We start from the raw sequence: 142,406 nt of genomic DNA, 5'->3' as shown, positions 1-142,406 counted from the left end.
TAACTTGACTTAGTCCAAAAAAACTTTTTCACTGATTCTGTGCTTTAGTGAGTTAAAAGGTTCTGTTGTATATAAAAAGGAGCTAGCCAGAGATTTCAGCACTCTGTAGCGTGTTACCCTGACTTCACATTTTCATCCAACATTTTCTGCAGCCGTTGCTGAATGTTGCTGAATCAGTTTGGCACTTACAAAAAGGAGATTATTAGGCTGCTGAATTTCCATGAGATTTTTAACAGTCCCTTAAACTCATTTTACGTGTAGTCATAAAAGGCGCTGGCTTTTAAAAGTACTGAGAAGCAGTTCTTAGAGGATTAAAAGAAGTGATTTTGAAATTGTATACTCGGTCTTCACAACTGCAGTGCTAGCTATGCTGTGCTGGGCAGTCATTATGGCGTATTGGTTTAGTTATACAGAGCTTTCCATAGTCTCCTGAGTGCTTCTTCTCTTTATATATAAAAACATCCGTCTATAATAGAATTATGATATTTAAATCTTGTGAATTTGTGTGTTACAAACTTGGTAGACAGTGTTTGCAGTTATTTTTATGTAAAAAGAAGACACTTTCTTAGCCTACCTTGTAATTTATTACTACTCTGGCACAAAGTGCTGCTATAAGAAAAGTTCCAATGTCACCGAATGTACTTGCTGTTTCATGCTCATATCTCATCCTTTTTTAATTGAGGTTTTGATCATAATATGCATCCCAGACTTGATCTTTCTTCTAAGAAACTGAAGCAGTGGCAGCTGTTTTGTTAACCTAAATCCAAAGGTAATATTTAACCAAAACAAAACTATAATTTAGGATATCAGTTTAATAGCAACTTGCACACTCTTACAGTTTCATGCTGCTAGCTCATTTGTATGCACGGGCTCCTGCAGAATATGTGGAATGCAGATAAAACCGATCAGGCTTCCTGCTAATATTAAGGACTGATTGCAAGATCAGCCTCTGTAATTATAACATGGCAGACATAATTTCTGCTTGTCTGTGAAGTGTTCACTGCACTTTTGGCACTGGAAATGAGATAAGTTGTTCAATTGCCTCTGATGTTATGAGAATTCACAGTTCTAAATCCTCTGGAGACTTCAGAGAAGATTGCAGAAAACAGTGAGCGGATAGCATTTCACTGAGAATTGTACAGCCCGTGTATTTTCAAAGAAAGTGCGGAGCCAGACTTCAAAGCTCGTTGGGCGATGGCACAGAGCAAACCGTTTTAGACGACACTGTGGATCAACTGTACCAACAGTGAAATGCTGCTGATTCATCTGTATCCTTACTTTAACTTACGTGAACTCTGGTGCCACCAAGTGCCGGTCCCCAGTAAGAAAGCAGCCCTGCCTGATGGACAAAGTTCCAGCTGATCTTTTTCGGGGAATGCAGTGATCTGCAGCAGGTGGGATCAGAGCTAAAATAACCTCTGAAATATAGAAATATGAGGCTTGAAGTTGGGATTTATAGCATGGATTCTTTCAAAGCCTTAAAACTAATTGCAATTTAGCTAGAAGTAACTGATTCAACCACATTCTCAGCTTAAATTTGTTGACTGAAATGATAGAAACACTGTTTCAGTAGTTCGTATACCAAACATAGATCCAACGGCACAGTTTAGACCAAAAAAGTGCCAGGTGCTTTGTTCTTGATCGTGTCCTTTTCCTCACAAGCCAGAGATTCAGCAGATTTCTCAGCAGAAATGTGAAGGGGTGGCGTGAAAGCTAACATGAGCTTGCTGGGCTGGATTTTGCATACAGGGAAAGAGCTGGAAAGGACCTTATTCTGTTGGCCTCTGAAATGTTAGTTCTGCAGGTGACAGGAAAAGGAAAGGAGAAAAGATACTAGTATGAAATTGTGGCAGCCTTAAAGCCATGATGGGTGAGACAACACATCATATGAATGCATTAATCTTACGTAATCTTAGAGAAGCAAGCTTGCCAGAACTGACGTAAATAGAGAGCTGGAACATTTTTAGGTATATACTCTTCTTGATTCTCAAGTGGACTGTATTTGCCAGGACTCACTGTGCTGGTATTTTTTTTTCTGTACCACTCAAGGTGATTCAGGTTTGTCCTGCATTCCTTCTGCTGTGTTATGAGAAGGGAATAATGCCTGGGTTTTAGAGCTCAAGAGGTATAAACTCTTGCTGTTCTCTTGCCATTGGTAGAGCTATACTGAATTGCACCATCTCTGGCACTGTATTATGAAGAGTTGGGTCTTTTTTTAGTCCTTGATTTCTTTTGAACAAAATTTGGAAGATTTTATACTGGCTAATTATACTGTACTACTACAGCAGTCCTGTTAATAAGATTGGAATACTTGTATAAGAAATTAAACCTATATTAGTAGATAGCCTTGAGTCTTTTGCAGGAGATCCCTCTCAGAACGGGGACTCTAGCCCAGTGGAGAATTGTTCCCTGCAGTGTATTTTCTAATCACTATTTGCTTATGAATCTAACTGATATTTCCTAAGTGGGCGAAAACTGTAAGTAGCCAAGTGATAGGTAAGGCTCTATGAATTTTCCTTTTCTATCTTAGAAGAAAGAATGCAGAGTCCCTTAGCCCAGGCAAGATGATCGTGCACCTCACCAGGAGATCAGCCTGTTCCCTGCAGTGCTGAAACAAACGTTTCTGTGTTCTATCGGGCTGGGGAAGGCTTCATCAAATGGCAGATCAAGTCTCCTTCTGCCTTCCCTCCCATCAAACAATACATTGAACTGCTGCTTATGAATCAGTCATCCCATCTGGTACTCACTGACACCAAAGAGAGCTGAATCACCAAATTTAAAAGTGTCAGAGCTGGTCCCTTAATTGATGGATTTATGTCTTAAGATGTGAGAAACCTTCAAAGGTCTGAGCGTTGTCAGCATGTCATTGAAGGCAGCAGGGTGGTGCTGATTTACAGCAGCTGAGATCCAGGATTCTCATTTGCTTTCTAATGCAGACTTCGGACTAGTAATTACAGATTGCACACGAGCACACGTAAGAAATGCACATATTTTCTCTTAGGACAAAAGGCTACATCCTTTTTGTGCAGTTTTGTGGTTTGTTTTCCATTTCTTAAGTAGCGTAAGTGTGTGTGTAACTTCTGTCTCAGGACTGAAGGCTGTCATCTCTCTCTTTCTGTTACTGCATAGGCTTATAAAAGGATGCGCCTCATTCTGGAATCCCACAGTGCTTAATGCTCCACCCTGAAAGCTGGTGTTGGATCAAGCACTTTGTCTTACTCTGATCAGTCTTCGATGTCAGTAGAGCAGTAATATAATCAAGTCTTCCTGCCTTTCTTGCAGTGCAGGTTTGATGAACAAATTAGTTAATGTTTTTAGACTGCTGTGTTAGAGATGAGTATTATTTGGGCTGAATTACTTGGGCAGGGTATTGACAACTGTTCCTCTTCCATGTCTATACTAAACTCACTAATTAAAGTCCAGACGAGTAGGAAGACAGAGGGAAGCTTTTCCTTACCTACTACAGAGAGTTACCGGTTGCCAGCAAGTAATTTTGGTTTCTTTTGCTTGGTTGGTTGATTCTGCTTTGCCACAGGCAGTGCATGCATTTCTGAATGCCTGGCAACAGTGATCTGACGTCAGCCCAGGCACACTCCTGAGCCGCAGAAACAGGGTCCCTTGTCAACGTGTGCTCCTTGTGAGCGAGCTCCCTTGTGCTGTTGCAGGGATAGGCTGTGTCTTAGCTTCCCTGGCTGCGTAGAGACGTGAAAACATGAGGGGGGTTTATAACCAGTGCTGGTGGTGGGTGCATGGTGTGTGCTATGTGTGGAGGCCGTGGCCCTGAACACAGCAATACCTGTGTCCTTACAGGAACGAGTGACTGCTTGTCACCTGATGACAACTGTGCATAGCAAAGTGGCAGGGCCACTGTCTTCCAAGAGCAAAATACTATTGCATGCAGGGCAGTGGTCTACTGTAGTGAGTTACCGCTCAGCCAGTTGGCAGTATGTCACCTCGGTGACTCCTGGTTCTTCTGGGCTCCCACAGCTACTCAGAATATGAAGTTTGACTTAAAAAAAAAAAAAAAGAAAAAAAAAGAAAAAAAAAGTGTGACATCTTCAAAATAAAATGGGGTTTAGGGTTGGCATAGTTATGGAGGGAAACCTGCAGAGGGTAGTTATTCCGTTGCTATGAAGTTTGTCTTCAGTGTGGGTTTTAAAAATCCAGTGAGCACTTAATGACTTTTAAAAGTTTGAACTGATACTTATGGCTTTGAAAAGTGAAGGTGTTTTGAGTTGTAGCTCCTGTGCATATCTATAGAGAATCCTTACAGAGCATGGCTCTGCCAATGCACTTTTTGTTCTTGTACAGCAAATACCAAGAGCATAACTGAATGACGATTTTATCTCCTTTTAGGTCTCTGTATTGGAGGAGGTAGTTTTTCATGTAGCAGATTAAGTCTCTTCTTGTCTGCTGTTATGTTGGCTGCAGAAATATTTGTGACAGGCGAGGACTTTAGCAGGAAATAACTTTGCAGAAACTGCAATACTGCACACTAACTTCAGCCGTGCAAATTGCTGCTTCTTCACGGATTTATGTGGAGCTGTTCTCATTTGCTTTTCTTTTGCTGCTGCCAAGGAGCCAGCCCACTGGTCCCGGATACACAACTGTGCTGTAGCCTTGCCATAAAACGGTCCGGGGCTGTTCCTGCACTGCAGTGGAGAGCATTCTCTCCTACTCTGGGAGGCTGGACTACTCCCTGCTGAGTCTGGGCGAGCACTGTTGTTTTCCATGCTGATCTTTTAGTGGCATCTAGTGTTTAACACATGTAATAGCGCCTTCTCGCAAACGTCTGGGGCTGCAATAACCTTGAGGACTTCACCTGAGATAATAAAGCATTTGTAGATCTGTTTTTATGGAGAATATCCACTCCCACATGAGGGCTGTAGGCTTAGACCTTTTAAAAGAAACCATTTCTAGTATCCTTCTTCTCCCTAAATCGCAGTGCTTGCCTTTGAATTTGATATTTAATTAGTCTTTTCTTAAACGTTGATATATTTGTTGTTAATGCTCACTCTTAGGGATTTAAGATCTCCATAGCCCTCGGTGTCAATCTCCATTTCCCCACAGCAGAGTTTGCTTTTCTGGAGGGATGAAACAATCTAGTGGATTCTTTATTAGAGCAAACCTCATGTTATAGGAGCATCAAGACAACAAAGAGGATGTCTGTGAACATTACTGGCAGAAAGTCTGTGTTCAAGCTCTTTACCCCTTTTGTGTGGTTTGTCTGGGAAAGGGAGGGAAGAAGGCAGTCCATGGAAGAGCCATGAGAAGCAGCGTGTAAGTTGAGATATCTTCAGGATTAAGGCCAGAGGTCTTCAAACCCCCAGACTATACTGCTTGTAGGTGTTTATTATTTTGCCTGCTCCATCCCATTTCTGCAAGCAGTGAGAACCAAGCATACTTTGCTTCTTTTTTTTTTTGCTTTTTTGGTCCCCCTTATAGAAGAAAATAATTCTGCATTCAGTGTCTTATTTCATGTGACTGATGCACTGCACAGAGCCAGCGTACTCTCTTGAAGGTCTACATATGCAAGAGAGGTGCAAAACTTTGAATGTCATCTAAGGTTTTATTTCTAGAATGGAGGGGTTCCCAGGAGGAGAAGTGTTCTACCTCTGGAGAATCAAAACTGAATGAGACATTATAAGAAATTTCCTTTAAAAACAAAAGCCTATTTCAAGCCAGAGAGAATTGACTTACACAGAGGACATTTAAAGCTCGGAAGACCGTCTGTTATCAGCAGTACTGCATGCATCAGGCAGTACTCTAGAAAAAGTGGTTATTGTATTGGTATTGTTTCTCAGTTTTGGTTCTTCATATTGTCACTATGTCTCTTTCCGCTTTTTCAATGGATGAAAAGGGAAATAAAGTTGGAAGAAAAAAAAAGAAAGATAAAACTCCTAAAAAGAATCTGGTTTAGATGAATGGAGAAATTCTTAGGGCTCTGAATGTATCATTCATGTGCTCGTTTGTTCCTATGCAAATGAAACTGAGTCATAAGAATCATACAGTCTTTATTTTTTTTTAATCTGAAGTGTGCATCATTTAATAAAACTTTGTGCTTGTTTAGAGCATTTCCTATAAATATCTCTAAGCTGCTTATGCAAATAAATCAAGCTCTGCAAGTCAATGTAGGGGGTTTGTCTTTATTGAGGATGCAAAGAATATGCTGTGTCCAGAGCCCTTAAGCTGTAGATCAGTACTTCTGAAGAGTTGCGTATAACAATTGTTTGCAACAAAATAAAGCACATCCACATCTTTATAGGTCCATACTCAGGTCCATACTAAGTGGAGATCTGTCTGAGCCGCAAATTACGTATCTGGGTGTTAGATCGGGTGACTTCTTGGGTGCCTTTATTGTTTGTGATTAGATCTAGGAACTGCAGCATTTAGTATTAGCTTGAGCTCATCAGTTCTAAGATTTTGATTTTACTTTTCTTTGTATCAGCATTGATTTATTATTTGAGAAATAATTACCTGTGACAGTAGACACAAGCAAGCATCAAAATGCTGTGAGATCAGAGTCAGATCCTTCCACTATCGCTGCCCTTTGTCCATCTGAATCTACATTTCCCCATCACCAACCAAATGTCTGTGACTTTTTTTGTAAGGAAGCAACCTCTGAACCAAGGGAAAACAATTACCGTTTTTTATAAAGTGCATCTGAACTCCTTAGGAAAAACACTCTGCTTCTGCATGTATCTTAAATCGGGGTTTTTAGCTTTCTGATATCCTGACTGCTAAAATCAGAGGCTTGATTTTGTAGTAATACTTTTCATATAGACTTCCCAGGAGCAGAGGAAGAAGAGTATCGCAAAGGAATTATTGATTGCAGTCTAAGAATTATTGGAAGCTCATTTCCAGCCATGGAAACTTTGATTAAATCTGTCCACACTACCCCCTGCTGAGGACACTTTCGGGAACAAGCTCTTCAGACATTAAAGATGTAAGAGGTACATCGAATATAAAATAGTCGATATCCATGATTCAGCGGTGATGGATAGATACCACAGGCATTGCAAGAGGGCTTCTACTAATAGGCACTTTGGAATTAGCTAGTGATTCTTAATGAAAATGCCTGCCAGCACTTCCTCCTTTTAATCTTTCACATGATCTTGAAAAGGAGGGAGGAGCAGGATTACTGGCACAAAAGTAAAATATAAACTCAGAGTTTGCAAGTCTTTCGCTACCTGTTGTTTTATTGCGGTTGTGCCACAGTGGTTCCAGTTGAGGATTCTGGCCTACACGATAGCTGAGAAACAGGAATAAGAAAGAGATAAGAGAAACATTACCTGGATTCACAGTAGTGTAAATAAGCAGTTTCTGTGTAAGATGCTAAAATATTGGCTAAAGCAAACTGTATCTTTCATTGATTAACAGTACTTGCAGTTCATGCTGTTACACCAAGAATTTTGCTGAAATCTTCATGTTACTGAAGTTGGTCTGACCATTACTACCGACATCATCTCTCAGCTCCTCAAATGTTGGCAAAACACCTTTCTAGCTGCTTTTAGCACTAAAACAAACTTCTATCACAGCTTACCTCACTGTTCCCTGCCTTGTGAATATAGAGTAATTATGTATTCAGTAATCTTTCCCTTTATCCTTTAGTCTTTTGCAATGAAATGTCTCTTATGGGGAGGTGAAGAATGCCACAATAGCAGCAATAACGAAGTTTATTCTTCTATCAGGAAATTAACGGAGCTCTGCTGTATCTCACTGATTGTAAAACTGGTTTAATTTTCCATAGTAAATGGGAACAATATAACATAATAAACCTCACAGTAGATTGGTATTGAAATTAAGTATTTTATCAGCAATACATTTCTACAAAACATTTATCAGCACAACAATTATCAGTCAGATAGCACAAGGGGGCCCAGGCGTATTCCCGGTGTGAATGGTGTCATAACACAGATATTGCCCTGGGGACACTTTTTTGCTGTTCCAAATCTGGCAGAATTCTATGCTTCCTTTTCACAGTTCCAAACCATTCATGGAGCTGCTATATGCAATTGCTTACACAGAAAACAGAATGAGAATGCATGTGAATGTTTTTTAATACGGTTGGGAACAAGGGGCTGAAAACATAACCTTTAGTTCTGTAGAAATCAACAACTAGAGGAAAGAAAAGCCATCAGTATTACAGCTTTTTTCCATAGTCAAATACCAGTCTGAAAAAGAGGAGGTTTAAATCATCCCATCAGTGCTGAAAGTGATCTTTCTTGAATTCCTAAGTAGAGTTCTTCCTCCAGCATCAAATGCTCTTTTACTCTAATAAAAGAGCAAAATAATAAAATACAATGATTAAAATGGAGTGCAGGAATTTGGAATCCCTAGGTTATGTCCCAGGCTCTGAAAATTTCTTTAACACAAGCAAAATGAGAATTTGCTTTTCCCTTCACAGCAATTAGCCATGCAATATAGTTTTAAGCAGCAATGTCACCTCAGCTGTTCTTCCTCTATGAGCTTGACTGTCCTTTTAAACACCAGTGAAATCAGTTCCTTTAAGCCATTTTTCTGTATTTTTATGGGCCTGTTCTTTAGGCTGATTTACTGTCAAGAGTGGAAAGGAAATAACTTCAATATTTTTGAAGGAAGATTTACTTGCTGCTTGCTTTTCATCATTCTTAATTTGTAAAGCTCAAGTCAGTAGCTGAGGGAGTTTTAAATAACCCAGAGTTTAACTAGATACAAGACTCGGATACCTACACAAATTTCGTTGTCTAATGATGAGTTGATTATGGTAATTTCTTGTGGAAATTCCTGGTCTGTTCCAGTCACCTACTAAAGAGATCATGTGTCTGCCCCTCTGGTGATAGATCAGAACCTCAGTTAATGTAAAGCGTCCTAGAAACACTGACATTGGTGGAGAACTGCTGATTTACAGCAGCTGACAATGTGTATTCTGCTGTTTCCTTAAATCTGCTGACTTTGCTTACGTAATTTTATGGCAGGCTTCATTTGGGTAGTTCATACCTCATCAGATCAGTTGTTGACAGGACAAGGTAGCAGAGATCTTCATCTTGCTTCACAGATTTTGTAATAAAAGCTTGAAGTACTAAAGGTCTGTTTCTGTCAAACTTTCTCTTTCTGTTATTCATTAGAAAGAGTCACAAATTCCAGTCCAGCAATTCTGATTATGAGATTTTACCCAAGGCCACTGGCTTGCAAAACCTTTCATCAAATGTGCAGCAGTCTTTCAGACAAAGGGAATTGCAAGATAACCTCTGCCTATGCCTTCTGCTGACCTTTGTAAAAGAAGCTCAAAAGCAAGATAAAACGATTTAATATCCAGCTGTTGGGAAAGATCTTGGCATCATAACTTGAAAATATATCAGTCAGATGATCTCCAACTGAAATTACTGTTACAACCCTTTTTGACATTACCAAGACCAACATTTGGTGCATGAAATGTGAAAAGCAAGCAAAACAGTTTCTTTCAGTAAGGCTGTGCTGTTTTACATCCATTGAGGATCGTGACCACTGAATGAGTTACTAATATACAAAGTCTGGCTTCCAGCAGTAATTCATTCATGAGCTGAAGACCTGAATTTGCTGCTGGCCCATGAGGCTCTTCCTCAGGGCGTGTGGCAGCAATAAATGGGCTCAAGTGAATTATAGATGATGAAGATAGTTAAAAGCAATTTTACAAGTAAGATCTCTGAACACTCTACCACTTGAGGTTTCATTTCCCATTGTGTTTCATTTCAGGAATATTGGATTTGGGACTTAACAGTACCTACAGGAGTAAGGTATTGGCCTTCTCACATTGAGTTGGTGCAGACAAGTAAATGAAGGCATGCGTCATGCTGGCATTTGCAGCATTGAACATACTCTTAAGTGTTGCAGATGCGGTGTTACACCTTGCATTTTCTAACAAAGCAAATATCCTGCTGAGCTTTGCAACTAATGCAAAAGTTGATCGTATGATTGATGCTTTGATTTGCATGGATAGAATTCATGCCTGAACAAAGGGAGAGATCACCATCTGGATAAAATGCAGACTAGATGGGAAGATTCTTCTGTCTTTCCTTAAAAAGAAACAGATGGAGGAGGGGTAGAGAAACTAAGCTTTGAAATTTTAATAAACTCAGACATAAAAATACAAAGCTATTAAAATGGAAACGCCAGCTAACTGATTACTCAGAACCTGTTCATCTGACTTGAGGATACATCAAGGCAGAAATTTTCAAAGCTGCCTAAGGGTTGTTGTAGTCCCCATTCCTGTTTAATTGAAAAGGAGTCAGGTTTCAGTAGTCAGATGGCTTTGGAAATACTTGCACAAAATCATGAAACAGACATGATGACCTTTAATCTAGGATTTCTCTTGAGAAAAAGCGATAAACCTGTCTAACAAACTGTAACCCTGCTCAGCACCGTATTACCCCAACTCAACGGTGGTAAAATTGTATTGGAATCAACAGCTCTACCCCATTAGGACTAAAGAAATGCAGGGCTGAGTTGGAGGGAATCCAGGGGAACTATACAGCACTGTGTCTGCAGATGTGTCCCATGCTAGGGATACTAGTCGTGCCAGTTGCTGCTACTAAGGGGAATTAAAGTCCTGTTGACCTCTCCAAGAAATCTGTGCCTGTCTATTATTTGAATGCAGATCCTGAAGTCATTGAAACTGGGAGATTTTGATCATTGCTGAACCCAACTGAGCAAGCCATGTGAAGACAGTATCTTTGCAGCTTCTGGATTTGAGCTGACAAGGCTGTGTGGCACAGTGCTGGGGATGTGCAGTGTCGGGTCTTTATTAACTTAGACAGGCACTAGCAAATCTAAGCCCGAATGGCTTCTGAGACACTTGTTGTTCCTACGTTCATTTCAAGAGGAATTAGCTTTTGAGGTACATTAAATTCCTACTAGGCACCTTTCAGCATCATTAAGCATCTAAATACCTTTACAGATCTCTGCCCAAGACATGCATCGGTTTTGGACAGGAAATCTCCTGTCCATGTAAATGCTTTTGGTATTTTTACACAGAAGCACCAGCTTTCACCCAGCATCTTCTCCCTTACTTGTCTTCTCAGAAACAGCGTTTACCCACAGTTCTGCTTCTTTGTCAGCCCAGAATACCATGCAGGATAACAGTGTGTTATCACATGCAGTTAGCCTCCCTGGGGAATTTGCTGCTCTGTTCTATTCAGAGAAATACTGTATGTCCTGCTTAAGAAGCAATTTATGCTGTATATAAATGAAACAAGGAAACAGTGAACACCCATTCATGTTAGACCTTGGGTCAATGAGTTCTGCACAGAGCTGCTATATATTTCTTCCAGGGAAGAAATTGTTTCCTTCCATCACTGCAGGAAGACTGAACATATTGAAATGTATTTGCAGAAGAGCACGATCTTGCGATAATGCATGAGCTGGTGTTGGTTACACTGTCCTTTGCTTACTCTCTAGCTGTAAATAGGAGAAAGGACTTCTGTACAAGTTTATCATGCCTCAGTTCCGTGTGATAATCGAAAGGTGGGTTGTAGTAGCTGTAAACCTCAGTTTAGTTGATGAGTGTTTGCCCTTTCTCACAGCTGTGCTGGTGCAGATTAATCCAGGAAAAAAAAAAAAAAAAAAAGAGTGCCAGTGAAATTGGTGGCAGGTGAATAGAGGTTTTGTTGAAAAATAGTTTAGAAATATCCCTGTTCCTTTAACAGACCAACAAAATGAACTGACAGTAGGGTAATGCAAAGTAAGAAACAAAACCAGGATTGTCATACAAGCATTTGCCTTATTTGGGTAACCAAACGTGCAGTGAAATATTCAGCTGTAATGTATCTGGGCTATGAGATTTTCAGGTGATGTGAAGTATTTTTTCATGATAAAACATGTACAGGCAGATGAATAAAACCACTGATTTCTCCTATTTGTGGTGTATCTATGTATTTGCATATTTAATTGCTTATCTAGCTTACTCTGCTGCTTTGTATTTATGGTTTCTGCTGGTGATCGGAAAATATCAGTCCAGTTCTTAACCAGACATGATCGTTCCTCGTTAGAGGGATTGACTTATTAAATTAATGGGCAGATGGCTTCAGTTGTAGTCGGAGATTTTTGGTTGGTGTGCTAAAACCACGTACTAGTTTGCTGAACAGCATGGGTTTCTTACTTTTATGTTTTTCTCCACAGTTTCCACATACTTTCTTGTGCTTTGAATGTGAACGGCTTGATTCAAGTGCCACCTTTTTCTGTGTGTATATGCGCAGAACCTAGCTAGGTAGGATCCTGGCTGGTGACTAGAAGAGTTCTTAAGTGTCATCACAGGAAAACCCTTTTTTTCTTCCCTTTTCCATTCATTCCATGAAGGTCGGGATGTTCTTTACCTCCTGTAGTTCTTCAGTGGAGCACAGGAGGGCACTAGAATTACGTTTCTGAAACTTCAGTCACGCCGCAAGGAAAGCGGCGCAGCTAGATAGTACTTCAGAAACTTTTCTGAGACGGGCTTCATTCTAATGGCTCAGTTAACTTCACATTTTGAGGAGCTAAATTTAGGTAAAGATTTTACTTCAGCAGTCTGATAATTTGCAAATATGCTGTTCTTTCAGCTATGAAGTAAAAGTTCCAGGAGTAGTATGACTTTCTTAGTGCACTGAAAATGTGAATGAACCTTAGTCAACGAAATTCTCTCCAGCTCTGATCTGTAACGTGACCTCAGTATTGTGATTTTGACGTGGTATTTATGTAAACTGAGTTAATTGCCACAATTAGAATTTAACTATCTATCCTGCTCCTGTTTGGGGCAGAGAAGAACGGGTTCCAGACTGTTCACCATTAATAGCCCTGTTACACAACACTCGAGCATTAAAAGAAAGGAAGAAAGAAACATTTATTTGGTGATATTATAAAATTAAATAAAAGGCTTTCTGAAATAAAACCTACTTTCAGTGATAGCTGAGGTTGCTTCCTTCATGTTCCCCTGACATGTGCAAATCATTATATTTAATGAAACATTCACAAACTTCCCCTGCTTCAGTAATAAAACCAGCTACTCTAGTTCCTACTTGTCTATCTTTCATGCTTTGCTCTGTTTTTCATTTGCTGCCAAGAATTTGCTTTACCTGGGTTGGAAAATACTGGCACAGCTCAGCCAGCTTAGCTACAAAATCAAGAATCTTAAAGTAAAATCAAGGTTCTAGGGTGTCAGCTAAGACTGTTGATTAGAGAACCTCTAGGCAAAGGCCTTGGCAGCCAGAATACAGGTGGTCTTTCAAAAACTCATTTCAGTGTCTTGATGAATATTTTCTTCTTTAATAATCTGGCCTCAGATCTAAGCATGTTCCACGGTGCCTCTCTTGTCATCTACAAGATACTACTCACCAAGCTGTTTCTCTTCTTTATTTGAGATGATGCTACAGAAAGCCGTGGCTAAGCATGAGTAAAATGGAAAGAAAGAAAACTATCTTTACCAGAAAAGAAAAAGGTGTTTTTCTCTTTCTAAGGAGGGTCATTTTAACCAACTTCGGATGATAGCACACTTGTAGCACCTTGAATTGCAGCAAGGAATGTTTATCTTGAAGCACTGAAACTTTCAAGACTGACACTTCAGGCATTGCTAAGCAGCCCTCCAGGGGCGGATGGAGCGTGCCCTGGACAGGAGGGAATGCAGGGTGATGCATCCTTGTTCTGCCAGGCACTGCAAAAGGGCCACAGAAAAGCCCCAGCCCTTCGTAGCAGGGAGTATTCGGGAATCCAGGCGGTCCAAGATCAGAGCAGAGAGGCCTAGAGCAACCATCACCCTGTTTAATTGCCTCGATAGCCTAGTTACTTTGCTCTTTGTGTTAAGGTCTCAAAGCACTTTGCAATATTAAGCTTCCATAAAAGAAGCCTGGGTGAATCTTCCAGAGTAAAAGGATTTGCAAAATATCGACAGATTTGCTCTTCATCCAAGCTTGGATGCCCCTGTCCTGTGGTGAGGGGCCTGGCTCAGGGCAGTGCCCTGTACTCTCTGGGAGCTCTCAGCTCTCCACAGAAACACTAGAAGGACTCCATTTAGGGGCACTACTAGATCTGTAGCCAGAGAAACTGTAGGTTTTTGAGCATAAGAACAATGACTTCAGATATGACATCTGATCATGGTTGGCTGGGTTGAATTAGTGTTTTATAAATAACAAATGGGATAACCAGTTCCAGCTTGCAAATATTTTCTTTTTTTTTTCTTATAACTTGTTTTACGTGTTGTCGTACTCCGTGTTGAAGCTTCAGGTGCCGTTTACGTGTTGAAAGAGCCCATATGCACATTTAACCTCTAAGCTGCAACGTTCACGTTCGGTGGCTCAGATGTACACATCTGAATATAGTTGGGAGCATCTCAGTCCTGTCATGAGCAGCCCTTGGGAGAAGATCAAAATACCATTTTAGAGAAGGCTTTGGCTGCCTGGTGGAGACTGGGTGTAGCATTACTGCACATCACAGCTAGATGAGTAACACACTGTGTGTGTAACAAATTCGTGGGCCACACATTCTTGACAGATGACAGATCACCACATATTGTTCAAAAACAGTATATTGTACCATGATACTGTGGCTAGTGATATCAAGGGTCCTTATGTTTAAATTCTGGCTTTCAAAGAACAAGTTTATTCATTAGAGCAAATTACCATTAATTAATTCTTATTTATATTACTCTGTCACTTAGAGGCGCCAGTGAAGATCAAGGCAAATTAAACTCAGTAGAAACACAGGTGGGAGAGTCTGTAGTACGGGAAGTTGTTCTGAGCACGCCACAGGGAAGCAGGCTGGGAATCACAGCGAGATGAAGTGATCTGCCCAGGGCATCACAACCGCTGAGCAACAGACTACCCCTAGTGCTTCTCACTTGTAATGTGAGAGAATAAAAAACATTATCTGCCTAGATTTTCCTGCTCTAGTGCAATTAAACAGGTGGTTAGGTTTTGAGATATTTGGAATGATCAGAGTTCTTGCTGCCTTCCAGGGGAGCAAAGCTCAGGCACTAATGAAAATCAGATCTAGGTACCTACAGCCCCAGAGAGACGACGAGAACTGGATCTCCGCAGTTCAGAGCAAACGCTTCGTAAAGAATCTGCCACTGTGATTTGCAATGGTGCTGCTTAATTAAGGGTGTAAGTAGTAGGTGTTGCTGAAGAGCCCTCTCCCAGACAATTTGCCGCACCGCAGCCGACACCAGTGCAGAAGCCAGACGGCCCGGTTCGGGTCAGAATGTCAGACCTGCCTTGCAGGACCCGGGTACACAGCCGACGTCTCTGCACTGCCAACTTATCGAGTCGCAGTTCACAACGCGGGAGTCAAGTGGAGGTTTACGTCATCGAGTGCCCAGTCAATCTTATAAACAAGAACATCACGTCTTTTGCAAAGTGCAGTCCTGTGACCGTTTTTCCAGATGCTTGGAATTCTTTCAAAATAACCCTTGTGTTTTCTTAGTTATTAATGAATTAGTTTTTTTAAAAAAATCTGCATTTATGCCAACAGTGCGAAGGCGCCTGCACGCGTGGACATCGGTATATGAATTAGCAATAGCGGGAACCATTCCCCGTAGCTGCCCCCCCCTCCCCATCAGCGATCGTCCCCCCCGCCGTGCCCCAGCAGCCGCCCCGGCGAGCGCCGGGCCCGTTCCCCGGGGCGGGGCGGGCCGGGAGCAGGTGATCCCCGCCGGGGCGGGGAGAGCCGCCTCCCTCCCTCCCTCCCTCCCGCCCTCCCTCTCCTCCGCTCGGCGCGGCTCGGCGCGGCGGGGGAGGCAGGAAAGTTGGGCGGCTGCCGGGAAGTTTCGTAGCATGGCGGAGCGGCCCGGGGCGCCCGGCCCCAGGCAGCGCGGCGGGGCGGCGGCGGCGGCGGGGGAGCGGCCGCGCTGAGCCCAGCCGCGCTGAGCCGAGCCGGGGGGAAGCCCCCGCCCGCCCGCCGGCATGGCCCGCTGGATCCCCACCAAGCGGGAGAAGTACGGGGTCGGTGAGTGCCAGCCCGGGCCGCTCGGACACCCCCTGCCCCGCTCGCCGTGCCTCCCCTTCCCTCCGCTCCTGCCCCCCGCCCCGCGTCCCTCCCCGGAGCCTCCTCTCCCTCCCCGGGTCAGGGCGCGCTGCTTCCCCGCTCCGCCGCTGCCGAGTCCCCGGTTTCCTTGCACCGCCCGTTCGTTTGCTTCCCCCGTCTAGAGTCAACTCCTTTTCCTTTGCACACCCTTGAGTCGTTTCTCCTCCACGCACTTTCTCAGTTCTTTCATATTTTTTTTTTTTCGGTTTGCGCTCTCTCCCACTTTCAGGGTTCAGCGGTGGGTGTTCACTCTTTGAACGCTTAGGGATGGAGGCAGTGGTGTGTGTCCAGTTCACACGCTGGGAGCTCTGGGCTTCTGGAATCCTGCAAGTTCGGGGCTGACCTTTATAATTCTGCCTCTTCAGCATGTTTTACAGTGAAGAGTGCTCTAACATAGCAGCAAAAATGCTTACTGTTGTCCCCAAAAGGAGATGTGGCCACAAAGAGTGGTGACAGGATAATAAGGTTGTAATGGGCAAATTCAGGGCTGTGACAGACATCTTTGCAGAGGGTGGAAATCTTGACAGTCTAGGGGCAGGAAGGATGAAAGCTTGACTGGTACCTTGTTCCTTCTGCCCCGTCCTCCTCTTTATGTTTAAAAGGAGATTGTTGAATGCTGGGTCGCTTTTCTCTAGGAGGAACATAACGAATGGTGTTGCTGATAAGTTCTTTTCTTGAGAGTTTTGACAGATTGAAAACCACACAGTTTTGAGGTTGCTTGTAAGAATTGGGCAGGGAACAATAGGCAGGAAACCACTAATGACACCAGCACCTTCTGATAGTTTATTTTGCTGATTTTTCTGTGCCCTTGTGTTCTGCAGTGGACTTCTTGATGTAAGAAAAAATTCTAATTTCATGCTTGCAAAGTGATAATTGCCCCAGCTGCCATAAGATGTTCATTCAAGTTCAGTCCATGAGTTTAAAGGTGAAGAACCTCACTCTGCACAATTTTTCATAGAATAAATTTGAAATAAATTACCCACTTGATTTCAAAGTAGTTTTGCAGAGAGGCAGCCCACTTCTTGCAAGACTGTGGCTTAAGCTTCAGAGATAGCATATGCGGCACAACCTTATCTGGTTTCTGCTCTGGTAACCAGGAGGGTGTGGAGTATTGTACGCCCTGAACTTTGTTTCTTTCTGCATAGGTAACAGCCCAGGCTATTTCTATATGGGAGCCCGTGTGTATGTCTTGGTGAGATTACTCCGAGCATCAGGAATTAAAAAATTTGGGTATTATAATCAAGTAAACTATATAATGCTAGTGTGATTGGCCGTGCTACATTATGGTGGGTTTTTTTTTAAGCACACCGTTGAGCCAAGGCTCTTCTACCTGAAGAATGGCCTTGGGCAGTAGGATGAATCACAGGCACTCCTCTAGCTGCCTTTTTATTAGCTTCCGGGGTGAGTTTTTTGTGCTGGCTTGAGCCAGCTGCTGCTGCTGACAGCTCCTCTCCCAGCAAGGGCACTGGCTTGTGAGTAAGCAGGGTGGAGGGAAAAACTGCCTCTTCCCTTATGTTACCAATCAAAAAGAGTGCCAGTGAGAAGTATCCCCTTGCTTCTGTGTGTGCAGGCAGCCGTGTGAAAGACTTACTTACTTCCCCCATGTGCAGACACGTGGACCAAACTGACTTAGAATCTGTAATGCTTCAGCTCTTGTGTTTAATTTGCAACCAGAACTGATAGGGTTACTCCACAGGCAGTAGACAGAAGTATTTGTGCAGTGACTAGCTTTATCAGGCAGTGTTTGATACATGGCATTAATGGAATCCTGATTTTGTCAGTTCGATGTTTGCAGACCTGTTGGTTTTCTGTCTACGATTGCATCCTGTGCTGAAGTTACCCATCCTCGTTGGTTTTGTGCTTAATTTGGAGAAGTTGATGAGGATCGAGAGGAAAGTGTGAGCTTCTTGGGTCATTAATCTGCCTGCTAACGAAGGTGCCTGCTAGTACCAATTATGAAGGTGGCTGTAACGAGGGCAGTGCTACTGAGTTGTATGGTACAGGCCATGAGATGGTAACAACTTTCATTCACTGGTAGCCTGGGTAAGTGGATAGTTCTGAAGAGTAAAGATACAAGTTCGTTCTTCTCAGAAGGAACACACACGTTGTGGCTGTTAGTCATCTGTGCTTCGGAAACTAATATAGAACTACTTGCATTTATTTTAAACACAACCCTGCAAATCAGACCAACGCAGTAAGAAATTCCAAGAAGTAAACAACGTGATTCAATGTCACTTGTGTGAGTTTTGCATCTCAGTTCAGAATGGTTACATCTGGGATTATAGTCTACAGATTTGTTGGTTGTGGGTTCAAATTGATTTGCTGCCTTCTAGTTTTGTCCTCAGTTGGTTAAACTGGGAGACTGCTACCTTTAGCATGGATGATACAGATGGCATATGGGCCGAGTTTGAAATGGCAGACAGCAGAGCGTGCAAGATTGGAAATCGTAGCATTTTTAGGGAAGCATAAGTGAGAGACAAATGGCTTGCAGTTTCTCACTTGCAATGAATTTTCAACCCGGTAGCAGATGGGATTTTGGAAGCTTCAGCCTTGTAAAGGGACAAAAACACTGCTGATCATCTGATGGGCAACATCTTGCCTCTTTAAGTAACAGGATTTTCTGAGTCTCACAAAGCTTCCTTGAAACATGCTTCACCTCTAATTTGGGAAGGAAAGATACAATCTGGTGCATCTTCCTTGAAAGCCAGTCGGATTTTGGGCGAAACTAAATGAAGTGACCTATTCTTGGTCAAGTGCTTCTCTCAGAAAGGTGTCATTTGCAGAATACCTTTCATGCAGACTCTTTTCAGTCAAAAAAGCATGCTGTGAAGGAAAGAATAACTCAATGACTCCCCACAATTCTTAACTTCGATTATCTGTTTGTTTTAAAATTATTAAATTAGAGCATAAGGAACCAACAGTGTAATTATTTTCTTTTTCTGCTGGCAGTAACGCAGACTTGCATTAAGTATTACACTTCAGTTGTAAAAGCAATTTATTGTGTTCTTAACATGTAAGTGTCCTTTGTGGACTGGAGAAGACTGTATTAATGGTTTCAGTACCAAGTATGAGAGCATCTGGAGTCTGTGGAATCGTAAGCTGTTCTATTCTGGTGTAAATCCCGGCTGCTATCAGAACAAGCCATCAGACCCCTTTTTCTGATTCCTTCCTGCAGGCAGTAGCAGTGTGGTAAGCCAGGTCAGGGAGCTGACCCAGCTCAAGCCCAGTTCAGAAATGAAAAGTGCTGAGTTTTCAGCCAGAACGGTTTCCAGGTGACTGTGATGATGCATCAGGTACACACATGCTTTATATGTCACCTTTGGCTGTGAACTAACGGGCTGTGAAGTGTTTGTTGATAATTTTGTAGTTTGATCTGTGTATGCAGCTGTTGTTCAGCCAATCCACAAATCTGGTCTTCCAGAATAAGAAATTAACTGAAGTTTTATTGAAAGAGCTCTGAGAGGTGGCGTCCAGAATAGCTTGCGTTTTGGTGAAGGTGGTACCTTGCACCTGGGTGCACTGGTGTGACTGTCTCTTGAAATGTAAATTTACCCTTACTTTTGGGGTAGTGGCTGTTTCACAGAGCTTGTATGGTAGGACTGGGGAAGGACCAGATAGATTCTTGTGGCTGGTCCTCTGCAGCTGCAGGCCGTCATGGACCCTTCACATACCACACAGTGCTTCAACCCAACAACAAACCTGGAGCTTGCAACAAAATGCTGAAATTGTGATCTTCTGCTTAGAAGGAGCAAGTGACGGCTTAAGCAATATTTGTTGCCTATGATCTCTCCAAACTGTTAAATATATAACTTAAGATATTATTATGAGCCCACAATGTCACTGGTTAATGAGGTACAGCAATGCATTGTTTGTATTCTAGTAATCTTTACAGTCTCGGAGTATAAACGAGTCATGTTTTGTTTAGAAAATGGCTTAAAATGTTGGCTTGAAGGGAAGCTAATTAAACAAAGCAGTTCAATCACTGTGAAAAATGTTTTGATCTGGTGCATTTTTGAAGGCGGGGGGCTGGGAGGGAAAGGTTGAGAAACTTTTGGGCAGCTTTAATTCCCAGGCTTTCCCTGCCTCTTCACATCCCATTCCAGGGATTCCCATTTTGCCCTTCAAGTATGCGGATACATGGGTGGCTGTTTGAAAGGGAATGGCTTGATGTGGTTTGGTTCCAGAAGAAGCATGGCCACTTGCTGTTAGCCATGTTACCAGGAGAAACTGTTTGTTGCAGTGGCAAAAAGCAGTGGTTGAGTTTCAATCTATCATCTTCTATTTTGTTGTGGTCCTTTTTTTTTTTTTTTTTTCTTTCTGAATAGACTTTTTTTGGTAAACTGACAGGTAATTACCCCTAATAGTTATTCGTGGCTTTTGAAACCCATTACATTTTTCCCTGCTGGAGGGACCGGAGCATAGGACTATTCTTGTTGCAAAGAAGTATTTACTTTGTCAAAATACCATGTGGTGGTTGAGTTACAATCAGCTGCGTCATGTCTTAGGAATGGCAGCAATTTTTCAAATGTAAACCAGTGCCTGCCAGCTACATTTGTGATTTATGTCAGCAGAAATGCAAAGGATCAGAGAGGAAGACAGAGTGCTGCGGAATAAGATTTTCTTACTAATGGTTTGATTTGTGATAACTTCTGATATGCTGGGCCATCAGGTCTTGGCTTCACATTCAAACCTCATACATCTTCTGCAAAAGTTGACTCAAAATACAGTCTGTGATCGAAGGAGTTTCACGGTACTGATAGTAGTACATCATGTCAAATTAGAGCAAAATTCATATTTGTTTCAACTTGCTGCTTGCCTTGTGCCTACCATTCGGAATGCTTCAAACTGGAAACTGAGGTCCACTGTTGTGCAGCAGGTTCCTGACGAGGGCTCTAGAAGGCTGGAAGAGCCCATTCCTACTGCAGAAGTGACTGTCTTCCTTCTATTGATAGAAACACTCTATAACTACTCATTTTTCCTTCCGTTTTCTTTATTATGATTTGTGTCTAAAATGTCATTACCAGCAAAACGTTCAAAAGGGAAAAGCAAAAACTTGGCATTATTGACAGCAAAAAGTTTTGAATCTTCAGAGTACTATACGAAACTTACTTCTGATTTAGTTCCCCAATTTTAGTGCCGTGTCTACAGTTTATTTGATGTGAAAGTTGGCTGTGCTACTTCTTGTTTCATAGTCCTATTTTTTGTTAATCCATATTAGCCTGAGCTGTCTTCTCTTACTTTTGGTGATTACTACTCTTCTCCTTAAGTAGTTCCCTGTGAAAGTAATCCTGTGGACTTCAAAGGCATTGCTGACATGAACAAGACTTGTAACCATTCCTTTTCTTATTCTTACTTCGAAAAACAACTTTTCTAACAGTGTCTTGTGACGTTGGGTGCTTTAGCTCTTGGGTATCCACCTTGAAACATCAACAACGGTCCTGATGTTTAGAAACTATCATTACAGTTCATCTTACTAACAATCAGGTCCCTTTATGGAGGCTCTGAATCTTCTCTTGGAGGCATCCAGAACTGCGAGGTGCCTTCTAGAGCTTTGGCTGAGCTGTCTCCTGCTGATTAGGTGTGGGCCTAATTGTTCAGAGGTGTCAAGAGGCTGTAAGTACCAGCTTCCACTAGAGCTGGGTGTGCTGACTAGTTCTACATTTCCCACCAGTCTCTTGCTTATTCTCGTCCTGCTTTTGGCGTAGGACATACGTGCTAGCACAAACGCAGTTAGAAACTGTGGAAATTAAAAGCAAAATAGTAGAAGTTCGTGAACTGAAAAAACTTAAACCAATAGCACATTGATTGATCAAGCAGCAGTAAATGTGTAATAATCTTTCCCTATCATTCATAAGTTGAAAAATCTACACCCCTTCTACATGCAAGCTTGTCAAAGCTCCTTTAACTGAAAGCAATTAGTGATTTTAGGAAAAAAAAATAATCCTGTTTATGCTAGCACGTTGAAGACCTAACCAAGGCCAAGCTTAAAACTACCTTAGTCCGAAGTCATAAATGCAGTTATCCCTTTGCTACCAGAATGAGACCGTGTTTTCAGGTCCAATGCATTTAACTAATGATTGAATGCCTAAAATACTGTATGAATTTTGGTGCGTTTGCCAGGAAACATGTGCTAATAAAGCTGGAACATAAATGTGAATTACTAAACAGCTTTCTAGGTGGCCAGTTCATGGTTGCCTTCAAAAACTGAAGATGTTACAGAGTGCTAGTTGGGCCAGTTGCTTAAATGATAAAAATGTCTTTTTGGTACGGTACAGACTGTACCTCCTAGGAAGATCTCCCAGGAATAGAAGGGGGAGCATTGTTTAAAGGATGAATTGCTCTGGCAGCCTCTTGAAGCTTTCAGATAGGTGTCTGGCACATTGTCAGAATGTATCTAAAAAAAGTAGTGATTGTTCTGTGGAGATTATTCGTTGGCCACTTCTTACACTCAGATTTTTGGAGGTGTTGCTGCAATAAAAGTAGACCTCATCCTGGAAAGTGCTGAATCTGGGCAAAAAGTTCATTGAGATGCAATGGAGATAATAATAGGTTTCTGTTCTTGGGAAGCTTGGTACTTTGGTCCTCTGTGATAATAAAATGGTTTATAACTTCAGCTCTAAAGTTCTAATACTGTTTCAGAATGTCACAGGCAAATAGTGGCCAATTAGTTCTGAAAGAGTGCTTTTTTTTTTTTTTTTTTTAAATGCAAGAGCTTAAATATTAGAGACCTGGTGCTGCAGCACTTCCATTCTCATTGCTCTGAAGATGTAGTGGGGGCCTCAAGCTGCAGGGAGATGAAGCTTAATGTAAAGTAGCACTAGAAAATGAAGGGAAGGCGACAGTGCATGGTACCTGGTTCCAAATTTATCTCCTTGCATGTTGTGCAGTTTAATTAAAACTGATCTGCTTAATGCAAATTTGGGAGGAGCTCGTTCTTCATTCTTCTTGACAACAAAGGGATTAATATTCTTGTTTGGCTTTTTCCTTCCAGAGTAAGACCCTTAGTTCCCAGCCAAGATTTCCTGTTCCTTGTTTCAGCACTATTCCCTTGTTTGCCATTTGCTTCTTACCTGAGATAGGTGGCAAGATAAAAATGCTTTGGAATTAAAGGCTCTGCAAATGTGAAACTGTATATCCCGCTAAGCAGTGCCAGTTCTCTGACTGGTGCTTGTGTCGTTTTGCAAACACGAATCAATGGAACCACAGACATCCATTATGGGAGAGTAATGTGTTACGAAGCCTGTGTTGAATGAGGAGGACTGAAGGTAGAGGCCAACCGAAATCCCCATGGTTATGGATATCAGAAATTCTGCTTGTGTTAGCCCTGCCAGCGTGACTTAGCTCAAGTGCTACTTTCCACAGAGGTGCTATCCAGTGGAGGTAAAGAGCTTCTTGGCAGCGTATCCCAAGGTTCTTAAAATGCAGTGGGCCAAGCCACGCTATGAATTCTTCTCATGCAAATTGCGGGAGAGCTTGTCTGTCTCTTTCTGAGCACATGGATGGAACGGGGGAGGTGTTGGAGGCCTGGGAACACTTGTACAAAAATTTATGGCTGTAATTCTGGTGGGTTACGTTTGCAGCTGATGAAGTGGGATCCCTTAGCTTTATATTCTCTGTGGGTCTATCAGCTTGAGTTCAGTGTTGAGCGTCAGTGTGATGCTAGCAAGGGATGACGCTGAAGTTTTAACTGAAGTGAACTTTACGGTGGAGACTAGCCTGTAGGCACAGTTAGACTCCATGCTCAAGTGTTTCACTCGTTAGACCTCCTCTCATCTCTCCACCCTCACTCCCTCTGGAAGTAATGCATACAGCAGAACTCATTAGATAGTAACACTCACAGTTCTGTACAGTAGTATTTCTAAGTTTGCTTTCTACTTCCTTTGATGTTTTGCCCAGTGAGAACTAGGACAGTAAGTTAAAGCCAGTGGCAAATTCACTTTAATTCTTTTAAAAGTGCCACATGCTTTCAAGTTGGGAATTAGCTGAGTAGTCCAATTTATCAAGTGATGGTTTTGGTGTTTTCCTTTTACAAATCTCCTTGAAAATTTCACTGCAAAAGTCACTCTTGTTCTTAAGGTATCCAAACACAATTTGCACGTTTGCGGGCTTGGAGGAAAAAAAAAAAAGGTGGTTGCAGACAGACAGTTGCAGTTGTATGTGTATTGTAAACGAGCATCTGTTTCTTCACAGGCTGTAGAAAGGGAAACATTCAAAACTAGAGGTTACTTTTGTGAAAACCGGGTTTCAAACCTCTGGTAGGTGTATGCAGTTGTTAAAACCAGAATGCCACAATATTCAGAAGGCCATAGGTGCGAGCGTCTTCTTTTGTAGAGGACAGCCCAGAGTGGTTATGCACCCGTTTTCTTCCAAGTCTCGTTCTCCAAAATGCACAGGACAAAGAAGATGCATAATATTTTGTTAAATTTCTGTGATACCAGTAGGCTAACTTGAACACAAACCAGATTCTGATTTGGCTAAAACCAATGGCAAAACTGTTGATTTCTGTGGTCGTGTAATAGTTGAAACAGTGTTACAGAGTTAGAATGAATGCTCTAAAGGACAAGACTATGTTTTAATATATTTTTAGGAGAATACTAATCATTCAGGCTAGATGTTGCTGCTCAGATTTCAAAGAGCTGGGATAAAGCTGCAGGGCTTGGAAGATACACACCTTACAATGATATCAAGCACCCTTTAACCTAATAAGATCTATAAGCCATCTGTCATTATGGTAATCTGGTTCTTGCAGCCTCGCCAGTAGATGAAAAGGCGCAGTCTTGGTGAGGAGGTCACTGTGTCACAGTGAAAGCAGTTGAACGTATGTCTTGGAGAGTGAATGAAGTAATTAAACACGCTAGGTGGATGTGTTTTGTGAAATTAGAGCTGGTAAAAGATGCAGCTTTGATAGCACCAGGATCTGAGGTTTCTCTGTAGCGCAGCAGTAATAACAGCGTTGGCAGCTCTTGCTGCACCTTTCCTCCCCGAGCCAACTTTATACTGCTCAGAATTGAGCCACCACCACAGGAATGGTGTCACTGGCTTCTTTCTTCCTTTGTCAACTGAAGGGAATTTGGCTTGAAACTCAAGATCTTCAGCAGCTGGGTTGAGAACCATTAAGTCAAGGACCACCTTCCAGATCCAATAAGCAGTGTGTTGTCGTCTTTTTGCACTTGGAAGCTGCTTTGGCATGTGAGTTCCAAGTTGTGTGCTTCTGCGTCTGTTCATTCCACTTGAACGCTGACATGCTTTTGCATGTTGTTTAGTTTGAATCAGCCAGACCTGAAACAGACTGTAGCCTTAAAAACTTCTACGCTGCGGCTAACACTTCATCATTTTATCTTCCCTTTTTATCTTGGAACGCTGTTCGGTGGGCAGTGTTCTCCCAGGCTGCAGGAAGTAGATGGAGGCTGGTAATGCAGTGGGAGCAAAAGCCAAGGGCATTCCTCTAAACCACAGCGTAGGTAATCTTGCCTTAAAACAACCTTAAATGGCTGTTGTAGAAAGATGTATCAAGGCAACCTGATAGAATTTTACAAAAGCGTGAATGTTCAAGAAGAGAGAACGGGCTATTTTTCCGTCTGTGTATCTGCAGAAGGGGATATTTCATGATGTTCCAAGGAACTGGAATTGCAGGTCTAGTTTGGGGGTTTGGTTTTTGTTTGTTTGTTTGTTTGTTTTTTGGGGTGTGGTTTTTTGTTTGTTTGTTTTTAATCAAGCATTGGATTAAGTTGGGTGTAGTATATTCAGGAGCAGGTTGGCTCCTACACTGCTAGTACTGACTTATTCCTCCACTGGCTCACAGCACTCCCTCTTACTCCAGACATGAGCTGAGACAGCTCATGTAGATTAATTCTTTATCTGAGCTTAAAATCCTTAAGGGCCCTTTAGAGTGAAAATAATAAAAGGAAGTAGAAAGCCTAGTGAAGAAAATTAGAGCTAACAATTTGTGTATGCGTTACCCATATGTAAAATAAAATGCATACTTACTATTATGTGCTGTGACTCTGCTGTGCATTATTCTGGTACGTGTTTTCAGGGAAATGGTTTAGAAAACTACTGCATGTGCAAAACCAGCAAAGCTTTAAACTCCATGTTGAGATTGGTAGAAGGGAAAATAGGACTTTTGGAGATGGAGGATATTCGTGTAACTTTTGAGATCAGGGGGTTATTGCAAATCCCAGCAGCTCATAATTTGAGTTGATTCTTTAGTCAGCAGGTGAAGACAGAGGGGGTTCTGCTGCAGCAGGATTTTGTCCAGGTTGTCTGTATGAATGCGTGTCTAAGTGTATTTGGAGAGACTTGTTTTTTCTGGTGGTTTTCCTGCTGTAGGTTTTCTTTGCCATTGTTTTCCATGGCCTAGTTGTGAGGAGGAGGCAGAAGGACCGAGGCTTTAAAGTTCTTCTGACTGGGCGAGATGTGGAGCTACTTTAAAATGTGCACTTAGTGACAGAAAGAGAGGGATTTCAAGATTTTTCCAAGTGTCTGTCTGCTTGTATACGGCAAAATCTGGGTGAGTACGCCATAATGCTATAACCAATGCACTGTAGCCTCGCTCTGCTAGCCAGTGACTTAAAAGTAAGTCCAGAGAAGTTGCTGGTCATCAAGAAAACTTATTCTAGAGTCTCATCAGTGTAACAGGATTTCTGTGCAGTTCAGATCACAGAAGCAGCTACAGTTTGGCTGCTTCTACCCCAAGCACACTTATGCTGTGATGATGTTATTACTGGTAACCAAATCAGTGTTATGTTTAGGATGTATATCTGTGTCTTGTATTGCAGTATAGATGCACTCTGAGGACAGAATCTCCTTTATTTTCTTACAGCTACTGTGGTATAAGCACTTGCAATAAATATTTGAGGGGAAGATGACTAATGGGAATTCTGCAGACATGAAAAGATGGAGATTATTTCTTTTTCCTTTATACTCATGTGTCTCTTGCTTTAACAGTTTTGAATCATCTCAGTTTGCCTGATCTGGATCTACTGAGAAGCTCTAATTAAAACACATGGGCTAATTTGTCATTGGATCTGCTGCTTGCTCCAGAGCGTTGTTGTGGAACGGACTGTGGTTTTAGTCTGTAGAGTTTAAAGCCGTGAGAGACCGTTAGATCATCTTGTTGGAGCACTTCTGTACGCTTGTGAAGCCATCCATATTCCCATGGGCTGAGGTTGTTAAGTTGTTTTTTTCTAAAGCAATCCAGGCTTTAAAAGATTAAACCATTGATCCTAGAATCTGATGCAGCCCATGACGGAGAGAGGGATGGGAATATCCAAAAGTCGATGATGGCATGACTGACAATCTTCCCCAGTTCAAAATTTGGAAATTAGTTTTATTTAGACTGTTTATGCAGGACAGACTCTGCAAAACCTTAGATTATTTGCCTATCCTGTCTCTAGGATAATATTCTGTTATTCAGAGGAAATAAGAAAAGTCTTAGCAGGCTTTTGATCAACAGTGCATCTGCCAGACACATGTCCTTGTCCTCGGCAGGTGAGCAGGTAACACCTTATTTGGGTTTGGTTATTGGAATCATCTTCGGTTGGAAGTGCAAGTGTTGGAAGTGTGTTGAGGGCAGTGGGTCTTCCTGCTTTCTGGTGGTTCTCAAAAGAGAGGAATGAATGTGGAAACTGACAGTTACAGAATCCAGATTAGAAAGGCTGTGCCATATCCTCCTGCATAGGCAGATGATTTAATTTCTTATTGATTTAATGCCCAATTTTAAGATAACCCATCTTAAAAATTTTAAGGACAAGTAAAAGTCCTTCCGAGTGTACTCCTGTGTGTGAGATCAGCCTGAAATAGTAAATACACAAGACATTAAAGGTCCACCTCTAGCTCGTCAGATATGGAGTCTGAAGTCTAATGATGGCTGTTAATTAAAGCATTTCCATCCATATAATCCTGTTATTCTGGATTATTTGCATTCAAAATGCTAAGCAATCACTTGGAACTGTGTAGAATTGAGACTGAATGTCAGCATCAACCAATTCAGGAATAGTAGTTTTTTTCGTAACCATGAGTTCGTGTGCATGTTCCACAGCGTTGAACCATGACTTACTTTTTTTTTTTGAAAAAGAAGTAGTCTGACATATAAATCTTAATTATGCTATTCTCAATTTTTCAGACACAAATTCCTGGGAAGTTACAAGAATGTTTTTGCTCAAACATCAAAAAGCCTTTGTTCCTATTAAGAATTAATTCCTTGGGCAGTTCCTTGTTTTTTAAATAAAGCCACTGTTTTTTTGGTTATATCTTGGCAACAGATAGCATACCAGGCTTCTCCAAACGGGGCTGTCCGGCATAAATGCCATTTCTTAATACAGGGTTGTTGCAGCATAAAAGCACATACTTCTGTTTCCGTACAATAGTTTTTGACTCTTCGGTTGAAAGATGTAATGAGATGAAGTCTGGTTATTGCAACAGCACTGAATGTGATTCTTTGTTCAGAGGAAGCAAGGCACAGCCCTCTCCTATCAGATAGTGGTGAGGGCAGGCTTCAGAGAAGTGGGACATGGTATTTGGAAGCAGTTATCCTGTCTTTGTAATGGGTGGATGGGTGGTTATTTTGAGCCAAGTTAGAGATAACGGATCTTGCAGTGGCTGTGTTTTTCAGACCAATAATCCACATTTCAAATGCATTTAAACAAGTTATGGAGGGAAGGATTCCATTTCATTCTGCTTTGAATTACACACAAAGTAGTATGTGACTGTTTCTGCCTCATTCACTTTAGTTTCAGACATTAGAGCTTCGCTTCGCTTTTAGAACAGTCTTGAAAATGAGTTGCAGTTGGTGGTTAAAATGGGTCTAGGAATTAATACTTGGGTTTCATCTTTGAGTCTGCTGCAGATGAACAGCAAGACATGCAGTTTTTCTGTCCTGTTTCTGTGCCTGCAAAAGAGAACAATTGGTCCCTTTCTAACGTGTGTCAGTGGTACCGTGTGAAAGACCCGGCATTAGCGCAGGTCCCTCATGCAGATGTGTACTGGCTCTTTGAAGCCAGGTACGTATGTGACGTTGAAGCTGACAGCACCGTCACCTTCCTTCCAAATGAGTGTTGTTGGTAGGCACTGAAGAAATAAGCCTGACACTGCTTTCAGGGAAACATATGCCAAATCTCCCACTGATTTCCCTAAAAGCTAGATGAGGCTCAATGAGTTGCTGACAGACCTCTTGCAAATTAAGGCTTCTCCCAGGACTCTTGGACAAAGTGCAACTTTGTGGGTTTTTTGAAGTGTGTTTTGGGGTTGTGTGTTTGGTTTTGTTCATTCGTTTGTTTGTTTGTTTGTAATGTGATTGTGCTTCTTCTCATTTTCTGCCCCATGCATGACATCGAGGCTCCTCACTGTCTGAAGTGCCACTGCCTGGTGTTTCACAGATCAGGAATGTGTGCTGTGATTCATCTTGTGTCTTCATACAACTGGAGGGAGTGACATAACTAAACCTGCTCTTCCCATCATAATACTGCCGTGTGCCAGCCCACATCAAACTCTGATTCTCAGAAACTTCCAGCTCACCATTAGCTATTACTCAGAGCCCTGGCTGCCCTGGAAAGCCCAGGCTATCTCCGGTTCCCTTTGCCATTCGTGTCGTCCTTGTCCCTGGTGATGACTGTTGTGTGATGCTTCAGAACAGAGCAGTGTACCCCCTGACATCCAGTGTGCACACCCAGTTGTGCAATGCCTTTAGAGTTCCTCCTGGATCAGTTTTGAGGAATCACCTTCTGCCCTGAAGCATGAAAATTGCTTCTCCTTATCACCTACATTACTGTGGCTGCTGTCATCGGTCATAAAGTTATCTGTTGCCCTTTTCAAACCAGCCCCAGTGTTGACTCCTCTGACCTTCCCTTCTAATGAATTCCGTAGGCTGGATGCACTGTTGAAAAAAAATATTTCTTAAACTTCCCAGTAATCAAACTGGGGGACTGTAAATTGAAAAATACGATATGTTGCCTCTAGTTATGTGTGAAGAATACAATCATTAAAACAAACCCAGTATCTCCTTCTTCTGGATCACGTTTTCCACCTCTGCCTCTTTCTTTAGATTAAACTTGCTAGACTTCCGTGCTGCTTTTCATTCAGCACGATAAAAGGAACAGGATCACCATCTAAAGTGAATTTCAAAGGAGAAAATCTCAACTGAAGTTTAACTTGAAGTGAAAAGACTTAACTTCAGATATTCCTGTAAATCTGGGCACAAAAGTCTTGGGTTTTTTTTTTTTTTCTTTTTTCCTTTCTTGCTCCTCGGTCAGGATTTTGTATGAAGGTTTTTGGGGTTTTTTCATGCCATGGCTATGTTTGTTATGTGCAGCTTCCTTTTTCTTTTAAGTCTGAAAGAGGTCAGATTAAATACACACAGTGCAAAAGAGGCTAAGCAGTTCAAATAACTGCAGATGGACTATTTCGGACAGGACTGACTTCAAGCAGCAGGAAGCATCAGTTGTGAACAGTAAAGCTCCCAGGGAAAATATGCCAGCAATTTGTCTCTTATAACCTCGCACATAACCATTATGTAGGAGATTTTATATATACTGTGACCCCTTGTTATTGTTTAATTCAGTCTAGCAAGGCAAGACACTACAAGTCTTGCCTTTTTTTGATGTGCAGTGGCAGAAGTGTGTTCCTTTGGCTTGCAAATGCTACACATTGGGATTTGAAACCTTTCTGGTAAAGCAGGGAAGGAGAAGGGAAGGGAACTGCAATGTTTAGTTCTCTGTCTTGTGGCTCTTTAGTGAGGGGAACGGTTCTGCAGTGTTCAGTTCTCCCTCTTTTTGTGGCTGTTGTGCTCTTTGGTTTTGAATTAACTGTCTGTGTTCTCACAAGAAAGGCTTGTCTGATGCCCGCCCACCTTTCTGTTAAACACTTGGTGCTGCTCAGACTGCTTTTGTCTGAAGCTAAAGCAGCAATTTATGGAAAAATACAGACTGGTATTTATATAATGTCTGTTTATCCCAAAGAAACCCAAGGCAGCTAGAAATTGTAGGAATCCCTATGCATATAAGCATGCGTGCATTTCTAAACAGCAGCCATTTCTCATGGTGAGCACGGCCATGCAACAGGAATCCCAAACAGCGTTTTAGGACAGAAAGTAAGGCAGTCCAGCTGTAACCACAGGGGGAAACTTCGGTAGACAGAATGTAATCAGCCAAGTTAGAAATTGGCTAAGGAGCTCTGCTTTAAATCTTCTCAGTCTGTTGACGGTGCTATAGGATTATTAATGTCCATGGACTGCTTGATGCCTGGACTTGGCCTGAGGAATGACACCTCCTGTGCAGCGCAGTCTCCCCGTGGCATGTTACGGGCCAACAGTTGAGCAGTGACCCCAGAGGAAGCCTGGATTGTTTTATCCATCCACACCGCTTCCTGCTGCACCTTGGGGAGATTTGGAGATGTCCCATCCACGTAATGGATTGCAACATCCCTGCTTAGCATTAGTGATTTGGCAGGTTTACTGCCGCAGACGGCGTGGCCGCGGGAGTTCGCTTTCCTTTGGGTCGGGCGCTGCACTTTTATGCTGACCACTGCAAACCCTTGCAGAATTATTTTCTGTATCTGGCAGAACGAGTTCTTTTTAACTGAATCACGTACAATAATAACCAGTTCTTCCATCAGTTTGTGATCGCGGTGTCTGTCAATGCAAGGTAGTTCTTAATCGTAGAACAGTTTCTGACCCGCTTCTGTGTATGTTCACGTTTGTCTTTGGCCATAAACATTACCCAAATTTTTCTGCAGAAACGTTGGTGGGATTTTTACTTTTGGGCCTATTCTGGGGCCTTTAAGGTGTTTAAACCAAATATCCAGATCACCAGTCATTTTTTAATATCTTGGCTTAGGTCACCGTTTTGGGGAGGAGGAGGAAAATGAATGCTGAAGCAGCTAGTGCCTTAGGAGCAGAAGTCCAGTAACATTCCTGTAACCCTCTGGAAAACGATGTCATAGCTCAGTGCAAGCTCTGTGTATCTCTGCAGGTACTGCAGTTATGGTAGGCATGAATTAAGGCCACGTGAACAAACACTGCTCCTGCAGCATAAGAAAATAAGTGCCTGTTTGTGATCAGGGTCTGTTTCACATACTGCAGGGAATTCACGTTGCCTGCCTACTTCTGTTGGATTATTTATAGTTACAATATTTTAAAGAAAGCTAGTATATGTGAGATAATTTCCGGTGTGGTAAGCCACAGTCATTTGTTTATGCTGGATGCTTGCCAGGAGGCAATATACCTCATCTTGACGGAAATGATAGGCATTTGATGAGAATTTCCTGACATAAGAGCTAAAATTTTTATTTATTTATTTAATTTTCAGAGAGAGTTCTTCACATACGAATGTTCTGAAGTCTGAAGAATTTTCCCAAAGCCCCCTGAAAATGTTTGCATGATTTATTTGCCACCTTAAAAATAAATATTGTGCTTACTTCACTAATACATTTGCTTGGGAAGCAGATTTGGATACGTAAATATGACACTTAGGTGTGAGAGAAGATTGCATTGCTGCATTTAAGATGTGATCAGTACTTAAACCAGTGTTTCAAATAAATAATAAATAAGATAATCTGATTTTGATAGAGGAGTGGTCTGTTCTGATCAATTCACTGAACCATAGTAAAGTATTTTCCTGACTGCTTTATGTCTTTCTCCTTGCATTGGTTTGAAAGCAAATTCAAATTGAACTTTCTCATCTTGCCAAGCCCCCAGCAGCTCTAAGGAGGGCTCTCTGCTTTGCCCAGTGAAACTGCACCTCAAGAAACTTCCAGAGAAAAGGCAGTTTAGAAGCATGGGCTTCTGGACTTAATCCTATTCCCACTGGAAATCCTATAAGCAGTCAGATTAGCTTTGTCTTTGGGAGGGATTAAATTTGCAAAGAATCTCAAGTTTTTGTGCTAAGATTGGCTCTTGTCTGGGAAGAGCCTTTAGTAGCAAATAGTCTGAGGCTTTTAGTATAGAATAGTGGCATTTTTTTCTTACGACATCCAATTCATGTTGTTTTGCCAGTGCTTGTGAGTGCTATGTTGCAGTTAGTCCTGTGAAATGCTAATAAAAAAAATGACAATTACCTAATTGATCCATAACCAGTGCCTAGTGACCTTTACTGGCCAGGTCAGTGAAGTGGGAAGATGCAGCTTCTTCATATGGTGTCACAGATCTGTATTCTTGAAGGTAAAAGACAAACTACTTTGGCTGTTAAGAATAGTGTTCCTTATCCTTGCAGGAACTGATGGTAGAACCTGGAAATAGATAGGTACACTACATACTTTTCCAGTGCATTATACTCACTGGATAGCTTAGTGACGTTACGGTGCTTTTTCAAAATCTTATTCTGCCTTTGACAGGTGCCATGATACCAGATTTCAAAACTGAATTACAGCTTTCGTGATTGTGTTTTTCATCTCTCTCTCCCCTTTCTTCCCCTTTTTAGCAATCTACAATTACGATGCTGTCCAAGATGTGGAGCTCTCCTTGCAAGTTGGTGATACTGTTCACATTTTGGAGATGTATGAAGGTAGGTTGCAGATCACTTCCAAGTACTTCGCAGTGGTTTTTGAAAGTAAATATAACAAATCAAGATTATTTTTTTTTAATAATACAAATTTCAGATCTAGATTTTCAACTTCTGATATGCCCAAAGCTGCAAAGCTTGCTGTGTAGTGTTTGCTGTATGCACTTGACTTTTAAAATGGTATTAAAAATGCATAAAACACAGAAGTGGCAATCATATCTATGCTGTTCCTGGCAGAGTTTTGTCAAGGTGAGATTTCACAAGCATCTCAAGGCAGGACCGCAAGAGAAAGGCTGTTCATTCCTGCGTTCACACCACACCTGTTTACCTTGGCTCCTCCTTGTGCCATGCCAAGCGCTTGTATAGTCATGTGATGAACTGATCCAGCTGGAAAATAATAATAGTTTTTAAAAAAGGTAGCTTTTAACCTGAATTAGTTCTTTGATCTGAGACAATAGAGGCAGTGGATGAAAGAAAAGGAGAGGGCAAGTCTCATTGTTTCAAAAGTAGTGTTGGTTTAAGCGAAAATATCACAAACCAACGTTATATGTTTTTAAAAGCCTCCAGTTATGGAGCTTCCATGCCTTTTTTAGGCAGTTTCTCCCAGTACTTTACTGGGAAGTGTTTCATAATACACATGTAAATGTATTTACATGAATGTAAAATATCTTGCACAAAGGAAAACAAAATTCCTATTTTAAACAAGATGAAGATTACACTTGTGTGTTTCATATCTACTTTTTTAAACTAGACTGTTTAATGAAGATTTCAAAATTAAGAATGGAACACAGCCGTTTAATTATTTTAAAGAATGTACTAGTCACTACTTCATTTGGAAGGGTCTCCAAAATTTAAATACTCTTTCCAAAATACATATTCAATCACTTTCACAAGCAGCATCAGTTTGAAAAAGACTTGATGTACAAAACCTCTTTAGTATCTTTGCTGGGAACAGCAAGCTGCTTGTTTAGCAATTTGTTCTTATCCAATTGTTCTTTCCACTTCTCTTTGACCTTGACACTGGAAACAGCCAGCCCGTTCCTACATGTCAAAGCAAATTATGTTGCTGATGTGTGTTTTTACACTGATGTGTGTGATAGTGGCGAGTGTGTTTGGCAGGAGGGAGGAGAGAGAGGGAGAAAGGGGGGGGAAAAAAAGTCTGTGTAATAGTACTACCTTATGAACTGGTTTTGCAAAAAGACACAAGGAAGAGAAGTGTCAGGGATGAAAATTGTCCTCATGAAGAGGATGCATCTTGTACTTCCCACAACATTTGGGTATTCTTGTTTGTTTGTTTGCTTTTGGTTTTGTTTTTAAGCAGCATTGTTGTTTAATCCTACTACTTGATCTGCTTTAACACAGACAGTCAAGAATAGGAAATGAATACCCAAATGGCGTCCCTTTTTTAACCTGAAATGTCCCGGTTTGGAACTTCAGCCTGAGAAGATTGATTGTAAATTGTTTGGGAAAGTTGAATGTGTTTTGAGCATTTTCATATGCTGAGCCATCAGTGTGGCATTCTGATATGTGACTGAGGCACCTAGGTATCACTGCAATACAACTAAATACTTTTCCTGGAAAGACCAGACAAAAATTCACACCAGTCATTTGTGATTCTAAAGGAAAAGATGCAGGTTGTCTCTGAGGTGGTAGCTCTGCTGTGGGTCTGGTCTTACCCATAAATTCATCTTAAAAACTCCCAAATTCTGATATTCTGTCTGCTTGGGAAGAAATTCTTGTGTCTTACTGTATCTATTTTTCTTTCTTTTGGGACATCAGCTGTCAGCTTTGTTTCAAGATATCTGTGGGTTGTGGTTTTGAGAATTAGTGTTCTCATAAGAGGCTTTTTCTGTTCCTCCTCATGCTAATGAAGTATATTTACAAATACAACTCCAGTCTGATAAAAGTGGGGTTTTGTTCAACTAATCACTGTTCTTATCTGGATACACAAGTCTCAATTTAGAAAAAGGTTTCATTTAACCAGGGTGTTGGCTTTGCAAGGAGAAAGGCTCAGAGATGCCTCGTGAAGTCCTTTTTTTAGTTGGCATAAGTTATCCCTGCAGGTCCCGGCTGAGGGCCTTCCTTAGGCTAACGTTCTGCAGGGAGTTACGAGGGAGTTTTTCGGGATTGTTCAGAGGCTCTCAAGTAATGGTAATAGCCACTTGGAAAATCTTGCTCCTTGCTATTGTTCCCTACCTCAGGATGCACAGGAGCATCTTTTGTGAGTTACCAGAAGGTTCTCAGGGCTGTTGCACCACAGTTCGCTTCCCGCTCTGTCAGTCACCTAGAACATGCTTCCTTTTTCCTCCTGGCTGAAGTCAGCAGGTATTTGTTCCTCAGCCGTGTTCACTGAAGGCTCCCTGTGTGCCAGACTCTTGAAAGCTCTTTGTATTCTACATCTGGGGTTTTGACTGGCTCCGCTCTGTCTGTAAGAATTGAAGTCCAGTTTGTTGCTTGACAGCGAGGCAGTGAGGTTGAAGCTTTTGCTGGGTTTTGGTGTTAACAATAAATGTTATCTGACTCTCAGCTGGCTGAATAGCTTTGAGACACAACACTGATACAGCTAAGCCACTGGGGGAGGTGTGTGAGAAGCAGCGAGCAATGAAGTGAATTAAAGTGCAAGCCAGACGGTGTGGATGTGGTTTGGTGCAGGCCTCCATGCTAACTTCTAATGTTAGGTGGCTTTGCCAAAGACCATAGCGTCTTGCAGACACTTAAGGTGGAGTGCCTGCAGTCAGGTGCTGCTCTTGTGCTGCCTTACGATGAGAGAAAGACCCTTTACATTGCGAAATCCCTGCCTCATTTGTCCTAGCACGTGCTGTCAGGAGTTAGAGGCCTGTTGCAAAGGCTGGAAGTCCTTGGAAAGTTGGCTGAATTCGGGGTGAGGCTCTGGGATTGCACGTTTGTCAGTAAAACTTTCTTTTCCCACGTCCTAAACAGATGCTTTGCCTAATGTTTTATAAGTCCCAGTTACAACTAACTGCACAGTTAGGCTTGGATTGTGGGTGCACAAAAGAAGGTAAGGGAGTGATAACGTGGTAGATTGTTGATATTGCTGGTCTGCAGCTTGCCGATGTCAAGGATTCGTCAGAGGATGGACCTCCCTGTAAATGGTAGCTCCAACTTGGACGAAGCACGCAACATTGAAGTGAAGGTCATCAGAGCTGAAATCATGGGCTGAGCAGTTTGAACTAAAGATTTCAGATAATTCTAGGACGAGCTATAATGTGCTGATGTCCAGTGCAGCTCGAATCCCTGTAGGGACAACCTAAGAGCTGTTTGCTATTGGATTGAATAACTCCACAGTCGAGGCTGCACAGCATTTCCTTCAGGCCAGGAGAATGAAGGTTGTGACATACTGGATCTTTGTTGACCTGCCATTAGGTGCAGTTGTAAGTGGGGTTTGCACTGTAGATAGGGTCTAAATTTGCATATTCATTGTTTTACTTTGAGACTGATTTCAAATAATTTTTGAAATGCCTTGGTTGGGCTTCAAGCATGCTTTGAAACACCGTGGTGTATTTATTATACATAAAGATCTGGAGGATACCAGTTTTCTTAGACTTACCTTCCCTTTAAAACAAATACACATGTACCCTCTGCAAAGCATGGTTTTGGTAGTTTAGGTGTTTTGGTCTTGGTACACTTGTAAACTGCAAAGCAAGGTATGGGGTTTTTTTCTCCTTTCTCTGGTTGGCTGTCTGGTTGAAGAAGGGCATGAGTTCTTTGTACAAAACTACTTTTTCCACTTGATAGTAAGATAAGCAGTGCGTGCTTGTCCTGTTGTTTGCTGAGTATTGTCAAGACTGGGCATATGCTGCAAGATCCAAGAAAAGATGGAAACTTGCTGTGTCCAATGCACTGAAGGCTGCTTCAGTGCAGGATTTACTTACTCTCTGGGAATCTGTCCTTGAGTAGTGAGCTGGGGAGAATACATTTCTGTTTAGGGGAATCTTTTCTAATCTGCAGTATATATTATTGTTTCATACAAGCTGTGAAATAGCCAAATTGTGGATAGAAGGAGTGTGTGCCCGCATACTGTGATGTTGATCAGTTTCTTCTCCCGGTGAAAATAAGTTTGCATTGAATTTGTTCCTAATTTCAGTCTTTCATCTTTCCTCTGGCCACTGTGGATGAATGAAGAAATCCGTTGTTTTATTTCAGTACAGTGCAGCGCTGTATGTTGTGGTACTGAGAGCGTACGCTACGGTGCAAGAGGAACCAAGGCCTTGTGGTTAAGCACGTGACCTGGGATTGCGTTACTGTGTATAACTTTTCTTTGTCTGAACTCTTGTAATTTGAATAATTTTTCTTAGATTTTCTGTTATTTTACATACTGCATAAAATCCGTTTAATGAAAGGTAAAATTGAGGGCTTGTGTTCCATTTAGGAAAAAAACCAACCAAACAAAACAAAACAAAACAAACACCAAAAAACCAAACCCCAAACTTTATGACATTTCTTTGCAAGACTCAGTCTGCTGTCAATGTGTTCTTAATCAGACTTCAGTTTGAAAGGGCGTTGTAGTAGCTGAAATTTGTCGTGTCATCTTCAACTGAAAAGCCTTTCTCGTTTAGCACATCTCTGCTTGGGGAAAATACTTGAGAGAAACACTTAAATAGTCTGTCATTCCTCTGAAGCTGTAGGCAGATGTTGGGTTTTTTTAAGAGGGAATCAAGTAATCAATTGACCACTGCCAAAAGTTTTTGTTCGTTTTAAAATTATGGGTAAGATTATTGAAAATTGGGGCAGAATTCTGGAAGAATTGCGTGAGATGCTTGCTGAAATAGGTTTGCATAATAATATACAACATGCTTTTATGCAATGATTGCAACATACTTTACAGGAATGTGGTTGATGCCAGGAGGCCATTTTAAATATGAGGAAACTGTGGTATAGAAGGTCTGAGAGACTGTCAAGTGGAATTGAAATCACTGGGAAAATATTCTTGTTAAATTCCGTGAGCTTTGTATCACACTGAATAACATGTACTTGACCATTCGATTATTTACAACTTAGATAAAAATAGAACCTAAATCTTCTCATCCCTAATCCAGGACCTTATCCATTGGTCCATGATCCACATATAATCTTATCTTCGTCCTGTGGCAGGAATGGAATTTCGTCTTTCTTCATAACTTAATACTGGAATATTGGGGTTTATGTGGTCAAGCTGATTCACCTTCTCATTGGGGAAAGGGGACAAAACTGTGCTTAAAAAAAAAGACCAAACATCTCCCCCCCTCCCAAACCCCAACCATACAAAAAAACCCCCACCATAAGCTCTAATTTATGGTTGAGGGATCTCAGATCCATGGTTCTTCATGGAAGCTTCTTTACTAAATATATAAATATATAGGGGGGGAAACCAAAAAGAAAAAACCAAAACACCACCCTCCCCTCCTTTCTTCTTTGCCTGATTATTCCCTTAAATCCCTTTGCCTTCTTGATGCTACTCCCTCTGCCAGTCAGCTGAACGTAATCGTCTGGGATCAGTGACGTCTCTTGATAGTGCTGAACATCGTTCAGGCGTTACAGACCACCGTCTATGCCCTTCATGTTTGCTAAGTGGAAGGTCAGTGGTTTTAGTTTCAGTGCAAGTAGAACCTTAGGAGAAGAGTCAAACACTGGTGCCCTAGAAGCATGATTAATTCAGAGTTGGGGTCGCAGAGAGTCTTGGCATTTGCAACGATGTTTTTAGCAGCTGAGTCAGTGAGAAAGTGCAAGTTTGCATCCTATCCCAGAACAGTACAAGGGACATTATATCTCCACATCAGCATTTAAAACGGAGGAGATTCTTCTTCTAAACAGTTTAGTTTGTTATTTCCAGTACAGTAACTTCAGGAGGACTGAAGGGGATGGAAACTGTTGCTTATGGCAAGGAACAGGCACCCAGTGGAGAGAGTGCTTGGTCACACACAGCTCTTGCATAGCCGGGGCAGATGGCGGAGGTGAGGGTGGAGAGAGAAAACCCCTTGGTGTCACACAGTTTGGAGATGGTGGAAGAAGAGTGGGAGTGACTTGCCCACAGCTATGCTTCTCTCCTCTCTGCTCATTAAGCAAGGCTCACTTGAGGATATGAGAAATGCAGTGGTTTTTTCATACGCTTGCATTTTGGTGACCTTGAAATCAAAATACTGGTCAAACTGCAGATGCTGAAGAGAGAACAAAGGTACATCTGCAAGTGACATATGCTTCTCAGTTTTGGGGATCACAGTTATTTGTGTCTTACGCTTTAATAGATCTTGTCAAGGTAATATTGAGAAACAATATCTTTACCAGGGCAAGCAGTTCAGGGTTGGGGTTTTTTTTTGCCCTATCTAATAAAATGTTCTCTTTCAGCCTTCCTTTGAAGGAAGGTTTTACACTGACTCACAGAAGAAAATAAAGAACAATGTGGAAGTCAAGCACAATCTGTAAGATGATTTGGGTGAAAATGCAGTTCATAGAAAAGAACGTTTTAAAGGGGTGGAGTAGAATTGGACTTGGGCCACTTTGCCAGATACTCACTATGACCTTGGGCTGATAGTTCCACGTGCACGCCTTGTGTATCCACCTCATCTGTCACATCGTCACAGCAGTAGTTCTGTGCTGGGTATGTAACTTGTGAGCTCTATGGAACCAGGATTGTCGCTTCCAGAACGTATAGTGCGGAGCGGGTTGCTTTTCCATTGAGCCCTATCGGTACAGCCCAAATGGGTGTGCTGAGCAGAAGGGAGGGTGTCAGTTCGTGGTAGGGGGAGACACCCTTCTGCCCTGCTCTTGGGAACCAAGCTCCTACAGACAGAGCAGAGGTGTCTTCACAACAGGAGATCTCAAGTGAGCAAGATCACTAGGTTTATGTTGTGGAAATGGGGTAAGAATGACAACGTGCATTTAATTGCTGTAGACAGGAAAAAAATAAATGTGTTTTTTGTTTCCCTTTTGACAGGCTGGTACCGAGGATACACACTCCGAAATAAATCCAAGAAGGTATGACCTCACTTTTCAGTAACTCCAGTTTTTATTTCACACCTTGCCAGACCCCATCCGGTGGTGTAATCTGCTGTGCTTCTGCTGTATTTCTTGTCTTAATATTGTGCAGGTCTCCTGATCGCTGTGTCCTTTTCCTCAGTGACAGAAATAAATGCCCTTGAGCTAAATGTTTCAGAACCGCTAACTGGGTACTCCTCTGTTGTAAGCATGCATAATGTAGTTTGAACTAGCAAAATTGACTGTTGCATATCTGCATATGGTAGCTTATTGCTTTATTATTGTGGTCTTGGACCTGTACACATCCAGCGTTAGTTACATGAAATGGTAGGATTAGAGTTTTGATTTGACTTGGAAAATATTCCAACAATTATGCACTCATGGATCTCAGCCAAACTTCTTGAGGTTTGTGAAACCAGTCTGAAAACTGCGTGGAAATCTTGTTTCCCATAGGAATCCTGGCACCTCTCATGTGGTAACATCCTTCCCAGTCTCCATTTTTCAGATGTAAAGGGGAATGAAAAGAAAATGGAAAAGGATGGCAACACGCCTAGGAGGTTTCCCTTAGATAAAGGAAACTTGGGACTGGTGAATTTCTACAAAAGCTATCATGTGTTGTGAGCTTTTCTAGAGAACCACAGGTCCAGGGCGACTTGACAAATGATGCCAAGAATCTTTTGTAGCAAGGGCAAATGGATATGACTGATAGTTTGCAAGCATTTACAACATTTCATACAGGAAGGTGACTGTGTTACAGTGAAACAAGGAATTGACTTCTCTGAGGTGCTAATATCAAATACAGTGCTCAAGCATGCAACCTGAGGCTCCTTAACTGTCTTTTTTTCCTGTGGTACCGGGACTGGTGGACCTAACACATTTCTGTTATAGGTAAACAGTAAATGTCAGTCACAGTTACTGTTCTGATCGTGCTGTTGCCCCTTTCCCCTGCATTCTGTTGAATGCATTTTTGTCATCTCATATCCTATGGTGAGATTTACTTACTTCTGTATTTATTTTTAGGGCATTTTCCCAGAAACATATATCCATTTAAAAGAGGCGATCGTGAAGGACCGGGGGTAGGTTGGCGCTTCTTGAGATGTATTTTTTGGTAGCAAAAACAGTGGAATGGTGTTTCATTTAAAAACAAACAAAAAACCAACTTTAGCGGTGTTGTAATGAATGCTGCTGTTCTGTGTGTGCAGCAGGGCATAGCACCTCTGCTAGACTTGTAGAGCTACATAACTTGTTTTTTTTTTCAGAGCACTGTATGTACCAAAACAGTTGTAAGCAAAGGTGCAGGAGAATCCTATTTGCAAAAATAAGAAAGCTCTGCTAGACAGGTTATTAGCGAGGCAGGTCAATCAAGCTGCAGTTAGCTCCTCTGGGGACTCCTGCAAGTCGTAACACACTCCTACTCGCAGCCAAGTAGCCAGCAGGAGTGTGGATTCCTTCCTGTCTTGGAAAACAGTTAAGGAAATGACTCCTCGTTTGATTCGTAGAGCTGATTCTGTGATCATTATAGCGAGAGAAAAACAGCAGTTGCAAAGGAACAGACTTTAGAAAGTACCTTTTTCCTTTTTTTTTTCTTTTTTTTTGGTAACTGTGGCCAAGTTACCACTGCAAGTGGTGATTCTTCCAAACTTAATTTTGTCTATTTAGCATGTTTCTGGAATAGATCAATTGAGAAGAAGAAAACTGAAAGAAACTTGAAACATTTTTGCATTGAAAATGGATAATGAATGTGCATGTTTGTGTGGGAGAGCCAATTGAAGAACTTTAGAATCTTGGCATCGTGTGTGAATGAACTGTGTGAATATCAAGCCCTCTGAAATTTCCATATTTATCAAAAAAGGGTGTTTTACTACTAAGTTTAATCTCGAGTGTAACACCTTTTTTTCTATTTTCTTCTTTTTTTCTCTAGACAACATGAAACAGTGATTCCAAGTGAATTGCCCCTTGGGCAAGAGCTCACTTCTACCCTGAGGGAGTGGGCAGTTATCTGGCACAAATTATATGTGGTAAGTTTTCCTCAGTGGTTGGTATTTTATTACATGACCTCAGATGAGATGAGCCTGGGCTTTTTGCAGGGGACTTTAAGATTTTGAATAGAATCTTATGCAGAATTGTAAAACTATCATTACTGTAAAATTGGTCTTGACAGGCTAAAAACGTTTTGCTCTCCACTGAGTGGGACGTGTGATCACGGACAGAACTGCGGTTTCGTCCGCGCTACAGCGTTGAGTGTACGTGAATAATTGTGTGATGACACAGCACTGATGAGGCATTGACTGGCACAAGTCATGCTCAGCGTCGTGTCAGCTGGTTGGGGCTCTGTGTGTGAGTCACAGTTCACCAGTAAAGTACGGATTCCTGCTCTGCCTGTCGTGTGTCCTGTATGAGGGCGAGAGATCTCAGTTGTGTGAGAAAGTTGTGTGAGAAACCACAATGTTGTTGTAACAGAACCTTTAGCAAGTGTGAACTCTGTTTTTCTGGAAGTGTTGTAGGTACTTAACAGAATGGTTGGTCCTAACCCTGGCGTGCCTACAGCTCAAATAGGCAAGGTAGACAAAGGATGGGAAGAGAATTAGGGCCCTGTGCGGTGGGGGAAGATTTGACTTGTCAGAAGTCACGTAATGTATTTAGTTCTCAGTAGAGCGGGGGAGAGACGTCTCATCTACTAAATCTGTTGAGTAGCCTGACCATACGATCGTCATGTCAGAAAAGTCAGAAGCCAAGGTAGTGCATGGATTTGGTGGTTTTGCTGAGGTAGGTGGATTCTTGCTCAAAGAAACACAACTGGAGTTCACGATGAATTGCTTTCTTTCGAAGGTAATTTTTAAGGCACATTAAAGAAAGTCAAACTTAATTTTTCTTCGGTTAGTAATGAGTTCAGCATGTGTAGTATGTGCTCTGAGACTTTAATTAAGATGAGAAAATGGTTTTAAATTAGCCCTAACCATGCAGTTTACTCAGAGCAAGCTTTCCTATTGAAAATTTCACCAGGCCACAAGTACGTTTTGTTTGTGCGCCGCAAAACCACAAGAATTTGTTCCACCCTCTTAATTTAATGAGAAGCCGTATGTGATGGTATTACTGTGTGAAAAGAGAGTTTTATTCCTGGCTTTTTTTTTTTTTCTTTTGCGAGTAACTTTAGGATCCTAGCCTTGGAATCTATTTTTCTTTAGAGCAGAAATCTTTCATGTTCCTGTGCTTAACCAATATAAGTCTTAAAATAGTCTTGGAAAATGTTGTGGTTTGAAGTGGATTTGAGTTTATTTTATCTTCCCCTGCAGTATGTATAAAAAGAAAAAAAAAAAAAGCTAAAGGAGGAAGGAGGTATTTGAGGAGAAAAAGGAAATACAGGTTTGTTTTTTTTTTCCTCTGGCAGCATTTCATTTCACTTCTTTAATTTCTGTGGTTTTCAGCAAGCAGTGAACTAGGGGGTATATCTCCACTGCAGAATAAATATTAAAATAGGCAAGAGTTATTAACTTTGTTCAGTTAATAGGAGTTAGCTAATGTAAACGGCTGTAGAGATAACTCAGCTTTAGCTAACTGTCAAATTGAGATCTGCTCTGTATTTCCCTGAGAGCTAACACAAGTTGCCTTCTCTTTGCAGTTATTTTTATGCAAGTTAAGAATACACATTTTTTCTTCATTTACTAAATATGTCTTTAATATCTTCCCTATAGGAACTAAAAGACTCATCTAGCCTCTGTCAGCCCCTTTGCGTTCGTCCCAATCAAAAGGAAGAAAGATGGCTATTTATAACTCCCTTGAGATTTGTGTTCTCGGGGAGCCAGTTATGAGTAGTTTGTATCATTCCTGTTCTTTGCAGAGACCAGAAACGGGAAATAAATGAACTAATTCTCTCTTTCTGCTGTGTGGGAGCAGTTGGGGTTCATAGTTGAACATGAACAGCTTTGACACAGAGAACTGATGCTGGTCAGCTGCTGCCTGAATGTACTGGCAATATACCATTGGCCAAGTCCCACTAGCTGTTGGGTGAGAAGTAGCCAAACACCTCTTGCCAGTCATTTTGGAGCTGCATATCCATAAACTTTGTGCCAGTAGATTAAAGTGTAATGTCCTTTGATTTGTGGCACCTTTCTCTGAAGATGAGCTGCACGTGACACTCAGTGCAAGTCAAAATCATCCTAGAAACTGGCTCACTGTGCGGTGGTGAAGAGAGGATGAGGCCTGGTTTCCTTTTGAGCGGCGTAAATGGTGTAGCTGACACTTTTAAAGACTTAATTACTCATCTAAGCACATATTGCTGCGAGTGTGGTGGGTTACCACATAGCTATCCGTATTTTAATTACAGCATCAGCCTTGGAGCCTGGAACGATAGGAAAGAGGTAGATAGGGGTGTGACTGATTTTATTAGGGTGGAACCAGTAAATAGCATGAGAAGTAGTTTTGTTAATTAAAGATGGTAACAGTAGAAATGGCAGGAGGAAACTCCTCATAGAGCAGGTTTTGGTGTCCTGTTCAGTCAGTGCTTTATCATTACAGATGCTGCATTCCTAGCAAAAGATGGAAATGCAATGACTGCAGCAAACACGAGCAAGTACCTGGGTAGATTGGGGAGGTGGTGCCTGGGAATCTAGTCATGTGATCTTTTCATTGCATTTTTGGACAACCTCTGGCATGGTAGGTTCTGAGCAACTAATGCTGGGGTAGTGCTTAAAAGCATGGGATGAGTCAAGACTGCATTGCATTAAGTTCTGTACAAATGTAAACACAGATGAGTGCTCTGAAGAGCAGATAATCTGCAAGCTTTATTTGCTGATAGACACCAGCCAGAGAGATTATTGTGTTTCCAGAGCTACTCTGATATCCATGGAACTCGACTGGAGATCACGCATGGACACAGCAATCCATGCATGAGTTACCAGTGGGTACGATATGAGCCTTGAAACATAATGCACATACTGGCAGGGAAGCGGTGTATCCCAGATATTGCTACTTTTTGTGGCTGTTCCTTTTTTTAATGTAATGGATTTTGAATGTATGATGGGACAGGATCAGAGAGCAGGCAGCCATGGAAATGAGTCCGTGGATTCAATTTGCTTGGTGTTCCGGCTTACAAACACAGTTGCTAACGTTGTAAAGAGTGGTGAGGGCAGAGGTTCCAATTAACCATGTTGTTCCTGTTAGTGTTGTATTCAGGTGACAAGGCCTTTTTTGTATGTAGCAAAGAGGCTGAAGAGTTTTTAGGCTGGTGAAAGCTGTAGGAGGAACAGACATGAGAAAAAGCCTTTGTGGGATTCAGTGTTGGTCATCTGTCATTATTATTTATGTTTTGGTATCTCCTTTAGACTTCTAAAAGGCAAATAAAGTTTTTGCCTCAGAGTCTTACGATCTAAATAGGCAAAACGAATGGGAAACATGCATAAAAAGTGATTTGCCTAACATCATGCATTTTGAGAGCGGCAGAGGTAGGGAGAAAGAACCTTTGTACGTTAAGTTGGCCTTCTTGACAGTCTGCTAGAACACAACTGCCATCATTTAACATCATCTCTCTGTTCTGTAGATAAAAAGCATTCATCATAGCAGTTTTGAAGTGCTGGAAAACAGCAGAAGTCTATTTTTTTTGTCTGTGAGGTTTTTCTGAAATAATGTCCTGAAGAAAAGGTGAAGACCCTGAATCTTGAAACACTTAAACCTTGGCAGTGTAAAGTGCTGGAGAATTTGTTCCATGGGTCTAATCTTCTGGTGTCATATAGTGCCAGTTTCTCAGATATTTTTAGTTAAATGCAACTTGTATGATAGATTCAGTTGAGTACATTTCAGAAGGCTTACTGAGCCCATTGTTTTCAGGCTCTCGCTAGTTTAAAATCATCCCTTTTTTCCTGTAGGATAACAAGACAACACAGTTTCGGCATGTCCAACAACTGACTTACAGCCTGATAGAATGGCGGTCACAGATACTGTCTGGGACTCTTCCCAAAGATGAGTTAGCCGAGCTCAAGAAGAAAGTCACTGCTAAGATTGACTATGGCAACAGGTAAACTGTGTCTCGAGGGCAGGGAAGAATCCCGAATCCCAGTACAGACTCTAGCTGGCTATTAGTACGAAATGGTGTAAATGACCACGCTGGGGAACACTGAGTTAGGGTTACATTCTTCCTTCGAAAGGGGATAATTACAGCTTTCAGTCCCCATCACAATGTGGCTAGCCTGGCAGGTGGGCACGTAGCAGTTGGTTCTTCATATGCCAGCGATCTCTTTAACTTGGCAGGAAACCTTACCTGTCTTAATTCTGCATAAATGCTGGCACCTGATGGCATTTCCCATGGAGCACAATTTGTGCCTGGCTAGCTGGAGCCAGGGTTTGGATGCTGGTGATGAAATAAACTGCTTTATCAGCCACTGAGTAATATGATTCTATGAGCCGCCAAAACTCCAGCTTTCATTGGTTTGTGCAGAACAGGGATTGTCTCCAGAACTCATTTATCTGCCTGTCAGACTTGATTCAGGTCAAATAAGTCAATTAAGAAGACAGCTTATGGCAAAGAATAATAATCAGCCATAATCCATAAGCTTGATAGATATACATACCATTTTTTTAAAAAAAAATCTTTAAGCAAGAACAAAGATGTCATCTTAGAATTAAGTTACCTGACTAATTATTTTTCCTTTAATGGGAAAATGGGGGTTGAGTATTTTGAGACAGGAAAACCAGCCATGTGATTATTGCAAGGAATGGAGTTGGTGTGCATTGGCTGCCTAGTGCAGTCTGCAGTTCGATCTGTGGTTTGTGCTCTTTTGGTCACCTTTGCTTCTTACATATAGTGTCGTTTCTCTTGTCTTCTGACCTGTATGCTGTTCAGGATCCTAGGTTTGGACCTAGTTGTACGAGATGACAATGGGAACATCTTGGACCCAGATGAAACCAGCACAATCTCTCTCTTCAAGGCCCATGAAACTGCATCCAAAAGGATTGATGAAAGGATCCAGGAAGAGAAGGTACATCTGTTGCTGGCTTTGTCCTCTTCATGTAACTAATACCCAATGTATTTTACATTCCTCTTAAGGACATTGTGCTACTTTGGCAGCAGAACTAAATTCTTCTGTGTTTTTATTTTAATGGAAGTACTGTCCTTTACAGTCCCTGCAACAGAATTTGGACCTACGAGGTCAGCCAATATTCAACACAACACATACATACAGCTTGTATGTAAACTTCAAGAATTTTGTCTGCAATATTGGAGAAGATGCAGAGCTGTTAATGAGCCTCTATGATCCTGATCTCTCCAAATTCATCAGGTGGGTTTTTTTTTTGGTAGATGCATAAGCAATTTAGTCATCACGGTGCCATTCTAAAGAATCCAGTAGAAGTTAAAAAGGAAGATCCAGCAGATAAGTTTTCCAGTTCTGTTGGTTGTGGCCCCAGTGGTGATTTGGAAGGGGGTTATTTAATTGCAGATGAGATAGGATGTCAAGGTTCTGAGCCCATGCATTCACTTTCTTAAAGCTGGGCATTTCTGTGATACGGTGGTCAAAATCCCCGGTTGTCTTTTTATGTTCTTAATTTTCCTACTGTTGTCAGTAGACTTGATGCATTCGATTAATCGTTTCCCATTAAATCATGTACATGCATGACATTTGCTGTCAAGTCAGTGCAAGTTCACACCTAAGAGTTGGGCATCCTGTATACCAGTAGGGGAAGGTACAAAGAGCTCGATCAAGGAAGCGTGTGTGCGTGTGTCAGGCACTCTCTGCCTGCATCATTGAAGTTATCGGGTGTGGGCGCGCAGTCAGAGTTACAGAGGGGAGTAACTGAGAGTACTCGTTCACATCATGCCTGCCTTCTGCCTTCACTGAAATGAGTCACTTCAGAATCAGACTTTGGCAGAATATTTCAAATATTCCTAAAAGATGAAAATGCTTTTGAGCTTCTGCCAGGTAATGGGAATGTCAGGTATTGATTTTTTTTTTTTCTTTCTTCCTTTATTTGCAGTGAAAATTACCTGGTTCGTTGGGGCAGTAATGGGATGCCTAAAGAAATTGAGAAACTAAATAACCTTCAAGCAGTCTTTACCGTAAGTTACTGTATTTACATCCTGGAAATTCTTCCCCGTGCTGCAGACATCTGAGTTTTGCCTTCTTTCCCTCCCCTCTCCCCATGCAGCAGGGAGGGGTCACCTGTGGCGTTTTGGGGTGTTTTCATGGACACTTAAGATGTTGTAGGCAGCCATAAAGGAATGCTGCTGGAAAGTATTTTTTTGTATGTCAGTCCAAAGCAGTAGTAAAGGGGTACTGTTCTGCAGTGGTACTGTCAGTGGGTGTTGCTCACCCATGTATTTCTGAAAGTCCTATTAAGCACTTCTCTGTTGGAGCCTAACTGGACCGAAAATCTAGGCTTGAGATCACAGTTGTTTGTTTTTCAGTTCATTGCTTTGCTGATCCTTTTCTGTGTTGGAGTTTGTTATTTGCAACAAGATGTTAATGGAAGAATTGCACATGAATGGATTAACTTCTGACAAATGGCAAAGGTGTCACAAACTAACTGCCTGGTCGTCAGGATCCAGTACTTTGGCAATTAACATCATTTACTCTCCTTCCAGTACTGTTGCTGGGGTGTGTTATCAAAGATTAATGGGTTGTTTAGAAATGGCTGTTTGGAAATTGCTAGTGTTTTGGTAGTTTTGAGGATGTGTTTCACCCTAGGGCTCAAAGGGAGCAGGTTTTATTTTTTAAAAAATAATAGATTTCCCTTTGTATGTGTGTACACTCTAACAAAAAAGTCTTACTCTGTCTTCTTCTTTTCCATTCTTAAAGAAGATTGATATAACTTTTATTTTAAATCGTTTCTAGGATTTAAGCAGTTCTGACTTGATCAGACCGAAAATCAGTTTGGTGTGTCAGATTGTGAGGGTGGGGCATATGGAGCTGAAAGACGGGAAGAAACATACCTGTGGACTCCGGAGGCCCTTTGGTGTGGCAGGTATCACAGATTCAATCAGTGGAGAAAACAGCACGGCCCAGTGGCTGGGGCAGCAGGCTAGGAGTTGGGAAATATATGCTGTATGTCAGCAAAGCCTCCTCACCCCTTAGTGTCAGCATCTCTGGGTTCAAAATGAGGACGCTGATACTGAGCTGTATGTAGTGCCCCTCTGAGATCTTTTTGTGAAAGTTGTATATGAGGATGAAATGCTGTTACTGTTCACTTTTTGTTTTGTCACCCCCTAAAAAGATAACACGCTGCCGTTGATGCAGTAGACTTCAGATCTTTATCAAAGAGGGATTTGCTCCTCATGACTAATGGGATAAAGCTGGAATTTTTAAAGGAGCCTTGGTTAATGGGGCATCCAATTCCTGTTCAGTTCCTGTGAGCTCTTGTGGAGAGACTTGCATGACGTTTGTGGTGGAAAAAGATTTTAGAATAATCCACAGTTGAAACCTAAGTGTAATTTCTTTGCCTTGAAGCCCCTGAGTCCCACCTGTTCTTTATCAGAGAGTAGATTCACGTTCACTACCACAGGCTGACTTACACATCGGTGAAAAGATGCTTTTTAAAAAGTTGAAAGTGGTGATGTCTCCTGCTGTCATGAGTGGCACTGACCCAAAATAAGCAATTGTTGTTCCCGTTCTGGTAGGGGAAAGCTCCCTCTGTATTCTTTAGCAGCTTGGCAAAACTGAGATGAACTTGTGTTGTTGCAGTGATGGACATAACGGATATCATACATGGAAAGGTGGACGATGAGGAAAAGCAACATTTTATTCCATTTCAGCAGTAAGTACTGGACTTCAGAGTTAATCACATATCTGGCTGATTTAAAGCAGTTGTCCTTTGGAGAAGGACAAATTTGTATGGGAGCCTGGCAGTGTACCAAGGTCTCTACAAATAGATTAGCTGATAGCAGCAGTCAGCTCTTTGAAGGAAAAGATTTTTGTCAGTCCTCTGAAGCCTTTGTTCCCCTTGGTTTTACATGTCTGTATGATAGGCTGAATTGCTTAGGGAGTTTTGGCAATGCAGCTGAAATTGCTAGGTACCCATATCATCTGAGGTAAGAAAGAAGAGCACAGTGACAAGTAACGTTGTGGAGTCTGGGGGATGTGACCTTCAAAACTATTAGGGGGTTGAGAGGCAAGATTTTCAGAAATGCCTTAGTATGGAGAGTATTCCTTGTCACTGCTGTGCAGTACCCTCTGTATCATCTGCCTTTAGCTTTCCAGATTACCTTGTAAGGGTGAGTCCGAGGACAATAGGAGAGGGATGTCTCCCTCTTTCTGGGAAAGAAATTCAAGCCCCAATGTGTTTTGCCTTTCTGTATTGCCAGACTTGTGTGTTCTGCCTGCTCTCTCATTGCTCGCTTTTTCGGCACATTACAGTAATTAAAATGAAGCTTGTTTGAGTAGACTCAGCCATGTTGCTACAGTCCTAAATATAGCAATCCATTTGGTGTAGCCATATGTTACTACAAGGTATTTTCAGGGGAGATTGTGTGGAGTTTGGGTTTTTTCCCCCCTACCCTTTCGGGGCCTGAAAGGCTGGAAAGAAGAATGTCTTTTCCTTTACAGAATAATGTTAGTCTGCTACCTTTTTTTTTTTTTTTTTTTTTCTCTTTTCCTTCCCATTTTTCTTCTGTTCTAATGAGGCTGAGTTTTGATCCAAATCTGGACACCTCTGCAAGAATGGGGAGCCTGTGGAGACATTGTTTTGTATATGCTTTGGTTCGTTATTGATGGTGTGGGTACAGGAGTGAAGTCAGGTTCCAGATCCAAAGCTCAATAGAGGTGTTTGTGACTAGCGATACGTTCATCACTCGTATCTCACAGCAGTCATTAGTTATGTTAACTTATCACGAGTTAATCTGCATGATCTTTTACAGACTGAGGCATACCTGAAGACAGGGCTCAGCTCACCTGGCGGGAGTTCAAGGCTCTATGTGCTGAGCTTCTCCTGCTTGGTTGCCCATAGCTGGATTGGGTCTCACAGATCTGCCAGGCAGTCAGCCTGTGGGTGGAAAACAAGAACAAAGTAGGGCTGGTTATGTTTGTGGTTGTCCTGAAGGCTGCCGTGTGGTACAAATGTAGTCATGGGTCTTTAGGTCAGTATTCCTTACCCTAAGCCTGAGCTAGTGCTGTGATGTATTTCCTAGTTTGAGAGTTTAAATGTATTTCCGTTGGGTTTGTGCAGGTGAAGAAGAATAAAAAACTCCCACGGAATCCTTTAAAAAAACCCCAACTTATTTGGAAAACAGTCAGCTGTTGGCCAGCCCTTTTCTTGCAGAGCACATGTTTGATGTTAGCCTGTCTGCTTCCCAGTCTCTATTGTTGCTCTTCTCAGGATTGCCATGGAGACATACATCAGACAGCGACAGTTAATCATGTCCCCACTGATAACTTCCCATGTGATCGGAGAAAATGAGCCCCTCACTTCTGTCTTCAACAAAGTCATCGCTGCAAAGGAAGTGAATCATAAAGGGCAAGGTACAGCAGCTGGGCGAGAAGTTAATGTAAAAACCTGGTGTGGGGAAAGGTTCCCCGTGCTTACAAAGGAAAATGAGCAGCTTGTGAAAGTCCAGAGATCAAGGCTTGCTGGAGGTTGCTACCTTCCCTGGGCCAAACGTATGGTCTTTGTGATGATTGTTGCCCCAGCACGCTGGGAACTAAAAAAAAAGATGAAAACAGGAGCTGTTCTTACTTGCTTGGAAAGAGCTTCTCTACCTGATGACTTATTTGCGAGTAATGTGATATTTTTAAAATAAAACAGTTTATATGGACATAAAATACTTTTAGGTGAGCATGGCTGATTTTGTATTCTGAATCACTTTGGGTTCTAACTGCATTGTTCAGGATTCTTCTGCTCTTGCTTGTGTTTCTGGCCTTTACTCAAATACACTATCAGATTCATGTCAGAAGGTTTGTATTTTACTTCAGAGAATCTGCTTGCCCAGTAAGGTCTTACTCAGCATTGGCGAGACAGAGAACTGGGCAGCTTGGGATATTTGAGGCCTCGTTGCATGGAGATCACATGAGGAAACTGTTTTGTATTAAGCGTAAGCTTAAATTTCATGGGTTTGTACTTTCTTTTTTCAGTAAACAAGAGTTACCTTTCTTTTCTTAGGTCTTTGGGTCTCCCTGAAACTGCTTCCTGGCGATCTAGTGCAGGTTCAAAAGGATTTTTCCCACCTTGTAGACAGATCAACTGCTGTGGCTCGCAAAATGGGATTCCCGGAGATAATCCTTCCTGGTAGGTCCCATGTGCCTCTACACTTCCGTGGAGTGAAAGAGCCAGTTGAAATTCCAGAATTTCTGCTATGAACACATTTATTTTAAAGCTATCTGAAAACGTGTTCTCACTTTTCTTGACACTTCCAGATGATCTAATTTTTTTTTTCTCAAAGAACTGAAAACATAAGCTTCTTTTCTTATACTGAAAAATGATAATATGTATACTTTTTGGAAGAAAATTTCTGTTTTGTCAAAGAGACGTTTTTGTTCCATATAGGTTTGACCCTGCTCTGTTTAATCCGTTCAAAGTGGATTTAGCCCTGTGGAGCTCATTACCTTAAAAAAAAAAAAAGTTACATAAAGACAGAGGTTTATAAAAAGGAGAATGGTACATTTTGAAAGATTTTGTATAATTTGAGATGAAGATGAAATGGTGTGTTGATGTGTCATTGTATCAGTAAAGGCTAAGAAGAAGATGAGGATAATGTGGTACCCAAGAATGTTAAAAGTTAACCTGTAAAACTGTCTGTGTGAGAAGAGCAGCTCATTAAGCGCTATGGATTTTAGGTGATGTCCGAAATGATATCTATGTCACCCTGATACAAGGGGAGTTTGACAAAGGGAAGAAGAAGACTCCCAAGAATGTAGAAGTCACCATGTCTGTACATGATGAAGATGGAAATCTCCAAGAGGTATGATGGTCTTTGCAGGAGGACACAAGGCTGCTGGGTCTGCTAGATGATGGCTCTGGTCCGCGGGCTCGTACTTGTCAGCTGTATGCAAGACCCGTGTGGTAATGACCAAGAGATATTATAGGTGATCTCAGTGACCAAATTTGAATACTTGCTGATTTTTTTTTTTTTAAATTAATATGAGATGTGAGCAAATCTTGAAAGATTCTATAAAACTTTCAAAGGGGTGATATGCATTGAGTTCCCTTGACCATGATGCATAGACTTCAAGTAACTCTGACAGTTACATGCTCTGAAAATTTCTGACCCAAGATACTTCTTGCTTTCCTTCTAGACCTTACCTTTTCTTCCCACCCCCTCTCCCCTTGTCTTTTTGTCCAAAGAAAGCTATCCATCCTGGTGCCGGTTATGAAGGCGTCTCCGAATATAAGTCTGTTGTTTATTATCAAGTCAAACAACCGTGCTGGTATGAAACTGTAAAGGTAGGAGCGTGTAATTTACAGTCTTGCTTCCTTTATATAGAAAATGGAACTAATTAAAAACCAGTAGGTGTATCAGTAACAGAATGTTCTGTAAATTAACTGGAGATGGAGAATGCTGGTGCTGCATTTTTCGCTGTGTTATCATGTGCAGGTGTCCATTGCAATAGAAGAAGTCAGCCGTTGCCATTTAAGATTCACTTTCCGTCATCGGTCATCACAGGAATGTAAGTATCAGAAAAGATGATCTGCAGGAGTGCTGTACTCTTCCTACTCTCATTGGGATATTCTGGGTAGCCACCAAAGGTGCAGCGCTTGCATTTCTACTTACTTACAGTGTCATGGATTTTCTTGCAAGCAAAGAAAAATAGTTCAAACTTTATAGCCTTAAAAAAGGTTTGATGCTGGGTTTGTTCTAAAATTGAAATTAAATAGCCTGCTTGATGTTAGCCTGCTTGAAAGACAATTGTTGATCCTTATTGCTACTTCGGCTTCTCAGTGTGTGGTGGTGTTTTTAATTTATTTCAGGGCCACCACAAAACTCAGTGCAAGGCCTGGTGGGCTTCTAATGGTCTTCCTATCGGAAGACTTCTAATGAGGTTAATGAAAGGCTGATGAGAAAGTTGGGAGACAGCGGTTTTGTCAAATGACTTCAGAGCCCTGAAGCAAGATCAATAATGTGAGACTAAGCCCTTGAAAGGCTCTCAAAAAAATTGTCATAAGGTACCTGGGAGATGCAGTGACGTATTTCCACATCCACACCTCACGAGCAGATTTGCAAAATTACAACCAAAATATCTATACAATATGTATGTCCATCCAGCAGCACAATTAACCACTAAAATTGTGTGAGAGATGCTTCAGAGAGGACTGAAGCACCTGGGTAGAATCTGTGTAGTTGCAGATTCCTTCCCTCTCACCTCAAGGCACTTAGCAGGTAAGAGAGCTCGTTGTGCTGTGACAAAGTTTGCTCGCTCCATCGCATTATCGTGTGATGCTATTAAATATGAAGCTGCACGTAGTTAGAGAGCTGCGTTATGGATAGTATGGGCATAAATAAGATAATTCCTAATAATTTTTTTTTTTTCTGTTTGCAGCTAGGGATAAGTCTGAGAAAGCTTTTGGCATGGGCTTTGTGAAGTTGATGAATGCAGATGGAACAACGCTGCAAGATGGCAAACACAATTTGATTGTTTATAAGGTAGCTTAGGCATTTTCAGTCTTCACGTTTGTTTGACTAGTCAAACCATCTCTCTTGGCTTACTTTTTTCCTGGCGACGTAAACATCATCATTGCAGAGATTTTAAATGATTTTTCTAGGACAATAGGACAGTACTTTTTTTTTTTTTTTTTTTTTTTGAGAAGTCACCCTGAGCTCTGCTTTCACTGGCGGGTTTTCTGACTGCAAGTACACAAATCTGGTACATCCTTGTATGTATCTGTAGAGAGCATTTTTCCTCTGACATCATTCACTTAGAGAGTGTGCGCAACAAACAGGCCTGGTGGACACCTGCTGTGGAGGGTCAGTGTGTGATGGGAAGAGAGACCTGGTGCCTTTAATCACAGTAAGAGGAAAAGTTAATGCATTGCAGTAGAAAGCTGCAAAGTGCAAAGCTGAAAGGGAAGCCGGGGGAACCTCTCATACGCTCTGTGGCTTGGATCGCTCTGAAAAGAGCTTATTTCACTGGCAGTTTGGGGAACTTCTATTCCCTAAAGTTAGAGGCCCAGACAGACAGTGTGAGTAAACAACTGTAGACGTGAAAAGGTGTTTAAAGCCCTCTCTGTCTGTCACTGTAGTGAAGTGTTTCTGCAGATGAGGACTCCAGCAGATCAGATGGGGTGTGCTCGGCGTGAGATAACCTTTGTCTTTGCTGTGTTCGACCAACAGGGTGATAACAAGAAAATGGAAGATGCTAAATGCTATTTAACTCTTCCTTGTACCAAAATGGAGATAGAGGAGAAGGAAGCCCCCTCGGGAAAAAACCTGCACCACCTAGCCAACTTCACACCCACTAAAGACAGTACAAAAGACAGCTTCCAGATTGCTACTTTGATCTGCTCCACCAAACTTACCCAGAACGGTAGGTCTTGCGTTAGCAGCCTAGCTGTATCATGCTGCATATTGGAAGTAAAGGGAGCACTTTTTTGCATTGTAGCCTGTGTGGGCATGGTGCTTTAGCTTTAATCTTGCTGTTCCGTGTGTCAGTGGCAGCCCAGTCCAGCACTGTTGGCATCGTGTTGCCAGTACCAGCTACAAAGGTGTTTATGCAGCCTCTGGAGACCATGTCACATGAATATTTTATCCAAACCACCAGTGTTAAATCGAACAGGTTTGTCAGCCTATATAGAAATGGCACCTGTCAGTGACAGTGTGTATGTGTTTCCAGAATCATGAATGTTTAAGGTTAAGTATCTTTTTTCCTTGCCCGTCAAGAACATAGCAATTAGAACTGAACTCTTCAGGGTGCTGTTATGCGTTAACTCTGCTGTGCATGCTGCCAGAGTGGTCAAAATGAAGAATGATGTATAGATGTGAACGAATACAGTACGTGCTGGTAAATGATGTGAGATTTCCAGTAGCTCTGGAAGGCTCTTGATGTAACACACTCTCTGACTTTGGGAAAGAGGCATGTGAAGATGACAGCAGCCGTGGCGCCATCGAGGTGTACCTGTGTGGCTGCTGGGAGATGGGCATGAGCTGCTCTGCTCGCAGTTTGAGCTTGGCCAGTTAGCTTAAGTTCAATGCCGCACGGATACATCCGGGCGCAGGGGGGCTGAGTCTGACTTCCATTATCCCATCGGATGTGCAGGCCAAGCACGTTTGCATCTTTCTGCACTGCTGCATGTAACCTCTGTTTCTGAACGTGGCATTCTTTGTCAAGGCTGTTTTCACAGGTATTTTTACATCTGAAGGTCGTAAATGAATTTCAGAACAGAGATGATATGTACGTATTTCATTAACGTGGGAGATGTGTGTGAAACCTGCCAGACTCCTTTGAAAGCCTCAATTGTAGTTTGTAACTAAAGTTGAGGTCCTGGGATGTCCCAGAACTGTGATAAATAGCTCTGCAGCTTAACATCAGTTATATAAGAGGTTTCAATTTTAGGAACCATCTCAAAGAGGTTGCTCTAAAGTAAACACAAGCATTAGTAAGAAAAGGCATGCACTCTAATAAAATCCCTAGATTTGAGATATGCTCTCTTGAGTGAATGAGAAGCCTGCAAAATTGTCTACCAAATGCCTTGAGTTATCAAATTATACCAAGGTTTCCATTCATAGCAAAACTTCACTTTTTTGCCAAGACAAAAGAACCATCTCAGGGTAATATTCTGTACATTGGTGTGACTTTTCCTTGTAACCTGAGTCTAAAAATAACCTCTAGTACTTCTGCTGTATTGTTCTGCAGCCATTAAGTAGCTGTGTTGTTGTAATCTGTTTCTAATTGCTGATGTTCTGTCCTTGCTAGTTGACCTGCTGGGTTTGTTGAACTGGCGTTCCAACTCTCAGAACATAGCTCACAACCTAAGGAAGCTAATGGAGGTGGAAGGAGGAGAAATTGTAAAGGTATGCAGAGAGATTTGAGTCTCCTTGTTAGGCAAACACGTATGTATGTGCTTGATGTTGGCCTTGACGGGTTGTACCCAAAAGCTCTTGATATAGGCCAGGAGTGCCGTTTCAGCTGCTGAGCGGCAGGAGAACAGAAGTTATACTTTGCCCCAAGAGCTCTCATTAGTGGAATTCACCAGAATTATGGAAGTTAAATGTTACCAGGATCAGGGAGATAGTGGTGACTATTTTCTTGTGAATCCTTACAAACTAGAAGATACATTCAAAGCCTAGCTTTTAATTTGCAGTAGTGGCTCTGGGCCTCCGTTGTGAATAGGGACTTGCTGTGGATCTAGGAACAGAGTGCAGAGAAGGCCCGAAGCACTTCTAGTCAGAGTACCGTGGGGAACAGACCTGAAATATGGGGAAGTGCCACAGAAAATAGTCTGCTGAAGGATTTAGGAGGTAAGGCTTCCTGTGGTTCCAAGTGTGGATCTTTTGGGATTATTCAAGGTCGTGGTGTTACTGAGTTGCAGAACAACTAAAGTAAATGCTGTGTCACTGCAAACCAGTCTTTATGTAAAATGTCGTGCCTTAGTACAGTGTGGTTGATTTGGCCCTCTGCGAGCTTAAACAATAGGGACAGAGTTAAGTGTATTCAGTAGGTCTCTGCTAGATAAAAAGGCAATAGAACAAAAAAGTGAGGCCATTCTGAACTGATAAGAAAAGATCCTCCTTGTTATAGTGAGGGAGAATAGTGTGACGATCATGGGAATGAATACGGGACTAAGATCCCTTTTTAAATGTTCTTTCGTGGACAGCTTTTACAGTTCTCCTGTGCTAGGCTGAAAGGGGAAAACCGATCCAAAACAGTAGGCTCTTTTCTCCACCCTTTTACTATTTTTTTTTTTTTTTCCCCTCTAGTTTTTGCAAGACACCCTTGATGCACTTTTCAACATAATGATGGAAATGTCAGAAAATGAAACCTATGACTTCCTTGTGTTTGATGCACTGGTGAGTGAGTCGTCTTTTGTGGATTTAGAATGTTTGTTTTTCAGCTGCATTTTCAGTCTCTTCCTGGTGCTTCCTTTAGATGAGTGATTGGTAATTTGCGCTGAGAAATAAATTATGTTTAAATACTTCTTAAGGCATTTTCAGGAGCTAGGACTGAGATATGCGTTGAGCTTTTTAGTAACCACGGTGAAAACAGTAATAAATGTTTACGTTAATTTATAGTTATTTCTTCAGATAACTTCTTGCATTAAGACAGTTTACAGAAGAGAACAGACTTATTATCTATCTGAAGCACCAAGTGAAATGATTTGTTTGCTGTCATGATGGTGGAGGGTTTGTGGCTGTGGTTGGAGTAGAATCTGTACACCCTAAATCCTAGCCCAGTACTCAGGCAGCAGGGATGACTGCTCCTCTGAACTTTTCTAGAAGGATTGTAATGACTCAGTAAAAGACTTCACAAGGTGTTTGCTGTATCTTGGAGAGGCTGCTTAGTACGTGTGTGAAAGGCACTGGCTTTGGTGTGCAGTGCAGTAACAAAGCTGTGCGCTTCATGCTAATCGACAAATACGTGCTTGACAGTTCAGGAAGAAACGTGAAGTCAGATATATCCAGCTGACATTGGTCGGAGGAGTGAACATAGGGGGACAGAGTGTCCTGGCTCTCATACATGTCATTGTAGTAACAGGACTGAGTGTTTGCTACGAGTATAAGTCATGAGAATCTCAAGTTCTAGCTCGAAAAGCAGCATTTCTTAGCTTCGAAAATGGTCTTCAGCAGCTCTGTGCCTGTTTATCCTGTGCTACGACAGTGCCACATGAAGACTGTGAGTAGTGCTGTTTCCTGTATCACCGTTGTTGCTTTGAGAAGTAGCTCCCTTTATCTCCAAGATTTTCTATCCAAATGCTGCTATGAGCTGCCTTCCCTCTGAGCAATGATGTAGTCACACACCACAGTATTTAGCCACTGTTAGAATATGACTAACACTGTAGCATTAATGCTATTAGAAAAACAAACAAAACCTGTGATCCAGCAAAATAAATGACATGCAATTAGAGACCGAGTTATGTTTGAGTTAGAGGTTGTGTGGCTCTGTACATCTGTTTCTTTTTCAATTTTTGGTAGGTATTTATTATTTCTTTGATCGGAGACATCAAGTTCCAGCATTTCAACCCTGTACTTGAAACTTATATTTACAAGCACTTCAGTGCAACCCTGGCATATGTGTAAGTATTGGTAACCATGAACCCAAGGCTGTCATTCAGACTGTGGCTCACTGATTGTTTCGGTAAACTACGCTAATGTGATAAAGGCAGCATAGACCAGACAAGAGTGTTCTGCCCTATTCTTTGCTTTCAGGAGAGAAAGAAACCCTGTAATTACTCTTTCTACCCTGGAAAAAGTTTCTGGTTTCAGAATTTTTTCCTGTAAGGAAAAGACACTGCTGTCGTGGAAAATCCTGTATCAGACTGTGGTTCAGACCCTCTTTTGAGCTGTAGTCCTCTGTGTGTGTGTTTGTGTTGTAAAAGCATCTTCATGTTTTTCAGCCTGATTTCCTGTTGAAAACAGGTGTAATGCAGTCAGTCAGATACATCTTTCCCTTACAGCTTTTGAGTGCTTTGGTCTAGTATTGCTGCTAAAACCGGGTGGGGTGGTGGTTATGGGTGTATGCAGAAGCCAACAGAAAATATCGTAACTCAGTATGGGGCGGGGGGGTTGTGGGCGTGTGAAATTCATGAAGGAACACAAATTCCTAAGAAACCTGGTCTGATAGGTATTACTGCTTATGGAGCTGTTTTGTCTTGCCGTTATCTGCCTCAACCTTTTCAATCCACCCCACTTTGAGCAGAAGAAAGTCTGTGTGCTTCGTGCTGCAGTTTTAGGAGTATGTTTGGGGTTGTGGGGAGCAGAAGCAGAACTATACATGGCTGAAATAATACAAGTGACATTGTGGTTGATGGTAGCAGACATAAGAATGGGTTCACCTCTACCGTCTGCCTACAGCCAGGCAGGCTGAGGCGGCCACAGACTTCAGAAAAGTGCTAAATGTCATGGTGGGGTTTAAACATGCGGCTTAGATGAGATTACACGTACGTATTAAAAGTCTCTCACATAGACTGTCATTTGTTTAGAAGAAATTTGCAGTTCTTCATGTTTGGATGTGTGGGTATGGACAATGGGAGTAATTCTGTTTCCCTGTAGCATTTTTATCTGTGGAGCTCAAAGCAGTTTAAAAATTTCAGCTCACAATCATTAGTCCTATTTTATCAGGGAAGGAAAAAGTTGATATGCAAAATTTATTTAAGTACATGGGAAAATCAGCCCTTTCGGTCATCCTGTTGACTTCATGTGCTTAAAAATGAGGCATTTGTTTAAATGCTGTAGCTAGTCATGGCTTACATGCCCAAGGATGCCCTGGAAGTTGGTGGAGAAGCCAGGAATAACCCCTGGATCTCTTGACTTTCCAGCTCCTTGATCTAGCACTCCTCAACCCAAAGGTCATTACCCTCATGGTAACAGGGAACTAAAAAGTTAAAACTGAGGCCAGTAGGGAGGGCAAAACCAGAAACCAAACTGCTTTTCCCCTCTGAAAAATTTCACAAAGCTCTGAAGTCCCCAACTCCTGGATTTGGGGGACTTTCTTCTTCCCTGCCCTGGCCACAGAATCACTGCTTGTGTAGAATCGCCTTTCCTTCTTCACCGTAACGTATGGAAGAATTATCGTTCTTACTTCTCTTCACTATAAACAAACTTCTTTGTCTCGTTAATAGGCACACTTTATCTTAGCTTTGTTGTTCACTTGCCTTTCTTTCAGCTTAGCTTGACAAGGTGGTGTCTGCATGATGCCAAGTGGGCTGTAATACTAGCGAGCGTCCTTCATGTGCTCCCCATGCCAGAATTTGACGGAGCAGGGAATTAGATGCTGGCAGTGTGGCAAATAGCGGAAGCAAGTGCAAAAGCTGTTGTGTACTTGGCTGTCACTCACACGCCACTTTGGGTACTGTGAGTGGTTTAATGAAGAAAAGAGGATTTTGCCTGAATATTATCTGCCGCAGCACTCACAGAAGATCCTGATCTTCTGATTCAGCAGAGACTAGGTAGCAAATACTCATAATGTGTGTTTGTGCAACTTCTGTCCACACTTAAAGCACTCTCGAAGTATTGCTTCAGAAGAACTTTGTGCTCCACACGGGAGTGCTAACTCATGGAGAAGATGTCCATCCACTTTCAGTAGTAATGGGTTTTCCAGCTTCCTGAACACTTTATTTTAGGGAGAAAGAAAAGCAGATCAAGAAGCTGGAATTTGTAGACACATTTGTAGACTTTTCCTGAGAATTCATGAACTGGTTGTGAAAATCTGGCATCCCATGAAGCCAAATATTTCAGAAGGAAATGAGCTGTGAAGAGGAACCTGTGTCAGTTATCTGTTTATTAGACTGTAGTTCCCCCCTGAAATAAGGAAGCTGGACTTCACAGCTTCACAGAAACTGAGCTGTGTCTATATTTGTTCTCCTTTTTGTTTTATTTCCAAAGGAAACTCACCAAAGTACTGAACTGTTACGTGGGAAATGCTGATGACTCCAGCAAGACAGAATTGCTGTTTGCTGCTCTGAAAGCCTTGAAGTACCTGTTCCGATTCATTGTTCAGTCACGAATACTGTACCTGAGGTGAGACCGCGGTCACTGCCATCCTTATGTTGCCTTTTGGAAGTCAGTGGAGTTACTTCCAGTCAACACCACTGGAAGAGATATTCTTCAGCATATCCTCTATCCTTGAGTTATTGAGGGGTGTCTTTCTGCCCTTTGTCTACAGCTGGAGTAAAAATCGGAATATCTAATTTGAAGGGGAGAATCTTTTTAGTCACCTGTAGCATGCTATAAGCAGCATACGGTAGTGCTGAAAAGGAATCCATTATTTATTTAAAAAATTAGAACATGGATTGACTTCCTCATTTTAAGAAACTTTAAGAAACAAATGCACGAACGGTTACTTGTTAGGTGAGGTGAGGACGATGCTTTGTCCATTTAGGGTATGGTCAATGTCAGTGGTTTCACTATAGCCTCAAAACATGTTTTCAAAGATTGACAGTGAATGTTTGGAATCCTTTCCTCATGTTCATTCTGGCTTTCTTGTTTAGTACAGAATGAGCTACTTGATTCTTGGAACTCAAGCAGAATTTGATACAATGACTGCTTAAAAACAAAGCGCAGCTTTTCCATTGTAACAGGTTTCAGCAGGAAATTACTGCAGAATCCCTGATGCCATTTTTACACTCACGTCTTTGTAGGAGATTGCATTAAGGTGTTGTTCCACAGGATGAAATCATATTTCAGCTACTATGACGCTGCAAGCCTAGATTTATGTGTATAACTAGCTCTTTCTGTTGTAGGTTTTATGGGAAAAGTGAAGATGGGGATGAATTTAATGATACAATACGCAAGCTCTTCCTCTCCTTCAATGCCCTCATGGACCGACCTTTAGAGGAGGCTGTCAAGATTAAGGTATGCATAACTTGCAGGTAGAGGTAATATCTTTTATTAGTTCAACTGATCCAATTGGGGGCGACCAGAAAAAGGGACAGGCATTGAGGCATGTAAAACCCGTTCAGATGAGTCACACCACCTCTGAATGTCTGTTTCAATGAACTGTGTGTAGCAGGAAAGGAATATTTAAACCCCAACGTTTATCAAATAAAGATGAGAGCTGTGGCTTTGCTGAAAACCCTTCAGCACCTGCTGGGATGAAAGCTGACAATCAATGAAGATGTCATCTACTGCAGTGTAGAAGACTCTTCAACCAGTAACACCAAGCTTGAGGGTGATGGAGATAGAAATGTTAAACTACTGCAAAAATCAATGTAGTGCTGGGAATGAAAGTAATGAAAAAACAAATGGTTTCTGAATGTATCTTAGATTTTGTACTTGCTTGTTTTTCTGGTGTCAACTGGATTACGAACCTTCTGTTTATGCTCTGAGGAGGAGTAGAGCAGCCATGCAGTGAGGCTGCTAAATTGCTAAAGACAATGAGGCCTTTAGATTGCTTGCTTTATTTCAGTTCTTCTAGCCAACACACTCTTCTCTGTGTGAAGGAAAGATTGATTCTAAACTTTCAGTTAGCACTTGGGTGATTCAAAGCCCAGCTTTGACTCTCATGCAATCACAGTACCTGCTGGCAGCAGCCACAGAACATCAGAGACACCTTTAGTTGCTGTTGGACTTCATTGTCTGGATGCTGCATGTGAAAGCCATGCCACTACCTAAGTAACTTACTGCTGTGGATGTGGACATCTAAAGTACACAGAACGCTGAGCCAGTTTAACTGACTAGTCCTTTTCATGTCAGGCTATAAGGAGCTTAATCCCTGGAACTGCAGGATGTTTGCAAAAACTAAAGAACTTGGCTACAAATCCTTCCTCCTTCACCTTTTCTGCTCTGCACTGCAGATGGGTGGTTGCTGGAGGCTCTCTGGATGCAGAGATTTGGTCTTAAGCCAGTCCTCTACAGATGTCCACATACTTGCTCTTGACATAAACTAGATTGGCCGTGTGAGCTATGGGCATTGCTGTTGACACTTTACACCCTTTTAGAAGGAACTAGCTTGTCTAACTCCATTTCTATGTGTGTTTCATGTCCTTGTTTTTCTTTTTCTTGCAGGGTGCAGCTTTAAAGTATTTGCCAAGCATCATAAATGATGTCAAACTAGTATTTGACCCTGTTGAGCTCAGGTAACCATATTAAGTTTGTTTGTCCTCTAAACCTAGCTCATCTGTTAGGAAGAATTTTGGAAACCTTCCTGAAAACAGACACTCTGATTATGACATGATGATGCACACACTGTGCATGAATTTGAGGAAGCGCTTGCAGGGCTTTAAAGGAAGTCAGTTTAGTTCAAAGGAACCTGCGCATCTCAACTGCTCTTTCTTAGGCACTTGGAGATTTTACTGAAAACCAAAATTTGCGGCCTGGGCAGTGATATGTTGAACGTTGTGCAAGTTTCCAACAATTTTTAATGATTGCTTCTGAGGTAAACGAAAATGTGCTGCAAACGCATAGCCTTGGTCGGGAAAACAAAAGTTGTATTTCTTCAGGAAATTCACAACACTGTGTGGATTTCTGTTCTTTGGTGTTCGTAGCTTTGCCCAGAACCTCCCAACCCTGCCTCCTTGTTCTGACACAGATAATTTACTCGTAAGCAGTAGACAGACAGCAAATGTACATGGAATTTAATTTAATGGAATCTCAGCTTGAAATGAGTCATCTCTCTTGATGAAAGGGGCATCTGGAAGGATACACTCTTGACATTGTATATAGCAGCGTTTCAAGTTTCAGCAGCGGTTTGCTGAAGCTTTGCAAAATTTTGCTTTCATTTTGTATGAAAGTAAGTATGATTATCTCATGTTGGCACTGGAGGGCAGATAGCATTGCCTATTTATAAGCTTTTGTGATAGACCTCGTGTGTCTTGGGATGCAAGCTTCATTTTAAGAGGTTTAAGCCTGCAGTTTCTGAATCCTGTTCACTTTTAATAAGTCCAGTTTGAAGAATATTTCTTGAAAATAAGTTAGGGCTCCATAATAATCTGCTTGGATACCACTTGCAGGTAACGTGTCCACACAGTGACAAAACTGCTTGACTTGCCCAGGTGCAGGACAGTGTAAGTGTAGGATGGAATCCCGTTGGGTGAAAATGCTGACCATCTGCTTGCTTTGTGGTTTGCACACTAGTGTCCTCTTCAGCAAGTTTATCCAAAGCATTCCTGACAACCAGTTAGTTCGACAGAAGCTAAACTGCATGACCAAGATAGTCGAGAGTGATCTGTTTAAACAGTCCGGTAAGTAGCACGTTGAAGTCTCTGGATTCCACATGGGGCCGTGCACCCTTGAAAACAAAAATGCCTTTCACGTTCACGTGTCCTTTGTGTCAGTAGTCACAGAATCAGTGGTTAAATCCATCTTTAAAATACTCCTTCCCAAGAAACAAAGGAAACTTTTTTGCTGTTCAGTCTTTATGCAGTGCCTAATCCTGTAGGATCCTGATCCAGTGTTTTGAGTTAGAGACAGAAGGTGAGACTGTGTTATTTGATGTAATTCATGTAATTACACATTATTTATGACTCTCTAGTCTGTTAGTGGTAACTCAAGTGGATTTAGGCATGTTTTGGTGTCCAGGATACAGTTATGAGCATAATGCTACTGTGTGTGCCCCTGTGTACTGAATGCTGAAGAACTTCCAGAGACCACCAAGATGTGGTGCTGTGTTTCATTTTTCAGAATGCAGAGATGCTCTTCTGCCGCTGATAATAGATCAGCTAAGTGGCCAGTTGGATGACAATTCAAACAAGCCTGACCATGAGGCCTGCTCACAGCTGCTTAGCAATGTTCTTGAAGTCCTGGATCGGAAAGATGTGGTGAGCATGAACCTTGTCAAGGGTACAAATTAAGGTTCATTCTTATTTTGAGAAGTTACGGCAAAGAAATGTTCTCAACTTACACTTTGAAAAATGACGAAGTTTGGGTGTTTGTGGAAATCATGTTGCACTGCCGTATAGTTCTTTGAATCTCTGCACATAACGGAGCTGTGTCTGAAAAGGAGCCATGAAAGGCTGAATCAGTGGTTATCACTACAGTACAAAAAGCAATTACTTTGCTTTCTAGGGACCAAAATGTTATTCCCAACCACTTCGGTGGCTTGTTGAATTGTTTGGAGCAAGTCATAAAAGTATTTGGTTTCTCATTTTCTGTGGTATGAAATGGGGACAACTATCATTGTTCAGTCAGGAGAATACAGTTAGTCGCCATGTTAGTCATGGAAATTGATTCTAAGTTGCTGTGAAAAGATTAGTCTGACCTGAAGAGCTGTTCAGGGAAAACAAAGCCAAATCAAAGCACCAGCTTCAGTTTGGCGATGCCAGGGTGAACTAATGAAGCTGGTATAGCTCAATTATGCTAGCTCTCCTCCAGGTGTATACCTACCGTGTTTGAATCGATTGTTCACGTGTTTCAAATCTCCTTTTTTTTGCATCCTCTAATAACAATTAAGCACTGTCAGGGCAGCCCTCCCACGCAGGGAGCACTCTATAGCACAGTATGCATTAAGAATTGTCTCCGCTTTTCCTTACTGAATGTCCCCAGGGGCCCACTGCTGTCCACATCCAGCTGATCATGGAACGCCTGCTAAGGAGGATAAACCGCACGGTGATTGGAATGAGCAGACAGTCTCCACACATTGTGAGAGCTTTTTACTTGCTTCAGTTATTACTTTACCATGTGTTATAGTGGAATTTATTCTCCTGGGAGATTTCAGTGTAGCAGTGGTTTATGAACTCATCTTTCCGTTTCCTGCGGGGCTTCTGTGCCACTGAAACATGGCGTTTGGTGGTTTTCTGAGACCAGGTATTGGGATACAAATTGTCCTACTCCAGCAGCAGTTTGAACTGAGTCAGAGTTGGCCGTGATTTGAAGTTCCTTTGGGCCTTTGTGCACAGAGAATTTGGTTTCAGTGCAGTTTCTACTACACAAGGAGTCTTTGCTGAGAAAAATGCTCTTTTGTCACCTTGGCTGAATAGGATTAAATGCTGATGGATGAGGCATCTCTAAGGGGCATTTCTGACTACCGTGTGGCATCTCAGAAGGTGTAAGCAAGTTGGTATATTTTTGATTTGCCCTGTACTTCATGGACATAAAGACTGAAAAATCAAGAGCTGGGCACATATAGCGATATCTTATTTCTGATAACTCTAAGGTCAGGTTAATGCTATTACCAGTATGTCAGCCATGAGAATTGCAGTTGGCCATAGTAAATCTGAAAATCATAGAATCGTTTAGGTTGGAAAAGACCCTTAAGATACGATGAAATGTTTTTTATACCTATATATATCTCGTTTGTTGGAGCATGTGTTTTTCTTGCAAACTGTGATCCTGGGGAGAAAGCAAGCCATACCCCAACTTCATACTTGAAATTTAGGAAGTCTTGACAGGTTTGGGGTAGAGGACTAAACAGTCACACAGACTGATGTCAGGACATAGATAAGCAAGACTATGGTCCGTGATATTTGATGAGGCAGAACTCTGAAAGCGTATGCCACACTTGGAACTTACAGTGCTTAATACAGGAAAATAATCGACTGTTTTGTTTTTCCTATTCTAGGGTATTTTTGTGGCCTGCATGACAGCCATCCTGAGGCAGATGGATGATTTCCATTACAACCATTACATCAATACTTTCAAAACCAGGCAGGACATTATTGTAAGTCAGCCTGGCTGGGGGATTAGCTCAGTCCATAAAGAATTACACTCTGCTTCGGAAAGGTCATTTCAAGTTACTGTATTCAGTTTGGAGTGATTATGCTGCATTCATCAGCAATGACTTATGGGCACCTAATGCCACAGCCACTGGGGATGTATTCGCCTCACCCCTGCTGGGTATACACAGTGGATGTTGCTGACTCTGGGGAGCCTGAGAGTAGCATTTGTAGCATTGAGTGAAAGCGTGTTTAATGACTGAGTCTGTGCAAGTAAAAAGTCAGGAACCAGAACAGTGAATGAAGATGAAAAGGAAAAGCATTTTCCCCTCTCTTGCTCTCACTGTATCTCTTTGTGATCCTGTTCTCTTCATCTAATTCTTTCCCCTCCTCTAGAGTTTAATTAAATGCTTTAGTGGGCAGCAACACAAATAGTTCCGTCCATGTTAAAAACTGTACAATTCATGTACTCAAAGGAAACGAGGTGAAGCATTAGGGTTTGGGTTTTTTGAGGCCCTTAGACTTAACAGCTGTGTCCAGATCTTTCTCCAGACTGCCCAGAACAAGCCAGAACCAAAACCAGTGTTTATGCAAGTCTCTGAAGCATGACACAGCAACTGTTCTGCCTTTTTTGTCCCTATAGTCCTTGTTTTACAACTTGGAAGTGCTTGCTTATTTAAACACTGGCTGGGGAAGAGCCTGGAGCTGTGCTCTTCCTGTAAAAGCTCGATCAAAACCCACAAGAAGGTGTTTGTAATTCATTTTGGATGGCAAGGTGATCTCTTTTTCCCTATGCAGTTGGAATTGCTTGCGATCTGTTGAGCAACATAGCCACCTACAGGACACACACATCTCAGTCACTTCTGCATCTAAAAGGCCATTCAGCTGCACTGTCTATAGAGAGCACTCATCATCTAATTTTAGAATTGCTTCTTATATTACCCAAATAATTTTTTGTGAAGGAAGAAATAACAAAATCAAGTAGACTTAGGAATTCTGCTAGTGTTCATCAAGTAAGTGAGCGAAAAGGTTTTCAGCAGGGTTATGTAGAAATGCTGTGTCTGAGGAAGAAGGGTGCTAGGGAGACAAATCTGATGGATTTCGGAAAAGGTGGATTCAAGGCAGAATTGAAACAAATTTTATGTTGAAAGGGCCTCAATTCAGAATTTTTTTCTTTTTCCTGAAGAGCAGTTGAGCTAGTAGGAGACCATTGCAACTTAAGTTCAAGGTAAGGTTAAACAGACGCTTGAAAGCTTTCCTGAAATGTAAACTTCAGATTGAAGGTCAGCTTGCAGATTGAAGATGTCTTGGTTTACCATAGTTCTGCATCTTCTGACTCAAGTACGAGAATATTTCTTTGTATTTCTGTGTGTGTACATAAAGCTTGTACATGCAGACACATCAAGAGGATGAATTATGTAAGCATTAAAACTACCCACATATCATTTAGACAGATACTGACGAAAATAACGATTTGTAACCTAATTTTTGCAAATCCTTAAATCTACAGAAGCAAGCCGACATTTGTGGTGGTGTGGTAGTTGTTAATACCAATAGAACATTGCATTTTCTTTTATTGCAGTATTTGTTTTTATTTTTGTTGTTTATTGTTGGGTTTTATTTCCTTTGGTATTTTCAGCCCTGGCATTGCATTGTTGCTTGGTTGGTTTAACACTCTTATAAGTTAATTCGTATCTTCAAGGTGCCCGATGTCAAGTCCAGACCTTTCCATCAAGCTGATTTAATAATGCCTAAAGGGTTTTTACTGAGGCAGCACCAAATGCCCGTTTTCTCTCTCTGCGTCGATGTCGCTTGCCAGTTCTTTAGAGCAAGCTGTTCAGCTCAACAGAATTTTTTTTTTTGCTGGTGATCTTTGCAAGGTGGTGATTTCTCATGTGACCTTGTTTGTGTCCCTCTCATTTTTGAATGCTAATGTGCTGTCTTTGTAGAGAATAGAACCCATTTAAATGCTCATAGGTAGCATTTGTATCTGTAGAGACCACAATATAGAGATCAATATTCTTGATGTTACCTTCTTCTACTCATCTCTCTTCTTTCTCCTTTTCCTTTTTTCTTATTCTACAATTCAACCTTGCCTTGCCCAAGTCTTAAGGTGTGATACAGCTTTGTTTGGAGCAGTTTGATGTTCGTGCAAAAAATGTCTAGTAATGTTCTAAACGACATGTCTGAAGGCACGTTCACTACCTCTGTTTAACTATCCTTCTTAAACTGGACCAGAAAAGACTTAACTAATTGGGGAAGTGAAAATACGTCATAATGTCCATCTTTATAGAAGATACTGCGTAGGGATGTTACACTGTCATCGTTCAGATATTTGGAAACAAGTCCTCGAATATTGGTTTTGCCTTTTAATCCAGCTTGTGCACCAGAACTCCCTACAACACAGCTTAATTCAAAACAGTAAAGACAGATTTAATTAAACAGATTACCATGTTCTGTGGAATTATTTCTCCTTCTGTAATTGAATGGATGAGATGTCAGAAATAATTTAGTTATTGGAATATACCCACACAATAAAAGATCCTCCTTAAGAGGGTACAGTGTATGGATTGCTAATCAATGCAGTCGTTAATCAATGCAATTGCAAACATTTGCATTTCCCTGTATGTTCATGTGGATAAAAGACTACCCTATTCAACTTGATGGGCTGTGGTTTTTATTTTCCCAACAGGACTTCCTGATGGAGACGTTCATTATGTTTAAGGATCTGATTGGAAAAAATGTCTATGCAACTGACTGGATGGTCATGAATATGATGCAGAGCAGGTACATGGTTGCTGCTTATTTAAGTCTTGCTGCTGCTTTGGAGCCTTTCTGGTTCTGAAAGGAGGGTGACTCACACAAGCAGGCTTGCAAATCGCTGGAGTTACACAGGCTTCTTTTCTTTGACAGTTTCAGGGTGATTTAAATTAGATTTCAGTAAATTGCAGTGCTTGCATGCTTTTGCTGATGGACCTGGAAATCTTTCTTCTCCTGTCCAAAGACACACAATCAAAACCATGCAGTCTTTCATGCAGTCACTCGTCTGCTGGAGAGTGCAACATAAATCAGAGGAGCCTTTTTGGTTTCAGTTCTGGGGGAATCACACGGCAAGCACAAAGCTAGAGCTCAACATAAGTGTGGTCTAGGGTTTAGCAAGCTGGCCTGTAAACTAGATCTACCCAGGTTCACCTCTGTCCTCTGCTGTGGACTTTGTTTGGCCTCGTGTGAGTCTCTCCTGCTAAGTCTGTACAATTTGAAGGGCTTTGGCTACTATCTATATGCTGTGCGAAGTGGCAACACATGGGCAAAACATGCTTTGCACGACGCAGCAGGGCCTGTACACCTGTGGGTTTAATGTTCCCACTGGTGGTATCAACAGAACTGGGGGCAGGATGAAGAAACAAGCGTGTAACTCCTGTTGGCATGGCACAGTCACGCAAGTCATCTTCAAAGCGGAGGCAGCGTAGCTCCACTGTGTCGTGAGGACACAGTGCGGAGAAGGACTTGAAAGTGGCAACTTAATTGAGTGCTTCAGTGGTGAGGATAGGCTAAATTTAAGAGAAGCTACCATCTGGAATGGCACTGCACTGTCAAAGAGACTGGATTACCAAGGAAGTGTTTTGTTTTTCATCTGCCTGCAGTCAAGGTTTCTGTTGTTCTAAAACAGAGGAATAACTTCGGCTTAATATACCTCTGTGGGGAAGGAGGTGAAATAGCGTTATAGAGGGATACCTGTCTTGTTTGGGAGCCTCTGTTCTTGTCTCCTGAGCTTACATGTAGGAGTTGTAAACCCAGAACTGAAATCTTACTTTTTTCAAGAGCCACCTTTTTATTTGACATTTTAATCTTTTCCAGGGTTTTCCTCAGGGCGGTGAACCAATTTACTTCTGTACTAAATCGTTTCTTTCTGGATCAAGCAAATTTTGAACTCCAGGTAATAGCTGTTTTGGATTTTCTTATGGACCCCAGTCCTAAAAGGCAGGAAGAACAAACAAACCACACTGTTAACAGATCTGTGGATATGGAGCATGCCGGTGAAAAATGTCCATAGTCTTTTATAGAAAAGCAGAAGAATGCAAAGCAGTTCTGAATTACAGAGCTGTGGTTACTGCAGCAAACTAATACAACTGCTGCAGGCTTTACAAGGTTGAGCTGAGCAGCGTGCTGACTGTAGCTGATTTGTGCTTGACTAGTTAAGAACAAAATACTGTATGGGTGTTCCCACTGTCACTTGCTTTGGTTGGAAAGCACAAGCTAAAAAGTGAGACGTTTTAAGGTGCTGTGTGCTTGCCTGCTGTGGCCGAGGACACAGACTCACCTACCAGCTCACTGCTGGTACGCTTGCTCAGTAACGCTTACCTGGGAGACCACAGCGTCTGAGGCTGTGTAGCTGTGTTGTGCTGGTTGTTGCTTTTCCTTTGTCTTCTCCTGTTTTAGACTTTTGTTTCTCTTCCACAGCTCTGGAATAACTATTTCCATTTGGCAGTGGCCTTTCTCACTCATGAATCCCTCCAGCTGGAGACCTTCTCACAAGCCAAACGCAACAAAATTATCAAGAAGTGAGTTTACATTTAAAAAGTTGCCAGGCCTTTTGCTTATAAGAACCTCCATTTGTACTGTTCCAGACATACCCCTTAGAATGAGATAAAGCATGCCATGGAAGTGCTTGATTAATGAACGATGATAAAGGGAGAAGGGGTGACTAGGACAGATGTCAGGTCTTTATGCTGTGGATGTCTAAGTCTGGTCAGACAGATCCTGAGTTGTTTGAGCTGAACTTAAGCACCTTGGCAGAAGATCCTTTCCGCTGTAAGGTCTGTAATAGAAGGCTTGCCATAGTTCCCGAAGCGATACAGTTCCTCAGCCATGATGTAAGGTAGGTAAGCAAGAATCCTAAAAGCCCTGCAACTTTTTAGTCTCCTGTCTTTGCTGCATCTGTTTTGAGAGCAAGAGCACTTCAGAGGCATTCATCAACCCAAAAGCAGTAATTCTTAGTAACTTGGCCGCATTTACAAAGACACTGAGCAGCTTTTACCTCTGCTTTTAGCTGGAATCCGGTGCCTAAATATCTGTGTAGATCTTAACATAGAATTTTGTTAGGGCATACATAGTTAATGTTTGCCATCTTCTTCCTGTGATAATGACAGCTTTAAGAATCCTGGTAATGAAGTATTCTTGCATTCTCTTGATTTCAGCAGTTAAAGCTTTAGGGAAAAACAGAAAATACAGCAAAACTCTGGGTAGAATTGCGTGAAGCAGCAGGGCTGCAGCTTTATTTTGCTGTCAGGGAGTCTGCAGTCTTCTGTCATAATGGCACATGGCCATTCTCTTCCTCTGTGCTTTGAGCTTTAGTGCTGGGCAGGGTAAGGAAGGAAAAAGATGAACATCTAACAAAAGGTATGTAACACGGAGGAACTTCTTAGTAGACCCTTAGTAGGGAAGATAGTCTGTGAGACCCCTTGGCATAAATGCTCAGCATATTCAGGTTTGTGTGTGGTGTTTTTTTTAAGGAGAGGGTAATAGATTTTATAGGTTTGCTATTAAACACATTCAGCAACTTTGCAAAGGTAATTTCAATGCATAGGCCTTTTCCATCTTTCTTTCTAATACTTTTTTCTAGGTATGGGGACATGAGAAAAGAAATTGGCTTCAAAATAAGGGATATGTGGTATAACCTGGGTGAGTTCCAGCTAAAGAATTATCTTTATTCAAGCTCTCAGGCTGGGTTTCAAATCATTTATTTCTTTATAAAAGCTGCTCATGTTTAATGTGGGGAAATACACTTAAGGTTCAGCTGTTTCAGCATACAAAATCTTTTCCTTTTTCTGTGAATAGCTTGCAAAAGCTGATCTTTTCTGACGTCAGCCGCTGAGATAATTTCTTAGATTCCTGATAAAGAATGTTCTGCTATATGAAGGACAAGAGTAGAATTTTTCAGAGAGCCTTTGTGATTTGCAACACATGTAATTCAGGTCAATTATTTTCTTGGACTATTCCTGAATTTTGGAGCTGTAACATGTTAATTCTACCTGAAGTAGCCGTTATCCACGTGAAATGCCCATGCTAAGCAGAATGACTGTGGTTTATGGTATTTATATGAATAATGTGCTTAAACATTTGGATATCCAAATCCGGCCATTAGGTTGTATCTGACTTTGACTTCCTTGCAGGTCCCCACAAGATAAAGTTCATTCCAGCAATGGTGGGCCCAGTCCTGGAGGTAACCCTGGTCCCAGAGCCAGAGCTACGGAAAGCTACAATTCCCATCTTCTTTGATATGATGCAGTGCGAGTTTAACTTCAGTGGGAACGGAAACTTCCATATGGTAAGGGAGCCTCGTATCTTCAGTACAGATGTTCCAGAGTATGCATTGGGCAAGGAGGAGAAGAGAACATTTAAACAAAACCAAAACAACAAAAAAAACCCACACAAAACAAGCATTGTGCCAAATGCATTGGGAAGTTAGTGTTAAGTGGTTTGTAGGAGTTGGGACTCTTTGGTTCCGTCCCTGACTGTACCTTTGCATGATTTTGACAACTCATGTATTCCTCTGTTTCATACCTTTGTGCGTTTGCAGACCTGTGAACACCCACATCTAAATTGTGAAGCAATTTGGAGACCCTAAGAGAGTACACTAAAAAGTAATGTCTGTTTACAGTTATAGTGAGGCAGATCTTTGGCTGTAAATGTAAGTTACTATAAAGAAAATTGCTGGACTATGTATTAGGACTGTTGCTTACGTACTGACTAATCCCTCATTAACTTCAAATTTGACAACACATTGGTGAATACTGGTGCCACCGCTGTGAAAAGGAGAACAGTGACACAAAGGGCAGACATGATTTGCTTGAAGCTACTCAAGTAAAAAGACAGAGAAGGGAACAGGACCCAGATCTCTGAGTTCCAACCCTGTGCTAATTTCTCCAGGAGTTGCCTTTTATTGCTACTGAGAAAGCACCGGAAAGTAAGGAAGGAAAAAGAGGAGCTTTGCTTTTGCCCCGAGGTTAAGTTTTCACAGCAGTTTCTAAGGACTTATTCTTCCAGCTTTCCTCTGGGGATATCAGACATTAACATCTCAGCTGGCAGACAGGGGACACTGCAGTTATGCTGTAGACAGTCTTCTCCCTGGAGATGGGTAGGAGCCATCCATCCAAAAGGCAGCCACCTTGGCATTTCAGCCTGATGTCAAATGTGATGTGCATCTCCCTAAGCACCATCCTCACACCAGCTTAGACCCCAGCTTCAGTGTGCATACAGGACCTTTCTTCCCTTGGGGTCATCCATCTTTGGTGTGGTTGGCCCCAGGGTCTCAGGGGTTTTTGGAATCAGTAGAAGGAAGCAGGATGTGTGTGGCATGGATTTTCCATTCCAGTGGTATTTTTATACTAGCTACAGTTATGACTGAGAACTGTGCTTGGCCTGCTTGCGCATAACAGGACATATCTTCGTGGCTAGACAGATAATCACACAGGGCTTGGTCCTTGCATCATGAGGAGTTGTTTTAATTAGTAGTCACAAGTGTTTATGACAGCCAGAGAGTTGTGCCTTGCCCTTAACTGCTGGTAGTAGTTCAGTTTCTTTAGGGTGAGTGACCGTTCTGTAAGCTGGCTGCTAGAACACTTCACCATCCTAGCAAAACTGTTGTGCTAATGGATGGGGGAGAAGGGGAACAGTTACTCCAGAGCATGATTTTCCAGTGACTGTAGGATGAGAGAGGGAGGACTTGTATTTCCTTGCTCCAGTCTTGTCATTTGGGTTTCTTACTATTTGTATTCTACTCCTACAATAAAAGCATCCTCTAGCTTGGGTTGTAAAACCAGCGTCTGATGGCGGGGCAGTTCAGAAACACCAGCCACAAGCATTACTAATGTTCAGACCACGCTCCTGAGAGTTGCTGTCTATTTAATTGTGGGTTTTTGCCTTTTCAGTTTGAAAATGAGTTGATAACCAAGCTGGACCAGGAAGTGGAGGGTGGCCGAGGGGATGAACAGTACAAGATTTTGCTGGAGAAACTGTAAGTTTTATAAAGAACATGGAGGCTGTTTTTTACAGCTTAGTTGGGTATTTTTCTAGTGCAAAGAAACCCTAATTCATTACTCCACTGAATAGGGAGACAGCGCAGATGACAGTGAGCTTAATGCTATACAGGATTCTGAGACTGATTGCCTTAAAACGATGCTTTCATTCTGGAGCAGCAACTTGCACAACAACCCTGAACTTGGAGGTGAAAGGCTAGAGGCAGGTGCCAAACTGGCAAGGGGGTTGTAAGTGGAAAGGTTTGGGAACAGCAGGCTCAGAGTTAAAGCAAAATCAGAGCCATCTTTTAACACCAAGAGTAGAACCCGGGTTTTTGGTCAACAAGGCAGGCTTTGACCTGCCTGACTTGGGTATCTCAGGTCTGTGGGTGTGGTGTGCTCTTCTGCACTGTCAGTCTCTGTTCAGGAAACGTGTTTGACTCTGTTGGCTGAGTGGCTGTGTGGGTCATTCACACTGAAGTTCTGCTTGCCACCTCTCAGAACTGTAACCGAGGACTCCCTTCTGTGTCTCTGGGTATATCTGCAGCCTCCTGGAGCACTGTCGGAAGCATAAATACCTGTCTGCTTCTGGAGAAGTGTTCGCTTTGCTGGTCAGCAGCCTGCTGGAGAACCTGCTGGACTACAGGACGATCATGCATGATGAAAGCAAGGAGAACCGCATGAGCTGCACTGTCAATGTGCTGGTATGGGGAAGGCTGGATTTGGATAGGGGTGCTTGTTTACTGGCTTGGCTTTTGTGGATTCTGAAGGATTTGGGGGTTTGTAGGATTTTAAGTAATTCTTTATGCTGTTTCTGGTTAGTGATGGGCCCAAATCAGACTACCAGCTATTGACAGCTATAAAATGTAGAAAGATGTACAGTCCAAAATTATGTCTCGTAGCTTGTCCTTGGTGATCTGAAGCCCTGAAATACGGGCAGGAAAGATGGCTAGCTGATAGTTTGGGGAACGTGGGCTTAAGTCCCTCCTCCACTACAAAGAGCCTGTGTAACTTTGGACAGGTCACTTCCTCTCTTTGACTTACCCCTTTTCTAGAGGCAATAGCAGCCCTACTTTATGTTCAAGGGATGGTTGCAGGGTTACATGCACTTAAGTAGGCAAAATGACAGCAAAGACCTTTGGAATATCTAAAACTGATGCTTAAGTTACTTGTCTGGAGATGGTTATGCAAATCCATGGTGCTTTGCATCGTAAAAGTTTGACTTTTCTCTGTTCTTGACAGAATTTTTATAAGGAGAAGAAACGAGAGGACATTTATATCAGGTAGGCTGTTTCCCTCCATAAACCTGTATAGAAGCCTCTGTTTCTCTTGGTGTTCTGTACACCGATACAGGAGTCCTTCACATCAAGTAAAAATTGCTTTTTGTTTATTTAGGTATCTATATAAACTCCGAGACCTGCATACAGACTGTGAGAACTTCACAGAGGCAGCATACACTCTCCTCCTCCATGCAGAGCTGCTCCAGGTATTACCGTAAAGCCAATTTTAGTTTCCACTGTCAGGGAATGCGTTTTAACTGAAGTGCAAACAGCTCAGAATAAGCAATGAACTTTTTTTCCTCCTTTTCTTTTAATGTGACTTTGCATTACCTAGATCCTAGTGGTTAAGGAGCTTCACAATTTTGCAGATTGCACAGCAGCTAAACGGATGAAAGCAAAAATGTCATTAGCATCAATTTGTCACATACTCTTGGTGAAACAAAGTGCTGTAGTGAGATAGGGGAAAAAGTCCATGTTTGGGGTCATAGTACAAGTTTTTTCCACTTCTGTGTGAACAGTGTAAAATGCATTAGCCTAAGCCATCTTAATTTGGATTTGTCAACCTCTTCATGTCTTCCACAGATTAGTAAAGCATGCACATTCAGTTAGCGTCTCCGTGTAAGACCTTAAGCCAAAATCACACCGGTTACAATTAAACTTGCATTAACATTTTGAAGTCATTTTTAAATACCACTAAAAAAAATTATACAAGTTCAGAGGAATTCTTAACCTGATTAACTTTTAATGTAGAAAAAAAAGTTGACATGGAACTGAAGCTTTCTGGCTGCTTATGTGTGTAGTGGGAGAGCATAATCAGATGTTTTTCTGAGCAGCGGGCTGAAGTGGTTTAAGAAGTTACTGCTGACTGGCTACTTGTTATTCTGCCCATGCTGCTGAGATGCAGTACTTGTGGGCACTCCTAGTTTACATTAGTCAGCCAGCTCAGCTTATGTCACCGAAAAATTCCTTGCTGTCCCTTTGCATTGGTGATGGATTTGTCTGGAATGCATCCCTGCAGAAGGTGAGTCTACCTACTGTAAGGATTTGTTAATCTGAAAATGTTCCAATTCTTTCAACTTTGCGGGTTTTTTTTCCTCTATCTTAGTGGTCCGAGAAACCGTGTGTCCCTCACCTCCTGCAGAGGGACAGCTACTATGTCTACTCACAACAGGAACTCAAGGAAAAACTCTACCAAGAAATTATCTCCTTCTTTGACAGGGGCAAAGTGAGTGTCTCTGCAGTGTTCTTACAGTTCACTGGTAAATACTTGGCTTGGTGAATGGAGCTGGCCAAAGTGGGTTTCAAGGGTAAAAGAAAACATGGTTAAGTAACAAGCCTTTGATGCTTAGGCCTGTTTTTTTAGTAAGGACCACAGTACTGGCATGAGCAGGGCACGTATTTGTTCTGGTGATAGTTGAATCCTTCTATTTCCTTGTTAGTCAAAGAGCATCTGAAAAATTAACCCTTTTCAAGATACTGGGTAGATGAGAAAACTGTGTGTGTTCCTTTCTTTTTCTGGGTAATGGCTTTTGTCAGGTTTTTTGCATTGCAGTACGTATGGCTTGTCTGGCTGATACTGAACTTGGGTTAGTGGCACTCTGGATTGATGGTTCTACCAGGGCTAAATGGGACGAACCCAGGGAAGGCCAATGCAGGGGGTGAAGTATGAGTGTAGGAGGAGAGCACCTGGGCTTCTCGTTTGCTGTTTAGACATGTCCTTCCACCTCTTTGGGCCTCAGTTTTCCCTGTCAGGAGTAACAACAGAAACCTTGCTTTGTAAATCACTTTGAGATCTACAAATCAAAAGAGTTGTGTGACTGTAATAATCATTGCAAAAAACGTACAGCATAGAGTCTAAGGGGAAGTTGGCAGTGCATTAAAGTACCGCCCAAATTAAAATCAGCTGAATTTTTTGTTTACCTATCTGTGATAATGAATGCTTTTAACTGAGTCTTTTATTTTGCTTGTGCTCTTCTTCCCCCACCTGCCTCCCTTTGCCCTCCATGGAGATGTGGGAAAAAGCCATTCAACTAAGCAAAGAGTTGGCTGACATGTATGAAAACAAGGTCTTTGATTATGAGGGACTTGGTAACCTCCTGGTAAGATATTTTTTCTCCATTTTCAGCAGGCTGCTGACTGTTTAAATTAATATTGTTGAGCAGGATAAGCCCAAAATACATTTACGTTAAAGACAAACAAGCCAACATAACCCCCATGGTTTTGTAAAGCTTAATATTAGAAGAATGTTTGTGTAATTTTTTTCTATAAGTGTGTGGTTTTGACCTTGTAATTAGCAGGACAACATCATGTGCAGATGTTTAGCGTTCTTGGTGTTAATCAAATAAGGTAGCATTTGCATGGTGTATTTTCAGGCTCCATAAATCTCGTCACCTTGTTATTTCTGTGGTAAAACTATTGTGTATGAACACAGAACTATAGAACCGCCTTGGTCCTGAATTATGGTTTTTAGTGGTTAAAGATGTAACCAGATGGTCTTTATATTCTCTCGTATGAGAATCATCTGCCCAGTTTTATTTCTGCCAGTTCTCTGACATTTGTCACCATTTGTGTCTGCTCAGTTTCAGAACATATTTATTTTTAATTTGTGTTGCAGTAGTTAAGGATTTCAAGTATCCTCCTGGAATCCTAAAAAACATGGCATTGGTCTTGTGTCTGCAAACCAGGAAATTGAGTTGATTCTGGCCCAGACAAACCAAATATTTAACCAAGTAAATGGATAAGTATGAGACACTGTATCAAAAAAAAAAAGTAAAAAGTATTCTGTAGGGGAGAACTAATAGATGAGGAGTTGTCACTGGGAACATGAGCTGCAGTTTGGCAGTGTCCTTGAATACTCCAAAGTGAAAATGCTGGTGACTTCTTTTTTTTTTTCAGAAAAAACGAGCTACTTTTTATGAGAATATTATGAAGGCAATGAGACCTCAACCGGAGTACTTTGCTGTTGGATACTATGGTCAGGGTTTCCCCTCTTTCCTCCGGGTAAGAATTCTTTAGCGCTCAAGTTCTGGAGTGGTGGGTGCCCCAAAAGTCACAGCTTTTGCAGAGCTTCCAAGAAAATTCAGATGCCCAGCCCCTCTTCCTTTGAATGGCACTGAGAGATCCAAATCTCTGAAGTATTTCAAAGTGTTTCAGTGTATAAAAAGAGACAAGTAAGAGGCTAGATTTTTTTGTGTTACCAGGCTTAATGAAGTTAATATCTTGTAGTAGGTTTTGTGAGGTGATTGGTATATGTGGACTTAAACAGAATCTACCTTTTGTATTTGCGCCCTATACAATTCCTCAGAAATACGATTGTTGCCATTAGAAAATGTTTAGCTTGTAAAGAATTTATCCTGTTGCTTTTCAGCCTGAATCAACCTAATTTTCAGGACATGGATCATTTCAATGCTCAAGGACATTAGTGAGAGTCTGTCCCACACAGAAGAATTAAAATGCAAAGAGGGTTCCTGTTTGAGATCGCAGCTAAGCATTGCTGGATCTAAGCTAGCTGTCATACAAGAACCTAGCCAAAGTGAGTCAGGAGGGCAGGGTGCAGCATACTAGAAAATTTTCCTGACTATTATTTAAAATTAAGGAACATTTACATTTTCAGACTGGAGTTGTTTGAAGTTGCTGGCCTTAAATGGAAACCAAGCTTAATAAAATGAGGAATGATAACTTAAACTGTGTAACTGGATGGCATAGAAGACTTTCACCTCCAGGTCATGTTTTTTGAATCCGTCCCTTCCAGAAACCCCCACTGCTTGGTGGCCAGTTTGAAAAATAATTGGCCATGGTCTACTGTTAAATCTGTAGTGCAGAACTGCCGTAGCTGGCCGTTTTGGTAGTGGCGGCTGAAGAGAGTCAGGAATGGAACGGAGGGAAAACTCGTGTCTTTGTGCATAGGGAGGTCCCTCAGTTAACTCTGGCAAGGAGCATGCAGTTCCCTGCATTAAAGAACTTTTTGGCACACATGTTCTCTTACTTAAAATCAGTCCCCTGAGATTTCATGTGTTGAATGTGTGAGTTCTTACAGTGCTAGAAAGCATGAGCATGTCCAATAGCACTTGTACATGGAACAACGAATTTTCTAGACAAATAGGTTGCCATTGCAGGGCCTCGCTTCTGAGAGTTGCTGTGTTCACACTCCAGCCTGTGTTTCTTCTTTCACGTGTTCTGACTGTCTGTTAAGCTCAGAGACAACCCTTCGTATAAACTAGATCTCTGAGACTACTCTGTGTATGTTTGGAAAGCTCTTTCTCATTGCTTTGTTTAGTGTTAATTCTCTTTTTCTTCTGCTACCCACAGAATAAAATTTTTATCTACCGTGGCAAAGAGTATGAACGAAGGGAGGACTTCAACCTGAAGCTATTGACCCAGTTTCCCAGTGCTGAGAAGATGACCAGTACTGCTCCTCCAGGAGAAGAGATCAAGTCTTCTCCTAAACAGTGTATCTTTTGGTTCTAATATGTTTTGGCACATTCAAGATCTGCCTCTTTCCTGGAATAACAGAATTTGTAAACAACAATAATATGCAAGGAACGTACTGCTCCAGGGGGACTTTGAAGGCAGGCATTGGGCATGAAAATAAGACTATCCAGAATTGCAACAGTGAACTTAAACGTACTGAAAGAGAGAGACAGTTTGATATTGTCGGAGTTAAACGAGTAGATGTTAGGATGAAACCTTAACATTTGTGAAGTGGCTTGTTTGTTTTTCTCCCCTAGAAGTCACTTTGTAAGAAGTGTGAATTGGTTATGTTGGTGAAAGTTGTTGGGTGAACAACTTTTGTTATTTATGCTGGTGGAACTCCAAACTGTGTGCCACAGCACACCACTAGGCTTAAGGTCCTCTTTCTCTTCCTTGTGAGCATGGCCAAGTGCAACCTAGTGAAGATGTTTCAGATTCTTGTTTGTGACTTCCAGTCAATAGCAGGTGTGCTCCTGGAAGGTGTACATCAGTAAAAACCAAGTTACTGGGCGTTTAGCCCAGGCCGGACTAGAGAATCTGATGGTCCATTTTGGCCTTAAAAGTCTGTGTGCAAAGGCACAGCTCAAGCAGTGATACCAGATGCTTCCCTTGCAATAAGCCTGCCAAGCACTAAATCCACATAGGAAATTAAAATTCATTCAAGACCAAGCTTGGTATCAAAAAATGCCTCTTCTATTGCTGCTTTGTTTCAGCTACTTCCTTTGCATCTGTTTGTGTTTGTTCTAATGTTTTTGGCTCAAGATGAACCTGAACAGCAAAATTTGGATCCAGATCTGAACTCTTCCAAAAGTTTGGGGGTGTTTGGTTCCGGGTCCTGGCATAGCCCCACTGTAAAGGGGAGCAGCTGCATAGCTTGGATTTGGTACAGGTTCTTCTCGGACTCTTAAAGACACCTTCTGAAAAGATGAGTTTGAGTGCCTAAATCACTGTTGTGTTAGGCAGCGGTTGATGGTTCTGTAGTTTGTTTTAATTTTGTGCTTTTTTTAACCTCCTTTGTCTCAGGCTTTTTTTTTACTTTTGCTTAGAAGCTGTTTCCTTGCTCTTCTATGATAAAATGCCTTGTTCTTCCTTTGGGTCCTTCATAATGGTATCGTGGAGATACCGGGCGAGCTGTACACGGTCTCAGGGAATGTCTACACACTTAACCTAGTCTTCCACCAGTTCTGAACTAGAAGCTGTATAGCACACTTTGCGTGGCATGAAGCCCAAGCTAATAAGCTCTCCTGAGAGAGAGAATATATTAGTTTGGGCTCAGTGCTTGATCTAATGTCGCTGTGCGGTTTCGGGTTCAGATTTGGCTAGTATCCAGCTGGCTCTTCAATGCAGGCAGAGTGACCTTGCCTTTGCTTTCAAAATACTGTTCAGAACTACCCTCAGTGAAATAAAGGATGTATGGGGCTACCCTACCCACCAGTAAAACAGTGCCACTTAAGAGTGCAATTGGCAGGCGATTCACAGAAATAATCTATTAATGTGGGTCAAATGGTTTATGCTTTACTTTTCCATACAGCCTTTTACTTCTGTAAAGCCTTCGATACAGCCCTTAAAACAGAACTGTGGAGGAACAACATTGTAAACTGTTGTGCTTAGGGATTATATTATTAACTTTTTTAATTTCTGTCACAGGTGCAAAAGCTGAAGGTGAGGTAGATACTCACTGATGAAAACCAGCCTACTTTCCTCAGTTAGCTTTATTGATCGAAAAAGTGGGAGGGAGGGAGGGGCAGCTTCACTGTGCTGGAAGAGTCTGACAAACAACCATGGGGTGGTGGGGCAGAGAGGAGAGACAGATGCGTCCCTTACAGAACCTAGTACAGAATCTTGTTTTCCTGTCCCCAAAGTAGGAATCGGTAGCACCCAGGCTTCCCGGGCATTTCAGCAGGGGTTCTCAATAGTTGGAAGTCTCTGTACAGCCTTTATCTTTCTGGGCTTTTAGTTCACGAGTAGCATACAAATTACAAGAAGCAATATAATGCCTGTGATTTTGTTGATGAACTAGTAAGTATTTTTCAAACATGACAAGAACACAGGGAATTGTTGAGAAGTCTGACATTTGATGAAAACAGGAAGGGTATTTCTCTCCCTCTCCTGTTTTCCCAAAAGGATTCATGGTTTTACGTCCTTAACTATAGCTGCTCAGATGTGCAGTGCTTTATTGTGAAGCCTGTGATGAACCTGCCACCTAATTATAAAGATAAACCTGTTCCTGAACAGATCTTAAAGTAATTTCCTTTTCCCTCAACATTTCCTCTGTATTTTTCTCAACTAGCCTAGGCACACAGTGGAGTGCCTTTGTGTCTTGTGTAAAGTTGTTTCACAGTCCAGTTTAAACTTGGTTGTTTTTGAGAGAAAACAGAACAATGTTTATGTAAGGAGGATGGGAGGTGAGAAAGCTCAACATTTACTCTGCTTCTTTCTAGCTACTACAGAGCAAATGAGGTACAGCAGTTCACGCACTCCCGACCAGTCAGGAAAGGAGAAAAAGATCCAGACAACGAGTTTGCGGTGAGTCCTTTGCTTTTGATGCCAGTTGGTGTGGGTGTCTGGCCTGTGAGAAATGGTTCTATGCATTTATTTGTTTTGTTGGTGGCATTTTGAACAACACTGTCGCAATATTTTTTCCCTCCATCTGTGGCAATGGAGTTTTGCCATTAAAATGTAGGAGAAAAAGGGCTGCACTTTGCATTGCAATCTTTACATAGAGCCAATGCGATAATGTCAAGGGGCTCCATAGCTGAAGTTGTAATGTTCAGAGTTCCTGATCTAGATCCGTAAATACTGTGTTGTCTAACAGCAGTGAATGATGTAGCCATCCTTAAGGAGGCCAGCTTCTGACCATGAAGGATCAGTTCAACTTCAGGCCAACTTTTAAGATGAGCAGTGGAGAGCAAGCCTTGGGTGCGGTGTGATAGCCTGCTTCCTTGCTGCCTGTGAGGCGTGCTGTTGCTCGTCTGTAGTGGCTGGGCATGTTGTGTATAACTGGCTAAACATCCCATAATCGCAGTCCTGCTAATCGTGGTCCACATGGAGGATAACAGCCTACCCCACCGCTAAGGGTGATACCATTAAATAGCAGAGGTGGTATTTCTTGCCAAAAACACAGGGTTCCATCCCAGTTAGTGAAGGTGAAAGTCATTGTCCTGCCAGCTAGTCCTGGAAGCCTGGTTCTGTGCTCTACCGCAGAAAAGAATTGAATTGCAAGACCGATATTTTCCTTACATCTTGGAATTTTTTCCTTCTTTAACTAGAATATGTGGATAGAAAGGACAACCTACACGACAGCATATTCATTTCCAGGCATCCTCAAGTGGTTTGAAGTCAAACAGATCACAACGGTGAGTTCTGCACATGGGCTGGGTCTCATCCCCTCCAGTCTTCCATGGAGTAGAGTCTTGCAACAGTTAGGACTACTAGTCCTTCCACTGTTGGATATGGCACACCAATAAGTTGTGCTTCAGATAAAAGCAAATGTATATCATCTTTGATGGGCTTGTCTTTTTATGCCATTCTGCAGACCGCTCTACCCAAGGCAGCAGAGTTCTACATTGACTGTGTAGTGCTTGGGAGAGTGGTTACTTCTGTAACATACTGCACAGTCAGCAGCAAAGTCCTAAACTGTTGTTCCTTCAGGTTAAGGTATAAGATCATTCTTGCATTCGTCTCTGAATGGCAAGATAGTTAGCACAGGGGTTCCAAAATCCTCTGCTGGAAACTATTGGGCTGCCATTCAAATACGAAGAGGTACTTAACTTCAGGTTTAGTGGAGGCAAATGAAGGTTTATTCTGTTTCTTCTTTCTGTCAGGAAGAGATCAGCCCCTTGCAGAACGCCATAGAAACGATGGAGCTAACTAATGAGAAAATCAGCAACATTGTCCAACAGCACGTGTGGGACAGGAGTCTTCCTGTACATCCTCTCTCCATGCTCCTGAATGGGATTGTGGACCCAGCGGTCATGGGGGGATATACCAACTATGAAAAGGTCATTTTCACATTTATCTGTAGCCCAGTCTGTTGCCCTCTGCAATGTTGAAGACCTGGATTGAAACATGGGAGGTTCAGGTTCAGTTTTCAGCTGTTACTCAGCCGTAGTGCATGCTGTAGCTGTAGCTGTGTGTTCAGAGCTCAAAGAAGAGGAGTAAAGAACAAAAATAAGAGATTTCCACTAGACTGCAGGGTGGAAAAGCCACCCATCTTTAGTGCTTCGTTTTAGTGCTGTGCATTGCCACAGAGGTGAATGATCCAGCTCTTTTGGGCTCTGTTTACAGTGGTGATAATAACATGATCCTACCTCGTGGGGGCATTGAGGTGCTTGGTCAGCCCAACAAACAGTGCAAGTAACAAAGAAAAGCAGAAGAGCTAGCGTTTCTCCATTGTATTAGTACAGCGTGGGGAGCAAATGAGGGTTTCTCGTTCCAGCAGGTAATCTGTCTTTGAAGTCTTGCAGCAAAGACCATATATTTCAGTAAAAAACCCAGTATTTCCTATCCAGGTTTATTCAGTTGACTTCAGTTGAACAGTGTATGTTCTTCCTTTTTTTTGTGATGTTTAACTTAAACTGTTTACTCCCAGTATCTAATGATGGTATTCCCAGCACAAAATACATTGCTTATTTCCATAAACTGAATGGATGGTGTTAAAACACATTTAATTCTTCTCAGATGTGTTCCAGTCACGTGAAATGAAGTGCAAAAGTTAAATGGGAGAGGGTCTGATTTATCAGGGGTCTAACTCTGCTGATTCCAGAGGAGTTGTTGCATACTTTGCCAGGGCTGAATTTGGCCCTAAATCCTCCCATTTTATGAATTAAGGTTGACATAAAGTTTAGAATTACGAAAGTGGGAAAGCAGTTAAAACTAGGAAACACAAAGTATCTGTAACCACATCTGGAAATACTCATTTCTGGTTCATATTTTCCTATTTCAACTGAAGATCCGTACAGAACATTTGGCTTTTGTGGGCGGCTGAAATCTTGAGTTTTAATTGTTTCATTGTAGCCAAAAGCCAAAGTCTGCGTTTTTAACATGCGCTTGCTTCTTGCAATAATTAAACACTTTCAAGAAAAATCCACTGGGACCTACCCGGCAGTCCTTTCACAGGCTAACCTCCTCTTGACATCAGCTTTTTTCAGAATCGTACCACTAGGCCTATAAACACTTGTACCTACAGTCCAGTTAATGGAACACAGAACTAAAAAATACATGCAGAGGCTGAAATAGATCAGACGCGCGTTTTAAAGCCAAATGAAAAAATATTAGGTATTTTATCTAGGAGAAAGAAAAATTAAATTCTCCTGACCAGGAACTGTGATACATTTCAGTGCAAAACACTGCAGCACATAATGTGAATTGGCAGAATTTTAAGGCTTCAGTCCAGGGAAGTGTAGTTGTGTTTGTTCAACTTCAAACCGATACCAGATTCTGTTGATTAAAGGTAAACACATGAGAAGCACAGACTAAAGGTGCTTTGTTGAATCAAACTGTGAGTAAAAATCTCAACACAGTCTTTATTTCTACTGAATCCTCCTAACAAGCCCCATGTGAACATGTTGTACTTAAGGGCTTGAATCATAGAGCTTAAGGAAATTGCAGGCAGGAGATGCCCTGTTCACCTTTCTGCAGCTGAGGTTGTTTGCATGTCACTGTGTACTGTGGGTCACTGAATGATGCTAAAAATGAAAGAGAGTTTTTGGAGTGAGAACTCAAGAGGCTGATCTGCTGCTTACATTTGAGCAACAAGTAATGTCACCTTGGTTACTCAAATCAATACTGTTTCATGAGAAGGGAATTGGAATTGAAGAAAACCCTTCTGATGAAGTGACTTTTTTTACGTATCTGCTTCACTGAAAAAATAGTAATTTTTTAAAAAATAAAGAAAAGCCTATTGTCCCCAGTTCTCAGCAGATAACCATGTTTCTTTGTCCTCAGATTTGTGTCAGGGAGATAACAAAATTTGTTTTTAATATGAGGAATAATGGCAGTTAATTGCTTTCAGGGCTCTTTCAGAGTTAACTGTGAAAGCAGCATAGAGTCTGTATCATCTTCTGTCTTTGCAGGCCTTTTTCACAGAGAAGTATCTTCAAGAACATCCTGAAGATCAAGATAAAATTGAGCTGCTTAAGCACCTAATTGCTCTACAGGTATGGTATTGGGAAAGAAGTGGAAGCACTATGTGTGAGTGCAGATGTTTTTCCAGCTGCATTGTTTTGGAGAAATAAGGCAGATAAATGCTGTAAGAAAAATCTGGATATGTGTACTTGTATTCCAAGGAAACTGCTGTATTCTAGAGTTGTGGCCTAGGATGTTCCATGTACCTTGTGTTGCTCTGAAATGTTGTTCTGAAGTATTTGCCAACGTGGCATAGATTTTTCCCTTGTGAGTATAACAGAATATCTGTTACCTTCTCATGAGATCATCAGACTTAATGTTTTGTCAGTCTGACCATTGAAAGTTGTCTATTTTGACCTGCAATAGCAATGAAAATTGCAGTTTTCTTGCAATGCAAATTGCATGCCTGCAGACCAGTTCTTACACATTTCCACACAACAGAGCCCAGTTAAAGCTACCTCACAGCTTTGGGGGCCAAGAAATAGTACTCCAACATTTAACATGCTGTGTTTTCCGAAGGAGAATGTGGAACCTTAGTGGGGAAGAGGGAGACGTAGGTATAGATGGGGGAAATGCTTGTGTCTTGAATACATGGAGCACAAACAAACAGTGAAGCTACTACAGTGTCACAAGTTATGAGTCAGTAGCCGAGCTTCCTTACTGTGTGATTGCTTTTTTTGCCTCTGCAAACTCAAAAAACCATTGATTTAAGTCCTTTGAGTGTATCTGAGGTGTGTAACATGCATAGAAAGCTCCTTCCTGGAACAGGACAGCTGACTGGTCCTTTCGCAGCCTGATTTTGTTCCTCCTTTCAGATGCCATTGTTGGCAGAAGGGATTAGAATCCATGGTGAGAAGCTGACAGAACAGCTGAAGCCTCTGCATGACAGGCTGACAGCCTGTTTCAAAGAGCTGAAGAAGAAGGTGGAGAAGCAGTACGGTGTGATAACTTTGGTAAGCCTACCTGGTTGTTTAGTGTTTTGCCTTAAAGAAACGCAACTCTCCCCTTTCCCACTCGTGAGTGAGTGAGAGTTCCGTGATTGATCACAAGTGTGATTGTCTGCAGCCTCCCTCCCTCACCGAAAGGAAACAGAGCAGGTCAGGCTCTGTCGTGTTGCCCTATATCATGTCTTCCACGCTGAGACGGCTCTCTGTCACGTCGGTGGCGTCTTCTGTGGTCTCTACATCTTCCACATCATCTGATAGCACTTCCTCCAGACCGGGTTCAGACGGGTTAGTAATTAGTCTGCGAGAGTGGGGATATGCCTTTGCTGGAATTAGTTACTCTTAAAATAAGTAACTATTTTATTATTTATGGGTTTATTCCATACACAATAGTAGTGCCTATGCATGTAGAACTTTAAATGGAGGCTACTGTTGCCATTCCCTTTTACAGATAGGGAGTTCGAAGCACAGCTAGGGATAGTTCTGGGAATTGAACCCATGACTGTCTGTCTCTAGAGTCCCAATTATCTATATGATACTGAAGAGGGATGGAGACGGTGTATTTCAGATGCACACTGTCTCTGTTTCCCAGGAATGCTGGAAAGCAAAGGCGTAAGGTACTACAAGGTCATTTCGTTTGCTGTGGTCTGCACAGAGGTGTATAGTCATATGGTACTTGTTCCACCTACCTGTTTGCAGCTGTATGCGTGGCATTAAAAGGAGCTGCCACACATGGAAACATTTTCCTGATGTTACTTCTCTGTACATCTAGTTTGCATCTGTGGTAACCAAGGTGTCTCGGTGACTTGCTCAAGGTCACACAGCAGACTCAGTGGTAGGGTTCAGCATAAGATGCACATCTGGCTACCTCTGCAAGCAGATCACACTTTACCTTGTACATCAGACACAATACTCAAAATTGCTAGGGTAACTTGGGAGCAGAAATCTCTGAAAATTCCACGGTCATAACTCAGTTTTTCATAATAATCTGTTATGCTAACTAAGAGATCACAGTGTTTTAACAGACAGTGCTTTAAATGTCTGATGGACTAATATTTCATGTTTTTTTCACTCTTCCGGTGTGGGCCACAGATCTATTCTGGAACCTCTCTTGGAGAGAAGAATATCAACAGCTTCCAGAGCTGAAGAACTGCCCATGAAAGATGATGGTGATAACCGGATTAGCAAACTCAAGCGGAAGGAATGGAGTATTAGCAAGTCTCAGGTTATTGTAGAAAAGGAGCCAGAAACAGAACTGACTTCCAAAATGGTAAAAAAAAAAAAAAAAAAAAAAAAAAAAAGCACAGCAGGAGATTTCAGTGTTTCTGTTGCTTTCAGCCACGCTTGTCATTGGGAACTTTGTTAATTAGTGGGATGGTTTCAAATACCAAAAGCCTCGGTCATCTGAGTAATTCTTGCTTTTTCAATTTGGAAAACTTGTGTCACAGACCAAACTGCAGTTTGGCTTAAGGCACAAACTGGGAGCGTGAGGCACCGTTGTTTCATCTAAGTGCTCAGTGCCCTCATTTCTTGTGGGAGTGGAGGGCTGTGTGATACACTCAGCACCATGTAGAATTGTTCTGTTTTTGTTGGAGCAAGCAGTTGCTGCTAGCCCACTCAAAAATCCAGCTGGCAAGCCAGATGTTCAGCTGCTATCAGTCAGCATCACTGCACAAATCAAATGTACTGCAAGGTGAAGATCAGTTTGATAGATTTGAGAGTTGAAAAAAGATGGTCTGGTAGTTAGGTCACCAGCTTGGGACTTTGCAAAAGTGGTTCTTCCAGTCTCTACTCTGCTCCAGACCTCCTGCATGAGGACAGGACTGCTTATTCCTGGAGCAAATTATTTGCAGAAGAGGAATAAAAGAGAATCTATACCCCCACAGGAGTGTTGTGATGAGGAATATATAGGAAACTGTTAGGTATTAAGGTTGACAGTGGGATTCAGAATGATCACCTAATACAAATGGATAAGTTTCAGCCCAAAAGCAGAGTTGTATGACCTTGGAGTATTACCCTGATTTATGCAAAGCTATGTTACGCTGTCAGAGAGTATATGAGAATTAGGAATCTGAGTATTTAAGCTGGTGGCTCAGTGATACTAATTTGACTTCACACAGGCTGCGTAAATAATGAGAAAACATAAATTCTTCTATTTCCCATTCTCACCCAAGTTCTCAACTGAATCTGGCAGGAGCAGGTTATGCTGCTATATATTCAGGAATTCTCATCAAATCTGAGTGATGCTGCCAGCACTTGGAGCGTGCAGAATATTTATAAAAAGGGGAACTGTGGTTCTAGAGTCATGTCATTTGGTATTGACAGGCTTTCCACTCAAGAGGAAAATCTGGGTTTGTAACTGTTAGTGGTTCAGGAGGCCTGGCCCTCTGCCGCTGGAAGAGCTGCCATTGAATTAAATGGGTTTAACCCACAAATGGTGATGTCAGCGGATGATCACTATATTCAGTGAAAGAACAGGGAAAAGATCTGGAGGAAAAGATCTGGAGAAAAGCCCGTTTGTATCAACCAGTTCGCTAGGACAGTGAGGCATGTCTGCCCGAGGCTTTGCATTGCGGAGAGCTGAGAGATGCAAAACAGAACACCCGCCCTCCCTTCTCCCCCCCATATCTCTGAGGTCAAACTACATGTGTGATCAGCTTACTGAAGCAATTGAGCAGTCAAAGGTTTATATTAGTGCTTAAGAACATTGCAAAGTACAGACAAAGCTGGTTTTTTATAGCTGGTCTGTTCCATGGCTGCATAGTGCAGCAAAAGAATTGGACAGACCGATTTTATGCAGCTCTTGACTAAGCTGCTTGGGAGCTAGAAAGCCAGAGGGAACCAAAGGCTTGCTGCTATGTCCAGCAGCTTTGGTCTTTGTAAGTTTTATGTTCACCGAACATCACTGTGTGGTCCCTTCTGCACAGTGAGAAATACTGAACTGCTCAGTGATGGAGAACTGATCTCTAAAAGAGCCCAGTGAGTTAATTACACGTGTAAGTGACAGCCGTCTCTGTAAAGCAATAAACTAGTATTTAAAAGGACCATAATATTCATGCACTGGGCTCTTGGGACTATATTCAGATGGCCTCGTGATTTGAGTGAAGAGTGCGGAGGACACTTGTGACACTGGAAGGAGCCGGAACATCTCCTGAGTCCCAGATGCAAGGGATTTGCTCCGTAAAGCCTGAAGGAGACTTGTTTCTTAAGGAGCTGGATGATACTAGCAGTCCTGACTTGCACCCACAATTTCATCTTTTTTTCTTCTTGGAAAGACTTTTTATTTCCCCCCAAATTTGTCAAGAACTGCTAGTCAAACGCAGCAATTCTTCAGCCTGATGTCTCCCTTCTTGGTTAATACATTAAGGTATTGATTGGTATTTAATGACTAAGGTCATTAAAAACAGTTTACTGTTGCTACTGAGTTGGTAAGGTCCCGCAGAAAACTGGACGTGTCATAGAAGCACAGTGTATGCCTTTGACATGGCTTAGCCAGTGCAGTGGCTTCACTCTTAGGTCTCACCTGAATGCACCTTTCTCTCTTATGCGTGGCTTTTGTGGAGCATGTTGATGCCTTTGTGACAGGTCTGATTATCTGATACGTGTGCAGCAGCCTTGCTGGCTTCTAAAGATTTCGTTTACTCTTCGTTTCAACCAGGGCATGTCAGGAAAAGCACAAAGGCCTAAGAGCCTTCAATTAGGAGACAACAGACTGACTTTACTACAGGGTTCTTCTCTCCAGCAGTCAACGCCTCGCAGCCCACCACCGATCACTCCCAAAACCCCCCGAACCCAAAGTAAGTTCTGCTATAGAGCAATTGCCACATCCTTCAGGGCAGTACCTGTGGTAGTAGAAATTAATATATATTTGCTGAGGTAACGCCATTGGGAAGGGAGGAACTGCTCTGAAGTAGTTCACAGAAAGTGTCTCTGGGCTGTTAGTGTTTGTAGACATTTTTGGTAGATAACAGGATTTGGCAGTGTTATCAAAGGCACTACAATCGTACTTGTGACCTACATATCACTTGTTAAAAGTGTTCCAGAGAACAGTTTTTATCTTTTTCAATTTCTTTCCTGTTTTCTCCTGTGTTGACTTGTGGGAAGGTATATTAAACCTCAGGGTGAACATCACATGCAGTCAATGCAGATGCTTATGAGTGCGTGATCACAGCACATGCTAGAGGAATATCACCTATGAATTCATAGAATCACAGGATGGTTTGGGCTGGAAGGAACCTTAAAGACCATCTAGTTCCAACCCCCTGCCATGGGCAGGGACACCTTCCACTAGACCCGGTCGCTCCCAGCCCCATCCAGCCTGGCCTTGAACCCTGCCAGGGAAGGGGCAGCCGCAGTTTCTCTAGGCAACCTGTGCCAGTGTCTCACCACCCTCACAGTAAAGAATTTCATCCTAAGATCTAATCTAAATCTCCCCTCTTCCAGTTTGAAACCGTTACCCCTTGTCCTATCACTACCCTCCCTGGTAAATGTCCCTCCCCATCTTTCCTGTAGGTCCCGTTTAAGTACTAGAAGGGCAGATGGAACTGCATCAGTCCAGCATGGCATTTCTGGTCAGCTCTATGGCTAAATTTTCTGGGCAATCCCTGAAGGCTTTGTTAATTAATGAACAGTAACTCCCATCACGTGGCAAAAAGTTTTAGAAGTTGCTCTGCAGCTTGGAAGCTCTGCTAATAAATGTTACACCTGAATGAGATGGAATTTATCTTGAATTATTAGCAAGATGAATAATTCATGCAGTTATCTTCCTTGCATATCCAGTAAGCTCTGTAGTTAATTCTGAAACAACATATAAATGTGGCTTAAGGTAAAAATACAGCTGTAGTGTCACCACCGGCAGCTTCCTTGCTTGCTATTCCGTTTCTCACTCTACTGCTCTTTTCTTAAAGGACGGAAGTTCATGTTTAGGACCTGACTCATTCCTCTTACGTTGAGTATAAATTTAGAATCCAGTGTAGATAATGGACTAAACTAGCATAAAACTGTTGTGAGAGGATTAAAACAAAAAATACATATCAGGGTGGAGGACAGGGTGGGGAGACAATCAGAAACACAAACAGATACAGGAATACTATATGAAGGAAGAACTGTGAAAGGAATGTGAAACCTCACTCTTCTAGTTAACAAGTGGTTTTAATTGCCATTAGTAGCAGGACAGCTTCCCAGGAATCCGTCTGAAGTTTGGGTACTTATCTACTGCATCAGCTGGAGTTAAAATCAAAGTGAGTTCTCAGGTTGAGGCCCAGGCTGAAAGGAAACCCCACTGAACATTGCAGATGTGATAATGGATTCAATTTTCTGTTCTCTCAGGCATGCATTTTTCACATAAGCTTAGATTCATTTGATGGAGATAGAACTCCTCTGGGCATTTTGAACTTAAGGGAGAGACAACTGTGACTCTACTTTGACATATCCATTCAGGTTTAGCTGCTAAAGCAGATTGAAAGCACAAGATATTAAATGAATCTCCCTTCAAATTCTGCGTGGTCAATCCTATTTCCTGTTCCTTTTCCACCTACTTTAATGTCTTTTCTTGTTACTGTTGTGCTTCTAGGTTTTCCCTCGTTGCAAGCTGATGGACTGGCAACTGCTAGCTTACAGAGCACCCCACCCCCACCTCCGCCCAAAAGCAAACCCTATGAGAACAGCAACCCGAGGAGTTCTGTGGAGGTAAGGAAATGAGAGCTGACATTTTTTTGGAAAACAGCTTTTGAGAAAGAGACACCAGTGGAATTTTCCAAGCTGCTTCTAGGGTGGTGCTACTTGAAACTTGTCTAATCATTTTAGTGGTTCACTCCCTGAAACCACAAAAGAATAAAAAGCAGTTTTCCTTCATGAGGTGGCTATCAAGTGCCGTCCCTTTTTTTCAAGTGGGAGTTATGCTGTCCTTGGTTAGGCAAACGGGGGGGGGACACGACACACGATATACTGGAAACAAACAAGGACAATGACTGAAAAGTTTAAAAAGCATGATCAATGTCAAATAGCACAGTGATCTAGTCCTGAAAAAGAAGGGAAAAAACTCACAGTTTCAGAAATGACGAGTGTCTCCTTTTGAGTCCTCAACTCAGAAGACTAATTTTTCAAAGTATGCATCATTAGTCACTGAAAACAGCCTGTATTATATCACCATCTTAGCCACAGCTTTTTTCTTGGCTTCATGAAGTTGGTTTCCTTCTAGGAACATCAAATTGCCACTTTTTTTTTATGCTGTATCACTAATGTTTCTCTTGTACTATGGGATTCCAGACGGCTTGCATTTATTTAACATGCATATACCCCGGTCTTTGTGTCAGAATCATTTCAACTGCCCCTGAAATGCAGGCGCTTCTGGTATGAGACTGTAATTGCTTACCAATGCACAGCAACAAAAAGCATCCTTTTGTAACTGGGAAAGGGATGGATGTCTTCCCCAGTCCAATTTGCAGAGAGGGTTTATGGAGTACCTTAGTGAGATGAACGGGAATTTGACCAAAAAGAATTTAAAGCATGATCGCACTTAACAGAACAGGTTACCTCTGGCAGCACAGGAAGACAACAAAACAGCTGATCACTTAATTCTGTCAGAGGGATGTGACACTGGTCTAAAGCCTTGAAGTATGGGATAAATAGGAGGTTTTCTTCTTTGCCCTTCACTTGGTCAGCATTGACTGTGCTTCTGAAAAGGGGCAGCATAGCTGCTGTAGGTGGCGTGAAAGGTGGAAATATGCCAGCTCTAGGGATGCTGTGGGAGTCACTGGTTGAAGAGGATTAATAAAAGAGCCTCCTTCCCTTGAGTCTTGTAAGAAAACTAATTACTAACATGTTCTGGCTTGTACCATTGACCTTTGCTTGCAGCCAAATGGAAAGGATTTGAAAGTTTGTACAGAGAGATTGTAGAAGTATTTTCTGAAGGGTTTTGTTGTGTCGTTGTTGTTGTAAAGTCATCTCCGTCCTCCTTCAGTTAAAATAGTCCTGAAATCTTGGCTGTTTTGACCAAGCAAGAGGTGAGCCACACAAGCTTCTTGTTCACCTGGCCTGTCACATCTCATTTGTTTACGGGATGCCCCTTAAAACAAGCAAAGAATCAACTTGAAAGAACCTGCTAATGCAGTTTCCTGCAAGAACAAGGAACACCCAGCAAGGCTGTGGCTTGCTTTAGTAGAACTCTTTGCTTGCTGCCATTTTACAGAGTTAAGATTCCTGATCGGGAAGCGTTTTACGTCCTTTTGGCCTCTGCTTAGGGCAACTTGTCAAGCCAGCAAGATAAAAATAGTGAAATTTTGAAACCCTGAGGGAAATTGGTTTATTGCCATTTTACTGATAAACAAAAGGTTGGACAGAGGGGCAAATGGCTCTGACTCCAAAGTCAAGCTGCGGGTCAGGAGCAGCTAAAGTCTATCTGCAGCTAAAGTGTATGGAGCTACTAAAACCTTTCTGCTTCTGTTGTCTCCTGGCGATCTGTCCCTGTTTGCCCCTGTCATGCGGGACTGAGAAGGTCAGTTCAAAGATTTGGTCCTGAAAGAAACATCCAGTACTCCAGGACCTTTTGGGTTTCTTGTTTGGTAAAGCAAAATGTCTTAACTTGCTGGTAATGTTTTATCCTTCTGTGTGTTTTTGTTTTATCTTCTCAGGTTGCTCCACCACTACCCAGCAGACGGGAAGCCAAACCTCCCCCACCACCCCCAAAAACCAGAAAATCCAGCGTTGTCTCTTCAGAGCAAGGATTGCAGTGAGGATCATCACTTGCTGGTGTAACAGCAAGTGCCTAGAGTGAAATGGCTGCTTTCTTTTTACTGACACGCTGGGACTCTCTGACCCTAAAGACTAGTGATGTCACCTGCCATTCCATTCGTGCCCTTTGGAGTTCTCTTCGGGAAATACCAAAAGAAACTGTTATTGTGACTGTGTTCCCTAACCTCTGGTTTACTTTTCCAGTACTGAGACACTAATCACATAGCAGGAGATGTTGCCCTACTGGAATTCTTGTCTGTCTTAGTCTTGTCTGTCCCGTTTTTTTTTCACTGATGTGATTTCAGCAGCTCCTTCCTGGTGTAAATCTGTCACAGTAGTGATTTGCACCAGTGTTTGAAACAAGGTAAGCCACACCAGTATGAGATGTGTCCTACAGTATTTGCACATAAGCTGAGTACAGCTTTACAGCTGTACTTAGGCACCGCTCCCTCCTCCTGTCCCTGCAGCGTCGCCAAGCCCTGAGTTGCCTGAAGTGAAACAGATCGCAGCCATCCCTGGGTTGTGACATGTCGGCTCCTGAGATGTCAGGTGCCGGTGTATGATGTGCAGTCTCCTAAGATTCTTGATTGCAGGCAGAGACCTGAGCATTGTCAGCAGAGTAAGAAGTCTCTTTCTGCTAGTCACCATATGTATTTAAGATGAAGTGCAGACGTTCTGCCTTACACCGTCTCTGCTCGAGTAGTGGCAGTTGCTCACTCCCAATGGAGAGTTTAGGTTCACCAGTACTTTGTCGTAATTTCATTGTTGATTCTGGTTTTAACACTACAGAGCAGTTGATATTCCTCCCTGAATTATGTTACCTACTTGGTTTGTGCTTTCATCTGGGACTTGGTACAATATTTCATCTTTGTGCTTTCTAATGGGGTGTAAAAAGTTGCTTCTCTCCTGTGAATATGTGGGAAGAATAGAAGCTGCATTGATACCAGCATTGTACTGGTACCAGCAACTTGGAGAGGGTGGAGCGTGCAAAGCTAGTTATACGTCCTGAGCTCAGAAACAAAACCTGATAGTTACCGTAACATTTACTTTGGCTGGGCAAATTCACACAAATATAAATAATTCTCATCCTGTTTTTTTTTTTTTTCCTGCACCCACTTGGGGCAGTACTTGCACTTTGTTTTATAGCCTCCCTTGATCTGGGTTTTTAACAGCCACGGGACCTTTGAGGAGCCATTTAGATCTGGGATGCATGTGAAAGACTTGCCATTTAACCACCTAGTTTCCTATTGCCTCGATTACTGCAGCTCTCTGCAGCTTTTCTTTCCTTGGAGGATGGGATAAGCTGTTTAATTTTTCTTTTAGTTATTTATTCCCTGCTCTGTCTAATGTTAGCATCAGTCTTCCTATTTGTATAGAGAAAAAATGACATTATCTTAGATTTGAGGCTTTCAAATTCATGCGATCCATGCAGAAAAAGGCTGTTGTGCACTATTAGAATAGCCTGTCCTCACCTCACAGTCGCGTAGTGACCGAAAATTCAACACAAGTATCATTGTTATTTATGGACTGGATGGGTCTTAGACACAGCGTGCCGCTGTGCCTGAGCTGCCACTGAAAAGCAGGACGTCGCCAGTTGTGATTAATACTCCTAACGTTGGCAGATCCATTTTGCACCTTTCGGGGCTGCAGGTCTCTGAGCTGTTAAAGGGCTGCAGCCCTGCAGTGGGGGCTTGCTGTCCTGCAGCAGGTTTACAAGGAGTTTGTGCAGCACTTAAACCAGAAGACAATTCAGTTCAAAATTCTCTTGCGGTGTTTTTCTACTCTTGGAAGATCCTGGCGACCCCAAAGATAGGTACAGCAGCTCTGTTTTTGCAGCGTGGAGCAGGACTTTCCTAAACCTGTTTCAGAACTAAGGCATTGTGAAGAACTTCACTGTGTTCTTGTCACGCTACGTAATTGAAACTTTCTTGATCTATTCCCCCCTCACCTCCTGCCGAAGCTGCAGCTGCCTTTGGTGCCGTGTTTCCCAGCAGCAGAAAAGCCAGTGAAGTTCGGGGGTTTCTTGATTTGTAAGAATTATTCTCTTGTCACATTCAGGCAGAATAGTTTGCCATGCTATTCTGCCTGTGTGACTACTGGCCTATTTATAAACATGGCTTTTGTCGTGGCTGTTAGTTTTCACTGATGTTTTCCCAGGAAAGGAGAGAAAAAAAAAAAAAATCACTTGTTGTTGTTGTTCCCTTTCACTATGGAACTCGAGAAGTATGGGAGTTTGCCTGCCAAATTGAGATTCAAGCTTTCTGGGAAGTTCAAAGTTATTTAAAACTCATCATAAAGAGGGACCAACAGAGGAATTTGGATCCAAGTTTATTTCTGAACCTATACAAAACTTCGGCTGTTTGGTTGCTGCTTGTGGCCTGTTTGTTTATCGTCGGTGTTGATGAAGATTCTGTCATGGGCTCTCTCTTCCAGGACATAATTTTGCTTGTTAACTGTAACTGTCATTTAGCTTCTGATTATCTGGTAGAAGTTGGGGAGACCCACTAAAAACCCTGCTGAGGATGATGCTGACAGGAGTAAATACAAATACTATTGGATCGGGGTTTTTTACAGGCCACTGCACCGTTATTCTGCCCAAATGACATAAATGGGTTTTATTACCTTACTGAAAAATTGAAGTTTGTTAAACCTAATGAAAGCCTTCCTCAGCAAAGCCTTTTTCAGGGGCAAACAAAACCGATGAAACCCTAGGGTTGTTTTGTTCAGAGTGTAGTTCCTTTCTTTTGTTCTTACACATTCCTTTGGCTTCAGTGTGACTCCAGTTACAGAAACCTGCGGGAGCTGCATTTGCTGCCTGCATGGCTCTGTAGAACAGATTGCTTCCATCAAAGGGTCATATTGGATTCACGTCACGAAACAGGTTGGAGACATTTCGGAAGTTGCACTGCAGTCACATCACAGACATCCGCAGTCGTGTTTGCTGTAGCGCACGTACGACTGTCTTCTGGGCTGTTGCCTTCTCCGGGGAAATCTTTGAAACCTTTCTGGACAACTTGACCATGGTTCACCCCCTCTCTCTGGTGCATTGTAGGACTTGTCAGCTCCGCATTGTGTTCTTGGACATCGATGCTGCTTGACTTGAAAACCACAGGGTTTTCTTGTCTTTTATTTTTTGTCCACTTCTTCCTCATCTTGTAACCACTGTCTTGCTTCTGCTGCACACGTGACCTAGAGGACCCTCTGGAACTCTTCACTTGAACAAGAACTTTTTGTCTTCGGTGAGAATTTTGCTTTAGGCAGAACAGCAGGATGTGGTCTGAGCTGTAGAAGAGTACATATTAACACCACCTTATTGTTAACACCGCACCCTTCCCCGTTCAACATCTGCCTGTTACCTCATTCGTAGGTCCGTTCCCTTTTCAGAGCGGGTTTGCCTTTTATTCCTTTGGTAAGTCGGCAGAAACAAAGGAGACTTGGTGGAATCCCAGCCAGTGGTTTGTCTGTCATGGGTAAACAAACTTGGGTATTTCGGTTCCAAGTGACTCTCTTGAGACTTACTTCCCTACCTGTTTCATCTGCTTTAATAACTTCAGCTCATAGATGTGTCTTGTACATTCAGCAGGGTTTTTTCCTGGAGGAGGGAACGAGTCAGTGCAGAAAACCTCACAGGAAGAAGTCTGACCTTGGGAAGAATTTTTCAGCTGATCTTTAATGACCCTTTACATAGTGCTCTTTAGTTTGAGGAGACTTGGTTCTGACTGCTTTTTCTGTGGTTTTGTAGACCAGGTTTATGAGTACGTAGCACGTAAGTGGTTAATTATCATCTTCCCTCCTTTCCTTCCGTGGATCATGCAGCTGCCAGCCCTTAGGAATAAGAACAGTCACTGTCCCTCCTGTGTGCTGGTCCTAGGTGTAACACCTGCGCTAGCAAGATGCCCAAGTCACCTAAAGCGTCAGGGGAGCAAGCAGGGTGGTGGCTGTCACCCATCCCAGTGCTGGCCGAAGCCTCGGAAGCTTCAGTGCTTTGTGTGATTCGAGTGGTGGCTGGAACAGGCCTGTCGTTTGTATTTTGATCTTTGGCTTTTGCTGTAGAGCCAATTCCTTACGAAGCAGTGAAGGTCTTCTCTTCCTGGTGCTCTGCCTCGCAAGTGCGCTGTCTCACCTGGCAGGTTTCTTAAGGTTCATCCTGGTGGGCTGGCCAGCCAGCTCCGGCTTTTCTTCTTGCTGCCTTTGTGCTCTGGCCAGTTGGAGACTGTTGTAGCTGAGGCATCAGCCTAGCGGGAAGGAAAGGAACAGCTGATGCCTAAAGAGTACAGAGCGAGGAGATTTCCCTTCCTGAGATATTTTGGGCATTTTCCTTGGCAAGTTTGCTATGCCGTAAAGGGGTTTAACGCTGGGGGCTGCCTTCTTTCTTAGCGTTATTTCTGTTCTAGAGTCTGAAGTGCTGTAAACTCCTGCCACTTCTTCTTGCCTTTTGGCAAACTAACTCACAAATAGGTGTTCAGTCTTCTTAAATGTTCCTGACTGTGGTGTGTGAAGAGTGATGTTCTTGGCTGATATAAGTCAGCATAGTTTGCATAGAGGTACAAGATGGAATTTCTGTACTGTGCCTGAATGATTTAGGGCTTCGTGCCAGTTTTAGAAAAAAACATTGTCTTCTAAGTGTCAGATTTTTAAAGGCAGTTGGGCAGTTAAGTGTGTGAATAAGGATGGGGCCTGACTGATTTTAATTAAGTGCCCACACTCTTACAAGAAGTCCCACCAGACCCCTGATTTTTTTAAGTGTTCTGCTCTTTGCCACGGTACCTACCTGACTTAAGTTCTGAGGTTTAGTTTTCAGAGGCAAGGTAAGGTCTCACTACTTAGTTTTCAAAACGAGAATCATCTTTCCATGTTAATTAGATGTTTTAGGAAATGTCATCTAATGTCTTTTAAACTGGAGGGCTAAAAATAGGAGTAGAACAGTCCATAATGATGTCATCTCTGCATACCAGAAATGAAAGCAAACAGAAGCATTTCTACCCAACTCGTAGTTTTTGAATAAAACAAATCTCAAAGTTAAATATCCAGTCTGCAGAGAAGACAAAATCTAATCTCATTTCATAGCCACGCTGTTCAAAGCTACTGTTAAATTTCAAGTCTTAGAGGATTTTTTTCCTTTGGAGAAATATGCTCAACACTTGTTTTCTGGAGCTTTTAATTAAAATTTGTCATGCTGTGATAAATTCCTTTAAAAATGTTACAGGCTCTAATCCACATCAGGGGAAGAGAGAAACACAGCTTTCCATTTCAGTGGATTATTGGATTAGGAAAGGACACCGATTCCAGAGAGAGCAGCTCTGTGATCTGCAGTGGCAGAAGATACCGTAATGTATATGCAGTGGGTTTTGAGAACCTGCATCTAATAACCTTCACACTGTGCAGCCCAGTGTATGTTCCACAGATTAACAGTGAGTTAGACTTGTAGAGATAATGGCTCAGATTTTTCTCTCCTTATTTATTTTTATAATTGTAAATGGAAATAATAAGTTTAAGATGTCTGTAATTTAACAGTAATCTCTTTTTATAGTGAAAACATTCCTCACCCATTACTGCTACCTTCTTCCAATATTTTTCTTTTAATTAAAAACTTTTCTGTCTTATATTTGCTGTTGCAGCTCAAATTATCTGGCGGACCAGGGTGAGCTTTTCCTAGGACTACATCAGAAAGGAAAAGCAAACAAATAATGTGATTTCATTGATTGCACGGCAGGAGAAGGGCTTTTCAAAAGCACGTGAGGTTCACCTAATTCTGCTCCCATTAACTTTAAAGCACCTTTAGGACTGGGCGCTAGAGAGGGTACACAAAGGAGTATGGGGGAGCTTAACGAAAGGGGAAAAGCGTCTGTTTGTGCTGCATTGGTCTGACTGTCCTGATTGAAGGCTGTCATTGAAATCCCTGGACGTGCATGACTGCATACTTTGAACCTGCTTTTCACATGCATGGTCTGCAGTTTTTGTGGGTTTTTTTAAACAGAGGTGTAAGTCCTCAGCAGCTCTGAAACGCAGCCCCAATATGCATTATGCATGGTATTAATTGATGTACTTTTTCATTGTTGGTATTATAAAGGTTCAGCGATAAACCTTGCGACATGTTTGTCTTGAATTCAGGAGAATGTGGATGTTGTGTAACATGTTTTTGTGAGTGTTTTGAGATCCTGGATGCGATGGTTTAGTTACAAAACCCACCTCTGCACACTGCAAATACCGTCTTTCTTTTCTCTTCTAGTCCTCTGCACTTGAATCAGCAAAAAATACAGCTTTTTTTAAACTGGCTCTGAAGAAAGAGTAGGAGCTAAGCTTTGGAAAGGGAGTCTGCATCTCTCTGGGTAAATGACATACGATTCACTAACTCTGTAAAGCAAGGTGTATAAATTTTCATGTTTTTTAAAATGTATTAACTGTTGTAAAGTTTGTAAATACCTTTTTAAAATAAATGTAGTTTTTATGAGTGAACCAGTGAAAAAAGAACATATAAAAGTCTTTCATACATGGACTACCGAAGTGCAAGTGGAGTTACATTCCAACAGTAAGTTTATTCTTGATTTTTAACAAAGTTGTATTCCTGTTTTATCCAGAGACTAGTGAGATCAGACAGTGCCTTTGTCCAGGCATGGCCTGGACATGTGGAACAAAAGCTGTCACATCCAAGTTCTCATTGCAGGGCACAAAGCTGACCCTGTGCTGCTGAGTCGCTGCCACTGGACTGGAATGTGTTCTCTTTTACGTATAAGCTAGTGCTCTACACAACAATTATCTTCTATTTAAATGCAGCTTCACAGTCTTTATTCGCATAATGCAATCTAAGCAAAGGCCTTTTGAAGAGGAATGGATTTTAACGTAGCTTCGAAATTTTATTCTGGGTCCATTGTTCCATTTGGCTTTGTGGGTTTAAATCTTCTTTCATTCAGCTTCTCCTTCGATCAGACTTTCCTGTAAACACACAGCATATACTTTTTCTAAAGAGAAGAAATAATTTTGATGATGGAACTTTAAAGCCTGATCAAATGCGAAAATATTCATATTGTGGTCGACACTGGAAGGAGGATTAGAATGACACAAATCTGACCCGACATGATCTCTCTGCCACCTGCCCATGGATCTGATTGTGCAGTATAATGTAACCGACACTTATAATGGCCCTTTTCTCCCGAAGTGCATGACCAACTTTACATCTGTTAATGGGTCCATCACTGCAGCAGTTCTTGGAGTGCAACCCAGCAGCTGTTGAACACTACCCTTCGACAGCAGTTTCGGACAAGAAGCATGAACTTGCACAAAGCGTCACTATGTAGAATGTCTCCATGAGCTTAAGCAGTTGGCCAAGAGACCAGAGACAAGCAAGCCGTCCTTGGGAAAGTATTATGGGGTCATTACAGAGCGGCACAGTTGCCCTGTTACCCTTCTCTGTGTGCCTCAGTACTGTTTGAATGGAAACCATGTTCCTGTGTCACGTTGTGCTGGATCTGGTCTCCTGCTTGAATGTGTATGTTCTTACCTCAGAGTTGAAAGCCTGAGGTGTTTTGGATAGATGCTCTGTCTGACCATGTTATTTTTTTCCCTTTTGTTTCTTTGCTAGGTGTATTTGTTTGTGCTCGCTACCAGCTTCTCCAGGAAATTATGAAGATAATTTGAAAAGTTTTTCCATGGGGTGGACCATTTCCAGACACCTCCCCTTTCATTGCATAATATTCCTGTAGCAACTCCAGGAATGTGTTACATTGGAAAAGCTGCATCTGGAAAAAGTTTAATTTGTTTTCAATGTCATTAAGCAGCTAGAAATAAGAAGGCCACATAGTTCAGACTGCTACAGGGAAAGGCATGCAAACTGAGTGGTTGATGCAGAGGCTTAGAAGTTCTTACATTTACGTGCAAGATTACCAGCAGTTTCTGAGCAAACCTAAGAATCTGATTGTGGCAGTGGGTGCCTTTAGCTCTGCAAAGAAAGGCCAAGTTTCCCTTAGTGAGCAAGAAGTATCAGGGACCCCTTTCAAATATCCTGATAATTATTCTGGTATCTTTTCCTGCCTAATATAGTCTCTTGCAGTAAAAAAAAATTGTTTAAAAATATTAAGTTACTATTGCTAGGTCTTCGTTCTGCCAGTAGTGCTATCGGAAGCGTACTTGAAACTTTTGGTCTTGGCTTCAAAACTGAAGTACAGATTGAGTGTTTCAGCTTTTAGGACAGCTCAGAGACACTTCCCAGAAAGTGGTGACCATCTGGCCTGATCAAGGTGTTGCTATGTTAATTAAAAAGCACATTTTTGCTTGAGAGTATTCTTTCTATGGCAGTTAGTTTGTGTGTGAAGCCTCTGCTGTCATTGCATTAGAGCATCTAATGGAAAATACATTTCCCAGTCTGGGGACCTTGGGAGCAGCAGCTTCCATATGGCTTGATGCTTCAGCTGGCAAAGTGCGCCTTTGAAGTTGAGCATCTGTGAATGCTGCATAGATTTGTATTAAGGTAGAATGTGTTTGACTTTATTTTGGTTTTGATTTAGTGAGTAATGACATTGCTACAACAGGAGCATAAGAATAATGTACGGCTGTCCTAGGCCTGTAACTGTGAGGTACTTGAGAATGATGCAGATAAGGGCAGAGCCAGTATTGCCGCATGTGAACTGAACTTACATGCCCCTTCCTCCTCCTCCTCCACCGCTGTTTTTCTCTTCCTTCCATGTACTTTCCCAGCCTGGACCATTCCCCTAATTTTCCCACCATGATAGAGGAGGAAACATGTGACTTACCATGGCTTCCTTCAGATCACTGAACCTGGAATGCTGGTACGAGCCCGGGCATTCAGTCTTCTGCACTTCCCCTAGTTTTCCCATCTCATTTGCAATCTGAATTGGGAAGCGATACAGCCGTTATGAGAGGAGTCTTTTTCTGCTAAAGCAACTCTACCCTAGTTAAGACAAAGATGAAACTGTTCCACTGCACAGCTTTAATTCACCTGTCCCAGGTGCTGTGCTTGTGCTGCAGCAAATGTAAAATCAGGGTGCTGGAACTGCTCTTACGAGGGAGGACTACCCATGAGGCATTCGAAAGGGTGGGAAAACCACTGGTGGAAAGTACCTTCGACATCTGCTTTGTCATTTAATTGCTTACCATCTAATTGGTTGCCACATGACAGGTGCCCAATGCCATGTTCTCAGTGAAGTGGATGAATATTTGTCATAAAACAGCCCGTCAGAGCATTGGCTGAAGTTTAGGGAGAGGAATAAATCAGGTTTAGCCTGGAACTCAGACTTCCATCTCGCCTCTCGAGCAGGCTGCCCAGGCTCTCTGTCTGCAGCAGACAGCGCTGTTCTTTACACAAGGCTGGCAAATGTCATCTTACCACAATGGCAATTACTTTCCAGTTGCTACTTCGAAAAAAATGTGTGTGTGTATGTTTGGGGGGAAGGAGACAGAGACACACAGAGAGAGTAAAACCTACGTCACCTATTTTTGCTTGCGTCTTCTACAGAGAAGGGATCCTAGCTAAAACAGCAGGGCTGTTTTACAGTCTAGAACCTACCTCCTGAAATGATTCTGCCAGGTTTTCAGCGTTCCTTTTTCCTCCTGGTTGCAGGCCGTAAGACCAATGTTGAGCCAAACAGATTTCCACAGACATGAGAACCAGGAGGACAGTGACAAAGATCTTCCTGGACTTCTCCATCCTATGAGAGAACAAAACATCTTTCTGATCATGATGACATTACAGCTCCATTTTTGTCTTGCAGAATTATGAAAATGTTACATTTCTGGATCTCCAGTTCTGGTCTTCTGCACCCCAGTGGCATTGTGCCTGTGTGTGAGCTACAGCTGGATTTTGAGCCTCTCAAAGTGTGGATTAGCTCATTATAAAGAGATTTAACATCTGAAAAATTTGGATGAAGATCTAAATTAGGGGGTTTTGATCATCTTTTCAGAGTTTTAGGAATGTCTGGACCTCAAAGGTTCCATGAAACTCCCTGTTGATATTTGACAGATACGTTCAGTTTAGCCAGTTTCTGTTCTAATGTCCCTCCTGCTTCAAAAGTGCTCTTCGCAGTCTCTTCTAATGCGAGTTTCTTCTAATACAAGCATCTGTGAGCACTGAATAAGTAAAAAGGGAGTATGGTATGTCGTTCAAGCACATTACCTGCTTGCTGGGAGAGGTTGCAGAGTAATTCCAGCTCTTCTCTGTTTGAAAATGCCCTGCAAGTATGCTTGTCATCTCACTTTTTATATACAACCACCCCAACACCAAGCCTTTCACAGCAGGTGACTTTATCTAATTCTATCTCACGGGCTGCAATTTTGTTCTTAAAATTGCTGTAATGCAGCAGAAGTAAAGCACATAATTGGAACACCCCCGGTGTAGCTATTGAGTTCAGCTGTTTTCTCGAAGAGCCGTAAAAGTAACAGCTTTTCTTTGAAGAGGCTGTAAATCTGACATTCAAATCTAGCTGACTGCCCATGGAAAATACACAGTCTTTTCTTTCAGTGACTTCTAATTTTTAAGTTCTTGGGTGAGTTTGAATTTGTTGAGAGGGGCTTACAGGACTTGAAGTGGATGAGGAATTCAGCTTAGTCTCTAGCTCTGTGTATCAGGCATGAAGGAAACAGCCCTTTGGTGCACAAGCAAGAGCCCGTGATTGCACAAGTGCACAGAGCATTTTGCACGCTGCTGTGAAAGTCCTTCTCCTTCGTATTTAAATTAAGGTGCCTTGATATTGTTTGCCTTCTAAAATGCAAAGTAGTATTAAACTGGTCGGATGGACAAGTATATTGGACTGTAACCGTGCTTTGTTGTCATGATGGAGTCTCTCTCGTGAACAGGACTCCCAGACACTGCTGGCTCTCTGGATTTATAGATGTGTGTGTGTATGCATGCTCTTCATTCTTGAGAGTTCATGCACTGCCGTTTTGTAAAGGTGTTGATAGCTGTTTGCCCGCAGGAGTTAAATTCAGTAATTTCAACTGCAGAAATGTAAGGGGTTTTTTTATCCACCTGGCAGCTATTTTGACTTGCTATGCACTGTTTTATGTTCAATTGAATGTACCATGTTTAGTGTTCAGTAAACATCCTCTCTTCCTGCTCCTGTGACCTCTTGGAGATTAATGGATTAAAAGTAATTTGATAAGTAAATAATTTAAGGAGGATTTAGTGACTCCAACAAAGAGTAATTCTTCCTGTTTTAATGCTCCTCCTACTCATGGCAAGAGCAGCCAACATTTAACTTCTGCTGATAAACTGATCAAGCTGTGAAAATAGTTTGTTTCAGTGGGAGAAATACTACTTCAGCGTAGGCACATCACTTCAGAAGGGAGATTTTCCTGTAGCAGTGTTTTAAGACAACTTCCTTCCCTGATAAGCCTAGCAAGAATTAAAGTTACTTAAAGGTAAATAGAAGATTTTGTTCCTCCTGAGGGATGGCATTTAGAGAAGGGGCCTGCCTAGCCCGATAATTGCACCTCTTACTCACTCACCCACCATTTTAAGCTAGGTCTGATGACAGTCTGCCCTTAACATCTTCCAACAGCTATGCTTCTCCACAGGTTTGTTACAGCTCCAAAGCTGACCTCCCAAAGCACGTCAGAACACGTCAGATGTGCTGTATTTGCATTATCACCGTTGTGCCCCAGATTATTAGACTGAAATCACGAGCACTTTATAGGCCCAAGTCAAGGACAGGGGTTTTTTCTCCCAGCAGGGCTTTAGCACTTCCTTAGTAAGTACGACCCAGTTCAGCTGCTTGTGTGATGATAATCCCTAATGTGGAAAGAGTGTTTTAAGTAGCGTGCATACCTCTGTAGTGGTTAATGACTTCTGCCTCCACATACTTTATTCAGCAAATACAAAGGCTGGGGACAAAGAAAAGCTGAACAGTGTTGCAGATGAATGACAAGTCAAAAAAAACCCCATGAAAGTTCTTAAACTCAGTGTATGGGAAACATCGCAGAAATCCCCACCACACGAGGGACACTGGTTTTTCTAGCAGGTAAGCTTTATGCTCGAAAGCAAAAATTCTTTTGCTTTCTGCCATAGTGCAAATTGCCTGTGCAGAAGGAAGGACATCTAACATTCAGTCTTCTCATAAAGCAAGTACTCAAGCGTGGACAATTCCTAGTTTGCACCAAGCAGTCCCTTTGAGAAGGCACTGGTTCTGTACAGCTCTGGGCTAAGGCGACCTGAAGGGCAAACCCAACTCCAGCTACACCATTTCTCAGTTTGTATACAAGGAGTTCCAAAGTTAAAAGCTGCCTTCTCTTGTAACGTGCTGTCCTTCCTATGTAAGTCAGTTGAGACAGAGATTGTTTTTTTAAATTAAGACAACCAAGAGACTTTTCTATTTCACACTTTTATTAATGCAATTTAAATTAGGCTGGAACCTGCAATTTCTGAACAGGCCGCTTTGGGCTATTCATACAGCTTTGTCATAGCAAAAGAGGTACCTTAAATTCATCTGTGAATGAATGATGCCACATGCTGTGATTATTCAAAACATAGTGCTTCAGTGAAAGTTCAAATATACTTTATACACAGTGATTATGAAAATAGATTTTTTTCCATACGATATTTTACTTCTGCCAGCTACAAAATATGATAAAGAAAAATAATTCATTTATTTCTCTAGTCCTAGGAATCTTCTTCTACTGCAACGTACACATCACTCTCAATGAAAGCGATGAGGTGGGAGAAAGGACTCCAAAATCACACTGAAATATTTCCCTTGAATCTGTTTCACCGAGGATACGGTGTCATCCTAGAGCCGGATCAAGAGGCCTGGGAATCTGGAGGAAATAGAATCCCAGTTCTGAACCACATGGCTGTGGGATTTTGAGTCCCAGAAGTTCATGTCATATGCCTGAGTCAACCCAACTTGAAAATAAGGGAGAATTCTGCCATTCCCCCCAAACAAATCACGTACTGGTCCTGAATGAATCTTTCTAGAGTGATGGCAAAGCAGCATTTTCATAACAACTACTGAGACAACAAGACTTCTGGTCAGAGGACAGGAGACCTGCACGCAAGTAAAAGACAACCCACTGAAGTAACGGTGGAACTCACACTACTGCTAACAGGGTCACATTCTGTAAGTTTTAGGATCCGTTGGTTCTTAACTTCCAGAAATAGCTGTAGTTCCTTAAGATTCAAGGTTCGTTTTAACTTTGGGGTGTTTTAAGTCAGCATCTGAGGTAAGAGTTCTTGATGCACCTTGTTTTTGGTATCGTTTCTTTGTGTGCTTTTTGATTGTGATAAAATAAATGTTGTGTTAGATGAAAACTAGGTTGATACTACAGTGGAAACAGCTTATTAAATGAAGTGCACCCCCCCTTAAAGAGATGCTGCTGAGGCTTTCTGCACTGCAGCAGTCACTTAGTTCCCCCTTCGCTCACAGGTAAAGCAGCTGCGGAAAGGACACTTTGCCCTGTGCAAGATGCTTTTACAGCCACTTTAAGCAGGCCCAAAGTGGAATACGCAGATCTGGCTGGGAAAAGGATTCCGCCCATGCTTTCAAGGACTCTGTGTACAGGAGCATTTGCATAGTACGTGGAGGGGAAACGGGTGCCACTTATTCATATAGAGGAGTAGTGACGGGAGGACGGCTGATCTCTACTTCAGCGACACTAGTGCATTTTCCTATGTTTAATTCCCCACAAAGACTGAAAAATCTACAGGTACTCCAGTTCGGAGTGCTTAGGACATTTGAAAGCATGAGGATTTTTCTTACCAGCTGTGACTGATAGTGCAGTTTCACACCAATTTGGAAAGGATTAAATAAGATACCCAGTTTCTGAACACAGATGTTTTATCCCTGCAGCGGAAGCAGGTTCCACTGCACATTTTTAAAGCAGTTCTATACCTGCCTTCAAAGTACTACAAGGCAACGTTTTACCTACGATGACAGTTAGCTACTGTTTTCACCCCAGAAGAAGAGAGTACCTGAAAACATCCTGTAGACATTGGCTAAACCACATCTGTCACTGAAAACACGGTGCATGAATGAAGAAACTAACTGTAAATACACTAGTCTAACTGTAAACCTGAACTTTGTTGCTACTATGCAAGAATAACGTTTTCTATTCATATTGCAGCTACAGATTTAATAAATAGAATTGCATATATTGTGCTTTATAAATTAAAATGCATTCCAAAGTGAGGCAATGCTAAACAATGAATCTATTTAACCCTCCCCCCCCCCCGACCAACCACACATTCTGGTTTTAGAACCAGCCCCCTTCCTCACTCTGTTCACAAAGGTAGAAACGGTGCGTTTCTACCTCTTAAACAAAACTCCCTCCCCCAAAGGTGATCAAAGACAAGTCTACTTAGGCACTACTGCAAATGTAAGTTGTCTAATAACCATTACTGCTAACTTAATAAGGGGAGGAGGTGAAGAAAGTCACAATAAATGGTTTCATTCTTTCCTCTTCGGCGTATTCTCTTCCCTATCTGACGCTTTGAGACATGTGCAAAGGTGTCAGCATCTCTTCAAAGATAGCTCCTTTTACGTTAGATCCCCTCAAATTAGCTTCTTGTAGATCACAACCTGATAGATCACAATTCTGAAGGGTAAAAGAAAAAATAAATGTTAATTGAATAAACCCAGAACGTAATTCAAAACTTTACCAGAAACCACATATGCTTCCAAAAATTTCAGTGCAAACTTCCTGTCTTTTGCTCTAGTTTAGAGTTTGTTACTTCCTGTGAAAGAGTCGTTTCTTTTCACAGTAGCGGCTGGATTTATTTTTAAGTTGTTAGACTTACACTCTTTATATCACATTATCTTCCAGGAGTTACTAACACTTGCTGAACAAAGCTAGAAAGAAGCCGCCTCTTGCATTCTCACCAGACATTACCCTGAGTCACTCCAGTACTTGAGGGAGAACAGCCATGGCCACAGCTTGCAAAACGAGCTGGCTTGTCTGACTAGTAGAGACAGCAGTATGTCACGTGCCACCAGTCAGGTAAGACTCCATCGTTACTCTACAAATGATGTCCCAGGATCACAAAAACCCCCACAAACCCCGGCAACTGCCTTGCCCTTCAGCTCCTCAGTGATGGCACGACCTCACACGAAGGGTTAACTTCAGCGTTAGTCCCATGCGTCACTTTTGAGAGGATACAGGCCATTCCTGTGGTGCTGAGGTGCTGGCAAATCCGAGGCTTTAGGCTCATCTTCTAAATTGAGGTTAGAATGAAATGTCACTCCTTAGATCATCCATAGCTCACGAATACTGAAAGAGAGACTAGTTCACTCTGTCTAGTTTGAAGCTGGAGAACTCAGCCAAAAGCCAGCAATCCCCAAAATTTTATTGACTAGCTAGTATATAAAATGAACCATAACTCACTTCCAAATCAGTTCCTGCCAAAGTTGCTCCTCTAAGATTGCAGTTTTTTAGTTTTGCGTTTTTCAGCGTTGCAACTCTTAGATTAATTCCTGTCATTTGGCTGCCTTCCATGTCAACCCCTTTCAGGTTAGCACCTAAAACAAACAAAGAGTAGTTTTACAAGGAAAAAGTCAAAACAGGGTAGCTCCAGAATGATGCTTCCTCAGAGCCATGTAAATTGGTACAGGCCAAGGTAGAACTTGGAACTGAATGATTATACAGTCACACACTCAGTCCAGTATTTGTGGCCTCCTCCTGAACACATGGATTGTACAAACCACAGCCAACCTTTCATGTGCCATATAGATTTACAAACACACACTTCAGTGTCCACAAGAGTACCTGACAGGCAAAAGCTTCTTACCTTCCAAATTAGCTTTAAGGCCTGATGGATCTTCAAAATTGCACCCTTTTAGAGACGCTCCTTCTGCGTTGGAACACAGCATCTTTACCCCTTGAAGGTTTGCACACTGGTAGAGAGAGACACGTCCCTGAGATTCATACAGTGTGAAGATGAACAACAGCAAATGTGATCAGACTAGTTTTCATTTCTGTTTCGGAAGTGAATCCTATTACAGCACAACAGCCTTGTTACTGTGAGGAAGTGTAAGAACTTGCTGCACTGCTCTATCATCAGGAAGATAGATAATTCTCACCCACCACCCTTTTTTTCCTTAAGATAGGTTTAAAAACCTTTTGAAGTGATCTAACTGGAACAACTGAAGACATTATTGAAGAACTACATGTTTTACACTTATCTGCTTGTCCCAATTCCTCCTCCCTTAAAATAAGTAAAGGATAGCCCAAACTTTCCAAGACGCCACGATTCTTACATCAAGCACTGATCCAGAGAGGTCAGCTCTTTCGAGATTGGCACAGCACAGGTTGGCGTGTGCTAGGTTGCAACGGCTTAGGTTAGCCATCTTGAAGTTTATGTAGCGAAGATCGAGACGGGAAAGATCTGCTCCACTGAAGTTGAGACCCTAAAAACAAAACAATAAGCCCCAACAGTTCCAGAAGATGAGGTGTAGATCTGAACAGAGTTGTGAGAATCACGTGCATGTACATGTGTACGTAAATACACACAGAGATACAGATACACACACACACACGACCATCTATTCTACTAGATAAGACTAATGCAATGTAAATGCAAAGCTACCAAGCATTGTCCTTGGTTACGCTGGTGCATTTTACATTTAAATAAACAGCTTAACAAATTGCTCCTCCAGGAAACCTTCAACCCAAGGAAGGAAAGCACGCTGCCCAACCAGCACGCTTGAATTTCACATTAAGGCCGCTCTGCCACAGCCTGGAATCAAAACTCAATTAAAAAGTGAGGCAGAGAAGCACATGCTTGGATTTCGTGTTGTCACGTGATGCCGCAGGCTATTTCACCACCAGGCTCTGACACTACAGATCAAGGCAAAGTCTGCATTTTCGCACCTGACATCGCAGCTCAGACTTGGTTGGGGTTGCCAGCAGGAATCGGACAAACTCCTTTCGAGATATGGGAGAATGATCCTCAGCTGGCTGGGAATTCTGTTGAGAGAGTTGTTTAACAGCTAATACGGATAGGACTACGTTAGGTATTGCCTGGAAGAACAGTGTTCAGGTAGTAAAGAAAACAAGTTACCTTAATAGCTATTTCTAGATGTTCAATTAGCGAATCGATACCAAAAAACCTGGCTTCTTCCAAAACACCTAACAAAACAAAGCGGTATTTGTTATTTACAGGGAGTCGTTACACGAGAGGGCGCTGCTCCTCCCTTTCTGGAGAGGGCTGAGATAGTCACACCAAGGGCATGCCAGAAGGTTTGGGTTAATCCATCCCTGCTATTGGAGGAGCATCAATTCAACCGACTTTCCCACTCGTTATACCTGACATGCGTTGTAGCCACCCTAACAAAGATGAACAGATCGCTTGCTGATGTTCAAGGAGGCTCAGGGAAATGCATGAACTAGTAAGGCTGACAGCCACATCCATTATACTAGAGATAACTGGATAGAGGAAAAGCGACCTTGCTTGCAGCGAAAAGGAAAAAATAACTCAGAAAGGACATTTCCAATACCAGTATTAGGTTAAAGATTCCACATCCAGAACTACAGCCAGGTATTAATCCAGTAGGGAGGATTTGTAATGCTCTCAAGATAAATAAGTTTAAACAGTATTTGTTCATTAAACCAAGCATGTGAGAATAACTTCACTAAAGGAAAATCCCAAACATTTAGATGAGCATACAGAAGTCCCACCGACTTTATCATGTTTACCTGAGGGCAAAGTTTAACTTCTAAAGAGTAATAATTTAGGAGATGTCATACAGGTAATACCTACCTAGCAAATTAATGCCATCATTTACAATGAGCTGTCCGTGACGCAAATAGTTCAAAATTGGCTCAAAATACTCTGGACTGCGGTCAATTAGGAATGCTCCTCTATGATCTTGCTTATTTCCCCAAGCATCTGTTTCCACAACATATATATAATTAAATTTGATATATTAATAGAAGAGCATTTGCTTCAGTTTCAGGTTTTTAGTACCAAAGGGTACTGGATTATGAAACATTCCGCTTGAAAGGGCGTTTCTTAGAGAAAAGGAATGAAAATAAGGCGGGGGAATGAGATTCACCTAAAACTGAACCCACTCCCACTATAAATAAATAACAAACATTTTATCACACACATAAGAACAACTGCTAGAATAAAAGCAGCATTAAGATTTTACTCAGCCCCCATTTCCTGTCTTGTCCAGTATTTGCTCATTGATTCTGTGGACAAAACTGAGCAAGATGCAACAGCAAGATGAAAACCCAAAATCAAACAAACACAAAAAGATCTCAAAATATTAACTACAGATGGATGTTAACATATTCAGTTTGTGCAACGACAGGCATTACATGGGCAATGGAGAAATAAACAACTATAAAAAGACATTACACATTCTGCTTTGATACTTTAACGTACGAACATGGGCCTTTTGCCTACTTTGCTAATTTGTAGCTTAAAAAATAAAGTTTATTTCAATATACTAACCTTTGTCTTTAAACATGTGGGCCAACATACTGTCAGGTTCTTTATTAACCAAAGTGCTCCTAGAAAACAAAGGCAGCATAATTTTTTTTTTTTTTTTTTACAATGGAATGTTTTCCTCAAGAGCCACACACGGGCTGGCAGGAGCGTATTTTCTGCCCTCGGTGTGTGATATGCATTCCCCCAGCCACACCACTGTACTGATGTAATTTCGTACAGCGTGATAACAAAATACATTTCTGACCTCAGGCATCGTAAAGGTATTTTGAATACAAAGCACTTAGTTAACTGAAATAGTCCAGGGATAAATCCAGGCCCGTTCAGGCTTTTCCCCAGTTTTACTTCGTATGTAAACTGTTTAAAAATTAATTCGTTGCAAAATTGTGGTAGAAAATATGAAATACAGAGAAAGCTGCAGAAGTCAAAGACCTCCTACTCCATAGGAGGATTGCCCTTTTGCAAGAGCATCTGAAGCCTCACCAACTGAGGGCACGCTACCAGCTGCTGCAACGACTCTACTGAAATCAAGTCCTTCAAGAACACCACCAGTAGCCGCGTTTGTACCGTGTCGTAGTGAAGTATCGGCCTCCAACATTGAGCGTTAACCAGTCTGTGTGTGACCCTGTTAGCTCTTCCTGAGGTCTGCCATCAGTCTGAGGATCTACACAGAGGAGAGACACAGTAATTATTAGAAAAATTCTGAATCCTCCATATGGCAAGAGGCATGTTCTGAAAAAACACACCAGGAAATAAAATTTTAAGATTTACATTAAAGCAAAACAAAACCTTTTTCCACTAAACAGAAGGTTAAACATAAGAGTTACAGAGACTTACCAATGAATGGTTCCCCTTCACAGACAAATAAAACATCATCATCCCTGAAAGGGGCAGGGGGAAGAGAAGGAGGAGAAAGAAAGAAAAAAATAAAGACTAATTATAATTTTTTGTTCATCTAAGTGACAGTGGGAACCCCTCCTGATTAGTTTCAGGTAAATGACCATCAGTTGCCATAAGTTAGAACTTCAATATCTGATTTTTATCTCAATTTTGCAGGTTCCAGCACATTGTAAGACAACTGACTTCACCAGGGATGTTACCTGTACCAACCAGGTAGGGATCCCTTGTTACTCAACCAGTGTAGTTTTACAAACTAGTTGTTCTTCTTCCCACTCTGGGAGTATTCTGTGAAGCCAAAGCAATGCCAGAGTTTGTCCCCTTTTCAAAGAACCTCATCCAAGTGCTGACCAGAATAGGGGGACTTTCCTGTTGGTTTTGTTTTGTTTTGTTTTCCAGATTGCACTGTGAATGGGTGGTGAGCAGGAGGATGTTAAAAGGCATAAAATGCAGCTTGTGTCAAGTTACAGAAATGCTCTGGAGCTCAAAGACAGCATTGTTTTCCCCTGAGGCATGAAAGCACCTTTGGGCACACTGGCTGGCAATGACAGGATCTGTTTTTAAGGAAAGCCCTGGTTATTGATTAAGGTCAGAGAATTAACAGGCTCGTAAGTCTCTTAATCCGCATCCATGATTTGAGTTTTATTGGCTAAGCCTTACCTAATCAAAGCGATATCATCAATGAGTCCACCTTTTCCATTGTAAACGCTGGTCGCTTTTATTCCGAGCTTATTACTAGCCACAGACAGCAAGTCCGATAGAGTCCCATACACAGCCACAACCTGTGGAAGAGAGAGATGGCTGCAGGCACCGTGTTCATGTGGTTTCTGCCATTTCAGACTTATTACCAGGGCTACCAATATCTTCCTCCGGGGGGGGGAGGAAGCTATCTATGGATCTTTACTAAAAAAAGGAAACAAACAGACAACTTTGATGTCAGAAACACAGCTGCCTTAAAGTGAGGGGACTTGCACAGCTCTCGCCAAGGCTCAGCGTACCGAGGCGGTGGCAGCAGTGACAGAATGAGTGATGGTACCACAGGAATGTTTGGATCCAAGTACTGATTTCTCTGAAGAAGCACCGCTATTTGTTCTGTTCCCAGTCTCTCCCCAATGTGTTTCCCTCTCCAAAACCAAAGATTCAACCACCGTCACGTCAACTCTCTTTGCTCCAGAGATGTGGATGGGCACAACCAGGGACCACAACAGCATTCAGCAGAGCTGCACGGCAGGGCCTGTCCCTAGGCCGTGTGTGGGCGCTGGCTGGGCCTGGGAACCTCAGCTACGGTCACTCTCGAGACATGACGACGTGGGTTTTAAACGCGAGCAGAGTTTCAGTGAGGTGATTTACTGCCCACCCAACAACGTACCTAAGCAGTATGAGCTCGACAGGGCAGAGCTGACGCGCTGCAGGATTTAATTGACACGTTCCTACCGTTACCTAGGACGTGTACAGCAGGACCTCAGTCAACAATGACGACATGACGGTGACTTTAACTGCGACTCCAGTAAGAAGTTCTTGGCGTGTCGCGACTCCCCTCAGCATTCACTGGCAGGATCGCCCACCGCCGCTACTCTTTATTCCCGGCGGGGAGAGGCCCCGCTCCCCCGCGGGCCGGGCCAGGCTCGCCGGCAGCCCCAGGACTAGGCCCCGGCAGGTACCACCGCGGCCGGGGAGGGGGCGGCGGGAGCAGCGAGGCTCCTCTGCCGCAGCCACGGGCGGCGCGGCCGGGAGGGCCGGCTGAGGGCTTCTCCCTCACGCCGGACCGAAGGCGGGAGCCGCCCCCGCGGCGCGGCGGCCCCGTCTCGGAGCGGCGGGAAGCGAAACACGGGCACGGCACCGCCGCTCCGCTCCTGCCCGCGGCTGCCGCCCCGGCGGGGGAAAGGCGCAGGGGGAATTACCCGGGAAGCGGGCGGGGGCAGAGCCGCGGGCTCGCGGCGGCCGGCAGCTCCCCGCAGGCGGCAGGACCCCCGCCGAGGGCCCGACCCCCCCTCCCCGCCCCTCACCTTCCCGTTCCGGGGGCTGCCGTTAACGAACAGCGTGACCCGCCTCATGCTGCGGCGGCGGCGGCAGCCCGCTCCTCCTGCCGAACCCGGAAGGCAGCGATCGCGGACCGACATGAGCCGTGGCCAATCGCGGCCGCGCCGCGCCGATCCCGCTGTCCAATCAGAAACGCGCTCCTCCGGAGCGGCGGGGCAAGGAACGGGTGGGACGGTTGGGCGGGGAAATGTCAACGCAGCGGCGGGGGGCGGGCCAGCAGTAGCGCTGCCGATAGCCAATCGAGAGAGGAATAAGGCCCTATATTTGCATAAAGCATGACTTGAAGTAGAGTCGTCCTTGATTGGTGCAGACTGTCACGTGGGCGCGATGTGGTGGAGGGACTTTTTTTTTCAAAATGGCGGTTAGCGCTTAAGCAACGGTTCGCGATCCCTCCGCGCGCGGGGAGCCAAAGAGTCCCTCTACCCCGTGGAGCCCTGTGGGGGTCCGGAGGGGGGGTCGGTACGGGCCGGGCTCTCGTGAGCCGCCTTCCTTCCCCGCACCGCTGGCCGTGACGCCCTGGTGGCCGGCGGGCGCAAGGGGTGGGCGAGAGGGACTGGGGCGCGGAGGAATACAGAGTAGAGCGTCCCGGTTTGAATGTCGGAGGCGGGCTCGGCGCTGGTAGCTGTGGGGAATATCTGAGGGGAGCGGTGAGGGGCGCGGGGGGGGCCTGCGGTAAGGTGGGGTGAGCGGGGTGCGGGAGGAGGTGGGGGGCGTTGGTGAGGGGGCATAAAGGAGGGGGGGGCGTTGAGGGGGTGTCTGAGGCGGGAAGAAGGACAGTGAGGGGCGGGGGTGAGCGGTGCGAGGGGGCGAGTGCTGAGGGAATCGGGGTGCCCGGGGGAGGGGGGCACGTATGGGGAGCCCCTTGGGGCGGGGTGTTGGACACCGCTCCCTCGCACGGTCACGTCTGTGTGACGGCTGCCGGTGTGGACTGGGGAAAAACAGCAAAAAAGAAATAGCACGCGGGATATTGAACCGCTTCGTTCGTGTTACGCAAAGTAGGGGAAAATTCACATTTTGTGCAACCGAAGTTTCAGACTAACATTGTTGAATTCTACATGCTTAACTTAAAATCCAAGAAACTAAACACAAAAACGTTAGCGTCTTAAATTTCCCAGTTGGTATTAAACTGCTAATACGTGTTGCAGCACACGGAGCAAACCATCACCGTGTGATTGTGCTTAACATCTGTTATACCAGCATGGAGTGGGAGTTTGATGAGGAGTGAAAGCATAACCTTGTGTTTCCTCACTCGTGGAAGGCTGCTGCAGGTTTGTATTGCTGTGCGTTGCTCTTCGTGGCGCTCGCCTTGTGGTCCTGTCTGGGCAGCTTGCTGGAGACGTGACTTTCCCTTTCCAGCACGCTCTTAAACACCTTGTCCTGGGAAAAACCTAGATTTGGTAGAAGTTTGAGAACTCCTGCTCTTACCGAATACCTATTAATTTTTTCTTTTGATAGGTATGTCTAATTACAGAAGAGCAAAGACTGACTAAATGTTTCTTAAAATAAATCACTAACAATGCACAGATCACCTAAGACTATAAATGCTCCCCTGGAAGTTAAAGAGAACAACAGTAGATACACTGAAGAGAAGGAAGAGGCCGTTTTCCCTGATCTGTCAAAAGGCCAGAAGATTTGCAAAGTGACTAAATCAGAAGTAAAGGCATCCAAGAAGGAGAATTTAAGTGGTGGGAACCAGGCACAGTTGCAAAAAAGCGCCCTGAAACACAGCAAAGGCCTCAAGAAGGAATCGTGCCGCAGCAAGGAGGATGTTGTTAGCTGTCGGTTCACTGAAGGCTGTTTTGACACATGGAAAGGGGATATGGTTGGTGAACCTACCTCGCCTTTGAACAGCAAGGAAAAATTTTCAAGTCAATCTGTTTCTTTAGGGGCTGAATGCTATTTGACCCCCAATAGGCACAAAGCAGAAGAAAAATCTGATTGTGGAACATCAGAGAAACAGAAGAAAAAACCTATTGATTTTGCAACTGTAACAGCTTCTGAATTTGGGATTACTCAAGAAAATTTTACTAGGCACTCTATAGGTAAGTCTGGTGTGACTAATGGCTGCTGCCCTTCTCAGAGGGACATCTGGAGGTCATCTTGTCCAGGCGCTTATCAAAAGCTTTGATTTGGGTCCACTTCAGGCTGTCTGGCTGAGCTTGACTATGCCCAAGGACAGGACTGTGATACGATGTTCCCTGTTTAACTCTCTGCTGTGCAGTTGATTGGGTGTCAGTGAGTTTCACAAGGGAGTAGAGGACAAGTCCTGCAAGTATTGGTAGGCATCTGCTTAACTAGCAGTGGAAAACGTAGAAGACAGACAGCTCCTCACTTGGTATATAGTTTAGTTAAATATTAACTTGCTTTTAGGAAGTTAATTTGCTTTTGCTCAGGAAGGTTTCTTGAGCTGAGCTGCTAACTTTGGGTATTTTCATAAATAGCATAAATCACGCTTAAAACAAAAAGAAAAAAATTACCGTTTTAAAGCTTTAGATGTTCTTACTTGAAAGAAATTCATTTTTTTCCCCTTTCCTCCTGTCCCTGTTTCAGGGAAGTCTCCAGCTTCACTAAAATTTAGACGAAGATCTACAATTGGAGTACGGGGGTCACCAGAAAATAACACCCTTATTCAATACCTTGCCCAACAGAGGAGCAACAGGCAAAAAGAAGGTTTTATACAGGTGAGAGTCTTTCTCAAGTGTCTGCCAGTTCAGTTCCCCCTCAGGAGCCAACACATGCTGTCGGAAGGAGAAGACAAGTCTCAGGAAGGACACAGTAGAAGGAATAACCATGGCCTTTGTTGACTTCCCTTGGACACCTTACTTTAGAATAAGGGGGTTTTAGAGGCAGTGAAACTTCAGATTTCTTGATATGGTTCCTTTTTTGCATATTTTAACTATATAATTAAAATTGCAGCCATAGATACAAGACTTGCTGCTTCTCTGAGTTTGTTTTATGCCAAAGTACAAAGACAAAGTAATAAAGCCCGTGTCATCTTGGGGGGGGGAGGAACAAAGTCTCATGAGGTTAATTGTGTTTTAGCAGGTTAGTCCTTTTAAACGTGAAAACGTCAGAGTGTTGAAGGACAAGATAAATGCCTTTGAAACATCTTTTAATGCGGTACAAGAAGCTAAAGAGGAGACTCACTTCTCTGGACTGTCACAAGTGGCTGGTGCTTCCCGGGAAGCAGGCTGTTGTAAGTTGGTTGTATTTCTGGTCAATGATTTATCTTAAACGTCAGGTCTTGCTTTAGGCCAAAAAGCATCAGCAATTACTATAAAACAAAAGAAATCTTCCTTTATAAGGATTGGCACAGGGGCGTTGTGTTTGGTTTGAGGTGGTTTTGTTTGTTTAAACTATCTTATTAGCGCATCCTGAGTAGTGGCTTCTCAGAATAACCCCCTAAGAAAAATTAACTAGTGTTTTTGTGACTGTTTTCTTAGTTTTACTTCTAGATTTATTCCCTTTAATTTACTTTTCTCTAAGCGTTAGCATTTTCACACTTTTTCCATGAAGCTGAGAATGGTTTTTATGATCACTGTTTTTATCTCTTGATTGTGATGTGCAGACTTTTGGTTAATAACTTCAGTGCGGTAATTTTAGAAATCACATTACATTACTGTGTTTTTAACATCCTTATTTCTCAATGAAAATAGTAAGGATTGCAAAAGCAAGTCGGGCTGAGAGAAGATGATAGTGTAAAACAAGCTATGAAGCTTTACTTGCCGAGTATTGGTGGTTCTTACTCAAATGTATATGAAAAGAATAACTGGCTTTGTTTTGAAGATTTGGTAATGTTATTTTCAAAGCAGAACTAAAAATTGCTTGTGTTTTCTTCTTCCTGACTGGAAAGTTATCTAGCTCTTTGAATCTTGCCTTCCTCTTGCTGAAGAAACACAAAAAGAGCATTCATTGAAAAATCTGAAGTTTGTCTTTGTGGTTTGTTGTTTGGTTTTTCTTTTGTTTTCAATTGATGCAGCTCAGAGCAAAGTACTTCTTACAAAAGAGAAGAACCTGGATCAGTGGAGTGAAAAGTTCACATCAGACAGCAGAGGAGCTGATTTGAAGGAAAATTTAAGACAAAATTTGACCAACAGCAGTAAGTCTGATACCAAGATCTGCACCATCTTGTCTTCATGCCGAGATGTGACTGTCACTGAACCTGCTGCTGCTGTTTCCAAGGTACTTCTATAAGTGTGAGGAAAAGAACATGGGGGAAATGAGTAGCTCAGCAGCTCTCCCGTGTAAGAATTTTATGTCTTATTGTGACAAGTCAAAGGAAGGAAAATTGGCCTGAGCACAGAGCCCTTTGCACTGACAGTGAGTGTAGCCTCGCCTCAGATACCTGCTGCTGGCTCTTCTGGGGCTGCCCTCAGTTTTCTTTTACATGCAGCTGTTCAGTGTCCATGCTATAAGCTGTTCTGGTCAATAAGATTATACTCTCTTCTGAGGGTCACATGGAAAAGCTTGTTTTATTCTGCTAATAAAATTTAGATATGTCTTAATCCACAGCTGTAACCATCTGAGATGTCAGATTCACAGATCTGGCAAGTACAGCTTTTCTCAGGTGTCAAAACCAACTTTGTTGAGCATTGGGATGACTTCAAATGCAATTTTTAATCTCCACCTTCTATCTGTTTGGCAGTTACCTGATATTCCATGCAAAAGAAGAGGATGTACTTGTATACAGAAGGAGAAGTTAATTTATCTTCTATTTAAGTATCTGTAGTGATCTGTTTGTTAGCGTCCTGTATAAAACCAGTGAAGACGAGGTCCCTTTTGCTAGGTGTGTCCTGTGCTGCTGCTGGACCAAGCAGCTTCTGAGCTGTAAAACAGCTGTGACAGTGTAACAGTTAGATGGAGGTTAGGAAGAAACTTCCTAAACTAGTGATTAAAAAATACAAGTTTTTCGTTCCCTCTTTTTTTCATTTCTGATGTCTAGTCTTTTTAAGCATTTAGCCTTGGTGTTTTGGGAAAACAAATTCAACTAAAGTGGTGGATGATTGAGAAAACGCTGAAATCCTGGAGTATGGGGTTAAAAAACTCAAGAGTTCATGCTATTTTAAAAGGCAGCACTTGCAAGTAGTTTTTTATTTCTTTATTGTGTTGTGTGGGTGTGTACATATAGATAAGTAGATGCTATGTATATATATCATCTTGTAACTTTTTCTCTAGGAGTGGGTTTATGAGCAGCACAATCCTATTGAGTCGTCGGAGGCTGTTCCAATGAGAGGTATCTTAGGAACAGGCCATGGTAAGAGGATTCACCACTGTTATAATCTTTGTGATATTCTTGTTAGAAAGTAAAAATACTTAGAGTATTTGTAAGGAAACGTTCCACAAGCAGTCATCCCATGTCTGTCGTCTAGTCTACAATTTATAATGCAGTAGAAATTGATAAAACTTTGACATTGGGGGAACAAAAAAAAAAAAAGCACTCGCAAACAATGATCTGTTCAAGTGCTGCTGCAGAGGAGGCTCAAGTCCCAGTTTAAAAACTGAATTCCCAGCTGCTTCAGTACAGTTTTTACTTAAGCACAGTGCATAGGAAGGAAATAGCTGGATGGCTTGTCTTCGAGCACTGTGCCCTTTGGTATGTTTTGTACGTTTCTCAAAATGTGAAATGTAAGTGTGGCACAATAATGGCAGAAAATTAGGAACGAGTGGATACTAAATAAAGCCTTCACAGTTTTCCTTCAGTCTTTAATTGTCAGATCTGTCTGATTCCTCCAAAGATTTCAGTTCTGACCATCTCACTAAAGATGTCAGAAGTAACATTACGTCAGATCTAAGCAGAAAGAAAGTTAGTTTTGGGGAAGAACTAAGCTTGGACATATTTGATGAAAGCGAGCCCCCTACCACACCACCACGAATGGGAAATATTTCACTGAGTGAACACACACAGAGTGGCTCCTGTCTGCAATCTGCCTTGAAGAAAACACCAGTGAAGCAACAAATGGATGGCATGGAGGTGGGTTCCCTGACTTACATGGAGGTACTAATACTAAGGATGAGCTTCTGCAGTCCTTATTGGATGAGCAGAAGTTGAATCATTGTGAACAATACTTTCTGACTAATTGACACGCATCAGAAATACTATAATGCTATCAATGGGTATCTGTTTGCTGGCTGGTCGTCTTGGGAGCCTGGTTTGAAGCTTTCATGTTGTGGGAAGATCCATATGCATGGTCTTGAGTTTTATTTGTTTAGAAAACAAGTAGTTTTTTTAAACAATAGGACTGGTTATTTGATGTTGCTTACAGAAAAAGTAATTTTCACTGTTGATTTGAACAAGGACAATACTTTGATTCAATGGTATTGAACAGGTGATTGAATCACTTAAATTTGACAGGAATGCTCGAGCGATGCTGTTGACAGAGGAGGAGGTGACTCTCTCACAGTCTCGGACTGTGCAAAAGTCTTTGAAGCGCTGCAAACAGGTCAGATTCCCCTTTTGGTTTTGAATGGGCAGAATATCATGTGGGATCATAAGGTTATGTCTCTTTGGGAAACCGGAAGAATGATATGCATTAACCAGCACTGAAGTAGCTCATGTGTGGCATCCTGCTGCACGAAGTGGAAAATAAGGTTGCCAAGGAAAATAATGGCTGTTAAAAAAATAATCCCACCCCGAAACTTCAGAAAGCCTCTAATACTAGAACAGAATCACCGGGTTTTCAAGCAATTTTACACTTGTCAACTAGAACTTGTGGGACAGCTAGTCATTTTTAGTCTTCTGTTTTCTTTCTTCCTTAATTCTTGATACTGTAATAAAGCCATACTGGAAATTCTGGTTGAACCCACAGGGCAGGTAAAGTGGTATTTTGCTGTTTGTTTGAGGGAGGTGATTTTTAAGAGAATGTTAAGACCCATAGAAAGACCTTGAAAAGTCTCTGCTGTCTGAAAATTCTGTTTTAAATTCACTAAGCAATCTTATGTGTGTTATTACAATAGAGGAAACTGAAAGATGTAGCTCTGGAAAGCCAAAGAAGAAAAGAGTGACCTTTGGAGAAGTTCTAAGCCCAGAAATATTTGACGAAGCTTTGCCTGCAAATACTCCGGTACGCAAAGGAGCCATGCCAGTCCGTCACCCAGGGTTACAAAGTGATAGCCCTTCTGCGAGCTCCAGTCTCACTGCAGAACCATTATCCCCGCCCAACTTTGATTGCTGTGATGTAAGGTTTTTTGTTGGTTTTAGCTGTAAAAACACCCTCTTAGTCTCTGTGAACGGTCAATTTTTGTTTATTTTTTCTGCTTCATTTTGAAAAGAAATGGCTAAAATATTAAAACAGAGTCTGCTTGAAGGTTTCGGATGACACTGGCAACTTTTTCTTTTGCTTTATGAATTCTAAATAGTGTTTTGGCCTGTAGAGCTATGTTTAAAGTTGAGTACTGGTAGCACTTGGCTTATTTATATACTTTTGCTACTGTATTTCTTTTTGCCATATATAGAAAAATGAGCTACCGTATTCTTTAAGGAAAAAAAAAATAAATAAAATTACCTGGCTGTTTCAAACACTAATGGACAAGGTGTTTTTCACCTTGGTATAGTATATTGCTAAAAAAATTAACTTTTTTTGTTTAAAGGAAAGTGTTGAGCCTCTTCAAGAGTTCGTGGAGGCTTCTGTTGCTGCAGAAGATCTCTTACCTGTTGAAAATGCAGAAGGTAACCCCAACTTGTTTTTTTATTATTAAATAGTGTGTCTTTCTGTATCTGGAAATGGAGAGATGGCACGGGGGGGGTTGTTTGTGTTTATACAGGGGGTATATTGTGATAAAATTTCAGTGCTCTTGCTTTCTTCTGGAGGTCTTTGGAGCAGCTACAGATTTACCTGTTGTTTAGGTTAACTCCATGTTATTTGACTTTGTGGTATTTTTCTGTGAAAGAGGCTGATCTAATTAGACTTCCTGCTTTAGGTAATTTGGCTTATTCTCTGGATTCTGATACTGTAATGTGGATGTTTTTAAAAGAGCAAGCAAGACAGCAACGAAAAGATTGGAAGGGGATTGTGCACATGTATGTATGTGTCTCTGTGAAAGCTGTGTGCTAATTATTTTGTTACCAAATCCTCGCAAGTTTTCTTTTCCTCTGCTTTGTAAAGCAAGTTAAGTTTTTTTTTTTATCTTGCCATGTTTGATAGTCCTCAAGGCTAAGATGACTAAACACGCTGTGAATAGTGTTAGAAATTATGTGGATAATTTCCTCAAAAAATGTGATTAACTTTTTATATTGAAACTGAATCAATATTCTTATTTTCTTCATATATAATAGCAGAAACTGACAAATCTGATAAGATAAAAACTCGTTCTTCTACTAAAAGCAAGGTAAGTTTCTTTAGTGGTGATGTTTGTTTTGGTTTTTTAATTTCTTCAGGCAGAATTTTTATCTTTTATACCTCGTGATGCTTGTAAGAGTTGTTACAGCCTCAGGTATGAGGATTGTACATATCCAGGTATATGGAAATAGCTCATGTTCATGCAGTAATTGTCTTAAGGAAATCTCATTTTTGAGTGAAAGTGGTTTTCCAGTTATTGAAAACATTGTTGGTTATAGCCTGATACTTAAATTTAAGATTTCAATTGAATTTTCCAGGAACTTTCCCAAGTACTCTGGCAAAATTCAGAAGGGATTTATTCATAGACTTTCAGTCATAGGATCAGGAGCTTTACTCGTGGGACTCAAAAAAAAAAAACCTTGTAATATCAGAAAATTGAACATGGAAACAAAGGTTTCTGTCTAAGTTTTCTATTTGATGTAATTCCTTTCAGACATAGGAACGTGAGATGGAGGCTAATAAGGTCAAGTTTATTCTGCAACCTGTGATGACTTTCGGTGTCACTGAAAGTGTGGTTGTTCCCAACTCCAGCGCCACAGATCTTCTTGGTAACCATTTTGTCTGCTAACCATAGGGCAGGCAGAATATCATACGTGTATCTCTGCTGGCTGCTGGAATTTTAAGGTGCATAGAAATTATTGTACAACGCTTTCTGTAAGAAGTGCTTTCAGGCGTCGCTGTTGTACAGTTCTCGTGTGCTTTATTGGAGAGGGAAGGCAAAAAAAAAGTAGTATGAAAAAAGTAACCCATCTTCTCTGAACGAAATAGCTGAAGGTGAAAATTTACTATATTCTCATTAGAATGTCGTTTTTGCACAAATAGACTGTATTGTTCTGTGTGGAGAGATGAGGTCTATAAATCTCAATTTCCAGTTGCGAGTGTCCAGCTCTTATGACCTCATATATGAAATTGCAATGGGATTCTTGTGACTGTTGGACTGGGGTGTCTTTTGTAACAAAAGCAGGTGTATGTGTGTGCGGGTACACCACATGCACCCCAGCGACATAAAAATGTTCCTCAACAGCATAGCACCATTTCAGAGGGGACTGATTTTAGCATCTCAGGAGCCACAAACACTCAGAAGGTGAAAGAGACTGAAAATCCAAGAAAGAACAAGTTTCAAAGGCAAAAGAATATAACCACATCTGCTGCCAAGAAGACACAAGTAAGTGACAGCCCACTGCGGTGGGTGAATGGGCCTTTGTTTCTCTATCCAAGCATCTCTTCTTTCTTGTGTGTTTTATGTGATTATTTTGGTCTTTGTCATAAAGATTTTCTGAAGGGCGTTATATTTCCTGTTCCTGCCACTATTCCCTTTCGTGCCCGTCTTGTTTTCCTGCGCTTAATGCCACACCCCTCTTTCTTGCTGCTTGGTAAGGCTGGTTAGCAGGTTCGGGTGCTTGTAGGGCAAAAAGAGTACTTCATGGAGGTGGAGGACGGGGCGGGTGTCACTTCCCAGACTTCAGGGACAGAAAATGAGTTTATGGTTCTTCGCTTACCGAGTGTATGCAGTAGTAGTTCTTTGAACTTGCCCAATTTTGTACTACTGAGGTGTTGTAAAGGTGTGAGACTTCTAAAAGGTTTTTGCTTTCATGTATTGGAAGGGAAAGCACATATTCCTTTTCAAACTAAGCATAAATGAAGAATCTGTAGTTTTGAGCTCAAAGACTAATTTCTTTGATTTCTGGATTTGGTTAAATGAAACAAATCAGATGTCAGGTTTGAGAAGTAATTCTCCTTTGCTTTGGATTTTTAGATTAATTTTGTAGATGGCAGAACAAGTGGAACCCTCATTTTAAGAGAAGCAGCTGCTATCCATCAAAATCCAATAATGGTGTCACTTATTTGTTGGCAAATATGTACAAGATCATTGTAATTACATTGTGCTCTATTCGGTCTTCTCAGAAAACAAAACGTACAACCTATGGGAAAAGAAGAAAGAAAAAAGTAAAAAAGTCATTATATGGAGAGAGAGAGATGGCTTCTAAGAAACCCCTTCTCAGCCCTATCCCTGAAATTCCAGAGGTTTTCTCTTCTGCCTCGTCTCCAAACTTGCCAAAGGCAAATGCCCTTTTTTTAGGTAATGTGGGTTTTAGTTTTGTTTTGCCTTGCTCTTTCTGTTGCTTCTAATTTTTTATTTCAGCAGTTAGATAAAAAAACCTGTTGTTAGTTGTCTTGGGTTCTGTGCATAGGTAAAGAGCCCAGTATACGGTGGCTTTACTTCATTTTTTTACTTCATTTTTTTCTTTTTACTTCACTGCTTCTGTAATAGTAGAATCCAGAGGATCTAATAGATTAATAATCTCCAACTGGATAAATTTAGCTCTTGTTGGACTGCAGTGTAAAGCTGACCAAAAAAAGCCTCTACTTCAACTATATACTGATACTGTCATAGTCTTTAAAACAGATAAGTTGGGCATGAATAGTTAAGTGATGTGCAGGGTGGTTTCTCTTGGGTGGTTTTGTGGTGGTTTTTTGGGTTTTTTTACACAATTTCTGTGGAATGGTTGTTTAGAAGGTTACTTTTATGTAAGTAATATACTATCTAAAGCTTTTCTTGTAATTAATAAATAATAAAATATTAAAAAAAAATATTTCAGACATTCACAAGTAGAGTCAAGTAACCATGTGTTTACTCTAATTCAGGAGACTTATTTTTAGATAATACCAAATCCGGGAGTGCTCGCAAGGACGTTCCACAGAAGCCAGTGGTTGAAAGAATGAGAGGGAAGAACATCACAGCAGCTGCTGTGTATTCAAGCCCTGAGGACCTGGACGCTGCAGAAGCCAGCAGCTCCGGCGGGACAGCGTTCCAGGTGTCAGAGGGGGATCAGTCAGGCATTGATCATGAGGTGACTGATATGCTTAAGGGTGCTCCTAGAACATAAGGCAGAATTGTGCTTGATGGTGTTGGGTCAAAAAAGTAATGTGTTGGGAGAAGAAAAAAAGCAAAGAGTGGTCCAACACTGGAACAGGCTGCCTGGAGAGGCCATGGAATCTCCACCCTTGGCAGGAGGGTTCAGAACTCAACGGGACAAGGCCACAAGCAACAGAAGTTTGTCTCCACAGAGGAGCAGACTCCAACATGCAGATTCTGTGGGTTGGTTGGTTGGGGTTTTTTGAGAATGACTAGATTTGATGAGGAAAACAGGAGCAGTTGTTTGGTTGTCAGCTGTTTGAAACCATTTTTTTGTGTATTACCTTTTCCCTATATTAAAATAATAATTAATTTTTTTTTTTTTCAGTTTTCAAAGATTGTGCCAGATACAAAGTGTGGGTTTGATACACCTGACTATTTCCAACAAGGTACAGAGGCTGCATGTGTAAAAGAGGTGAAAGAAAGTGGTTCCTTGATAGAAAATGAGAAATTACAAGAAAATCTCCTAAGTAATGCAGAGCAGCTAACTGGGCTAGAATTTCTGGAGCAGCAGGATGCTGGTGTACCTGAGGCTGCCCAAAGAACTCAGTGTCCACAGAAAGATTCTAGAAGAGGTGGCCCACTAAGGAGAAGGAGCAGTGCCATCTGTTTTCCTCCTGTTGATGAACTGGAAATAACTGGAAACAATTTTAATGTGGAAGAAGTCTTATCTGCTCCTCAACTAAAGCGTGACTCCTTAGGGCCTTTGAGAAGAAAGAGCGATAACAGCCGTGAAAAGAGAGTGAGGCGCAGCATGAGATTACATAAAGATGCAGAAATTAAAGGACTTGCGTGGGTTCAAGTACCCAGTGAGGTTGAAAGGAGCCCTCCCCTGCTGGCTTCTGCTCGCAAAATCAGGAGAACAATAAGCACGTCCGTCCTTACAGAAGCTGAGAATGTTCACCACAGAGAGCGAAATCTCATCCACTTGCCAGCACCAGGGAAGGAGAACAACGACTCTGTTTGTTTTGCTGATGGTCCTTGCAAAAGATGGAGGGGGAGAAGAACGTGTGTATCCACACCTCAAGAAACAAGCACTTGGTCTCAGACCCAGAAAAGGAGCATAACAAATTCTGTATGTAGGAAGGACAAAAGTAACCAAAAGCACACTGAAGAAGTAGAAATACCTCTTGAAAATAACATTTAGTGAGGCTTCAGCTACCGCTGATTTTCTGAAGTGAAGGTCAGTATTAGATTCTTACGTTCTCTCTCTGGAGTGCTATTTTCTTTTCTCTTACTTACATTTCCTTACTCATTATGTCCTTATTAATTTTCTGGATTACTTGGAGCTGATTTTCCTTGTCTTATGCCTAAAATGCTTGAAGGTCAGAACTGTGTGGAGGACCTAGCTTGGCTCAGCACTGGTCTGGTAGACAGTCATGGCAGGTAATCGAGAGGATAAAAATTTTTTCTCCCATGTTGAACTGAATTTGACGTCACCTCTTTATTGGAGCCTATGTCCTTGCTTACGTGTTTTCATGCTTTAGTGCTGTCTACAGAGCAATAGCAATTAAACACTGCTAATGTCATAAATGACTGATTTGCTCTGCAACACCCAATTCAGTCATTTCAAGAGGGTGAAGACTAACTTTTCTCAGCTGGAAGGGTTGCTCCTAGGGGCTAGTGAGTTTTGTGCAAGATACAGCAGTAAGACAATATACAGAGTTTAAATAGTGTTTGTGCGTGCATTTGTACGTGTGTTATCACAGCCTGGGATCCCCTTGTGTTCAGGTGAGTGTTTGCAGTTGTGGTGCCTGCACACAGGGACCTGTAGTGTGGGATTTTTGCCCTTGAAACTCAGTTGGGATTGTTAGGCTGGCTGTGTTTAGCAACCATCTTGCACCGCTCTCAACTGCACAATCAACATGTGAAGTTGCTAAATGGAGACATCAGCAAACATGTGACTCTCAGCTGTTTTAAGTAAAGAGGAACAAATTTCATAGTTCAAAAAATGGCCTGTAGTGACAAGTTACTTCTTAGATGGTTGAGAGCTGGTACCCATCCATATTTTGCTGATTAGGCTCTTGTTTTGAAAGAACAAGATATTCAAGCTGAAGATTGTGTTATATTTTTGAAGTTTAACTGAAGAAGATAAAATGTGAATTTGTCTCTAGTAGTTAAACCATGATATTGTAAAACAAGCAGTTCTGGCTGAAAGGGCATAAAGTGTTGATGTTTCCCATGTGCTTGATCATTCCTTATAAATTGCTTTTGAAATCTGCGTGAATTTTCTTCCAGATTTCAAAAATATCCTAAAAACCCCCTGGAGATTCTCTGCAAATATGAAAGAAATCACTTCTGGCTTGAAGGAGAGTAGAAGGCGGGAAAGCTGTTACCATCTTCTGGAAAGACTTTGCTTTACCTCTGGGCACGAGCAGGAGTAGAGTTCCTGTAAGTTAGACTAAATTTTATGTTAGAAAGAGTTAATGATTCAGCTTCTCTTTTAAACCTTTGTTGTATATAACGTGAATTTTAAAAAAATTAAATTGGCTGAGGAGGGCGAAACATTCATCACATAAATAAAGCTGTACTTCACTTCTGGACATTTCCAGTCTTCAGTGTGCGAGTACTAACTGCAGTGCATGTTGTTCGGTAGTTGACCTGTCATCGTGCTGTTCTCATTTTTCTCGTTTGAACAACGCAATAAAAAGTGATGACTGTAGGTGGTCTACTTAAACATTTGCTGTTGCTTTCATTTTTCATACTGCTCTGTTTCAGCGCTAGTGAAATACCTGTGCCAGCTTGAAGGAAATAGCTTGCTGTTGAACGTGATCTCTTCTGTGACCTTGTTTTTAACGTTATTGATGTGGAATAAAATACTCTAAGTACTTGGCTACTTTTATGAAGCTTAAAAGCAAACAGAACAGTTTCCATTTTTATGCATGTTTTACTTTTCTCTGCAGACATCATCAGTTTCTCCCAAGACAAGAACTCCTAAGGCAATTCGGAAGAAACTTCCGCTGCTTAAATGCTGTTCGTTATGCTTATGCTGCTTTGGAAACATTACTGAAGTTATCAGAACGGTTTCCTTGGTGTTTTATTTTGGGGTTTGCTTTTGTGTCGGAATGACGGGTTTGGATTTGGAAACAACGGCAATAGGCACTCGGGGTGGATCTTGTTGTGACAGCAGTCTGTTGGCTTACCAGGAGAGGGCAGTCTGACATGAGGTTTTACGATTGTAACTGAATTTGAAAATAATACCATAATGTACAAAATCTTTGAAGAGATACCAGCTGAGGTTAGAATCTAAAGCTCCTTGAGATTGAAACTAATAATAGCTGTTACTTCTAACATTGGAAAAAAAAATCAAACCAGCCACTGAACTATGCACTGAAATGAAGTGTTTCACTTTTCCAGGCTATACCCTGTGTTCAGCTAGGACTATATGGAAATCACGCTGCCTTCCTGAACACAGTAGAGCCCTGCAGTTGGAGCCGAGATGTTCAGGTTTACCTGATGGCTTTTGGATATCAAATCTAGCAGCGAGTGAAACCTTTGGAGGCTGTGGGTGTCAGGCACTGAATACCAGACCTATGTCATCAGGTCGGGTAAAGAGTTGTCCTGGAGGAAGAGGCAATAAACTAGCATGTGTGGTACCAGAGGGCTCCATCTAAAAGGCTGCCTCGAACGTGCTTTCTGTGACATTGCAGTCACAGGCATCAGTCACAGCAGCGCTAAAGAGAATTCTCCCTTGAGGTTTCTGGAGTGCGTAGGCTAAGTGCACTTTAGATGTGAACTGGAGTGTAACTAAAGCCAGAAACAGAAGAGCAAGGCGAAGGAGAAGAAAACAAAGCTTGGATTTTCTTCCTGGCACAGCTTGGTTGAAGAGGGTTATGAGGAATTATGTGTAGATGCTTGAGGGCGGTTTGCATGGCTTGCATGAGGGTGAGGTCAGAACCTACAGAGAAATCAGAGGTTGCAGTTAATGGGACTTAATCTGGAGAGGGCTTGAGAGGAGCCAAGTCTTCAGTTAGGCAGAAGGTGGTTGTAGGGCGGTGGTGGGGTAATAATCTGTTCTCCGTGTCTGTACTGAATGGGACAAGAAATAATGTGTGTGTTTAAATTAGAGAAAAATGTCTCTGTTAAACGTTAAGGAAAAGTTCCAGCAGCAGAGATAGTTGAGCATGGGAATACATTGCCTTGGGAAGTTGTGGAATCTCCATCACTGGAGGCTTTTAGGAACAGATTAAACAAATATCTGTCAGGAATGAAATACGATCCTTCCTAGGGGTAGGGATAGGGCCTGGATGGCCTCTTGAGGTCCCTTCTGGCTGTGTTTTCTGATTGCTAGAGATTAGGGTTGCAAGAGGGGGTTTGGGACTTGCCTAATAGTTAAGTCCTGAGATAGAATCTATCATGGAATAGGGAGCTGGAGAATTACGAACACTGGGGGCTGTTTAGCATGGGAAGGCACTGGGGAGTTTGGGAGAGAGCTCTTCATGCAAGGCTAGTAAAATGGTCTTAGCACTTTAAACATTCAGAACCCATGTGACTCACTGCTCTTCCTCAGAAGACTGTCTCCAGACTCCTGAAGTAGTGTAACCTACACCTTGGTGGCCGTGCTGTTATACAGGAGCTGTGAACAGCAGAGTGAACAATGCTGTTCCATTTTCAGGTTTGCTTTCCTAACATTGAGTTGGCATTAACCTGTGAATGACCGACGACTTCACTATCCCTATGCAGTCAACAGAGGAATTTCTGAAGTCATCTCCTGTCTTCATTGCTATGTTGGGGTGCAGGAATTCAAATGAAGGTATATTGTGTGCGAGTGCAGACAGGTGTCAGGATATTTTGAGTTTGTGGTTCTAGTTTTCAGCTGTTAATTGCAGCACTGTCTGAAGTAGGTTTGAATGGTGTTCTGTCACATTAGGCCAGCTTAGTCACTCTGATAGAACCTGCAGTTTTATTTGCAGGAAAGCCTTTGGACAGAAGGCGGCACGAAGTCAGCAGCGTAGAACTGAGTCATGGTTTTGTTCGATTGGTGAAGCATCACTGCACACTGTGTTAGACCAGGGAGTCGGCTGCTGCGGTCTCCCAGTGTGCATTTACTCTCCCTACTCTTCTACAGGGAGGCTTTTTCCTCTGTAGAAGGTTGTCATAAAGGTTACTTTGTGTTTAGAAGCACTTGGCTAACGCCGAGTGCTGTATTGTATAGACTTTAAATGGCTTCAGGTACGGTAACAGTGAGCGCTAAACGTATATTGCCGAATAATTGCATTTAGCGGTTTGCCATGTAATTACCGTGCTCTGACTGACGTAGAGGACAAGTGGTGGGTCCTAGAAAGACTGATTATTTTGCCACTCTATAATTATGATGTCGTTAATAAGTAAGAGTAATTACATACCGCTTTTGCTTGTGCTATCCTATCAAGTGCAGTCTTGATACATTTTCAGATAGCTGAATATCTGACAACTAGCAGTAAGGAGTATTTCCCAGCTGGAATGGTCTTTGCTTAAATTTGCTTAACATTAGTAAGCTGGAGATACAAAGAACAACTTGAATTCTTCAGGAAGTTTTAAAGGGAAAGTGTTAGTGTTTTCCAGGAATTATTCTATGCCAGTATTTTGCCGTAATGAAGATGCACAGAAGTTACAAAAGTGGAGACGATATGACCAAGTTTTCTGACATGTGAGTTAACAGAAGTAAAACAGATTTTTCAACCTGACACTCATGATAAGCAGGGGAAAGAAAATAACATGAATTGTATATACTTTTTTAAAAAAATCATCAGTTGTACATAAAGCTTCATCTGATCTTCAGCTTATTTTTCTCTACCTCCTTCTGACTAATTGGGCGATAGAAGGGGATACTGAAGCACCTGAGAGTTGCATATGAATTTCACTGTTGTATGTTCATCTAGTCTAGTTGCTGTTTAGAAATGCACTCAAATGTTTGTGCTCTGCTCTTCCTCCTTCTCACTCTGAATCTTCTAGCACTGTTTTAGTTCGCTTAGACCTGGAAAGGCTTTAGTGATGAGCTGATTTATGCACAAGGAAGCAAACAAAAAAGCATTGTTAGAGCTACGTACAAGAAAACGGAGAGAGGAATAAAAAAAAAAAAAAAGCCATTGAAGTATGCCAAGTATAGCTTAAGCACACAGGAACAGGAGTGGGTAGTGAAAAAAATTTCCTTTTCAAGATGCTAACAGGTAGGTAAGCAATGGAAATAAATCTAAAACCAAACTGTAAAGTGTAGTCGTGTACTCCTTCAAATTGCACATTTTTAAAATTGGGAGGTAAACAGTGCAAATCAAAATGTTTTAACTTGAAATAAGGTAAGGTCTGATTTCACTGTGTCCCAGTGGAAAAGATGAAGTTGTGCCTGTGACTTATAGACAAGAAGGCTAATGTATTAGTTTTGTAATTAAGTCCTGTAAATTGTGCAGAACAGAGCAATTAACTACTTTAACCAAGCTTTGGAGGGGGAAGAAGAAAAACCTGTGTGCGCTGGGAATGAGGGCATGGAACATATTCCCTAACTCAAACCTGAAAAACCTGGTGTTAGTCTTGGGTTATTTCCAGTGACCCCTTGACTCCCATCTTCCTGCCCCCTGCACAGATTTGGAACTGGACAGCCATTTTTGTTTTTGGAAGGGAGAGGAGACAGATATAATGAATGGCTTTTATTGTGCAATATTTCAAAACCTTTTTTGACTGCATTCGGATGGGATGGAAAATGTTCTACCCTGCGCTGCAGCCAAAATAAATAAAACATATTCCCTAAACCTGGATGTGTGTTTCACTCAAACTGGCAATAGTTAGAGCTCTACTCTTAAACAAGAATTTAGTTTGACAATTTTTAGGCCTTGTTCAGCTGAATGTAACAGCCAAAGAAAATACTTGGGAAAAAAATTAAATGATACACATATTTACAGCTTGCAGGTGGCATTAATTTTTGTGGTTCATAGCATTTAGTTTTAAGAATCCCTGTTAGTTGGGCTATATTGTAGATTTTTGAAAAATATTCTTAATTGTCTTTTTTTTTTTTAAATTAGTTTTTTTATGAGAATAGTCATTCTGAAGGAAAATACATTTTATGTAGCTCCCTGATGGGTGATAAATAGTTGTGATTCAAGGCTTTAAAAGTTTAGGGTCTACCAAGAAACTGAAAATTCTACAAACACAAGACCCTGCAAACTAGCAGTAAAATCTCTTGACAGAAGCCTGCTATGGACTGGCTTCCAACTTCCCTGAAGTTGAGTTTAAATGCCCTCTTTATGGTGCAGGCTTACTGCTGGTTTTTAGCATTGCCAATCAGTTCAGTGAAGACCTCGCACTGTGTCACCAAGCTATTTCGTGTTGTGCAACATGTTTTATAGTCTGAACAACCATATTTATGAATAATAATAATAATAACAACAACTTTTAGTCTCCTATGCCCAGAGGCTTCTGAGTATTGTAACAATGAAGGACTAAAACTAGGTTATCAAAACGGATGCCATGCTTGGACAACCCCCACCTTGCAAACAAGTCTTTCATTCCTCACCATCCCACCCTACAACCAAATAGCCCTTTGAACAAATAATAGGCAAAATTCTTAATGTTTTTAAGTAGATAAATGAGCCTCATTTTTTAAATCATTAAGATTACAAAAAAGGTATCTCAAAGTCTGAGAAGTTGCAAGGACAAATTGTGATTATTCCTTGAAAGCCTTAATGATGTAGTAAACTAAACAAGTTAGGAATCAGAAAATTGGGCCTTTTGTTCCCTCTGTGGTCTGGGTTTGGTTTTGTGCTGTTCTTCCATTAAGTTATTACTCAGATTCCTTGCTCTCTTTCATGTATTTGCCAGCCCTTGTAACATCAGGGTGAAAAGTATGGATCTAATATCACCGTCCATTAAACCAGCTGAGTTACACTGAAGATACTTTTGAAGCCATGCTTCACTGTCATAAATAACATGCCTATGTCACACAAATGTTTGGACAAACAAATGCACTTGCTTCCATGTTCAGAAGGTCAGTAATGCTGAATTTTGGTAGTAAATAATATTCACTAATGCAAATCTATTAAGGTTGTAAGGGAATTCATGTTTGATATGTTGAGTATCCTCATGTGTGCTGTTGAGGAAAAAGTAACAGCATGGGCACAAATATTAATGATGAATAAAATGGTCATTTTGTTCTCCCCTCAAGAAGAAAAAAAATCTTAAGTAGCCACATGGTGTGTTTTGCAAGGAAGGCTTTGCAAGGTTTATGTAGGGAGCAGGTAATGCACACGTAGCTTGTCTTAGTGCTAAGCACTACGTACAGGCTGTGGTATATAAGCCTCAAATGGTCACTTTACATCTGTCTTTTGCATCTCTCCCACTGCTTGCTTCTCACAGAGAGAGGTCTGTTGTACCTTGCTGAGTTTTCCTGCATCACTTCCTCAGGTTTGGAGCATGCTGCCTTCTGGTCTGCCTCGCTTATCTTGCTTCTGTGTTCCCAGTGCTTCCTCCTCTTGCTTGATATCCTGATGTCCAGCTCCTGCCAGTCACAAAAATGCTAAGTTGGTTCACAGAGTGATGATCCAAAAAGGGAAGCAAAGGAGTTGGTGGCACAGGGAATGTGTGCGTATACAAGATACTGCGAGTTAAGCAAATTAAAGCATTGCTGCCGTGAACTTTTTCTAATGCTTGGCATAGTGCCTCTTAATAAAGCCACAAAAAGCCTTAGTCACAGCCAGATCGGTGCTGTTAAGTGCCTTGGAATTGCACCTTTGTATAAGAGTTAAAGAAAATGATAAGGCTATAGGCAGAATTAAATATGTGGTTTCATACTGACACACAGAATAGCCAAAGCCTTAAATTGTTCCTCTTTTATTAGCAAAGCAAATCTCTGCTTCTGAAAATTTCTTTTCTCATTCCACTAAGGATCAGCGAGGGTTGGGGACTTGAGGTGGTGGTTGAGAAGCCTTAAACTAAATCCTAAAACTTTGTTTCCATATTTTTAGCCTGTCTTTCTTCTGCTTTCAGTATTGAATGCAGCACAACTAGTATGACTGTGCCAAAAGCTGTTTAAACAATATTAAGATGTTTTCTTCAAACTTCTCCCTAGGAAGATACTCTTTTTCGAGAGGAATGTTTTCCCTGGAGCATTACATCATGAATTGGTTCAGTTCTTGGAGTAAGAAATTGGACCAAATGGTGGAGAAGGTCTCCAGGGGAAACATACTTACGCTGTTAAGTATTCCCACCAGAAAGCTTAGAAACCGCTTACATATTACCATTCTGTCCACATTTAGCCTTTCACCTTACTGCAGCTGAACAGAGGGAAGGGGGGGCGGTTAGACTTTTTTAAGGAAACTTGAACCTTCTTTGTTTTTGTCATTACTTTTTTTTTTTTTCCTCCCAGCTCTTATTGTATCTTGTGAACTGAACTCTGGTAATGGAATGTCTCATTTTTGACAGTAATGCTGCAGGAAGATGTATTTGTTTTGTATGCAAACTGTTAATGAAATCTTAATTAGGAAAGCTTCCTTGGAAACTCTGAATTTAGGGGTATTGTTGAGGATTAAAATGAGGAACCTCTGAGAAGACCAGAGGATGGAGGGATTTGGGTGGATTAATGGAACAGCAGCCGTATGAACAACGTCTGAGCTGTAGCAGTATTGTGTTTCCTCCTGCGTATGGACTGGTTCCCCATCAACGATGGAGGCACTTGATATGTTTTCCTATAGCAAATGAAAATCTCAAGACAAGGAGAAATATACTCCTTTAAATTTAGTAGTGCAGATCAACAGAATTTTTTGGTTTTTTAATATGGTAGTTTTACTCTAGAATGATTCTTTGAAAGCTGATAAGCCTGCAGTTTCACAAAGGTCTGCGTTTTGGTTTGTAGATCTAAAAACGTATTCCAGGTGCAAGTTGGATTTGCAAAGGTTTGAACTGTTCATCTTGAGCTCGCACAATTACTTTACAGGATATAAAATGAAAATACATACCGGTGTAGTAAAACTTAGAAGAATAACTTCATGGACAAACGTGCCCCGGGGCAGGACACTTAGTTGTACATGAGTGGCTTGAACTGGACTGTGGAACTGAATTAGAACGGAGCCTCTTGTGATACTTGTGAGTCACGTTCCCAGCGGTAGTTTGGGCAAACTGTGTTCTACTGCCCCAGATTGGTTTCATGGGCGAAGAGAGAATTTTTGTATCCCAAATCTTTTTTGACACCTTCAATCACTCCTTAGAAAAACAAAACCAAGCAAAAGCTCAATTGAATGTTTTTCTCACTCAAAGTGTATGGTACTCTACAATCATAAAGGGCTGAAGAAAAGGTCAGGTGCTTTCTCTATTCCTATTTGATACATAATCTTTCTAAAAAGTGGGGTGTTTTTCTCTTTTTTTTTTTTTTTTTTTTTTTTTTTTTTAATAAAACCATCACAGGTAGGCTTTTAACTGTTAATAACAAGAAGGACCATTAAGCTGATCCAGCTGCTGAGGGACTGGCACTAAAATTGGTGACTGGAAACTGGCACAGGATTGTAAAAGACTTCAGCCAAAACATATTGAAATTACGTAATCATATTAAATAAACACTAATTACACTGCATATTATTGCTACATCCAGGTTATGAAATCAATACCAAAGTGTATAGTAGATAATACAAGGTTGTAAGAAGAGGGACTGTTCTGAAGCATACTGAAATCGGGGAAGTACTCATGTTGGGTGCAGTGTCTGTTAGAGGGGAGCATCTCCGTGGTACCGCGTTCTTCCAGCGGGGAAAAAGGCACGATTGTCCGAGCAGCGCTCGGACCAGTTGGCTGGAGCCCTGACGCAACCAGCCACTTGGATATGTCATTTCTGCCGTGGAGCAAATGCAGCAAAGCTGGTAACAGCGCAGGCTGCTGCCTCGGCAATTCCCAGAGCTTCTGAGGGCTCTCGTGCACCAGATGGGCTGTTTGCTCTGCAGCACTTATGCCATCTCCAGAGCAAGTGACAAGTCACGTTAGTGTCCTTTGCTGGTGGTGCTTCTCTGACAATAAAGCTCGGGCTGCACCAGGACTTCTGCTGGCATTCCCTCTATTCTTCCTGCAAAGTAGTAGTCCTGCGAGTGTTTCTGCTTGGAAATGACCTGGGTTTGGAGAACTCGTGTTCTTAGGAGTTTGAGAGAAATTATCACCAGCAATGAAGATTAGATTCTACTGCCACTTGTTTTAATTCACCAACTCATTCCAATTCAAAAATTGTCCTTTGCAGCAAAGCTTTTTTTCCCCCATGTCTCAGAATATGTGGCTCATAATACACTTCTGCTTCAAAATTCTGAACTCTTATGAATATTTAGTAGAACGGCCACTTAATCTTCCTGCTGCTGTTAACAAGATGTAAGAAGATATATTTACTTTTGCTTCCTTTCTCAGCCATTTTTTCACTGCAGAACAAACTTTTTAAAACTGATTACACCAGGTGATTTAATGGTGTGGCCAAATAGTCTCTGCTTGATTAAGATGGATGGTAGCTGTATTTGGAGCAATAGTAATTAAGACTCCCATGGCAAGCAAGGAAAAATAACAAATTAATCTAATAAGAGCTTATGGGGAAACTCTTAAATTGGAAAGTGTTCTTAAAATCCAAAATTCCATAACACGAGTAAAATCTTAGTTTATTAAATCTCACAGAATTAATAAAACAAAATTACTTGGGTTTATATTTTGATTTTTGTTGCTTTTAATTTTAAAATTTATTTAAAATAAAGGAGAAGCTTTAAGACCTGGATTTTTCAATGCAGAAGAGACTCTTTCAGTTAAATCACAAGATTTCTTTAAAATGAGATGAACCATGTTCATAGCCTATTTTTAGTAGTCTTTTTACTTGATACATGCAGACAACAAAACGTCTTTCTACCACAAGGACATTTCATTTCTAGAATGCGTTGCCTGTCTTGGTCAGGAATGGCTTCTCAAAATACACTGAAAATAAAGGCTGCACGGTCTAATAAACACTTCAAGGACTCTGAGTCCTGAGCTTGTTTTGCTCGTGATGTTCTAGAGCTCTCTTGATACTGCACAGGTCCTTGCATGGTTTGGTGCCTCAGTTTCTACACCTGTGAAATGAGATGTCCACCTCTCCAAGGCAGTGGAAAGTATATTTACAGTGTGCAAAACCTTTGACACAATCCCCGAGCTATTACTGGTTTTAACTATTTCTGTACCAATTCTGTCTCTGCGTACAGAGGCGAAGTGTTTAATGCCTGATGGTCAACAGCGTTAATGTTGTTGCTGTTCAGGTGCAACCGACAGGAAAAGCCCAAATGATTTAGGGGTGGTACTACTTTCAGAAGAGAGGTGGCTTGTTCAGCTTTTTAAAGTCCTTAAGATAATGTCTTTTATATCTATGATTGATTTATTTGATATTTATGCAGTTGGCAGTGGGATTTGAAATATAACATAAGCACTTCCTGAGATGTCAGTACTCCGATGTTAGTGGTCTGAACAAGGATGTAATTCATATCTGCAGGTGCTTACTCTGGTATCAAACACTTCAATAACATCATGCTTGTGGAATCCGGCACTCCCCAGTGTCCCATTTGTATCCTGATATGCCCACGTCTTTCCTATGTGTGTTTTTCTTTCTTAAGGAGCTCTCATTTCCTTCAATAGGATATGTTTTATTTCATCCTTTTTCCTGCATTTACTCATATTAATGTCACCGCATTCACTGGTAATAGCTCGGCTTGGAAATAACCCGTATATCCCTGAAAACACTGGGCCTGAAATTCAATGCCTGGGCTACTTTATTAAGAAAGAATAGATGTTTAAGTGAAGGGAGGTAGTAATTTCTTTTTGGACTCTAATTTGATCTCACCCGTTTAAAGGTGCATCAAGCATGCTCAACCCCAGCCTGATGGCCCTCTTCATTGTTCTGTCCTGGGATGAAAGTTTTCTGGGGCTTTTCTGCTAAATGGCCATACAATTTGAAACTGGATGCTGCCAGATAGAGGAAATGGCACCTTTTCTAAGGTAAAAAGACTGTAGACACCTTTTAGGTTTCTCTTACGAGGATTTCTTCAGAGTGAAAGGGACAGAAGTGAGGTGATGGGCTCTTGCTTGTGAGCAAGTGCTGGGAAAGGCCTCCATCATGGTGGCTGGATCAGCTGATGCTCTTGGGTCTGTATTTGCAGGTACACAGCTGATAGGGTGTTTTGCTTGCATTTTCTGTGCCATGAAACATTCTCGTAACTCCTTTCTTTCATCCCTTTCTCCCATTTTGCTCCATTTATGAAAAGTGTGAGTTTAGTTTACAATCTCTTTGAGTGATAATAGGCTCTTCCCTTGCTTTGCAAAGTACATTTGCAGATTTTGTGGGATCTAACAATTACGAGAAGAAGTGCTAGTTAGCTCTTCTCAGAAACTGCATTGTCCTTGTTCCAATTGCTCTGTAGACATAAGTCTGAATAAGCCTCCTGTAGACAAGGAAAAGATTTTGACATACATGGAAGGACTTGAGGCTTAAAGAGGTTATAGAGTTGATTACCGACTATGACTGTGACAGGAGGGATCCCATCTCAGAAGCTCCAAAATGCCACAGCAGATTTTTAGTTAGGAGGCCACTTTGGAGAAGCATTTTGATTAAATATACTGGAGTATTCAGTGCCTGAAATCTTTTTATTTCCTGTCATTATCTTGGTACAATCTTGAGTGCCTTTAATTTT

At 41.9% G+C, this 142,406-nt stretch overlaps 4 protein-coding genes across 4 annotated transcripts; 2 read left to right on the top strand and 2 right to left on the bottom strand.

Annotated features, from left to right (window-relative positions):
- Window positions 1-33,114: 33,114 nt before the first annotated feature.
- DOCK5 (dedicator of cytokinesis 5) lies at window positions 33,115-96,193 on the top strand. The gene is made up of 52 exons (XM_086477063.1): window positions 33,115-33,157; window positions 33,417-33,500; window positions 40,429-40,469; window positions 41,490-41,545; window positions 42,391-42,487; window positions 46,331-46,479; window positions 47,305-47,440; window positions 47,583-47,740; window positions 48,435-48,516; window positions 49,292-49,421; window positions 50,138-50,210; window positions 51,768-51,910; window positions 52,548-52,673; window positions 53,222-53,346; window positions 53,730-53,828; window positions 53,980-54,052; window positions 54,923-55,026; window positions 55,714-55,906; window positions 57,293-57,390; window positions 58,297-58,386; window positions 59,509-59,609; window positions 61,918-62,052; window positions 62,775-62,886; window positions 64,039-64,109; window positions 65,107-65,213; window positions 65,653-65,789; window positions 66,514-66,609; window positions 67,529-67,627; window positions 70,315-70,409; window positions 71,481-71,559; window positions 72,084-72,184; window positions 73,246-73,304; window positions 73,796-73,950; window positions 75,554-75,639; window positions 76,188-76,344; window positions 76,883-76,923; window positions 77,036-77,126; window positions 78,026-78,145; window positions 78,930-79,019; window positions 79,816-79,920; window positions 81,229-81,370; window positions 83,552-83,633; window positions 83,832-83,916; window positions 84,660-84,746; window positions 85,215-85,391; window positions 87,465-87,548; window positions 88,332-88,469; window positions 88,582-88,748; window positions 89,553-89,730; window positions 92,119-92,257; window positions 94,033-94,148; window positions 96,092-96,193. The coding sequence occupies exons 1-52, from the start codon at window positions 33,115-33,117 to the stop codon at window positions 96,191-96,193; spliced, it is 5,634 nt and encodes a 1,877-aa protein (XP_086333189.1).
- A 6,889-nt stretch (window positions 96,194-103,082) lies between these two features.
- On the bottom strand, window positions 103,083-105,852 carry GNRH1 (gonadotropin releasing hormone 1). The gene is given in 3 exon segments (XM_009956238.2): window positions 103,083-103,124; window positions 104,939-105,034; window positions 105,712-105,852. Coding segments are annotated over 3 exon segments (279 nt in total).
- A 4,509-nt stretch (window positions 105,853-110,361) lies between these two features.
- On the bottom strand, window positions 110,362-117,533 carry KCTD9 (potassium channel tetramerization domain containing 9). The gene is made up of 12 exons (XM_086477082.1): window positions 117,486-117,533; window positions 116,140-116,261; window positions 115,420-115,463; window positions 115,150-115,246; window positions 114,589-114,647; window positions 113,890-114,018; window positions 113,191-113,258; window positions 113,001-113,096; window positions 112,388-112,537; window positions 111,919-112,024; window positions 111,516-111,649; window positions 110,362-110,729 (listed from the first exon to the last, which is right to left on the bottom strand). Exons 1-12 carry the CDS (start codon window positions 117,531-117,533, stop codon window positions 110,613-110,615), a joined length of 1,170 nt encoding a protein of 389 aa, XP_086333208.1. The 3' UTR covers window positions 110,362-110,612.
- A 1,234-nt stretch (window positions 117,534-118,767) lies between these two features.
- Window positions 118,768-131,315, top strand: CDCA2 (cell division cycle associated 2). Its single transcript, XM_009950600.2, has 16 exons — window positions 118,768-118,787; window positions 118,975-119,561; window positions 120,070-120,200; window positions 120,562-120,715; window positions 121,499-121,701; window positions 122,695-122,773; window positions 123,255-123,490; window positions 123,872-123,959; window positions 124,474-124,694; window positions 125,107-125,185; window positions 125,792-125,844; window positions 126,880-127,020; window positions 127,761-127,935; window positions 128,502-128,707; window positions 129,101-129,955; window positions 131,011-131,315. Exons 2-15 carry the CDS (start codon window positions 119,036-119,038, stop codon window positions 129,917-129,919), a joined length of 3,111 nt encoding a protein of 1,036 aa, XP_009948902.2. The 5' UTR covers window positions 118,768-118,787; window positions 118,975-119,035; the 3' UTR covers window positions 129,920-129,955; window positions 131,011-131,315.
- The last annotated feature ends 11,091 nt before the right edge of the window (window positions 131,316-142,406 follow it).

This window comes from Leptosomus discolor, chromosome 23 (genome assembly GCF_034619465.1).
Source record: "Leptosomus discolor isolate bLepDis1 chromosome 23, bLepDis1.hap2, whole genome shotgun sequence".
Taxonomy (NCBI): domain Eukaryota; kingdom Metazoa; phylum Chordata; class Aves; order Leptosomiformes; family Leptosomidae; genus Leptosomus; species Leptosomus discolor.
Note: the sequence above shows the minus strand (reverse complement) of the source record. Positions and strands in the feature narration are given on the sequence as shown.

What these genes read in the sequence shown, in the direction of transcription:
- KCTD9 (XM_086477082.1), bottom strand. Translation starts at nt 117,533, where the DNA reads ATGAGGCGGGTCACGCTGTTCGTTAACGGCAGCCCCCGGAACGGGAAG. An exon ending in CGATACTTCACTACGACACG is followed by an intron (nt 114,648 to 115,149) that starts GTACAAACGCGG and finishes TTTGTTTTCTAG; the next exon opens with GAGCACTTTGGTTAATAAAG. An exon ending in TGGCAGGAACTGATTTGGAA is followed by an intron (nt 110,730 to 111,515) that starts GTGAGTTATGGT and finishes TTTACCCTTCAG; the next exon opens with AATTGTGATCTATCAGGTTG.
- DOCK5 (XM_086477063.1), top strand. Translation starts at nt 33,115, where the DNA reads ATGCAGCTTCTTCATATGGTGTCACAGATCTGTATTCTTGAAG. An exon ending in TCATCGGTCATCACAGGAAT is followed by an intron (nt 54,053 to 54,922) that starts GTAAGTATCAGA and finishes TTCTGTTTGCAG; the next exon opens with CTAGGGATAAGTCTGAGAAA. An exon ending in CAAGTCTTCTCCTAAACAGT is followed by an intron (nt 81,371 to 83,551) that starts GTATCTTTTGGT and finishes ATAGCTGCTCAG; the next exon opens with ATGTGCAGTGCTTTATTGTG.
- CDCA2 (XM_009950600.2), top strand. Translation starts at nt 119,036, where the DNA reads ATGCACAGATCACCTAAGACTATAAATGCTCCCCTGGAAGTTAAAGAG. An exon ending in AACAAATGGATGGCATGGAG is followed by an intron (nt 123,491 to 123,871) that starts GTGGGTTCCCTG and finishes TAAATTTGACAG; the next exon opens with GAATGCTCGAGCGATGCTGT. An exon ending in ACCTGTTGAAAATGCAGAAG is followed by an intron (nt 125,186 to 125,791) that starts GTAACCCCAACT and finishes CATATATAATAG; the next exon opens with CAGAAACTGACAAATCTGAT.